The sequence below is a fragment of the Chelonia mydas genome, chromosome 1, assembly GCF_015237465.2.
Source record: "Chelonia mydas isolate rCheMyd1 chromosome 1, rCheMyd1.pri.v2, whole genome shotgun sequence".
Classification (NCBI taxonomy): domain Eukaryota; kingdom Metazoa; phylum Chordata; order Testudines; family Cheloniidae; genus Chelonia; species Chelonia mydas.
Genome location: NC_057849.1, coordinates 286,360,927 through 286,482,822, shown reverse-complemented (window position 1 = coordinate 286,482,822; position 121,896 = coordinate 286,360,927). Strand labels below are relative to the sequence as shown.

The following is a 121,896-nucleotide window of genomic DNA, read 5'->3' as shown; positions in this document are numbered from 1 at the left end:
ACTTTAACAGCAATGTTAACAGATTAGTTCTCCCTATGTTAAAATCAATAAGGCACTTCAACAAGTCTGAGTGTCCAACCTAGGGTTTTGCAACAATTCAACATCAGTTTCTAAGCAGATCTGGATGAATGCGAACATTCCCTGCAGGAGTAAATCAGTCACTTTGTCTTAATGCTGGAGCTTTTAAGTAGGCCTGCAGTTGCTCCTGGTAGATGGAGAATTAGGTTCAGACACGGTCTCTATCAGGAAGACCTAAGAGGAAGAGCTGCAAGGTATACTTTTCTTAAGTGATTAAATACTACTTAAGACTATTGTTTTTGGTCTTAATGAAATCTTTAATGTCTCAATTTAGGCCTTGTAAGGTGGATAGATACCAGAGCACTGGGCACTAGAATGTTATAAACTAGGCAGCAGACTTCTAGAACTTTTGACACACAACAGCCTCCCTTGAAGATGTTCACAATTTCAGTTCACCATAAAAGGTATGAGAGAGGTTCATAGTAGACAATTTTTATTTTCAAAAAGGTGCAGCAGTGAACAGGGTCCTTTGAAGGGCACTTTCTAAACAAAATACTTATGGTACAATAGAGAGCAGAAATTAGTAAATCCACAGTGAAGTAGTCAGATACTACAAAAAAGGAACAAGTTAGGAATACATATAAAGTTGCACATTAAAAATAATTTAACAGCCATCTTCATTGATTCAGCAATATTACAACCAAATGTCTGTATTTGCCTTATATAGCTGATCAACTTTTAAACAGATTTAGACTTTACCAAGTTATCGTAGTCTTTAAGAGACTACTGCCCCTACTATAGATTATTTAAGATCAGCACTCTAGGGAACAACAATCTGTGAAAGCAACTTTTACTCCCTGACGTGCAAGAAGTCAATTCCAAAGCCCCTAAGCACTTATCAGATATCTTCACTCATGCTAAAGTGACAATACTTTCAGTTAAGTGACTAAGGATATTTGTGTTAATAGATGCAACGGTTTTGCTTCTGCTGCAATTTGTGTTACTTTTTTCTGCAAAACATTATCTGCTTAATCAGATTAGAATATCATGAGAAGCAGAGTTTACATTTAAAAATGACCTATAATCACATTTTATATGAAAGACTAGTACTTAGTAAGGCTTCTATTCATTTTCAACAATTAAATGGCTCAAGTAATAAGGTGCAAGTGGACACAGCCATGTTCAAACATAGGAAGGCTCAATTTTTGAACCAGTTGTGTTCTGGAATTTGGTCTAGCTGTAATTTAAAGTTCCTTCATAACATGTTATTTCAGTTATCAAGAAAAAGTGAATATTGATCATTTAGGAGTGTGAAAATATCCATAAGATTTATTGCATCCTGTGAAAAAAATACTGAACAGTTAAATCAGAGCAAAAAACAGGGCAGTAGTTGATTGTTACTGTTCTTCCTTCAGTTGTATGCCTTTGATATTCAACTAAGCTTAAAATGCACTTCCAGTGCAGGTGTCTTCAGAGGTGTTTGTATTTTTGCTAAGTGACAGCAGGAGTGATGAGTAGAATGGGGTGATGTGAAGGTTTTCTGTGGTAAATCACATTATTTGTTAACTGGCAGACTTCAGATATGGATGTGGTAGACTCATAGTAAGTTGAGAAAAAGGCAACATAAGGGGACAAGTCTGGCGGCAACTGAAATGAATGACCAGTATGTTTTCCGCATGAAAATACTAAGAATGTGTTAAGTTAGGGCGAAACTCTTCCCGCTGATCAGACTTATTGGATATTCTACACCAGTTCTATACAATCAATTTCCATGTCAATGAATTGTAGAGGTAGAATATGCAAGATACATAGTAATCATTAAAGACTAAAATTCTGCCTGCTAACCAAGTATGCCATACCAGGAAATGTGGTTATATCAAATTATACTTTTGGTTATGATTATATAGTAGCTTTTTTTTACAAAAAGAGAAATGTCTACTTAAAAAAAACCACACACCAGTGTTGCAGACAATGACCACCATTGCACTGCTGACACTTAGTAAATATATACACTGGAACTTCAATTCTATGACCAGCTAGAATACTTCAGACAGAGATGCTCAAAGTTTAATGCATACATCGCTGATTGAAGACTTACCTCACCAGACCCTTCACAACCTACAATTAAGTACAGCCACCAGCAAACTTAACTAAAAAGCAGAACACGAATCTTAAGTGTAGTAGTGTCAGACAAATATATTGTTAAATGAGCGTTTAGATCACTTTTGGCTTGGTCAAAGAATACAAGCAAAAACTGTTGCAGGACTTAACACATGGTTAAGAAAAAAGGTAAGATGCCAGGGAACACACTGATTAGGAAGGAGTGGTGTTTGTAGAAGAGACCAGAGGCTCAAAGACACTGAAGTGGGATAAGATGTTTTGGTGAATGAAGGAGAAAAGAAAATCATGTTAGATAAAGAAGATGGAATATGTCAAAGGATCCAAGTAATTTAATGGAAGGAGACTGAAAGTAGTGGGGTGTTGTAATATGCATTCAGAGAAACACCCTCTCAGTATGTTCCCCTAGTTTTAGGGTCCCTTTCGGCAGCTGTTAGTTTTCCCCAGGCATCTCTAATTCCTCTGGATCAACAATAAATATGTTCTGATTTGGGAGGCAAAATTTAATCTGTTCACCATATGATTATGGATGGAATCAAGTTTACCTCCTGTTGGAAGTCACACAAGGAAGAAGGATGAAGGAGTAGCTGGTAAAGTCCGTCAGTACTGAAGTAAAATGTAGTCAATACCATGTTCATAAGTGCTGCTTTTACCAGATTCAAGAAGCTGTGAAATGGGATGTACTTTTTGGTTTCTGAAATTAGATCTATTCTTACGATTCAGCTGTCTGAAATACTTACTTGGCTTCATGTATTTGACAATGCACCAATTCAGGATTACCTACTCTTCTGACTTAAGGATATTGTTTTCTAAATGGATAAGTAGATATATTAAAAACAGAAACAGTAAATAGTAACAGCTTAAAATAAGGAGAGCTTTAATTTGACAATGAAAAAATATGTAATGGTTTTTTCCTTAAGCTACAGTTCAACTACCTTCAAGCAGGATGATTTTCTTATAGGATCCTGTGAGATCAAGATGATAATTCAGTAGTTTTCTAGCAGTTGGTTTGGTAATGCATTTCTATGGAGATTAATTTAGTAAGCTTGCTGGGCTTTTGAACTTAGAAAATCACCTAAGTTTAGAAAGGCAGTCAATATTTTGAAAACGCAAACATCACTTAAATATTCATATGGAATAAATAAGGGTGAAAATAGTGTTATCAGTCAGTTCAAGACAGACAACTACCTCCTCACCCAAATACCAAAGCAGTAACATACCAGAATCCTTTGGCATAAAGGGCATAATGGAGGTAGTTTTCAGCACAGCAGCAGCTCTCTGGCAGAGGCACTCAAACTGACTTAAGTAGTCATCCTACCATGATTTCTGCTAAGCAAGGATTTATGATTTTTATCTTTCAGGAAGCAAAGCCAATTTAAGTGTATGCATCAGGTCAATCTGAAATGTTTAATTATTCACAAGATACTTGAAGGTTGAAGATGACATGCACATGACAACTATTGTGGTGCCCATTTCTTTGTTTTCTGATGTTTACTCTGTTCAGATTAGTGAAGCAGAGCTGGTTCATCATGACCAACATACAGGCACTCAGTTTTATTCCAACACTTCAGATTCGTTTTAACATATTAATAAAGCCTATTTCAAAATAAGTTAAATTAAAACTTAAAAGTAGTTACCTCTATATCTAATAACGGGTTACAATGTTCTGAATTGGAAACAGTCTGAAAGAGTATCCTTGTGTCTGAAAGCTGCTTAAGCAGACCTGTGAGATGGAGATTATTAAGTACAGTGCTTTGAAGTCTGCAAGATGGACAGTTTCCAATCAGATCTCTTAACTCTGATTTATACTCTCCCATGCCATACTATGGTAGTTTGCTCAAGCTTAACTTAATTACAGGTGTTCAACACTGCTCTTAAACATTTAGCTTTTAGGAAAGTCTGTACAAGAGTGAATGAAGATGGGTGAAGATTTCTGTGCAATATGACCTGCCCTGGGTTAACATGATTCAGTTTATAAACTTGGTCTTTATTCATACAAAAACAAAATAAATCCAAGTCAGTTTTATAGGTCACAGGTCAACACTATACCTCTGATATGAAAAAGTATTTGAAAGACAAGGTATATGAGCAAGAACAGATTAGCCATGTCTGACTGTTCGGAATTACAGGTCAGTTGTAAAATATACACAGGGCACAAAGCAGCCCTCTAAAGACTAGGGATTCTGCCCTTCCCCACCGCTAAAAGTTTTAACAAAGCCAGTTGATTGAGTATTCCAGATGTAATTATTGTAGGTTAGATACAGACAGACCTGCTGGAGTCCCTCTGAAGAAATGAGCACAGGAAGCCAACTGAAGAGGCTGATAAATGCTGTTACAGAGACTGTGTGGAAAGTCTGTGAGCCCAAATACCATGACTGAACATTAGGCGTGGGTCAAATCTGTACCTAAGAGTAGGGAGAAGGTCTGTGTGAGCTACAATTAGATTAAGGATTACCAGCAACATAATAGATTAACATATAGTACTAAACCAGAATTCATTGGAATGGCTGCCTCCCTCAGCAGTGCACAATAGGGAACTAGTTTTCCTCTACCACAACAGTGCTACAACATTTCAATTTAGTCACAAACAAATACTACAGAAGAAGTTGACAAAAGTCAGTGTAGCGGCACTTCTAGCTAACAGTGTAGATGTTGCAGCTAAATACAACACTAGGGTGTATCTGCAGAAGCATTACACATGAATAAAGGAAAAAGGGTGTCCAGGAGCTGCATTGTCAATATTCTGCAGTATTTACAGCAGCAAAATGTTATGGCAGTTTAGCACGTAAATGCAAGCCTATTATAAAGGCTAACAGCCTCTTAAGTGCTGTAAAAATTCTCAAAAAGTGGTTTCTGAACTCAAAACAAAGCAGCAACCTTCTAACTGCACAGATGATTTTGCTGCATGATACAAGCTCCGTTTTCCTGGCAGTTTGACAGTTTTGAATATTCAAGACTTGAATCCAAAGTAGAAGTGAGATAAGGCTACCAAATACTTTAGTTGGAAAGTTCCTGTGTGGAGCACACACTTAAAGCTTTTAATAATCTGCAAGTGATTATTTCCTTATTTAACCCATTGTTCCTTTGATTAGTCAGCACAGCTGAAGAGCTAGACAGGCAGCATTCTTTTCAAACCAACAGTGACTGATAAAGTTACCAGGAAAGGGGTGTTTAATTACACCATTACTGAAGATACATTTGATATGTCCATAGTTTCTCATATCTTACAGCCACCAGGTACAGTTAATTGATATAAATTTAGCCTTTATAGTCCCCAAATTTACATTTTAAATTAACTGATACTAAATTAGAAGTCTAGATGGAGTTTCCTGGATGAAAAATGCAATAGCAGGTCTGAGACAAAACATTCAGCTTTAGAATTTAGTTTGTCCTATACCCACCTTCCTTTCCATTAATACAATCTCCTCTTCAGACCAAGTGTCTACACTGCCTGACAATTTCCAAGGATTTAAGTTTAAAAGCATTTATGGCACCATCCAGCTACTAACCTTTAGAGAGAAGGGAAGTCCCTAATTCCAACAAAAGGGGAAAAAGTAGAACTTTTGAGACTCTTGTCAAGGGAACTGATTTTATAAGACACATTCCTAAACAGCTACACAATTGTGAATGATTACAAAATTAAAAGCTGAAATAGTCAAAAAAGGTTACCCTGGGTCAAAGACGCCTGGTGTGCGACAAGTTGCTCCTGAGCAGGACTGTAACATCATTAAGCGATAGTTCATCTTCTCTAAAATTTCTTGATCTATTGTTTTAGCAATGTTAGTAAGCTGGTGTGGGTCTGCAGTCAAGTTGTAGACTTCCACAAACACCTGTTTAAGTGGAAAAAACAGTTCCTGTACTTTTATTAAATGTCAATATTACAAACAGAATACTTACTACACAATCAGTGGGGAAACGTACGCTGGTAGAGCAACAACTTATTTTCTACTGCTATGTATTCGTTTTATATCTTCAGTTAGCATGTAGTGGACACTACAGGCTAAGTGCTTACCAGACAGCCATGAAATGGACCCTTCCTTGAGGGGCTCACAATTTCAGGACAGACTTGAGGGGGCAGTGGCAAATTAAAAGAAGGCAAATATTAAGGAGTGAATTATTTGCGTGTCAAACATTAGGAATGTCATCTTATGAACGGATCCTAAGATAAGCACATGTAGGTAAGAACTTTAACACTCCACACGTATAGTTCTGGTTAATGAAACTCCCACAGAGCACATCTTTTTACCCATCCAACACTGCATATAACGGAATTGGACATAAGTGTATTAGATAAACTCCAACTCAAGCAGTAAAACCTTTGTATGGTCTGCTTAGTGTCACAATATTTATGTTTTTTTCTTAAGAGTTTATGGGGCAGACTGGTGATGGGTTAGCATGCAGTGACAAGACACTGGTTCAAAATATACCTATGACCATTCTGTGGGGCAGTAAAGGTCAGACATGCCACAAGAATTCAACTAAAGCATGCATGCAATTAAATCAGCAGATTAGCTTTGAATGTCTGCCTTTAGGAAGGGTAGAGCACTCACACAGCTCCCCTATCGAGGAGGAAGGGCTTGATCATTGTTGTCAGAGACGGGGAACAGGGAAGGGATTTAAGAGAAGAGCTGGGACTTTGAGTGCACTGTTTACACTCCTTGGTGGCACCACACACAGAGTATCTTCCCTGGGATGCTTTGAAGGAGACTGTTCATGAAGCTAACATACTACTAATGAATTTTGCTTCTAAATGGAGGAAAAGTCTGTGTCCTGTTGACAAAGAGCCTCTTAGGCCAATTGCCCTAGATCTTTCTGAAGAGCTGGCCTTGTCATTTTCAGGCCAGGCAGCTGCATTCCTCCAAAGTAAACAGCAATCAGCCTATTAGACTGCAGCTTGCTTAGTTTCTCCTCTGTGGTCATGACCCTGAGTTAGCTGTAGAAATGTGATCTCCCCATCAGCAGGCTTTACACCATTTGGAAGTGCTCACACAGATTTTATATGCTACATTTTTCCACTCAGCCCCCTTGATCTCCTTAGGGAGATATGTACTTTACCCCTCCCTTAGCCTTTGTCTAGTGGGATCTCTTGGAAGTAGGAGCAGATCATTCCCAGATCAATGGTGACGCACAAAGCTCATCGAGGGTCCCCTGTAGTGCATGAACAGGAGTCCCAATTTGGCATTGCAGTGAGCACAAAGATGGCAGTTTGTTAGGGACTGGTAATGCATTGCAGGGTTCCCGATTCTCCTTGGCAGTCCTAACGAGGCAGTTTGAAAACATGACTTGGGACAAATACTGTTACAACCTTATTTATCATGTGACTACATGCTGCCCCATACCAACTGCTCCCCAACTATTAACACTTAGCAGTTTACCTCAGCAACTGAGCAATTTAAGACTAAACTGCCTAGTCTTCTGCTGAACTGAAACGGCTTGATGATTGAATCTATTATAAGGGAAAGGTGAAATTACTGTTTTGATGGCAAGGCCACACACTTGCACCACTTGAGAACTTGCTAGGAATGTGCAGTAAGCTCTGATATACGTGGCTAGCCACCAGTTTAGTCTATGATCTACAATAAAGTTGTCTCTGTCATTTAGATATGGAGGACCAAATTCAGCCCTGCTGCAACTCCTACTTAAGCTCCACTTACACCAAAGGTGAATTTGGCCTTAGATAATTTAACCCATTTCCCCCTCATGATCATGCAGTATGTTTTGGTTAACTATTTCCACCAACAGTTAAAACAACTGACTGTTTAGCCTACGAGTGAAGCCACAGTCTCATTTTCAGAGTAGTTTATGCCAACCTTGAGAGTAGATAAACTTTGCAGACAGACATCAATGGAGTTACACTATAATAGATGCTAATTATCTCAAATAGTGAGAACTGCAAGAGAATTGAACATTTAACACAGTGTGCCATTAAAGTAAATGAGACAGAAAGTATTACCTCCCGGTCATCAAATTCACAGTACTGCAGATCCCACGAAGTTGACAGCGTCCTCACACAAGCATATGTATTGTTATACGAATCTTCACACACACAGTCTGGAAAACAATGCTGTAAAGAAACAGAGGTTAAACAGAAAAAGGAGAGTGAACATTCTTTTTTACTTCATGTGGTGAAACTGAAAGCAACAGTTCCCTCCCCAGAACTTGTACCTGCTGAAGCCAGCTGCAAGTAGTTCATGGACACTAGACAGAATATTGAAAACTAAACGTTAAAAATCCCAAGTAGAGATTTATGGAACAAAAATACCATTTTTTCTAAAAATCTGAAAGTGTCACTGTGTCAGGGAAGTTTTTAAAATGGGAGATAGCTTCTTTGTATTATTTTTCTGGTGAATACATACAGTAGCCCAGGAAATGAAAACAGTGCTCAATACCCAAAACAGGCTACTTAAACACAGTGGGAACAGTTCCATAAAATAGAACGTTACAGTAGGGTCTGTTTACTGTAAGCATTAGTATGACAGAATTACAGAGCACAGCTAGTGTATTGCAGAATGTAGCCACCTACTTACTGGCTTCAAATCAATATTTGATTGTGTGATGAGGCCATCAGAATTGCAGATGTAAGAGATCATGGCCCTATGTTGCAGCCACCATCTTTCCAATGGGATTCTTGGGGCACTAGTTATTTTAAAATCAAACAGGCAGATGTCCAGCCACTCAAAACATTCTATTCTGAACCAGGCATGTTGTACTCAGAACAGGCATAGCTCCTACTGACTTACAGAGCAAGATATAGTAAAAACCCTATTTTAGCATTGGGTACTGAGGAGTTCATAAAACCAAAAAGTTCATAAAATTGATCTTGAAGTTACAACAAATACTGTGCATATGTTGCAGTATGGTATACTGCATTGCCTTCTTGTCCTTCAAGCCACTGCAAAGCAATTTCCAATGTTTAAAAGGTATATCAAAGAACAAGTTGATATCCATTTTAATGTGATCCGCCCCCCCCCACTCCCTGTCAAGAAAAATGGTTTGCAAAACTCGTTGTTTGTAAGCCTCTAGTATTTGTAAAATTGAGGTTCTACTGACCCAGGAAATAAATCCAGATCTCCCATATCACTAGAAGACAATTTCTAGGCTACTAACAGGCCTGACTCTGTACTGAGGTTTTAGTTTAAGCGATTCAAGGAAACATTTACAAATAACTCATGCTTAAGTTCAGTTCTGCTTACAGTAACACCAGGTCCCAGAGCAGGGCAGGTAGGATCACTGCTGTTATGTCCTTCTCCTTGGTACTCAATTAAGACATCTGATCTCCAGGTCACATTTTTGTCTCCTCTCTAAAACAGGAAGTTTGTAATTGTTAGTTCTTCTGATAATGCCATAAGTAAAAATCATGCATGCCTGAGATTACATACTCCTTGCTGGTTACAGAGTAATTTAATGCACATCCAGTGGCACCAATACAAAAGCATAACGAAGCTTGGTGAAAGTGCATTGTGTAACAACAAATGGAAGCCACATTAGGGATCCAGTCCCAAAAACTGATAAGTTGGTTTAGGACGTGAGTATTTTGTTTCGTTTGAAGAGAGTGCTAATGACAGTTCATATACAAGCTAGCACTAACTGAAGGATGATGATCGTCATGAAGTACAAGCCATGTTGCCAAATACCACTAAATTATAACCCGAAGTCTCTAGAAAAAGTTTTATAATATAGCCTCTTCCTTTAGGGGGGTATCACCACAGATGAAGAATTACACAAGACAATCAGAAATACTTGTATAAAAGGGCAAACTCAACTGGAAAGCCAGTCTATTTCAAAAAGAGTTGAAAATTTTAAATCCCTCCCACATTTGCAGTTTTAGAATCATTTTTAAAAAGGCATGAAAAACCTATACAGAGGTGAGCAGATTATAGAAGAGAAACAAAACTACACAAAAGTACCATCACAAATGCACACCATAAACGGACAGAAGTCCAACACCCACAATCTTCATTATTTGTAACAGCCCGTAGAACTAAGTCAGACATGAGATTTAAGTTGATGATGTCCCTTTAAGGTTTGCTAGTGAAACCTTATACCACAAAAGTGCATTGGTTCTAAATCATGATGACTCATTGCAATTTCTTGAAGGCTACCTCCAATTTATAGACCAAGTATAAACAGTAAACTGATTAGCTACAAGAAGCTTCATTTAAATAGGTTTCTGCTCACCTGTAGGAAAGGTTAGTTTTATTTCCCTCCCTCTCCCCCCAGTCAGTGGGAAAAAGACGACGAATATCCCACTTATTAGGATTTAAATAAATATCAAGTGGGCATAATTTTGTCTTGGTCACATATGCAGGTCTTAGAGTGCTGGATCATATTAAAGTAGTTCTGTATTAAAATCACAAATGAGTTTGATTCCCCATAGTTTAAATTCCAGGGTATTACTAATTAAGAGGTCTCTTGGTTTTTGGTACTGTTTCTCTCCCTCTCTCTGTGAAACTTGCAAGCTGCTAATTGTGTTAGTACATCCTAAGACAGAGTCTGTTCTCAAAGCAATACTTTGTAACAGAAACAGCAAACAGACTCCCCGCCCTTTTGTTGTACTTATCTCGCTTTTTTGTTAACCATTGTGATTAAAATGGAGATTGCGGATGTATGTGGATGGATGCTTGGTGTGGATAATAAATGAATGATCAGGGAGGTGCCAGCCTCTGAGTTCAGTATTGATCGGCTGAAGAATGCGCAGAGTGAAGACAACCAGAGGACCCTCCAGAGGGCAAACTGGAATCCACCCAACAGCCTCAAGGATGGGAGAACTGAAGAACAAGATAACATCTGGCAGCACAGAGCCGTCAGGAATGTGCCATCTACTGATTGATTCAGCAACAGCATGATGAAGCAATTCCAATAGACTGGCATAGGAATACATTCCTATAAAAATGGACTCTAGAAACGGAGAACTTTGGAGTCTGATTCTGCAAACCAACTTCCAGGAGCATCAGATGTGCCTCTGACAAGGCCCTGCTCCCTCCTTGTGTCCAGGCCACCTGGCCAGTGGCTTGGCATGAGCAACTGTAAGGCTGGTAACTATGATAACAACCTTGCAGAACGTGGTGTGTGAGTGAATAAATATGAAATTGAATGGAATGTTATCGCTATAACTAACTGCTTACTATGATTCTTTCTGTATTCATAATAAATGTGGCATTTTGCCTTTTCCTCTTTAATAAGATCCTGCTAGTTTTTATTTTATTGGTAACAACAACAAGAGCATTTCAGAATTGAAGAGCCAAGTAGTACAACGATCAAAACAAGAGTCATTCATTACCAGTAGTGCAACTAGTCAAAGAAAAAGCTTTCCTTAAAAAAAGGTATCCTCCCTGAGCGGGAGTTTCAGAGTTTATTGGAATGTATAAGCAATGAAATTTTTATTAAGCCAGAAGGGCTCTATATGAAAATACCATGAGGGAGAAGAGATTTGGAATGCGCATCTTCCTAATCCATTTTAGGAAACTTTATTCACTCTGAAGAATAATCTGTACAAGAGTAATCTGCAAATTGCTTGGTTATTAATCCTGTCTGAACTCTTACCAGAAGCGGCAACAGTGACATCCCATCCATCTGTGTCTTGTTTAAGTCAAACCCTGCGATATCCAAAATAGTGGGACCCAAATCAATGTTTGCAACGAGCATCTGGATGGTGGCGGGAAACAAAGTGTTACTGACTCACAAAAAGATTAATGTTCTTAAAAACTGTCAAGTTTTAGTGTCTGTCTGAACAAGAAAGTGAGGTCCCTTTATACTACAGAACACTAATGTGTTGCTAGACCCCTTTACAACATATATGCCAGACACTGATTACTGTGACAGAATATGAAGACCTATATTACTGCACCTTCACTTATAATCCTACCTTGTTTGTCTGGTTTGGTTTGATGCCCGGTCCTCGAACTAGCAATGGAACTTTAATGTCAAACTCATAGAGCTGCCGTTTGTCTATCGGCAAAGAAAATTGTCCTAGAAAACATTAAGAATGAGACCATTTAATTGTGGTTTAATTTATAAAAAACAGGGCCTCACATGGCTCAGGATCTGGCCTTTGATGAAAAATGACTTGTTTAAATGTCCCCTTTACCTTGACCTTACATACACAGACCCTCAGACCATATTCACCCAGATTTCCTTTATTTCAATCTATTACTGTAGTCAGATTCTGATGCTGTACAAGTTGGGCTACTTGTAAAACTTCAAATCTACATACAAGACAGAGGGCAGCTCTAACATTGAGAAAGGAAAGAGGTGCTATAATGAAATTCACCAGTAAAAATAACTTGGTATGTCAGAGCAGGAATGAAGGAAAGGTCTATATTTATACACATCATTACAACATTTTAGGCACAGAACACCACTTTATAAAATACTCTGAAGATGGATGGCACTGCAGGTTTGCAGTCAATTAGTTTATCTCCATAGCATCAGAGGAATACAAGTATTGTCTTCATTTCATAGATGAGTAAATAGGGGCAGAAGTTAAGTAACTAAGATTTCACCAAAAGTTTGCAGCAGAATTGCAAAGGATAAGTATACATACCAGTATGGAAGCCATTGTCTGAGGTATAAAAAATGTAAGTATTATCTAGCTCTCCAAGCAATTCCAGTTTCTTCACCAGTTTCTCTATCAGATCATCTACTGACAGTAGCGTTTGCCATCTGTATGGGAGCAAAAATTGTTCCATTTAAAGTGTATAGTATTAGTTGTAAATGGGCATTTATATTAGGCTACAAATCAATTTGGACTTCTGTTATGCACAGTAGGCATATCACGCCAATCACCACACACTCTGGAAACAAGCCAAACGTATAGCGAGCTCCATTTTATAGTCTGAGCTGCAGCCATTCTAAAAGAGACACAGACCTTCTGTTTTGTCTTATTCTGCTTTTGTTGGTTTTACTCTGTAGTGCCTGAAAAGGTCAAAAAGCAGATTGCATTTAATCTTATCTAGAAGTAGCCACAGACCATTTCTGAAGTAATGCAAACCAGCATGTTAGCATCAGAGTGTTCTCCGGCAAGGTCACCATTTTATAAAAGCAGAACTAAAGTGTTTTTAAAAAGTATATCATGTTTTAAATGGTTTCTATATTAAGTGATCTCTTCTGTGCACAAAAGAGAGTAGCAAGGTCTATCCACTTCTTTACATTGCTCCTGCAATTCCAAGATCCGTTATTCTGACACTACTAGCCATCTTCTCAGCAAGCATACCTCATGATAGAAAAGTGACGTTTGGTTACAGGAGTAGTGAATCTCCACAAAGTGCTTAGATTCATTACTGGTTAACCAGTCAGATTTTATTATTGGGTTCTGAGGTCTCCCAGCATGCACTCAGGGTTTGATTTAAGATTTAATTGCATTATTTTACCAGCATGCTTTATAAAGCAATGACCTGAAAACCAGCCCAGAGTTTTCCTTCTCCAAGATAGCAAGCTTTACCCTGTCAACATGTCCAAAATAGAATTCTACTATTTAAAGTTTTGTAACCTTTTTCATTAGAAGTTAGCCTTACAGCAAAGACCAAGAATAAAGAGGAGACTAAAAAGCTTACTTAAACTTACACACAGTAGCTAGCTATGACTTCATACTGTACACTTCTTAGCTGCTGTTGCCATCTATAATGGATCACAAGTAGTAACTGAAAAGTGGCCTAAAAATCACATCTCCCTCTATAGAGAGGGATTGCCCAAGAATCCTGTAAAGTTAACCACTAGACAGATCAGCTCTGAAAACAGGTAAATTGCTGTGTTAATTACCAGTGCGTTTAAAGTAAGGTTGTACTCTGATTCTTTGCCAGTGAATTGTGGAAGAATTCTGATTTCTTCTGAGACAGAGGGGGAACTGTGGAAAGGCACTGGAGGACTATCAGCATTTAGCCTTCATCATCCCTGCAAATTGTACCAGTTACCAGCCCAAGTAAAAGAAGAACCCGGGATCTAACTCACAGTCTCAGCTATGCCAGGTAGCCCCAGTTGAAAGCACCACGAAACGTGTGTGAAAGATGTGTAGGTATGGGAACAATACCGAGAGGACAGCTAGAGTTAACTCTGCAGAGTAGATATATGCATAGTATACCCAAGGGGCAGTTCTGCCGAGTAAGTTACTCTCTTCCACCATCACCTTTAGTAAAAAGTTCTTCTAATTGTTCATTTTTTACTTAGCACTACAGAAGAAAACAGCTAAAAAGAACGTGGTTCCTAAGTTTCAATCATTTACACTTGTCTAAAAACTTACTGCATTCAATGGGACTGCTCAAGTGCAAAATCAGAACCTCTATTGACAGTAATATACAAAGAGGAGAGAAAGACTCAGATCCAAGGTTAGCTGGCCGGGGGAGCTAGATGTTAAGATATTTTCTAACTTGTTAACTAAGCACATTTGATATGAAAGTCATTGAGAGAATGAATTCCCACAGTGTCTTTAAAACAAACAAAAAACACAGATCAGATCATATTTGTCTACTTATTTTGAGAACGTGAATGCATTTTACTGTCTCATGCACTAAAGTTCAAAGAAACAGTAAAGAGACCGAGCAAGACTTCCTAGATCTCTATATGTTGAATGACAGTAGCAGTTAGATACAAGAGATTTGTATGTTTTGCAGACTACTTATGAGTCTGACTACCAAAAAAGGGGTTGGGGCATGACTCTACAGGCAGCATCCAGAGAACTATTGCAGGTAATTTAACTCTTATGATTAGACCTGTTACACATTTTAAATTTGTTCATTTTTGTTTTCCTCAAAATAGCGTCTGGGGCTATTAGTCTTGCCAGTAAACCTATTAAATGGCCTCAAGCAGCAGTTCCTACCTTTTTCTAAAAGCATTATCTAGAAACTGTATTGAAGAATTAGTCATTGGAGTCTTTGCTTGCCTGATTAGCCAATGCTTATCCTAAAAGAGAACACACTGAGATTAGTTCAGAAACAACATAAAATGAGCTTTTTTGTTAAGTGCTAAACCTTCACTGAATTGTTAATTGCAACAGTAATAGTTTGAGTGAAGTATTTGCATTACAATAAAGTATTTACATTAGAATAGCAGAGTAACCAGTCACTTTAATAATAGAATTGTAGAACTGGAAGGGACCTCAGAGGTCATCTAGTCCAGTCCCCTGCACTCAAGGCAGGACTATGTATTATCTAGACCAGGGGCGGGCAAACTTTCTGCCCCGAGGGCCACATCTGGGTAGGAAAATTGCATGCAGGGCCATGAATGTAGGACTAGGGCAGGGAGTTGGGGGCAGAGTGCAGGAGGGGACTCAGGGCAGGGGGATGGGGTGCGGGCTCTGGCCTGGCACCACTAACCTTGAACGGCTCCGGGGTGGCAGTGGCACACACAGAGGGGCTACGACAGGCTCCCTGCCTGCTCTGGTTCCGCACCACTCCGAGAAGCAGCTGGCACCATGTCCCTACAGCCCCTGGGGAAAGGTGGGGGCAGAGGGCTCTGTGCGCTGCCCTTGCCTGCGGGTACCTCCCCCGAAGCTCCCATTGGCCACAGTTCCCTGTTCCCAGCTAATGGGAGCTGCGGGAGGCAGTGCGGGCAGGCGAAGGCAGCGCGCAGAGCCCTCTGCCCCCTGCTCCCCCAGGGGCTGCAGGGACATGGTGCTGGCTGCTTCCAGGAGTGGTGCAGGGCCAGGGCAGGCAGGAATCCTGCCTTAGCCCCGCAGCGCCAAGGGGGTTGCAATCCTGTGGGCCGGATCCGGTCCGCGGGCCATAATTTGCCCACCCCTGATCTAGATCATCTCTGACAGGTGTTTGTCCAACCTGCTCTTAAAAATCCCCAATGATGGAGATTCCACAACCTCCCTAGGCAATTTATTACAGTGCTTAACCACTCTGACAGGTAGGAAGTTTTTCCTAATATCCAACCTAAACCGCCCTTGCTACAAATTAAGTGCATTGCTTCTTGTCCTATCCTCAGAGGTTAAGAGCAACAATTTTTCATCCTCCTCCTTGTAACAACCTTTTATGTACTTTAAAATGGTTATGTCCCCTCTCAGTTTTCTCTACTCCAGACTAAACAAACCCAATTTTTCAATCTTCCCTCATAGGTCATGTTTTCTAGACCTTTAATCATTTTTGTTGCTCTTCTCTGGACTTTCTCCAATTTATCCACATCTTTCCTGAAATGTGGCGTGCAGAACTGGAAACAAAGGTGAAAACCAAAACAAAGTCATCATTAAGCACCTCTGCCATTTCCACATTTTCTGTTATTGTCTCCCCCCGCCCCTCATTGAGTTCAAGTACAGGTGGGAGTTAGACTCAATTTTCCTCTTAGATCATAAAAAGAAAAAAAAAGAGTACTAGTAGCACCTTAGAGACTAACCAATTTATTTGAGCCTAAGCTTTCATGAGCTACAGCTCCACTAAGGGTCTTCAAGATTTGGACCAGGATTTTGAACCAAATCACAGTTCAATGTATATCTCGGCTCAAAAAAGCCTCAAGAAGGCAACAGGTCTTACTAGCTGCGGTTTGTATGGCCTTCTCCTTCAGTCACAGGTAGGACAAACTGCAAACATCTAGTATGGAGCTGACCATGTGAATTACTGTGGCTGGCTTTTCAGATAAGAATGGCTACTATCTCCTAGCTAAAGTGAAAGTATCTTGTCCCACACATTATCCATGTGTTTTATAAACAGATACTAATTCAGCGAGTCTGACCCAAGCCTGCAAACTACCTTGATAACTGAAAGGCAAATAGTCAAGATCATGTCATTGCTCAGTTACTTCCTTCGAGTGCTTTTCTTTTACCACTGGTTTAAATTTGACTCTACCAAGACAAGCGCTTCTCACTTACATTAACTTCATATGCTGACACCTGGATGGTGCCGCCATGTCTACTGAAGAGACAATAAAACAATGTCAACAGCATTTGGTGGCAGTGGGACTTATGATTCATGACTTAACCAAGAGGTCTTCTAATTAGTTTGGTAAAATTGATTACTGATAATGTTTTCCATTAAAAAAGGAGTGATCTGAGTCTCGTTGGTAGAGACAGTAATGCTCATCAACACCCATCTCCACTGGGCACTTGACAGAGCAACTTAAGGCATTTCCCTCTCCACTCTGTGTGAAACCTGTTCAAGATGGCACTCTAGCTGAACAACTTGGCAAGTTATGGAAGCACATCATTAGAGCTTATGCACATGAGTGCAAGACATTCTGGAAGAATAAAGTTCTAATGGTTTGGATGCTGAAGGTAAAACTTCAATAAACTTAGTAACAAATCATAATTTCTATCCTACTGAAGAATCATTAAGTTCTTGAATCTTAAAATACAAGTGTGTAGCGACAGGTGTTTATTATTGAAGGTCCAGATAGCCAGTCTCCTATCACTAATGGCGTTAGCAAAATCAAGTTTAAGTGATTGTGATCTTAATCTCAGATTTCCACATCAGATGTTTCACAGAAGAGTTGAAAGATTAAGATCAGAATCCTTTAAAAATTTGATGCTGGCATTAGATGAGCAACAGAACAACGTTAAACTTCATAGTGTTACACATGTAAGTCAGACCCACTGTCTAATTATTTCCACCAATTAATGTAGTAATCTGTTTGGATTCTTGCAAATCCTCTTACCTTTCCATGAATGTTAAAATTGCCGTTTCTTGGTGCACTGACATTCTGGAAGCTCTTTTTATATTGAGGGGCAGGTATCCAGGGAGAGTGTGGTGCTGGAGTGGAGATCATCATGAAGAAGGGTTCAAAGTTAGATTTATATTCCAAGAAATCCAAGGACATGTTAGCCTGCACACACAAAATTAGTTGTTTAAAAACTCTCCAACACTAGTGATAACAAACCCTAATGTTAAGCTGTGAACTGTCCAAAATAGTTAAGACTAGAAGTGTATGAATACAAAAAGCACTTGTAAACTATTTTACAATCTCGTTGATTGAAGTAGAACTTGTGGTAAATCAATCCCAAATGTTCCGAGTTATTTATAAATCCTATTTCAACATAAGATGTCTTTTGCCCCTCACACCTCTAATTGCCACTATGCCTCAGACCTTCATGTCATTCAGAGCTGGAAAGCTTGATGTAAAGAATGACTCAGATCTCTCATCTCACTCAGTCCTTATGTTGACAGAGCTCCCTCTCAAATCCTGCCTTCACTGACAGTTTTATTCATACTGTCAGGTACAATTCCATTTCATGCCCTTCCTAAATCTTTCTACATTTTAGGGGACATAGGATCCAGATCTTAAACGTTAGATGGGAATTTGGCAGTTTGTTCTCCTCAGAAGGCAGTCGCTCTGCTGGTCAATGTTTCATTCCCTGCTCTACTGCTGCCAACTTATTTGTTACATCCATCCTCCAACCTTGTGCTAGTTTGATGATGATCCACCTTTTTTTTTTTTTTTTGGGTAAAAGGTGATTAGGGAAGAGGGACCAACAGGGTATAGCTTTAAGCTTCATTCACTTGTGCTGCTCCATTTGATCTCCCTCACCAAGCCACTCATTTTCAAGTCGTATCTTGAATACTTATTGTTCACCTTAACCTACACATGACAGCAAGTCTCACTTACTATTCCTTTCAGCCCATTACTGTAGCCTTCCCTTTGCCAATCATTAGAACTAATCTTCGTACATGCACAATTACCACTTACATCTCAGTTCTTCCCTTTTCTAGTCTCATGTTTTTCCTTTTCTGCCTGATCAGTCATCCAGGTCTGGAGTGCTCTCTATTCTGCCTCTCAAGCAATGGACTCTAAGAACGCTACATAAATAGATTGTCTACTGCCCATTTGTGAGAAGCTATTAAAATCAATTATGGATTTTGTGGCTCACTGGTAATAAATCTATATTCCCCACAAATAGAGCCTTCCTGACCTCTAAGTAAGTTAGAATAAGATTAGATTAGTGGCCTACAGGACCAATGAGAGACCAACTCCCATCAAAGAGGCAAATACTGCAGCTATTGACAGAAGACTAGCAGTCTAGTGCTATATGTGATCACATTAAATTCTCATCTTCCACACAGTTCAGGACATGTCAATACTTTCTCTGAAGTCTGTGTAGTCGAGTGCTGTCTTTTGTCAGTCCAGAGTCCCCACTGTTTAATGGCCAAAAGCAACAAGCCAGCAGGCACCAACACACAAGCCTTTTTCAGGATCACTAATATAGACGAGGTTAATTTGAAATATTTAACATTAAATCACATAGCGTCACTACCTGTGCGAGAGAACCCTCCTCGACTCCTATACATTCTCAGGGACAGTTCTCTGTCGATACTGTTGTAAAATACTCTATCCACTTTTAGTCTCTTTGGTATTTCTAAATTGCCTATCACCTTGGTGAATGCACAGGTAGGATCTGAAGCATCAGTCAAATGAAAAAGTCCCATTCAGTTACATCACATGAAGGCAGACAACTAAGTATTTTACAACCGTATCGACAGAGAACTGTCCTGAGAATGTATAGCAGGGCAGGAGGGTTCTCTTCGCATAGATAGTTCATGATGCTATGATTTAATAGGCATCACAGAAACTTGGTGGAATGATGACAATTCATCAATGGGACACAGGAATACCACAGTATGAAATATATAGGAATGAAAGAGTAGGTTATGCTGGTGGGGGAGTGGCACTACATGTGAAAGAAAGCACAGAGTCAAATATAATAAAAAACTTAAATGAATCAAACTGTATCTCAGAATCTCCATGGATACAAATTCCATACTTGAATAATAAGAGTATAGCAGGAGGAATATACTACTGACCAGGATGGTGACTGTCATTGTGAAATGCTCAGAGAGACTGGAGAAGCTATAAACATAGAAAACTCAATAATAATGGATGATTTCAACTGGATCCAGTCAATATGGGGATGTCACCCCTCACGATGGAATGCAGAGAAATTTTCTAGACACCATTAATGACTGCTTCTTGGAGCAGCTAGTCCTGGAACCCACAAAGGGAGAGGCAATTCTTGATTTAGCCCTAAGTGGAACACAGGGCCTGGTCAAAGAGGTGAAAATAACAGAACCGCTCAGTAATAGGTGTCCATAATATAATTAAATTTAATATCCGGGGGGCAGGGGGAGGGGGAAGAGGAGAAATAGCAAAGAAACCCACCATAGTAGCATTTAACTTCAGAAAGGGGAACTACAAAATGAGGAAGCTAGTTAAATGGAAATTAAAACCATGACAAGAGTAAAATGTCTGTATGGAAAGTTTTTAAAAATGTCATAACAGAGGCTCAAATTAAATGTATACCCCAAATTTAAAAAAAAAAAAAAAAAAGTACAAGAACCAAAATGTCACCATGGCTAAACAGAATAAAAAGTAGCTAGATACAAAAAGGCATCCTTTAAAAAACTGGAAATCATATCCCAATGATGGAAATAGAAAGGAGCATAAACTCTGGCAAGTCAAGTATAATCTGGTATGCCAAAATATGTGAGGAGAAAACCAGCAAAAGACAAACTAACAGCAAAATGTTTTTTCTAAGCATAGCAGAACCTCAAAGACACGAATACCAGAGTTACGGACTGACTGGTCCGCCAGATACCACGTGAAACCGGAAGTAACCAGTCAGGCGTCAGCAGAGATGAATAAAAAAGAGCAAGTACTGTACTGTGCCTGTATTGCATCTTAATGGTAGGCACATCTGGGCGGCTGCCCCCACCCCCACCTCCGGACAGCCACTTACAGCAAGATGCTGGAGCTGCCAGGCCAAGGCAGCTGGAGACACCCGAGCATTGCTCCTGCTCTGCTATGTGCAGCTTTCACCCTCCTCCGCCCCTCCCGGAGGGGGACATGGTTTTTACCTCCCCCTCCCTGGCCAGGAGGGGGATGCATTGTTTTTACCCCCACTCTCCCAGCTGGGAGCGGGCCACACTGTTATATCTCTCTCTCTCACACACACACACACCCCTCCCCCTGCCCAGAGGGGGACAAGCTTGCAAACTCATGCCGGGGCTGACTAGGTTGTTCAGCTGCTGCTGAATCCTATCTCGGAGTGTCAACTGCTGGATCTGGAGCCTGAACTGCGCTTTGTTCAGAGCTACAAACATTTCAGAGTTACGGACGACCTCCATTCCTGAGGAGTCTGTAATTCTGAGGTTCTACTGTACATCAAAAGCAGGAAGCCTGCCAAACAGTCGGTGGGGCCACTAGATGATCAAAGTGCTAAAGGAGCACTCAAAGAAGACAAGGCTATTACAGAAAAGCTGAATGAATTATTTGCATCTGTCTTCACTGTAGAGGATATAAGGGAGATTCCCACAATTGAGTCATTCTTTTTAGGTGACAAATTTGAGGAACTGTCCCAGATGGCTTTGGATCAAATTGATACATTAAACCATAATAAGTCACCAGGACCAGATGGTATTTACCCAAGAGTTCTGAAGGAACTCAAATATGGAATTGCAGAACTACTAATTGTGGTATGTAACTTTTTTTAATCACTTAAATCAACCTCTGTACTAAATGACTGGAGGATAGCCAATGTGATGCCAATTTTTAAAAAAGGCTCCAGAGGCAATCCTGGCAATTTCAGGTTGGAAAGCCTAGTTTCAGTACCAAGCAAATGGTTGAAACTACGAAAAGGAACAGAATTATCAGACACATATGAACACAATTTGTTGGGGGAAGAGTCAACACGGCTTTTGTAAAGGGAAATCATGCCTTACCAATCTCTTAAAATTCTTTGAGGGGATCAACAAGCATGTGGACAAGGGTGAATCAGTGAAATAGCCTTTCAGAAAGCCTTTGACAAGGTCTCTCACCAAAGGCTCTTAGGCAAACCAAGCAGTCATGGGATAAGAGGGAAGGTCCTCTCAAGGATCAGTAACTGGTTAAAAGAAAGGAAATAGGGTAGGAATAAGTAAATAGTCTCTCTCAGAGATCTGTACTGGGACCAGTGCTGTTCAACATATTCATAAATGATCTGGAAAAAGGGGTAAACAGCGAGGTGTCAAAGCCTGCAGATGATACAAAATTACTCGTAAAGTCCAAATCAGATTACAGAGTTAGAGAGATTTCACAAAACTGGCAACAAAATTGCAGATGAAATTCAGTGTTGATAAACGAGAAGTAACACATTGGAAAACATAATCCCAGCTACACATACAAAATGATGCAGTCTAAATTAGATGTTACCACTCAAGAAAGACCTTGGAGTTGTTTTCAGAGAACTATCCACAATATCTGCTCAGTGCAGCAGCCAAAAATCTAACAACGTTAGGATCCATTAGGAAAGGGATAGATAATTAGATAGTAAATATCATAATGCCCCTATATACATCCATGGTACACCCATACTTTGAATACTCCGTGCAGTTCTGCTCACCCCATCTCAAAAAAGATATCTAAGAAATGGAGAAGGTACAGAGAAGGGCAGCAAAAATGATAAAGGTATTGGACAGCGTCCCTATGAGGAGAGATTAAAAAGACTGGGACTGTTATACTTGGAAAAGAAATTACTAAAGGGGGCTATGATAGAGGTCTATAAAATCATAAACGGTATGGAGAAAATGAATACGGAAGTATTGTTTACCCCTTCATACAACACAAGACCCAGGGGTCACCCATCAAATTAATAAGCAGAAGGTTTAAAACAAAAAAGAAAGCACTTCTTCACACAACGCACAGTCAACCTGTGGAACTTGTTGCCAGGGGATGTTGTGAAGGCCAAAAGTATAACTGGGGCAAAAAAAAAAAAAAAAAAAAAGAATTAGATAAGTTCATGGAGAACCGGTTCCTCAATGGCTATTAGCCAAGATGGTCAGGGATGCAACTCCATGCTCTGGGTGTCCCAAAACCTCTGACTGCCAGATGCTGGGACTATATAACAGGAGATGGATCACTTGATCGTTGCTTCAAAGGGAATGAACAGAACAGGGCATCTGGAATTGGCCACTGTCTGAAGAAGGGATACTGGGCCAGATGGACCATTGATTTCACCCAGGATGGCCATTCTTAAAATGTCTCTTGAAATCACATATCTAGATATACTGTAACATCTAAAAAACAAACGAGCGCGACGTTAAAACTCAGTTACAACAACAGTTTGCTGAAGTGAGGCACATCCTCTTAGGTCTTAAGGCAAATTGCCATTTCACAGGTTGGTAGCCTGAAGTACTTGTTCTAACTGGAAGTCTGTGACCTACCAATCAGCAACATTTTGGTCAAGCACCCTGAACTAGCACTGAAGTCAGTGTTCACCTCCAAATCCGGCCCTTGGCTAACAGCTATCTAACAATTTCATTTTCCCATATTTGCATATACAAGTTTGCCCTCTTTAAAGAGAGCTGGAATCTTGCTTCACTGGTTATGCGTGAAGTAATGACAACACCAACATTAGGCAATATCCATTCAGTAACAGAGCCAAGCATAAAGTAGTGTTTCGTCACAAATAGAACAGTAATGCAGCTGTTGTGATGTTCTTACCAGTACATCTGTCAGGTAATCTGCACTGTAGTTCTCACCATGCCTTCGTGCTTTTCCATTGATTGAAAGAGTGTAATTATAGTACTTTGAATTTTTTTCCTATGAGAGAAGAAAAAGGTATCACTTATATAAAAAGACAAGAATCTACTATTTCATTGACCACTTTAAATAAACTAAGTTGTCAGCAAGTATTTGTCAAGCATGATTTTATCAAACAATTTGTCCTATTTAAGTATTTGTAATATGTGCTCTGCAAAAGGCCTACAAGCTTCGCCTTTTGTAAAACCAAAGTGATTCTACACTATAATAATTGCAAGTTTTTCTTTGTTGAAATCAGGTTTTCAGATACTTCTCTTCATTAGAAATAACTCCTCATTAACATCAACAGCCTCCATACAAAGCTGAGAAAATACAACACAATATGAAGGAAGGGAATTTCCTCTTTTAGTTAACAGAAACATGCAAAAAACAGATCGGTTCTTATATTCAGCACAATTAAGCTAAATTTACTTTTGTAAAGTACCTGCAACTAGGTATTTAATAGGAGCTGTCACATACCAAAGCATACCAAAAACTCCACCCAGGAGGAACATGGCCTATTCCCCCTGCATCTTCTGCTCCATACTGAAAAAAAGAAAAAAAGACAAAAAAAGTGACCCAGCACAGTCTCAGATGTTTAGGGGGGTTTGTTTTCTTCCACAGCAGCCAGAAATGCAAAGGCCCAGTTCTGATCAGATGAACACACACTGACCATGCGGTGCCTATGGTAGGGGAAAACCCAGCATGTGCACTAACCAAAGAAGTCCAGCTGTCCCACATCCCTTCCCCAAATATAATCCTCAAATTCTAGTACTCCTGAAGTAGAGGACTAACCTACTGAGTCTCTCAAGACTACCTGTTAAATGGATGCTGATACTTTGACCAAACTAAGTTGAGAAAAGTTGCGTTGCATGACTTACTTCCTCCGTTCCTTTAACAATTCTGAGGACCTTTTCATCTAAAAACAGTAGGATTTTAAACGTTATGGGGGTTTATTTTATCTACAAAAATAAGGATTAAGACTTTATTTCACAAAGTTACTTTCAGTACAGGCATTTCACCTGTGTCACAGCAAATATGAGTAAGATATACCTCATTCAAATACTTCCCAGCAAAGAATGTTTGATAGCCACACATAGATTTGAGGACTGCTGGGAAGGTATATGGTTCCTGTATCTTCTGCCATGATTTGCTGCTGCAGTTTCCCTCCAGAGTGTTATTGACAACATGATGATTATGTGGGTACTTTCCTGTTAAGATGCTAGCTCTGCTAGGACAGCACAATGCACTGGGGACATACTAGAACACAGAATGAAAAAATACAAATTGTAAATTGAATCGGGGGGGGGGGGAATCTAGTTTTTAGCCAATAGCAAGAGACATTAAAAGATATGCTGATGAGTCACTCACATCACAGATCAGATTACTCCCATTTATTTAGGCATGTAGAACTACAACCCAAATATTTTTATCAATTAGAGGTTGCATATGGGATTGGGTTTATATTTTCTTTAGAGTTTGCAATTTAGAAAATGCATGTTATACACACAAGCAGGAAGCACCAGTTATTTGAGAACGAACAGTTATTTAAATACTACTTATTGTAACAACTCCAGTAAACAAGAATTGAGAACCATTACTCAATTTTCAAACCTGTACAAAACCAAATCTTTGAAAGATTTCCTTATTAGTTTCTAGCCAAAACTTTCATTTCCTAAAAATATTCATCAAATTAAGTATTCTGAAATGTTCCGTCCCAGGCACAGAAAGTGATCTTGGGTCCAAGTCACAATTTACCACAGGAATTAATCTGCCCCCTTGTATTCGCCATATTTAAAAAGTTGAAACTAAACCTACTTCAGAGCCAAGTCACGGATTAAGTTTGTTATACCATTACAACCATAGGTATTTAAATTAAAATAGCTTAAATAAATACATGCCACTGAAGGTTACAGAAGTCAATGTCACCACTTACTGCATTTGAGAAGCTTATCCCCATCTCTGCAATAAGGGCACTGGTCTTCTTTAGTGGTATCTGTAACAGGTAGTAATTAGAATAATCATCTAAAAATATCTGGATACTGAGATGCTAGTGTGCTATCTAAAGTGGCAACCTTAAGTTGATTTCATGGGAGGTATTTATAGAGTACCAATCACCACAGTATTTAGGCATAGGCTAGACCAAACCAATGCCTCCATTTCTTTGCAGTGAAACTTCAAACGCTACATCTAAAATGCAAGGCTAAATTTATTATCAAAATTCTTAGTTTATTTTTTGCAAGTTTTGACAGAATTTGCCTTTTAAGTAATTACATTCTACCTAATGTTTCTTCATTCAAATGGATCAATTAGACATCATTTTCTAGCCAGAAAATGGTGTTTTGGTTTTTTTAAATGCCCCTTTTCATCCGGGAGCCAGACTGCTACAATCTCATAGTGTGAACTGATTCCTCATATATAGTTAATGAAATGATCTTTCAGAATGGTCATTAAAACTAAGTAGCCCAGCCATAAGATTTACTTTCCCACCCTCACTGGAATGAAATCCCTAATATTTTACTCTGTCAAAAACAGGTACTCACCCTGGGCAAGTAGAATTTAAAGACTACAATAAAATGAGCCTTTTGGGATCTTTGAAAGAAAAGGTGCTCTAAGTAAGTAACATTCATTGTTTAATTTGTGGAATTTGCCAAGTCATTTCTGTTTTAATGTCGATTCCTTCAATGGACATCCTGAAGCACTCAACATCCCAAGTGAAGACCTACATACAGATAGGCTAATTAAGTGATCCTGGCGTGATACACACTATGCATATAGCAAACCATGCGTGTGTTGATGCTGGTCAGTTTAAGACAGTCAACTGCAAATCGTAAAACATCTTGGATTGATGAAGACCTGTTACTTCAGGTTGTGACGAAAAGGGAACACATATACGAGAGAGAGAGAGTTAAAACTAATGAATCCATGCGTGTCTCATGCCACGGCCAGGCTTACAGAACACTGTCAGTCTTGGTGGACGAGGGAGAGGGAAATGGTTTTCTTCATTGCCCAACTAGTATGAAGAGCAAAAAACACGAAGGATAATATATGAGAAGACGGGGATTTTTTAGAGTGTTTAATCTAAAGCACTGTGAGCAAGAATTTTCTCATTCTCTCTCTCTTTAATATAGATAACTAAGCGTGAAGTTCTGAATGTACTAGTTCTCTTGCCAAAAGGCATATTATGTATTCTTTTTACCTCATGTTCTTGGGAACAGTGAAGGACTTGCTCCCCAAAATGCAGTATGTTGCCTTTCTGATAACAGTGTCTCAATATTTGCCCTACAAATTAAACCCCTATGTTACAGCTGAGTGAACCATACCTAACTAAGTCACGCTTGCAATAACGCAATGAAGCAGGGTCACAAAAAGGCACCGGCAGACGTTTCCATTTACACACCACCCTAGCGGACTCTCTGGACTTTCTAGAGGAGGGCTGACACTCAGCCTAGCTAATAAAGCAGCGCACAAGCCAAACACCACCCGTTCTGTCAGGGACGCTGCACTAACGACAAGCCCCCGGTCAGCCAGCGCACACGTTTTCCTTGCGCGAGAGGCGACATCCCGCCCCCAGGCCAGACACACACCGGAGGGGAGTTGCACGACAGCCTCAGAACACCTGTTATGCAGCCAGATACCCCCCCTGCAAAACGGCCTAAGTTCAAACTGCTTTTCCCTCTCCCAAGATGCAGGGGCCCCGCTGCTAAGGCGGCGATGAGCGGCCCTGTGTGCAGCAGAGACCCTCCCTGCCCTCCAGCTAGGTAACTGCAAGGGGGTCGTCTGCCCCACCGAGCCCCCGCCCCTCACCCCCAGCCGGGTCAGGCCAGAAGCAAACGCTGCCGCGCCCAGCGGGCCCGAGCGCGGGGCTGCCTGCGCCAGAGGCGGGCGGCACGGCATGACCACCCCTGGGCAGGGAGCAGAGCCCCCCACGGGGACACAGCGCTCCCCCCAGGCCCAGGAGTGGGGCCGGGCCCCCAGGGCGCACCACGTCGCGGGGGGTAGGGAGAGCAGGTTACCATGCCGCCGAGGCAGACATCCTGGTCATCGGCGAGGATCAGCACCACACTGGGCTTCCGCGCCCCGCTGGTCCCGGCCGCCTGCGCGCAGCCCCAGTCGCGGCTCAGCACCAGCAGCGCGACCAGCGCCAGCACCGCGGGAGACATCGTGCAGGACCCGGGCGCAGCGCGGTGGCCTCCGAGCCGGCGCTATCGCAGACGAGCGCAGAACGAAACCGACCCGAGCGGCGCCCCGCCCCCGGCATATGACCAGGGAGCGCAGCAGGCGCTGTCATGTGACCCCCCCGGCTTCAGCCGCGGCCTTGGCCGCGAGCAGAGCCACCTCCCCCGTCCCCAGCCTCGCCCCCGCCCCCTCAGACCGTCCACGCCCACTTCCCAGACTGGGCCACTTCGCCTCCCTGAACCTGCCTCGCTCCCACGTTCCCGCGGCCAGCCCCGACCCCGCCTCACTCCTACCGGACTGCCCCACTCCTACACCCCCTCAGCCAGCCGTAACCCCGCCTCACTCCCGCCCCCTCAACCTGCCATGCCCTCTCGCACCTCACACCTTCCCTCTCAAGCTGGCCTACGGTGCCTCGCTCCCAGCCCCAGACTACACACCCACCTGCCTCCCTCCCTCCCGCCCCCCCACACCTCACTGCCCCCCCTCATAGGAGACATCCAGCCGCAGCGTGTGGCCTGGGTTTCCTGACATATGCTCTCTCGGACCTACGGTGTCCAGATTTCTTGATTTTATATTTGGGGCTTTGTCTTATGTATCTGCCTATTACCCCCGTCCCTGTCTTGATTTTTCACACTCGCTATCTGGTCATCCTACTGGGACCTGGCGCTGCTCCTGGGGCTTGGGACTGTGTTAGGCAGGACTGTCAAGCCCCCACATTTGGTGTCACCCTGTTGGGAGGCAGCCAGCTGAGGATGGAGGTCCAGCCTGTGCACAGGGCCAGTGACTGCCCACAGCAGCACTATGTTTGGCATTGTTGGTACTCCACACTTCAGGCCATACAGCCACTGGTGCATGCTGGGTAAAGCTAGCAACTGGCCTGTGCTGAGCCAGTGGGTCTTTTTCACAAGGCACCATGACCACATGCCTGCTTGGGGTGCTTGGATTTCTCCCCCTGGCCCCAGGTATTCACCTTGAGGCTCATTGTCAGATGTGCTGAGCTCCCACAGTTCCAATTAAAGTGAATAGCAGCTGTGGGTGTTCACCTCCTCTTTAAAATCTTCCTGCCTGAGTGCCTGGCTCAGGGTTTTATACTGCTGCCCATCACTGCAGCATCTGGAACCTTCCACTTAAAAACAATAACAATAGCAAAGTCCTTAATGGACATCATGAAACCTCTGGCTCTTCTCTTTTGAGGGTAAAAAAAAATCTGTTTGTAATAGGATTATTATTTTTATTATTTGTTTTGGTTAATTGATTTTTGTTTCTTGGTTTTGGTCTTATTTGTTTTTGTTGTTTTTAATTTTGTTTGTTATATTACCAAAAGGTGTCCTTTAAAAAAAAACACAGCTCCACTAAATGAACTTCTAACATCATGATATTTACAAGGTTTGTGCTTGTTATTCTATTCTACTCTGGTTTTTATTTTGCTCTCATCACAGAAGTACCTGAACACTTTCCACTAATGCATTAAGCAATATAACTAACATCTGTCACGTGATACGCAATGTAGTGTTTTGTCTTGGTAGCTCTTTTTTTATTTTAAGGTGTACATGCTGCTGCAAAATTCCTTTTGGTAATAGGTAATGCTAACAACCCTCCTTTCAAAGATAATCCAGAGAGTTATGATATGTCAACAATTGCTTATCCTCCCTGAGGAATTCTAAATAGGATGCCATGTGAGATTCCCGCAGATAAAATTAGGTCTTATGATCATAGATATTGTTTGAGTGGGAGGATGACATCCGATGAAGTGAGCTGTAGCTCATGAAAGCTTATGCTCAAATAAATTGGTTAGTCTCTAAGGTGCCACAAGTACTCCTTTCCTTTTTGCAAATACAGATTAACACGGCTGTTACTCTGAAACCTGTCATTTTCTATTTGGGAGTCCACTAAATGCAAGTGAGTTGAAAGGGCTGTTAATGATATCTAGTGATAGTGTTTTTTCAAAGTGAAGGTGGAAAAGTGGATGTATATAGCTCCTAATACTGCCCCAACTAAAGGAAGAGATAAGGTGGGTGAGGTAATATCTTTTATTGGACCAACTGCTGTTGGTGAAAGAGATAAGCTTTGTGTAGCTCTAAAGCTTGTCTCTTTCACCAACTTGAAGTTGGTCCAATAATATTACTCACCCATCTTGTCTCTCTAATATCCTGGGACCAAGACTGCTACAACAGCACTACAAATAACCCATCGAAGGAAGTCATTGGCAAAAATCCAATTGACTTCAATGGGAGCTGGCACAGGTTCAAAGACTAAGGACATGTCTACATGCAGAAATCTAATAGCATAATTATACTGGTATCCTGGTATACCAGGATATTTATACCATTATAGATATACGAGTATAATTTTTCTTGAAGACACTCTTATTTCAGAATAACCATAACTAAGGCTACGATTATGTCATGGAGGTCACGGAAGTCACAGAATCTGAATTGCAGAGACCTCCATTACATTTTCCACTTCAGCCCCGGGGCAGTGGGGCTGGAGCTGTCAGCCAGTGGGGACCCTGGAGCTCTCAGCCGCCGTAGGTGGCGGGGCCACTCACAACTCCCAACCTCTGGCTCTAGAGCTCCGAGCCACAGCGAGAGGCCCCTGCAGCTCCCAGTTGCTGTGGGTGGTGAGAGGACCCCGGAGCTCTGAGCCACTATAGGCAGTGGGGAGATCCTGGTGCTCTCAGCCACTGTGGGAAGTGGGAGGACCCTGGATCTCCAAACCACCATGGGTGCCTGGTGAACCCCGGAGCCGCAGCAGCAGTGGTTGCTCGACTCCCCTCCCCATTTTGTCAGGGTTTTTTTAGTAAAAGTCACAGACCGGTCACGGGTTTCCATGAATTTTTGTTTATTTCCCGTGACCGGTCTGTGACTTTTACTAAAAATAACCCTGACAAAATCTTAAAGTTAACCATAACTATAGTAGTCTAAATATATTGGTATACTTTATGTCAGTAAATTTTCCCTTCTCTGGTCTGCCTTTGAGATAACTGATAACACTGAAGAAAGAAGTACATGAGAGATTCAGCAATGCACATTACAGTGAAGATATAACAAATGTGGGAGACATCTTAATATAGAGACCTTCATTAACCATTTGATACGGATAGATACAGAACTCACAGATGATGTCTGTGACAGACAACTTAGGACATTTTGGGTTGCTGCACAGTATGTTGTAATTAATACATTAAACAGAACATAAAAACCATTTGGAAAAATACTGTATGGAGTGGGTGCTGTTGTGAACAGCTGAGGCAAATGCGCTGTGGATGATCTCTGGTCATAAAAGACAGTTTCTTGCATTGTTTTCTATTACTGTATTAGGCTTGGGATAGGTTGCTATTACTGTGGCTCCCCCCTGGGGACAACTGGACAGTAGAACAGGTCGTCTTCAGCAACTTTTGTTTTCTTTTGAAAATAAAATTGCCATGGTAACTGTGAAAAATAATAACCTTGATGAATGACTCGGCAGAGTTGAGGACTGGATGAAATTCAGGTGCAGTCTTGTGAGTCTGCAGCTTCTGAACTGAGAAAATTATACAGGGGTCTAGCCAAGAAATATACTACACAGAGAATTTTGAAAGTGACTTTGTTAGCACTACACTGAAGTTCAGTGTAGCAGAGCTAGTGAAGAGAATCACAATTTCTATTATAACAAAACTAAATATTACTTATTGTTATTATGTTCAAAAGGCCAATGCCATCTGTGCAGCTGGCTACTGATGAGTAAGGGAAAGAGAGAGTAGTGGACATGACTTATTGCTCCTCTCATATCTGGCTCAGGTAAAGTAGCACAAATGTATACACCTGGCAGGCTGTTCAAAAAAGAAAGGTAATCAGGTGCTGGGTTGTCATGTCGTGTCAATGGCGAAAAGATCACAGAAACAATTGATTCCTTCTAATATTAACAAAGAACTGTATTAGAATAAAGAAATCAGTGTACTCTCTAACACTACTTACTCACTCTGACAGGTTTCAGAGTAGCAGCCCTGTTAGTCTGTATTCGTAAAAAGAAAAGGAGTACTTGTGGCACCTTAGAGACTAACCAATTTATTTGAGCATAAGCTTTCGTGAGCTACAGCTCACTTCATCGAATGCTGTAGCTCACAAAAGCTTATGCTCAAATAAATTTGTTAGTCTCTAAGGTGCCACAAGTACTCCTTTTCTTTTTACTCACTCTGCATTTTCTCTCCAACCAGGTCATTCATTCCTGGGAGACTTTAGCTGCGCAGCCAGTACTGAAAGTTAGTGTGGTTTTTCTCCTGGTGCTTCATGATGAGTTTCCACAGCAGACCCAAATAACATTTCGCTGGGCCCCGAGCAAATTCATAACAGGGCCCCCACCCCATCCCACACAGCTAGATACATAGGTACAAACCTACTCTCACCGGGTTTATATAAATAACATTTAATCAAACTCAAATATCCATAATTTAGTCTGCATGTTTTTCTGACAGCTGATTGGGCTTGTGGCTGTGCGAAAGTCCCCCCCACCCGCAGCAGCTGCAGTGTTCTTGTGGGCAGGGGTCCGGGTCCCCACACCTCTGCAACAGGTGCAGTGTCCCAGGACGACGTCCCTCGCAGCAGGTGCAATGCCCCAACCCTGTACCAGCGTGGCCTGTACCACTCAGCGGGGGGTGTTGCGTCAGGCCCGAGGCAAGTTCATGTCAAAAGAAAAGGAGTACTTGTGCCACCTGAGAGACTAACCAATTTATTTGAGCATAAGCTTTCGTGAGCTACAGCTCACTTCATCGGATGCATACTGTGGAAAGTGTAGAAGATCTTTTTATACACACAAAGCATGAAAAAATACCTACCCCCACCCCACTCTCCTGGTAGGTATTTTTTCATGCTTTGTGTATAAAGAGATCTTCTACACTTTCCACTGAATGCATCCGATGAAGTGAGCTGTAGCTCACGAAAGCTTATGCTCAAATAAATTGGTTAGTCTCTAAGGTGCCACAAGTCCTCCTTTTCTTTTTGCGAATACAGACTAACAGGGCTGTTACTCTGAAAAAAGTTCCTGTCAGGTACAGAGTCTCCCCCCGCTGACCGGTGTACAATTGGCTCAACCCGGAACTCGGCCCGACGGCCGCAGGCAGGGGCGGGAGCTGCGAGCCGCCCTGCATGGCGAGGCGGCAGCTGGGGCGGGCGGCGGCCCCGGGGGATGGAGCTGCTGGAGATAGACCTGGAGGGCGGGAGCTCCTGGGAACCCGCGGCAGGCGCGGGGAGCCCCGGCCCGCAGCGCCAGGGCGCTAGGGGCAGGGGCGGCAGCAGCGCGGACAGCCTGGCCGAGGAGGAGGAGGAGGAAGAGGAGGATCCTGCGGGCAGGTACCGCAGCACCTCGTCCCTGGTGAGCGGCCTCCTGACGGAGCTGTATAGCTGCGGGGGCCGCGCCCGGCACCGGGACAGCGTGGACAGCTCCACCGAGGCGTCCGCGGGCTCCGATGTTTTCCCCGGGGGCAGAGGCAGCAGCGCCGAGTCCCGCTTCCTCCAGGAGCTGCAGCAGCGGCCGAACCAGCGGCACCAGATCGAGTACCTGGGCCAGAAAGGTAAAGGCACCGGGACGGACCGCCCGCACCCACCTCCGCCCTGCCCAGCCACCCCGCTGGCACCGGGAGTCTCCCGCCCCCGCGCCCGCTTTCCGCCCTACCTGGCCACCGCGAGTCTCCTGCCCTGCAGGCCAACCTCCGCCTTGCCCAGCCACCCCACCAGCACTGGGAGCATCCTGGCCCTCACCCCAGCCTTATCCCTACCTAGCCACCTCACCTGCTCTGGCAGTACCCTGCCCTGGCTCCCATCTCCGCCCTGCCTGGCCACCCCAAGGCGCCATGAGTCTCCCGCCTCCTGTCCCTATCTCTGCCCTGCGCGGGCACCCCAAGGCACTGGGTGTTTCCTGCCCTTTGCCCCCATTTCCGCTCTGCCTGGCCACCCCGCCGTACTGGGAGTACCCTGCTCCGTGGCTCCACCTCATGTTGGTCGGCCACCTAGGGCTGGATTAACCTTTTTTGGGCCTGGCACCAAACATATTTGTGGGCCCCCATGTAGTTGTTATGGGCCCCTTCTGAGTGTGGGCCCAGCGCGATGGCACCATTGGTGCCACAGTAAATATGGTACTGCTGGGATGGGGATGAAAACATTTATTTAAAAACAAAATAAGATATCTGAGCCATGCTTGATTGAGACCTCCACTCAGTTCATAGAGAACAAACTGAGCTAGCATCAATATACCCAGAATATTCCTGAATTTGGTTTACTTGTCTGGGAGGGGGTTGTTTGTTATTTTGCCTTTTGTGTTTAAACACTTGGGGCCTGCTTGGGGACCTGAATACAAGTGTTTAATTTTCACATTTATGAGCCATATTAAGCCTGGATGTAGCAGTCAGTGGAGTTGCACCTGCATCTTTGCACCACCACCTCCCTCCACCCAAAGTTATGTTTCGTAAATACATTTTTTTTTAAAGCTGGATTTTCTACTTTGGTACAATAATGTTTTAAAAAACTTTAAAAAAACTCTTATTTTCTTTAGCCTATTTCTCCCTTTGCCTCACCATCTCTCATGACTTTAAGTGAAACAGTAAAGTTACTGGGGTGGAGTGTGGGAAGGAAAATTGTGGGGGAGAAGTTTCTGGGCATTCCCACTGGCAGGGGGCGGCAGCCAGCCCTGCTGTCACTGCCCCCCTGCCATCCCGGCCCTAAGGGCCACTGACAATCAGCCTCCCCCACGCCACCCTGCATGGTGTCCGAAGACATACACACACCCCAGGCACAAAGCTGCAGGGTCAAGATGGTGCCCAGGAGCCCATGGCTGGGTATCTGGGTTGCCAGGGGGCCGCACACTGCGAGTCACAGCACTGCTGCCACCCCAGGAGAGCGGGGGAGACTCGGGGGTGGGAGGGCCGAGCCAGGAGTCTCTACCCTGTGCCCCATAGGGAGGGTGACATGGCGGGTTCAGCGCCTCAGCACTGGGAACCCTCTTCCTGCACCGTTTCCTTTTTTTTTTTTTGGTCCACTCTGCTGCCACTCACTTCAACTGGGGCAGCAGCTCACAGCATGGTGCGGGGCATTATGGGACTACTAGTGTAGCTGGTGACGCAGATCCAAGGGCCCCAGTGGAAGGCAGCGGCACGCGAACTACAACTCCCCATGCAGCTTGCAGCACATTGCTTGCCAGTGGCTTGGCTGGATTAACCATTTGTGGGCCTCCAAGTTGTTGTTATGGGCCCCTTCCAAGTGTGGGTCTGGCACCACTGGCGCCATTGTAAACCCGGTACTGTGGCCACCCCACAGCAGTAGGAGTCTCCTGCCCTGCAGCCCAACCTCAGCCCTGCGCAGCCACCAGAACATCCTGTCCTTCACCCCAACCTTATTCCTACCCAGCCACCCTGTTGGCACCGGCAGTACCCTGCCCTGACCCCCAGCTCATGTTGCCTTTTCCACCCCACCATCACTGGGGGTATCCTGCACCACACCCCCATCTCATCCTTGCCTGGCCACCCCATCAGCACTGAGTATCCTTCTCCCCATGCCAGCCTCATTCCTGCCCGGCCCTCCCACTGCCACCTGCACGTCAAACTCATTCCTGCAAACAGAATAAAGTCCAGGCCCGCAACATGTATACATGACCCTATTAAAGCAGCAGTTTCATAAAGCTGAAAACAACTGTGAGCCCAATCAGCTGGGAGAGTGGATTTAATCAGAAAAATGTGAACTATAATTGGGAATCTTTTAAGAACATCTTACTATATGCTCCAAAAAACACACTCTCACAATTGAAGAAGAAGCTGTGCTGGTTTAAAAAAAAAAAATCTGGTTTAGAGGGGAAGTGAAAGTAGCTATACATTTTTTTTAAATGTAACAAATGGAAGATAGGGGAAATTCATGATAATGGATATGAATCAGAACTTAGGAATTGTAGAAAATTGATAAGGGAAGCAAAGGGACACAAGGAGACATATATGGCCAGCTGAGTTAAGGACAATAAGAAGGAGTTTTTTAAATATGTTAGGAACAAAAAGAACCCTGACACTGGTATTGGTCCATTACTAGATGAAAATGGTAGAATTATCAATAATAATGCAGAAAAGGCAGAAGTGTTCAGTAAATATTTCTGTTCTGTATTTGGAGAAAACACAGATGATATAGTCTCATCATATAGTGATAACACTCTTTCCATTTCACTAGTATCTCTGGAGCATGTTAAACAAAAGCTACTAAAGTTAGACATGTTTAAATCAGCAGGTCCAGTTATTTTGCATCCAAGACTTTAAAAAGAGCTGGCTGAGGAGCTTGCTGGACCATTAATGCTGATTTTCAATAAGACTTTGAGTTTTGGGGAAGTTCTACAAGACTGGAAGAAAGCTAATTTTGTGCCATATTTTAAAAAGGGTAAACAAGAAGATCCAGGTAATTTTAGACCTGTCAGCTTGATGTCGATTCTTGGCAAGATAATGGACCGGCTTATACAGGTCTCGATTAATAAAGAATTAAAGGGGAGTAAAGTAATTAATGAAAGTCCAACATGGGTTTATGAAAAATTGATTCTGTCAGACTAACTAGGTATTTCTTTTGATGACATTGCAAGTTTGATTGATGAACTTTGCAAGTACTGTTGATGTAATATACGTAGACTTCTGCAAGTCATTTGACTTGGTAGCACATGACATTTTGATTAAAAAACCTAGAATGATATAAAATTATGGTACACATAAAAAGTGGCTAATTGATACATCTTAAAATGTGATTGTAAACAGGAAATAGTCATTAAGACGGTATGTATGTAGTGGGGTCCCACAGGGATTGGTTCTTCGCTCTCCATAATTTAACATTTTTTATTAGTGACCTGGAAGAAAACATAAAATCATCGCTGATAAATTTTGCAAAAGACTTGAAAATTGGGAGAGTGGTAAATAATGAAGAGGAGAGGTCACTGATTCAGAACGATCTGAATCACTTGGTAAACTAGGTGCAAGCGAACACTATGCGATTTAATGGAGCTGAATGTAAATGTATTGCATATAGAAACAAAGAATGTAGGCTATATTTACAGGATTGGGGATTTTATCCTGGGAAGCAGTGTCTCTGAAAAAAGATTTGGGGGTTGCGGTGGACAATAGGTTGAAGATGAGCTCCCAGTGTTACACTGTGGCCAAAATAGCTAATGTGATCCTCAGAGACATACAGGAGAATCATACAAAGAATTGATTAGAAGTAGAGAGGTTTTTTCACCTCTGTATTTGGTCCTGGTATGAGTGCTGTTGGAATACTGTGTGAGTTCTGGTGTCCACAGTTCAAGAAGGATGTGATTAAATTGGAGAGGGTTCAGAGAAGAGCTACAAGAATGATTAAAGGATTAGAAAACCTGCCTTACAGTGATAGACTCAATGAGCTCAATATATTTAGCTTGAGGAGTGACTTGATTGCAATCTCGAAGTACTTATATGGGGAACAAATATTTAATAATGAGCTCTTCAATCTAGCATGATCCAATGGCTGGAAGTTGAAGCTAGACAAATTCAGAATTGGAAATAACGTGCAAATTTTTAACAGTGAGGATAATTAACTATTGGTACAATTTCCTTAGAGTTATGGTGGATTCTCCATCCCTGACCATTTTTAAATCAAGATTGGATATTTTTTATGAAAACTATGCTCTAGGATAGTTAGGGAGCAGTTCTATGGCCTGTGTGATACAGGAGGTCAGAGTAGAAGATCACAATGGTCCCTTTGGCCTTCGAATCTGAATTCCTGCCCCATTGGTATGGGGAGCATCCTGCCCCACCACTCCATTGGCACAAAGAGTATCCTACCCTGCACCCCAACCTGAACCCTTGGGTCAAATTGGCAGAGACCCTGGAGGTTTTTCACTTTCCTCTGCAGCATGGGGCATGGGTCACAGGTCACTTGCGGGTTTAAAGTAGTGTAAATGGTGGATGCTCTATAACTTGAAGTCTTTAAATCATGATTTGAGAACATCAGTAACTCAGCTAGAGGTTAGGGGTCTATTACAGGAGTGGGTGGATGAGGTTCTGGGGCCTTCAGTGTGCAGGAGGTCAGACTAGATGATTATGATCGTTCCTTCTGACCTTAAAGTCTATGAGCCTATCCCTGTGTAGCCGCTCCACTAGCACTGGGAGTGTCCTGATCTGCACCCTACACTCATCCGTGGCCAGCCACCAACATGGGGATTACATTGCTCCAAAATTATCCACAACTTCAGAGGGAGTAACCTATTCTGTCCATTGCCCCCAGCCTCTTCCCTGCCCACTGTACAACCCTTTCCCTGATCTGCGTCAAACTCTTCCTTGAACAGAGGCACAGTGATTATATCACTCAAATCCTTCACGTTTGCTTATGGATGACACCTTCTTTGATCCTGCCTCCTTTCCCTCCACTCCCATCTCCTCCTCTCTATTATCTTGGACTTATTTCTCCACCCACCTCTTCACCTTCTCTGCCTGTGCAAGTGTTACCTTTTCCTCCATCTGCACAAAAGTTACCTCTCCAGCCTCCCCCTGCCCCTGCCAAAACAAACAAATCAACAAACCAGAATGGTTTTCCTTCCCATCTACACAGCTGTTTCTCCTCTCTGAGAAACTGCCCCTTCCTCCACCTGCATAACTCCTGGGAAAGGAGGGTGGGATAATCAGGATTTTATCAAAATATTCAGTGCTTGAATGATGATAATGTCAGGTGCAGTGTGAGTGTGTTGAGCCATTATTTTCAGTTAAACGTGTTCATATTTTTCTGGAATCTGTCTCACAAAACATGGGTTCCAGACTTTTTTCTTTATGAAATTACATAAATCTCAAATAGTGACCAGCTTTCACTTGTTCCTGAAAGATTTGTTGACCTTAACGTTGCCAGATAGAGGGCGCCTTCAGGAAACCGGTTTTGTGAATTTATTTAGCTCTGTGTGACCTTATGCACAATTTCTATTGTTTTAAACTAGCGAAGCATAATAACTCTGTAAACTTGATCATGCATTACAGATTCCACATTATTAAAGGTAGTCAGTATTTGGGTCACTTTTTTATTTCTGACGAAGTTTTTGACATGTTAGCTTATTTGGAAATAAATTGAGTCGGGGGGGAATTTTAAATTTAAAAAGTAAACAAAGCTGTTACAGCATTTGTCTTACACTTTGGAAAACTTGAACTCAGACAATAGCAAAATGAACCTATCCAAGAATGCTCATGAAAAGTAAGCAACTGTGACTCTGGATATTAAGGAAAGGAGGACTATACATAGCCCTCTTGTCTCCTGATGTTAAATCAATCTTGTTGACATGGAAAAAACCAGGAAGTGAAACCTGCCAATTTCTTCAAATCTGTGCAAAAAGCTTTTTGCTTCTGTATCTGGCCTGTTAAGGTGGTATTGCTCCATCTGATTTTATGGATGGTAATCTCAGTCTCTAGTGGAAACTTGCAATTTCAACATACTATTAGTTCAGTCTAGAATATATTTAATGAACCAAAACTTGTCAGGGTTTGCATGAGTGTAACTGTAACTTAGTGAATGGCTCTGATACACAAGAAAGAATAAAATCAAGCTCACTCCCTCTGTTGATTCTACATGGTAACCAGAGTAAAAAAATAAATTATTACTCTTAAGTCCATGAACGTGGTTCTGAATACATACAGGGATCAGATCTATGAATAGGAACATTCCAGTTTTCCATACACTGTTTTCAGAGAGAACCATATTTTAAGGCATACATGTAACAGCATAACTAGTAGGTATTTTTGGCTACATCTGTCACAATAAGCACAAATTTATAAATCAGAAAAATTAAAATTCTGCCCTTATACAGTGTGTGCAAGTTAATTATTGACTTTGGCCCTGCTGCTGAAAGCACTTATGCATATGAATAGTCCCATCCAATAAAGCTACTATCATTAGAAAAGCTACATATGTAAATATCTGCAGCAATGGGTCCTTGGAGTGGCTGCTATAGCAGTTACCATAGATGACTCACTCAACTCAAGTCATATGTGTTTCAGGCTGGACTGTAATAATTTTGTGTTCTGCTTATTGACAGATGCTGATGAACTGGCAACTATAGTACGAGAACTGAATTACAGAATTTGTGTTCAGTCAGCAAAGCTGCTTCGTCATCTGAAGCAGAAAGATAGGCTTTTACATAAAGTGCAGAAGAACTGTGATATTGTCACAGCCTGTTTGCAGGCTGTTTCCCAGAAACGCCGTAAGTACTGTTTTGTGTATGTGTGCATTAGTTGTGAGTAGTTTATTTAATTAATATGGCAGTATTTCGATTAAACCCTTGAATTTCATAGCATGAGACTTCTAAACAAGTTCTAAAATCAAGAAGCTAGTTTATGCTATTAGATTCATGTACCTAGTTCCCATTGAAGTCAATGGGAGTTGCATGTGAATCAGTTAAAAAGAATTGGTCCAAATAATTGATAAGATATGCTATAATATTCCAAGATGTATGCATTGAAGAAGTTCTCTCTCTCACAAAGTACGCTCTGTAATGCTTTTTCAACTTTAGCATAGGGGAAACATGTTGATTTTGCTTGCTGTGTTTAATTGTAAACTTTTGTATGGCTGGGGGGAGATAGTAAGTGCCGTTATTTTCTCTTCAGTAGTAACGGTGTGTTGTATGTATGTTTTTCATTCCAGAGTAGTATTACTAGTATGCCATTTCTTTACGAAGTGGATTCAGAACTATAGATATTGTTAGGAAGCTTGAATATCAACATCTGTCATTTATGCCAGGGTTTCAAAATAGGAGCTGTGGGGAAGAAGAGAAATGTTGCTTTCTGAGTGTTAGTTTTTTTCTCAGACTAAACAGAATATTTTTGTATTTAATTTTTGATCATTGTCGAAAGGCACTAAACTACTTTCAGTAGGTTCTTGTACAGTGAAACTGTAAAATGTCATATCTAAAACCATGTCATACCTTTAGAAAGGATGTATGAAAATTACCTAACATTCAGTCTTATTTTTTTATTAACACGCAGCGTGACAGGTACAGTAAATGTTCAGGTAAAGTAAATATAAGCATGACCACTTACAAAAATGCCTGCAGCAGCTTTGAGGTGCATGTAAAAGGTTTATTTTAAAAACTTACTGTAGTGACATATATGCTAATGTGGTGTAGTTAAGGGTTTGTCTGGTTCTATTGTAAAATTAGATCTTTGAGCGTTTATAAATGTTGATGTGCTCTACATGAAATTTAGCAAACGAGTTCTCAGTCGATATATAGTACTTAAAATACATGTTCTTCCTCTAATCTCTCCTTTTTCCCCAGAAAAATTTTCAAGGCCTCAATTCTGTAAATGCTTCAGCACAAACATAACTTTAACCTTGTGAGTAGTCCCAAGATTGGGTCCTAAATTCTGACAGTGAAATCCTGGCCACAGTGAAGTCAATGGCAAAACTCCCATTGGTTTTACTAGATTCAGGATTTTTCACCCTAAGTGTAAAAGAACTGTGAATCTTTGTTTTAGATGTTTTTGTTTTTATTCATACTGTTGGAAAGTGGCACCTTTGTTTGAAAGAAAACAAACTAGCTATCCCTGAGAAAGCAATTTCAGTTTTGAAATGTGCAGTTATTGTTTAACAGCTGTGTGTGTGTGTGTGTGTATGTTTGAAGTCTGGTTACAGGCATGCAGTGTATCTAGGGCCCTACCAAATTCACAATGCATTTTGATCAATTTCACGGTCAGAGGATTTTAAAAATCGTACATTTCATGATTTCAGCTATTTTTAAATCTGAAATTTCAAGGTATTGTAATTGTAGGGGTCCTCACCCAAAAAACAGTTGTGTGTGGGGAGGGTCGCAAGGTTATTGTAGGTGGGGGTTGCGGTACTGCTACCCTTACTTCTGCACTGCTGCAGGCGGTGACGTTGTCTGAAGAGCTGGGCAGCTGGAGAGCTGCGGCTGCTGGCCGGGAGCCTAGCTTTGAACGCAGAGCAGCCTCCAGCAGCAGTGCAGAAGTAAGGATGGCATGGTATAGTATTGCTATCCTTACTTCTGCACTGCTGCCTGCAGAGCTGGGCCCTCAGTAGCCACCACTCTCCGGCCACCCAGCTCTGAAGGCAGCAGCGCAGAAATAACAGTGGCATGGTATAGCATTGCCACCCTTACTTCTGGGCTGCTGCTGCCGGAGTGCTGCCTTCAGAATTGGGCTCCCGGCCAACAGCCGCCACTCTCTGGCCCCAGCTCTGAAGGCAGTGCAGAAGTAAGGGTGGCAATACCGTGATCCCCCTAAAATAACCTCGCAACCCCCCTGCAACTCCCTTTTGGGTCAGGACCCTCAATTTGAGAAACGCTGGTCTCCCCTGTGAAATCTGTATAGTATGGGATAAAAGCACACAAAAGACCAGATTTCATGGCGGGGGGACCAGATTTCACGGTCCGTGACACTTTTTTCATGGCTGTGAATTTGGTAGGGCCCTAAGTATAGCTCTTTAAATTAGGCTTTTATATTTAGTAAAAGTTGTTTAACATTGTGGTAGACATCTAGATACACACACAAAAATCAGGAAGTTCAAATGTATCCCAAAGCAACTGTAATTTAGTCAATTTGTACATTTAGGATGTAATCCAGCACTCACTGAAGTCAGTAGAAAGATTCCTGTTGGCTTTAGTGGGCTCTTGATCAGGTCCACAAAGTGTTAATTTTTATGCCTTAATGTAAAAATACTAACACCATATATGTACAGAATTACATTTGCTGTGGGAATACAACTTTGAATGTTCTGACATTTGTGCATCTAAAATCTCAGAAATGTTATGGCATTAACATAGATTTTTCCGCTTGTCTTCAATTTTTAAAAAGACTTTTTAGAATGCGTTGTGATGACATTGAAATAAATGCATAATATGAAATAATCAACATTTAACTGAATTTATTTTAGTGTATAGCACTCCAGCTATACACATGCTCATGAATGCATATTTTGTCTACGTGCCTCAGGACCTATTAAAAATATTAGTAGAAATCACTGGACATAGTACATTATTGTACTAGAAGCATAACTTATTTTTGAAACTCATCAAAAGTTCTTGTAATTGAAAGCCAAGTGCATAGCAAGTTCAAATGTTGTTTCTAATGGACACTGAATTTCTTTTTCAACTACATTTTTAAATATCCAGTTTCTGATAGAAGAACCAATAATTATTTTAAAAGTATCTAAAGAAAAATGTTTGTAAGCATCACAAAAGATTTACTATAAAAATGTATTCTTGCAATGTTTTTGTTATGGGCAGTAAAGCTTTCTAATGTGCTGCTCCATATTAGTATTGCAGTGTCTTGTATTACTAATGTTTGTGTCAAGAACTCATTAAGGCAAATTGGGCAAACCACATTGCTCTCTAAAAAATGTCTAAAAAGATTTTCTTAGTGACAGGCTAAAAAATTGTTTGGAAACGTAAGTTAAGTCATTTAAAATATTGCCTAAACCTACTTATTTATACAATGGCGCCGTGTCTGGTGTACAAAGTTTCACACTATGTTTGTGCTATATTTAAAAAAAAATGCTGCACACAACAGCACTGAAATTTGCATCTAACGCTAAGAATCCAGTCTTAATTTGCCTGTGATGTTCAGATGCTCAGTGGCCCCCTCCCACATATAATAATAGATCAAATGCAAACAAGTACCGTGGTGAAATAGTTAATGGTAGTGATTCTGCCTCAATTCCGAGCTTTGTTTACGTGATATAATTCAAACCCTTAACTGAACATGGTAATCAAATTCATCCCTTATGCAACTGCACTTAATCAGTGGAGTTATATGACAGGGATAAATTTGGCCTATTATTTTGTGGCTAACCATACTATACACTTGTCTATTCCTCTGCAGTGAATAAACTGTCAAAACCTTTTACAATGATCATTTAAATTCTAAGTGATAACATCAGAGTTTAAAATTTAAAACGTTTATTATACCATGCAGATAACTACTGGATGGATCAAATACTGAGCGGGATTCACTCTCAGGTCTCTGCTGGAATTCATTAAATACTTGAAGTGTGGTCTTCTGGCAGCTTTAGAGGCTCATGACTGACTTTATTATTCCAGGGCCATCAAGAATCCAGTACAATGCACATAATAGTAACTTCTTTGGTAGTAAAAAGAACTAATAGAACAAGTGTGGAGGAATGAACTGTCATCATGCATGTTGCAACACTGGATTCTAACAGAATGCACTTCATATACTTAGACATTTTGTATGTTGATATAAACATTTGTCATTGGCAGATGAAATGCATTTGTAGAATGAAATGCATTGTGGTCACAAGTAGACACTGCTATAAAATATAAAATGCATTGCAGAATGAAATGCATTTTGATTAGAAGTATACGTTGCCAGGGTTCTGTTAGACAGTGGATAAATGCTAAGAACAGTACACCATGTTGGAGTTTTAATTTGAAATAATTAGTGGTTGACTACCTTTATTTCAATGGAATCTGTTTGGGGGAAAAAATGTTAAGGGGTAAGTCAGTGGGATAGAATGCCATAGTGGTCTCCTGATGCCAGATATTTTTTCCAAGCAGACACTTACCTGTAATTTAATAACTTTATTGTATTTATTTGGTATAGTAGGAATGATGCTGGGGCATTGTAGATGTCCATTAGGGATGAACTACTTCAGGTGCACATTTGGTGTGTGCACGAAAGTGCCATAAGCAAACAATGCTTGCTTAATCACAGAGAATACTATATTTATATCAATCTGGGATTGTAGAATAGAATTCAATAAAGAATAAATGAAGGGGCATGTGTCTGTGTCACATATCTGAAATTAGAAAATTGCCGAATATTATGTTAGCAGTTCTCATTCAGAGAATGTGTAAGGGTGACACCTTTTTTTCTGTAATGAGATTACGCAAACTTTTTGGTTGCTTTCTTGACAGTATGCTTGTTTCACCTATTAAATTTCCTTTCTGAGTGGCCACAGTGTAAACCAGAGTTTCTTGAATCGACAAATTTTAACCCCATATTCTTTTTTTTTTTTTAAGAGATGTTTGAGTGGCTTAATTTTATTTCCATTTAACTTTTGTTTGTAAATAAAGGGTTAGCCATCTATCAGTTAGATTTCCACACATTTAATTTGGTTTCCTAATAGGGATGTTTAAAACTAAAATTATTGCATAAACTGGATTGAAATTTATGTCAAAGGAGTGAGTAATAACATTTTCTAGTATTTTTCCCTTTGAAGCAATATACTTTCTTAGCAGAACCAGATGAATGAAATTTCCTTTCTGTGAACATTTTTATGAGATTTAATAGGGAATAAAATTATTCATGAAGTTACAAACTTTTCTTTTGATATGTTTTAAAAAGATATTAAATATTTTCTGTTGTAATGCCTTTTTAGAAACTTAAAAATAAACTATTTTATCAATGTTGCAAACATTGTTTCCTGCAGAGTTCCATTAAAGACACAATAAATGTGTTAGTTTTTCAGGTTTTTTTCTCCCCTTCTCCTGGTTTCCTATCCAGCCTCCTCTGTCAAGTATTGAACTGTTGAGCCAGCAGGGGGAGCTAGAATATTTTATTTCATGCACAAGTGAAGACTTAAAGGTGGTGGTATTTTTCATTTTTCATAGATTCATAGATATTTAGGTCAGAAGGGACCATTATGATCATCTAGTCTGACCTCCTGCACAACGCAGGCCACAGAATTTCACCCACCACTCCTGCAAAAAACCTCTCACCTATGTCTGAGCTATTGAAATCCTCAAATCGTGGTTTAAAGACTTCAAGGAGCAGAGAATCCTCCAGCAAGTGACCCGTGCCCCATGCTACAGAGGAAGGCGAAAAGCCTCCAGGGCCTCTTCCAATCTGCCCTGGAGGAAAATTCCTTCCTGACCCCAAATATGGCGATCAGTTAAACCCTGAGCATATGGGCAAGATTCACCAGCCAGATACTACAGAAAATTCTTTCCTGGATAACTCAGATCCCACCCCATCTAATATCCCATCACAGGCCATTGGGCCTATTTACCATGAATATTTAATTACCAAAACCATGTTATCCCATCATACCATCTCCTCCATAAAGTGATTGAGTTTAATCTTAAAGCCAGATAGATCTTTTGCCCCCACTGCTTTCCGTGGAAGGCTATTCCAAAACTTCACTCCTCTGATGGTTAGAAACCTTCGTCTAATTTCAAGTCTAAACTTCCTGGTGGCCAGTTTATATCCATTTGTTCTTGTGTCCTCATTGGTACTGAGCTTAAATAATTCCTCTCCTCTTCTGTATTTATCCCTCTGATATATTTATAGAGAGCAATCATATCTCCCCTCAACTTTCTTTTAGATAGGCTAAACAAGCCAAGCTCCTTGAGTCTCCTTTCATAAGACAAGTTTTCCATTCCTCGGATCATCCTAGTAGCCCTTCTCTGTACCTGTTCCAGTTTGAATTCATCCTTCTTAAACATGGGAGACCAGAACTGCACACAGTATTCCAGGTGAGGTCTCACCAGTGCCTTGTATAACGGTACTAAAACCTCCTTATCCCTACTGGAAATACCTCTCCTGATGCACCCCAAGACCGCATTAGCTTTTTGTTTTCTTTTGTTTTTTCGCCCAATTACAATGATGGCTATATTGTCCCTCCTTTTTGTTTTTGTTTTTCTTTTCAAAGGATTCAGAAATGACTTGCAATATGGCATTTCTTAGATTTGTCTGAAATATGTGATCAGACATGAACCTCATTGATAAGTATTAGGCACAGATTGAGATTTTTAATTTGTATTCATGGAGAGTGTATTTGGCTCCAGAAATAAGATATAAAACAGGTATAAAAATAATAGAAAAATGTCTTTAAATTTATAGCTGACACTGGTGAATTCACACACACATAACCTCCCAAGGCCCACTTGTTCTCAGTCCTAGTCTCCCTCTCCCACCCCCCGCCCCCAACTCCTTATCCAGTGTCTGTGTTTCCCTTAGTGGCTCCCTGTCTCCTTCTCCCCACCACACCCCAGCTCCCAATCCTAGTCTTCCTGCCCAGTCAGTCCCAGTCTTCACCTTCTAACTGCCAGTCACAGTTTCTTTGTCCCCTCTGCCCAGTCACAGTCTTACCAAGCTGCATGTCCTAATCTTCTCCTTTCCCATTCTCGCTGTTCTGGGTCATGTCTTCTCTCCATTAGAGTCAGACAGATTTTTCCTCCATACTGCCCATGTATCAGTAGAGAGGTCATTGACAGCAGTGGAGAGATAGGCTCCCTGCTCTCAGTTCTGGTGTCTGCCATCACCCTGCCCTAGGAAAGCCTGGCTTCGCCCTACAGTCCTGATTTGGAGCATGCTGAGTTGCTCTTTTGGGGTGGCTGAGTTAGAAGCCTTTGGGGGTGGAAAAAATCTGTTTGCATGTGCTTAGTACAGACTTCTTTGGGTTTAGTAGCTAAAAATCTCCAAAGAGTTCATCCCCACTGAGCATGTTCCATCCCCCACTGTTTCTAGTGCTGACTGGATTGTGCATGTTCAGCGCGGCTGCTGACTTATTCCCTAGCTTCTGTTTGCCAGAAGCTGGGATTGGTTGACAGAGCATGGATCACTTGATGATAACCTGTCTGTACATTTACTTTGGGGCGCCTGCCATTGGCCTCTGTCAGAGGACAGGATACTGGGCTTGATGGACCTTTGGTCTGACCCAATATGGCCGTTCTTATGTTCTTAGAAATTCTGGATTTCAGTGGCTGAACGTATTAAACTATATGGATTCACAATGGTTTCTTCATCTGCTGACTTGCAGTATTAGTAATCTCTTTGAGTTTGATTTAAACTGATATAAAGCCACCATATACTGGAATCATCTTAGTGTATAGGAGTTTATTATGTGTTATTGCAGGAAACATTTGATACCATGAGTAGAGGAAAGGATTGTGCCTATGCTACCTGTTTTCCACTAGTAAATTCTCTGTCATAATATATATTTATCTCCCTACTATACATTCCCTGGGGACTTCTAAGAAAATTGTGAAAGACCCACTTGAGATGGCAATTGCATAGGTGCCTGGCTGGGTGGTTTTTTAAAGGTACATCATCAGCTTAGAAAGGACAGTTCGATATGCATTTTTTAAACCTACATTTACTCTAAATGACAAAGCAGGGACACTTTTTTTTCTTTCCCGGTTTTGTTATCTTTCACACATAGCACCAGACAAGAGCAAAACACTTGGGGAAATAAAGACAAACATGGTTTGTCAAATTAATAGATTTACAGAGACACTCAAAGGTAACTGTATATTTTTTTAAATAGCTAGATTTAAATAGGAGTCTGTTGATGATTTATCTGTTTTTAAATGTCTATCTTTGGTAGTTCTATATTCACACAAAACGATCCTAAAAGAACATTATTATGGTTGCAAAGTCAAGCACTCAAAATTATGACATGCCAGAATTAAGGTTGCCTGTGCAACCTTAATTCAGCTCCCTTGTGTGTGTGCATTATGATACAGTCCTTTATTACATAATTACTTACTATTTCTTTCCACAGGCCCATACCTCATTCAATGCACAGGACTGACATTTAATGAGCAGCTATTCAATATTTTGTTTTCTTCTCATTGTTCGATGAGACCACAGGCCTTGTTGACTGCACAATATTCAAACGTGCTCAGCATATAAACATATTAATTTTTGGGGGAGATTTTCTATGGCAGTCATCATATCTGAGTGTTTCATAAACATGAATGAATTTATTTTGACAACACCCTTGTGAAGTGAGGAGGTGGTACTGTCCCCATTTTACAGATGGGAGCTGAGGCACAGAGTGATTAAGGTCAAGAGTATCTCACTAATTTTGTGTGCCCAATTTAAGACACTTAGTACTTGATTTTTTTCAGAGCACTTAGCATTATATAGTACAAAGAACAATTCCCATTTCCTTCCCTTCTCTGTGAGGAGAAACCTGTACTCAATGACTGTTGCTCCCTATGCAGGTTGGGCCTACAAGAAATCTGGGTCTCCATTGTTGTAGGCTAGTGGCTGATATAAAATGAGGGTTTAAAATCACACTTGTTTAAATATGTTCCTGCCTCTTCATTGAAGAAAGAGAAGTGTCTGCAAAAGGCCTGGTCTACACTCCAGCAATAGGTTGACGTAAAACAGCTTACGTCGACCTAATTATGTCAGTGTACACCCTGCAGCCTTGCTCCTACTGATATAAGTGCCATGCTACACCAACATAATAGTTTCACCTTCACAAGAGGTGGAGGGCTTATGTTGTTGTAGTTTGGGCGACACCATGTCCCTATAGACACTGCGTTACTTACATCTGTGGGCTGTCATTCTTAGTCTTAGTCACCGCTGCAGCCTTGAAATTGACAAGAAAGCTGGCTCCCTAGACGGGCTGCCACTCTGGCTTGGGCTGCCACTCAGGCTCAATCTGCTTCCCAGGCTCCTCCCTCCCCACAGAGAGCCCTGCTGCCCCCCCCGTCCCCCCCAGCCCCCAGGTCCTGGCTCCCAGGGTTGCAGCCTGGGCTCTCAGCTCCGTGCCCCCCACTGGGAGTATGGTAGCTGACTGGACTCTGGGTGCAGTTTTCCCCACCAGGAGTCTGGCTGCCCCCCCACCCCTCTGGCCTCTCGGCTCCCCAGTCCCCACTTGGAGTATAGCTGTGCCCAGTGGGAAGCTCCTTACCCAGAGTCCAATTGGCTGCTGTGCTCCTTGCAGGGAGCTGAGAACCGGGGGGGAGGTGGGGGGTGCTTCCCATTCCTGGCAGGGAGTGGGGAACCAGTTTGCTGGCAGGGAGCTGCACGCAGTGCTGGGTGCACTGGTTCTCAGCCTCCCATGCTGTCCCTGTTAAGTTGGTAGAAACGCTCCTGGTGAGGACACGCATCACCGACGAAAAAGCAAAGTGGACATCAACCACCGCAGTAATTTCTGCGGTGGCTGTTAGTCAACCTAACATAGGTCAACTTAAGTTTATAGTGTAGACAAGCCCTTCGAAATCTGAGATTACTCCCGGGGGAATTCTTCGTCGCTGCGTGTGTGCAGAATTCATGTCCCCCGCAGATTTCTTTGCTTCCCTGCAGAAAAATGACTTTCTGACAGGGAAGCAAAGGGAAGCTGCAAGAGCAGTCATGCACCACTCCCTAGCTGCACACGTACATCGTTTCAGGCATCTGGAGCAGCCGGCAGAGAGGTAAATCACCCCAGCCAGTGGCTCCTACCCTGAGCTGATAGTCAGGATCAGCTGATTGCCTCCAGCCTAGCCGAGACTGAATAGGACAGGATTTCCTCTTCCCCTGCAAGGAGTGGCTGGGGCTGTGTCAGAGCCACCCCCAGAAACCTTCCTCAGCTGCAGGAAGCTCAGCATCCTCCCTTGCTTTCTGCCCCCATCGCTCCTCAGCTGCAGTGGGAGGGGTCACTGTCTGGGGAGCTGCTGCCCCATCCACCCAGCACTTGTGCATCCGGACCTCCCATACCCAGATACCCCCACCAAGCCTCACACCATACTTCCAGAACCCCCCTAGCCCTCCATACCCAACCCCCCCCCATTGAACCTCAGCCCCTGCAATTGGAGCCCCCTGCACCTGAACCCACCACCTCCAGACCCCCACCCCTGCACCCAGAACACCTCCCACTGAGTACCCTGCACTCTGACCCCCAATTAGCTGCACCCAGACCCCCACCCCACCAAGTCCCACTCCCCCAGCACCCAGACCCCCCTACTGAGACCCCCACACCCAGACCCCTCCGCTGAGCCCCAAGCCCTTTCACCTGGAAGCCCCAGCAGAATCCCATTGTCCCTGCATCTGGAACCCCCGCAGTGAGCCTCTGTGCATCCAGATCCCCCCCCAGACCCTCCACTGAGTTGCCTGCACCCAGATTGTCCCACTCAGAATTCTCTCGCCCCACACCTAGATCCCCCCACACTGAGCCCTTCCACACTTTGATCCTGCCTGGTTGAGGCTGCCTGCCCTGCACCTGGTGCAGAGGGGCAGGGCGCCAGGTGTTTCTGGGGTAGGCCCAGGCCTCGTGCTGTATCAGGGTAGGGTGCAGCCTCATGACTGAGTCCATGTCCCAGGGGTTGGGGGTGGGGAGGCTGCAGGGTGATCTCCCACTTTCATGCAGCCAGTGGCCTGTGTTCCCCACTGCCATCCTGGAGCCTCTGCATTTATTTATTGACAAATAAAACTTGCAGAATTTTAAAATATGGTGTGCATAATTTTTAATTTTTTTGGCCAGAATGCCCTCAGGAGTATAAAATCATGATGTCTTTCTCTTGCTGTTTCCTCCACAAACGTGAGTTAAAGATTAGTAGTATGCATCTAACTTGTCTTTAGGTGTCCAAGTGAGCGTGAAGCAGATCACTCACTTTGAAAAATACCCCTTATTGTCTATGGGTTTGGTTAATGGACTTCAAAACGAACACACGCAGTTCTGATGTGTGAAATAAAGCAAATTCTCTATAGTAACTTTTTACAGAAACAAATTAATTGAACTATTCAAGAATATGTTCTCGTCTGATGCAATTATAGTAGACTGTTTGGTTGTTACAGAAATTGATCTCTGATGAGGCATCGTCAAATGATTCAACTGGTTAAGTGTGTCTGACCTTTCTCTCTCTCTCCATTTGTATCTGTCTATTTAGTCAAATTACTATTACCTGCGCTTCAAAGGCATTATGAATTTCATATCTTAGATACTGTGTCCTTTAAAAATACAGACATAACTAATGTTGAGTGTGCTTGGTTCTCTTCTGTCTCAATGACTGGTGGTTATTCTAATTCTTTTTGATCTTCTGTCCTGCATGTGGGTCTATGAAGAATGGGGAATAGGAAGAATCATACACCTCACATACAGAACAAATCATATTTAGTTGCTTTGTTATTTGACTGGTATTGGGGATGGGCTATCATGACTGCTGTTTGCTTTTACTCTTTTTTTCCCCCCTCCCTTGGATTTCAGGATTGGTTGCCTGTTTGTAATAAAAAATGAAAATGGAATGTTGTTACACTCCTATGCTTTTAATTAGTCTCTCTCAATAGCAAACACTTGGTTTCTCTCCATGGAGTGAAGTTAACCCTGGTACAGAGGGATGGTCAAGGCACTCAGCACCACTTTAAGATTTGCATTGGGGCTACTTGAGGGTGAGCTTGGAGGGCTTTAAATAGGTCATCTGTGGCCACTACTAGGCTTCTTCATCCCCTGAATGCTATGGAGAGAGTTTCTATGTCCCCACATGGGTTGGCAAGGAGTGGAGTGCTGGGGCAGCCACAGATAGGGGACCATAAAAATCTATATTTAAGCAGATCTAGTGGCCCCAAACATACTGCACTTAGTAACTGTAAGTACTCGTCTATAGGCTGTAATTCTGCTGTCTGTACCTGTGTTGGGGGTGGCAGATTTCATCTTTGGATCCAGCCCCTGTACTGGGTCCAGTTACTCAAACTGTATGTGGATGAAGTGAATGTAACTGTTTGTGCAAAATATTTAATGAAGCTAAAATAACACCCAACGTTATCTAGCATAGAAGCTAGTACTGAATTGTGCAGTAGTTAAAAATAGTAAGGAAAAAACGTTTGAAAAGAGACCACTGCTATAACAAACACAGAACTGTAAAATAAAATGCCATTGGAGTATTATATTTCCTTAACCAGTGGCTATAGCTATCCCAGACTTCAGGGAACTTGAAAGCACATTTTGTTAACCAGTTCTATTGTGGTTAGAGCCTGGGCTCCTGGGATGAGAAGCGAGCTTTGTATATTATATTCCTTTGACACCAGGCAGAAGGTACTGTAATTGAAACACAAAATAGGTGTTATGGTAACTCTGTTGCCTAGGGGACTATCAACAGCACCCTTACACCATTATTCCTTGCATAGCTGTTCATGGGGAAGTGTTGCAGTGAACAGCTGCTTGTTATATTTATAACACTTGACAATGTAAATTATGCTGGGAATGCTAAATATCTCTGTTAGTGGGAGAGGGAAGAGAAAGAAGAGTGAATGCTATAAAACAACATAAAAGTCTAGAAGGAGGTATAGAATATTGAGCAACAAGATGGCCACTTGTGGGAACTACAGAATATAAAACTGCGCGAGCAACCATTTTTGTTCATAAACCTCTGTTTGCCTACAAATGCTGAAAGCTGAGTACATTATAGTAGAGCTTTAGAGGGTGCTAAAGCATTTTACAATCTCTGTTCACACTACACCACTGAAATACAGCCACCTCTGTACTCGGGGTGGTGTCCAGCTAGTATGCAGAACAGCATAGGGGAACATTTAGGCAACAGAGATGCCAGGGTTATTTCCTATTCTTATCAAAAGTATCCTGGGATTTTTAGTGTGTACACAGTACAGATAGGACTCTGAGAACTGACGTGTATCTGTTGCCTATGAGGCAGTTATTTAACAGTCTCAAGTACAACTCCCTGACCAGCAAACTTAGTGGTGAATCGTCGTCACATCTCCTGAGGGATTTCCCAGTAAGAATTTTCTGCTTTTGTTTCAGGATATAACATTCTCATCAATGGTGCTATAATGTGTGCATGTTGCCTGGGGCATGTGCCCTGGATATGTACTTTGTGTGCAGTTCAGGTTGGCAATGAATCTTATAGGTTTATTTTGTTCTGACTTTCAGTCCTCTAGCAAAGAGAAGTATTACTAATTCAAGTGAGGGAAGTACCATATCTAATTTCCTTATGCTATTTCTCTGGGCTTACCTGTTGCTAGCCTTTTGTGCTGGCTGATGTCATTGTATAACACACCCTGGCTGGCTAATTCAGAACATCCACTGGCGATCTATTCTTCTGCTATCTAATATTTTCCTTTTAAAGGAAGCAATATCTATAGAAATTTAATTTAACAATCTGTTCAACCTCTCTCACTTTGTTACATACTAATGAAATTCTGTTGTTGGGCAACTTTAGATCTGGAATTCTTCTGAGATCACTTTAGGCTCTGGATCTAATTTTCATTTCTTAGCTATCAAGAGGAAGAAAAGGTTCTTTGTGCTTTTGGTGCTAAATGCTTTTCTCTTTCCCTCTGTCTAGCCAAAAAGGAAAAGGCACAAATGTGTGCTATGCCTGGGTCATTCATATGAGACCTAAAACATTTCCTGTGGTCTTGGTACTTGCCAAGGTGGTCCTAACACAAAAGGTGTCAGAAACTAGTGTCTAGAGTTGTGTGGGAACCAGCTTTTTTTATTTTTGGGAGTGGGGGGGAAAGTTTTGCGATTTCAAAATTTCTTCCATTCTGGAACAGAACAAGACCATTTTTAGAAATTTCCTGCAAACCAGAATTCTGAAAAAAAATCTGGTTTGGGTCAAGTGAAACATTTGTTTTGATAAAATATGGAAGATTTTGTTCTGATTATGGCTTTTTAAGTTTACATTTTATAATATCAAATTTTAAAAAAGAAATAGAGTAATTTCAAAATGGAAAATCAAAAAGTTTTGAAAAGGTAAAAGTGTAATGTTTTGACTTTATAAAACCACTTTTTAAAATTTTTGTTTAGAAATTATTTTTTGTCAAAGGTGACATGTTTCTGCAAAATGTTGCACTTTTGACAAATCAGCATTTTACAATGAAAAAGTTTTCCATTGGAAAATTTAGGGCCAGGTCTACCAGTGGCCTTCCTGTGAGTAAAGAAGCAGTTCCCTCTGCAGCTCATTTCCAGGAGTCTCTTAGGGTACGTCCACTCTGCAAAAAAAAAAAAAAAAAAAAAAAAAAAAAACCCTAACCAACTAAACAAGAAAAGGTGGTAGCAAGTCTCATAGCTCTTAGGGTTGCCAACTTTTGTCATATTTGAAAACCGGACACTCCAACAGGAGTGCCGGAACCTCCTTTTCCCCTCCAAGGTCCAGCCCCCACATTCACTCTTCTGCCCCTCCCCCAGCCTCCATCACCCACTTGTCTGCAGAGGTGGGACTGGGAGCTGCAGCCACCTGACACAAGTAGGAAGCGGCCTCGGCTGAGTAGGGGCTGGCAAATGTGATGACCCGGCACCTCCCCGCCTGTAGTAACCAGACTTTGGGTGTCTGGTCAGTAGCTCTTTTCGACTGGACTTTCTGGTTGAAAACTGGGCACCTTGCCATCCTACTCATAGCCTGGATGTACAGACTCAGACTTGTGTGGCTCATGCTGTGGTGCTAAAAATAGCAGTGTAAATATTCCTGCTCAAGCTGGAGCCCGGGCTCTCAGACCCACACCTCTTGCTGGGTTTTCGATCCTGAGCACCTGCCCACACAGAAATGTCTACACTGCTATTTTTAGTGCCATAGCCTCAGAGCCAGGGTCTACACACTCGGGCTTGTGCTATGTCTACACTACTGTGGTAAGTCAACCTATGCTATGCAACTCCAGCTACATACCTTAGGTTGAGTTACCGTGTGGGGGTGGGGAGGGAGGGGTCAGCGTCAGAAACTCTCCCGTCTACTTACCTTACTCTTCTCATCAGGGGTAGAGTACAGTGGTTGACTGGAGAGTGATCTGCTGTCGATTTGGCGGGTCTTCACTAGACGTGCTAGATCGACCGCCAGTGGATTGATCTCAGAACGTCGATCCTGGTTGTAGTGTAGATATAGCCAGTGACTTGTTGCTGTGGTGGTGTTTTTTTTTCCCCAGTGTAGACGTACCCTAAGTAATTCTGCACTGGGACTTCCTGGCTGGTTCAGGTTGCTGAGGAGCCAAGCTTTGTTCCTTGAGCCAGCTGTGCTCCTGCTTCCTGTTTCAGGCTGTTGATGACCCTCCTACTCTCCTGTGCAAGTGTTCCTTTCAACATCCCCCTGGGCTGCCCCCAAGTCCTTCTTCCTCATGTAAACCCCAGCTCCCCCTGCTCCAGTGTGTCTCTTCCAAATCTCTCAGCGTATGTCTACACTGCAAAGAAGAACCCACAGCTGGCTTGTGCCAACTGATTTGGGCTCCCAGGGCTGGGGCTGTTTCACTGGAAGCCTGAAAATCTACATAGCAGTTACATATCCCCTTAGCCCGAGTCAGCTGGCACGGGCCACTCTCTTGGTGTCTAACTGCTGTGTAGGCATACCCTTAGACCCTGGAACCTTTCCTACTTCTACCTCTGCTATAGATACCCCCAGCTTCTGCTCCTTTGCCCCACCTTAATAAATCTCAGCCCACCTACCCCCTCATCAGCACAGCCCTACATAAATCCCATACAAAGCAGAGACTTGTACAGGAGTGTAACATGGGACTTCTGTTGGGTTGTGCAGCTGAGGGGGACTGGATAGCATGCTCCTCACAGAGCTCCATTCCACCCTCCCCATGAGCCCTGGCCCTTTGCTAACGCCTCAGTCTACCCTGCCCTAAAGTGCACCTTGCACTACTGCCTCAGTAACCATCAGCAATAGCCCTGCTTCCCACTATGAAAAGCTGTGTTGCCCACATGGCTTATGTCCTGCCCAGAGACCTGTTTCCCCAGGACATTTTCCTGGATGTGCTTTAATTTCTAACTAGAATGTATGCACTTACTTTACCTAATCTGAAGAATAAATTGTTTCTGTTTAATGCAGTAATACTGCCTGTTATGTGGCTCAGAACCCTACTTTTTGCCATTGAACATAAAATATATACAGGTCCTAAATTCCCTCTAAGCTACGCTGCTCGGTGGCCGCCTAGCAGGCTATCAGGTGCCACGCACTTCAGGTGTCCCTCTCCTCACTACCATGCTGTTCCTGCCTCTGCCTTGGAGCTGCTCCCAGGAGCCTCCTGCTTGCTGTGCTGGGGGAGTGGGTGCTGATATCAAGGTGTCCCCCTGACCCCACCCCTATACCCCATCTCCACAGAGCAGTGGGGTGGGGGGACGACACGACAGGGTTCAGGGCAGAGGGAGCTTTCTGGCAGCTGTTGCTGTGTCTGAACCTGCCTATCTACTTAAAAGGCCAGTGTACTTAAAGGGGCAATGCGCCTCTCTCTCTCTCACACACACTCTCACACCTCCCAACACATACTTGTGTTGTTGTTGTTTCTTGATACTTCTTTCAAAGTGTGTTATTTTAATTTTTGACTGGTCTATGCATTTCATAACTCTTATTACTCTCTTACGCTTAAATTTAATTCTTTGAGTAGTGAGTTCTAAAATGCCTAACCCGTCCTGGCTGGAGTAATTATCCCTCTGGTAACTTTTAGAAAATATATATTATATCTAGGTTTTCGGTTTCTACCGATGGCGCACATCCACACATTACCTCGATATGGTGCACATAATAAAATTCATTCCGCACATGAAGGGAAAAAATTAGAGGGAACTCTGTGCAGGACCCCACATATTCTGAGATTCTATGGCTGTACAATTCATTCTTTCCTGCAAAACTATGTTCCAGAGTCTAATATTTCTTTTTAGTCTTTATCGTTATAAAAAAAACCTTAAAAAAGTTAAACAAATGTAACTTATGACCAAGCTGTCTTCATGAGTCTCCAGACTGCCCAAAAAATAGCTCTGGGAAATGCAAATCACTCTATTTATGTCCATGGATTGTTAACTGTGGATCCTAGAGATGACTCTTAAATTTAACATTCCAGTGCTGATCACTTTACCAGAAACATCAGCTTCTGTGCTTATTCCACAGTCTCAAATTGCCTCCATCTCTTGAGGTGCTAAAGCATTAGCTATCCTCTACCCAGCTGGCACAATTTCCAGTTCTCCCTGAAAACATCTGCAGTGCTCTTATGCATTATACAAAAGTTGGCTGACTATCAAAAGCTGAATGCGGATACACAGTAAAATAAATGCTATTTAATAACAAAATAAATAAGAGGCTACAGTGCTTACTGTGTATTTGAATATTTAATTCAATAAACCCCTCCAGAATCTGGTATGTTTTTGCTGCAGAGTCTAGGCCCAATGTGTTGTGGAGTACCCAGGTCGTTAAGCATATGTAAGTTTAGAATTCCTGGATCTCTGCCAAATTTATATCCTTGACCTTTTGGGACTAGCGGTCATGAGCATTATTTTCTTTGATGGTCTGTTAGCTACCATGGTAACACTGAAGTGGTAAATTCCGCTCCATTTTATCTATTCACTTTCAATCTTAGATATCCATTTGTGGAATTACACTCATGGTTTGACTTCTTACCTTCTGTTCCAGATTCCTCCATCTGAACACATTATTGGGCACAGGTACAAGCTGGTGGTTGACTTCATATTTTTTTTATGATTATTCATCTGATGCATGTGAATTTTGATATATTTGCTGTGAAACATATAAGTGAGTGTGTCTTAATAAACTGATATATAGTACTTGTTATATGATATATTTATATTAATATTTAAGGTAGCAGACTATTACCAGCATTTGGTTCAAGTACTATTTCTACCTATTGGTTAGTTAGCCAGAAGCAGTGAGGCCTAACACAACTCGATGGCCCATTTCAGCTCCTCAGTTCATCTTTTGAAAGTGTTGTGCAGGTTTCCTCTGAGGATGAGGACTGAGTGGTCAGACATAGAGGTCAGAGATAGAGTGATCACTTTGTGTTCACCCACAGGTGATGTGGTGTGTTCCTGCTTGAGTTCATTCGAGTTCATGTCTGCACTATGAAATTAAGTCGACTTAAGTTACGTCAACGTACAGCCACTGCAGTAATTAAATCAGTTTTGTGCGTCCACACTAGCTCCTTCTGTCGGCAGTGTGTGTCCTCACCAGGAGCGCTTGCACCAACTGTCATTGTGGGGCTCTTGACTGCTGGAGGCCCCTGCCTGGCTCTGGCTGTCAGCTGGAACAGTCAATGCAGTGTCTACACTGACACTGCATCAACCTAACTACACCAACCTAAGCGCTATGCCTTTTGTGGAGATGGAGTTATTAAGTCAGTGTAGTGGGTGACTTATATTGGTGGGAGCAACATTGTAGTATAGACTCTTACAGTGTTAGGTTGATGTAAGCTGCCTTAGGTTGACCTAACTCTGTACTGTAGACCAGGCCTGAGTTAGTTTCTGAGACCTGAAGAAGAGCTCTGCATAAGCTTGAAAGTTTGTCTCTCTCACCAACAGAAGTGGGTCCAGTCAAAGATATGACCTCACTTATCTTGTCTCCCAAGGAATGTTCAAGGCATCAGTGGACAGAACCCTGTTGATTTATGTGAAAACCAGAAAAGACGGATTTCCAGTAAAGTCACCATCTTGTCACTCAGTATACAGGGGTGAGGCACAGCTTTGAGGGCTAGAGTTTAGGATTAATGTGAGGGTTAGAATTATGTATACAAAGTAGAATAGCTCCAACGAGAGATTGAGAGACCCAATCCAGAATAGTCAATAGCCCAGAGGTTAGGGTACCTGTCTTTTTTGTGGGAGACCAGATTTAAGTCCCTGCTCTAAATCAGGCAGTGCCCTGTCCACTAGACTGTTGGCTGTTTTTTCTCTCTCTTGTTTTGACCAGACATTCCTTCCTGAACCTGAGAAACCTTGCCAATGAAAAAAATGTTTTGTCAAAAACTCCTGATTTTTTCTGTAGGTGAAATTTGAAGAAACTGTCGATGGAGTAAAACTAAAAATGTCCAACAAACTCTGTCTATTGGGGCTTTAAATGATACTGAAGAATTTAATCTCAGAAAACTGCGTATTCTTCTTTGAATGCTTGCACATGTCCATTCCAATGTAGGTGAGTGCACACCCTGACCGCACAGTGCTGGAATTTTTTCCCCTAATGGTATACATCGGGTCAGCTCCAGCACCCTCTGGTGCCACACACTTATAGCGCCAGTATAAGGGGCCCTGCTAACCCTGAGTCCCTTCAGTTCCTTCTTACTACATGTGACGTGACGGACGATTGCTGGAACTTCTCTCATTGCTTCAGGCAAACTTCCCAGTAGTTTTCTGCTATTTCTCTTCTTTTCCAGTGTATGCAGTTGTTATAGTAGTGATAGTTAGTCAGTTTTTTTAGTTATGTATTTGTTGGACTACTTCGCACTCAGTTAGTGAGGTTGGTCCACTCCCTGGTGCCAGGGCAAGCCTCAGTCACCGGGCTTCAAGCCCTGCGCTTCTTGCAGCAATGCTAGATGCTATTGAGTGACCTGGACTTGCATTGTCTCAAGTTCTTGTGGGAGTCTCATAGAAAGGGACCACTGCCAGATCTGCAAGGACTTCAAACCTCACACCAGAAAGGACCAGAAGGTGAGATTGACGGTCCTTCTCATTGAGGCAGCCCTGAGACTCACTTCAGAGCCGCGCTCAGACTTGTCACCAAGTACCTCAGCTTTGGTGTGGAGCACTCCCCTCACCGGTCATGAGTCTTGGTGCTGGTCCCCATCTCCGGTGCCTAAGAAGAAACATAGGAAGCAGCCAGAGAAGAGTTGATCCCCGGTGCCAAAGTCAAGCAGGTATGGGGACCGGGTTAAAGTGAAACCTGCGTCAGGCTGCTGTTCCACCCTGGCACTGCAACAATCAGTACTGGCAGCTCCAGGACCTATGCAGGCCCCACTGACTCCAGCGTTAGAGACACCACCCTCAGGCAGACAACACACCAAGCAGTTCACAGTGCTGTTGAGATCAGGTCTAGGTGTAGCAGGAGCGGGGTCTCCACTGAGCGGTCTAACAGGATTGCAAATCAATGCTGCCTGGGCCATGCTGGGGCTATGAGAATCACCTGTGCCTGGTCCTGCTTGATTTTCATCAGATCCTTGTGTATCATCAGGATGGGGGAAAGGTGTAATACAGGTGATCTATCCATGATAGCAGGAAGATGTCCTTAAGAGACCCCGGGCTTTGGCCTTGCAGGGAACAGAACTGGTGGCATTTCCTGTTATCACAGGTAGCAAAACAGGTCTATAAGGGGAGTTCCCCCACTGTTGGAAAATGCCCCTTGCAATGTCCAGCTGAAGGGACTATTTGTGGTGAGAGGAGAAAGACCTGCTGACGTGATCCGCCAGCTGGTTCTGCGCTCTCAGAAGGTACGACATCTGGAGATGGATTGAATGCATTATGCAGAACTCCCATAGCTGGACTGCTTCCTGGCGTAGGGGGGAGGAGTGAGTTCCACTCTTCCTGTTGGTGTAGAACATGGCAGTTGTGTTGTCCATGAGAACCAAAATGAGTTTGTTCGTAACATGGGGCCAGGAATGCTTTACAGGCTAAATGGACCACACCGAGCTCCCTGACATTGATATGAAGAGAGAGCTCTTCTGGGGACCATAGCCCTTGAGTCTTGAGGGACCCCAAGTGGGTTCCCCAACCCAGCGCTGATACATCCGAGACCAGAGACAATGATGGCTGAGGCTGCGAAAAGGGCACTCCTTCACCACAGACCATGTGGTGGTTCAGTCACCAAGTCAGTGAAGCAAGGACTTGAGCAGGCATGGTGAGCACTGAATCCAGAAGATGCCAGGTAGGTGAATACACTGTGACACAGCCTCCTGTGTCACACTACATAAGTGCATGATGCCATGTGGCCCAGAAGACTCAGACATTTTCGAGCTGTTGGGACCAGGTGGATCTGGAGGGACCTTACCAAGACCATGATTGCCCGAAGCTGGTTTTCCAGGAGCAAGGCTCTTGCCTGAATGGAGTCGAGGACTGCACCAATTAACTATCCTCTGCATCGGGACAAGAATGGATTTCTGTGTGTTTTATCAGTAGGCCTAGGGCCTGGAAGGTCAATTGGATGAGATGGATGTTGGATTCCACCTGAGCTTTGGACCAGCCTTGGACCGGCCAGTCATCAAGGTACAGGAAGACATGCACTCCCCATTTCCTGAGAAAAGCCACCACCACTGTTATACATTTGGTGAAAACCCGTGGAGTAGCCAACATGCCAAACAGAAGCCCCGCAGACTGGTAATATACCTGGTTCATGATGAATCTTAGAAGCCTTCTGTGGCTTCTAAGATTTGGAAAATTGATATGTAGAAGTATGTTCCTTTAAATCAAGGGCAGCATACCAAGTAGGTCGAGATGTGTTGCACATGTCCATTCCAAAACCCACCCTCCTTCCCCTCTTATCGGAGTCAGCTGGTAAGAAGAAACGGAAGGGGCGCAGGGTCAGCAAGGCCTTTTATATCAGTGCTATGAGCGCGTGGCGGTGCTGGAGCCGAACCAGTGGATACCTCTAGGGAAAAAAATTCCAGCAACTGTGCTTAGGGCGTGCACACACCTACATTGGAATGGACACGTGCAACACATCTCAAAGAACAACAGTTACAGAAAGGTTAGTAACTGTTTTTCTATAAATTGCTTGCTTGAGTTATTCTGTGAAAGAGAGATTTCCTGGATCCTGAAGATCAAATGGAGGGAACAGCTGTTGGGGTAATTAACACTAGTAATTACTAATTTATGGAGAGGCAGGAAGTGCTAGCAGCTACTGAACTGCAGCTTTGCAAGATAGATTTGACTTTAAAAACAAGGTGATGTAAAACTGTCTATCAAATTTAGTCCACTCAGATCTGTTTCTTTTTATAATGTGTACTAAAGAAGCTCTGGAGAGGATGAAAAATGTGGCAATTAGATTTTAAAATATTATGGTCACTGTAGTTGCATTATGACTCTGAGATTGGTCATTTTAACTGAGTCTGCTGTGGACTTGCAGAGTAGAGCGTGTATGCCTGAATAACTGCTTGCCACGGGTTGCACTCACAACTTGGTAGGAATATGAAGGCTGCATTTAGTTTGAGTATACATTTTACTGAATACTTATTTACAAACAAAAATCCATACAAGCACATTATTTTATTTATTTGTATCTTTCTTTGTGCGAGGCTGGAAACTGCATGTTGTGTTTGCCAGAAATCAAAACCTGTAGCTGATGAGCTTTGTTCCCTCTCTATGATGATTAAAGTAGGATTCTGTGAGCACTCTGATTATATATTGGATTCCACAGGCAGATGTAAATGGTATATCTTGTTGAGGCTAAAGCTTTTTCTCTGTCCCTTTAAAAAAAATCTGTCATCAGCTTTCAGCAAAGTACAGTAGCTTTTAGTAAAATTGCAGTATTGACTTTGTGTCTTTTTGACTGTCAAATATCTCATCTCCATCTCTCCCTTTTCTGGAAGCAAGAGGAGTTGAATTATCTGCAAGTCCTCCATTTTGCTGTAGCAGTTGTTCTAGGTCGCTGGTGATAAGGGACATCCTTTCTTATAGAGAAACCTGATAGGAGTGTTTAACAGTACTTAGCACTTTATATACTCCTGTACCTGTTCAAAGTGATGTACTGACAACCCTACTGGGTTGAATATAGTAGAAACCTGTAGCTGATTAGCTTTTGAGCAACCATAAATTTAACAACTATTTAATTTTCAACATTTGGATTTCAGAATAGTCACATCAGTAAATTTGCCTTATAAAAGGAGAACATAAATCTCAAAGTCTTGTTTCATTTGCCCAGGAATTAAAGTTAGAATAAAAAGAGTAATCATAATAACCTATTATCCTATGCTATTCTTATACATAGACCAAGAATCTGTCTATTGGTCCAACTTGCTTTTGTTTCCAGTTGTTTAATATATTTATTGCTCTGATAGTTTCCACTAGGCATTAGGTACATATTTGTTGTTAGCCACAGTGTAAAAATCTAATTCTTCTTCACATTAGAAATGTACCGGGTTAATCTAAAATAGATCTTCTTTAGCAAGATAATGAGTTGACATTTAGATGTATAGCAGTCTATTCCTGTTAATTCAGGTCCTCCAAATTTCATATTTAGGGCCACACAAAATCCTGTATCAGATCAATGCTGAATAATTGCTAGCTGTATTTTACAGAAGAGAATAGCTGTCAATATGTTCTACAAATCCAATCTAATCCTGCAGAATTTGACTGCTGAACTGTAAAATTAATATAATGGAGGAGGGCATGTTTGATTATTTGAAGTGGCAGTTTCCCTTTTTAAAAAGGATCAGGGAAACTTTCTCATATTTTCATTTCTGATTATGTGAAGTATATAATCCATTAGATTACTATCCTGCAAAATCAGATAAAGGGTGAATCAGTGTATCCTCTGGTAGCATGACCTTTTTAAACTAAAAATGAGTGAACAAATTATTTTACTGCATAGTAATCTAGAGGCAAGCTATTAAATTTTTATTCTGACATCCTATTAAATTGTGGAATCTGACCCAAGAGTGAGAGAGACGCATTATATACAGTCGGAAGCAATTGAGAGAAACAGAAATGAATAGCAGGGATGGAGAGGTGAAGAGATTGCATTGGAATTTCTTTCACTTACCAATCCAAAAGACTAAGAAAGCCACCCACCAAGAACCACCACCACTCTAACATGTATAAATGCATTTGCCCTGTAATGTTGTAAAACTCATTTGTAATCTAATGTTCCATGTTCCACCTATGACTAAATTGTAAATATTTCAGTGGAAGTTCTCAGTGCAGCTCTGGGGTCATTACTTTGACATTTTCAAGAGAGTCACCCTAAAGCAAACCAGAGTGACTTTGAGTCAGACTGTAAGTTTGTTGTCTTTATTTCTCCCTCCACCTTCCCCCCCCCCCCCCCCTGCAACAGCCAATAATGTGTCTGTTTCCTTTGAAGCTGGGTCTTTCAGCAGAATCCAGATGTAAGATCTTCCCCATGCTGGCAAAGAATCAAGTTAAAACAGTTTATTGTAACCCAGTTTAACCTAGTGCATCCCACCCAACATGGATGGGACTAACCTGTTTTTGGCCCCGTCCACACTGACTAGCGAAATTGTTGGGGGATGGTTAGGTTGTGCTCCCTAGAACCAACCATGGACCTCCCACCGCGCAAAGGTGGGGGTGGGGGCTCAGCTTTTTCCACAGCAGTCACTTGCTCTTCCAAACACTACAGAATGTGCTTTGTAGGTCTGTGGTCCATATGGGGATGGGGTCAGTGACTAGGTAGGCTGAGAGGAGTTGGGGCTATATTAGCTTTTCCACTGAACCCCCTCTACAGTTGGATTTCTCCTTTCAGGGGGTCCTAGTGGCAGCCATAGACAGAGGAGTTCCCCTGGGACCAGGGTGCCTGGAGCTTTGGGCTAGCATAGAGGTACAAGGCCTCCATGCTGATCCCTCCCCACCCCGCAAGATTTCTCTTGGGGATCCGTGTGGCTTGTAGGTGGGTCCTGCAACCTGTTCCACTGGGATGCACCCCTCTCCTATCTGGAATGATAGGTAAGTAAAAAACTGCACCAAAGGACTCTTGCAGAATTTTCCTTACTGCTCCATCCCTTCCACTGGTTTACTGCGGAAAGGGATGATCTGGCCCCACGTTAGAAACTGAGTTCTCTTGGGCAGGAATTGTCTCTTGATTGTAAAAAGAAAAGGAGGACTTGTGGCACCTTAGAGACTAACAAATTTATTTGAGCATAAGCTTTCGTGAGCTACAGCTCACTTCATCGGATGCATTCAGTGGAAAATACAGTTGGGAGATTTACATACACAGAGAACATGAAACAATGGGTGTTACCATACACACTGTAACGAGAATGATCAGGTAAGGTGAGCTATTACCAGCAGGAGAGTGGGTGGGGGGGGGGACCTTTTGTAGTGATAATCAAGGTGGGCTATTTCCAGCAGTTGACAAGATCCGTCTGAGGAACGGGAGTGGGGTGGGGTGGGGAATAAACACGGTGAAATAGTTTTACTTTGTGTAATGACCCATCCACTCCCAGTCTTTATTCAAGCCTACGTTAATTGTATCCAATTTGTGACACCCCCCGCCCCCCCCCGCTGTTCCTCAGCCGTTCTTGTCAACTGCTGGAAATGGGCCACCTTGATTATCACTACAAAAGGTTTTTTCCCCCCCTTGCTCTCCTGCTGGTAATAGCTCACCTTACCTGATCACTCTCCTTACAGTGTGTATGGTAACACCCATTGTTTCATGTTCTCTGTGTATATAAATCTCCCAACTGTATTTTCCACTGAATGCATCCGATTAAGTGAGCTGTAGCTCACGAAAGCTTATGCTCAAATAAATTTGTTAGTCTCTAAGGTGCCTTTTCTTTTTGCGGATACAGACTAACACGGCTGCCACTCTGAAACCTCTCTTGATTGTGTGTCTGATGGTGCCTAGCCTAATTTTGGTGCTGATTTTTGATTGGTGCCCCTGGAGCTACTGCAATACAAATAGTAAATAACATATGAAAACATGCATGTTAAACAAGTTCCTTAACTTGTTCCCCAGCCCAGTGCAAAGGTGTCCTAATGTTTCTATAGCTATGACTGTTACTTTTTAATCAGAAGTCTAAAAAGTACTGATGGCTGCCTTTTGAAGTTGTGCTCTCTGTGGAGAGATCTTGTAATACTCTTTGGGGGACATGATTTGGTTTTGCTTTCATTTGTCATGTTTGGGGATTAAAGTCTCACTGTTTCTGCTATAGTAGTCCAGACTAATTAAGTTAGCTGTAAAATTCAATGTCTACACCAGCTGCCAAGCAAATAATCAAATTCAAGGAATAGAAGAAGAGCTCTGTTTTAGAGCTGAGCGGTCTATAAAACATCATGTGACTATCATCCCAGTGCAAATATCTTTTTATATTTAATTACAAATTGGAACTGTCAAAATGGTGGTTCTTTGTGGGTTTTTTTGCACATGTGCTGCTCCTTGTTCTGTTAATGTGGTGATTTATTTTCAATAAAGACTGTATGACATTAGTTACAGTAGTGTTCTGTGACCTGAACATTGGTCAAAACATCTCATTTGTCAAGACAAAGGGATGTTTCTTAATATTCATGCTCATGATTTTGAGGAAAAATCATATTGCATACAGGGCTTCTTTCAGGATTTCTTCTCTTTAATGATCCCACAGGAAAAAATATTTCCATTTTGCAGCCCAGCGTCTCCCACAGTTCTTGACATCTAGGCTGCTCTCCTCTGATTGCAGCTCACAGAGGCAGATCAGAGTTTTGGAGCCACGTGCTCTGGCCATGCACCCTCAGCTCCTGCTTGTTTCCAGTTTCTCTGCATTTATGGCAATGTGCGGATGGTGGTTTTTACAGCTCCCACCTTTGCAACTGCTGATGATCGACTTTTTTTGTCAAAATTTGGGGCAGTGGTGAGCAGTGATTTCCCTCAGCCCCTCTTCCCCTGGCACAGTTTTTTAGCCAGGGGTTGGAACCCCCAAACCCTCAGTTGCAATGCCTCCCTGCTGGCTTCTCTTCACCATCCAGGTATGGCAGCATAGCCTAAAAAGCACCAAATGAAATCCAAATGATGCTCCATCATGAGACTGCCCTTCCAGACTCAGCACACACAGTGAGTTGTGTCCAGCCTGCACCCAGCCTTCTGTCCCTAATTCTGTTAGGTTCAAGGGTTATGAGGCGGACAGGCAAATGGGATCCCCTATCTAGCAGAGCAGCATGACTCTGACATGGTAAATGTGGACCAGGTGTCTCTGGGAAGAGCAGGGAGAGTCACCAAACATGAGGAGGGATCCCACTCAGCTGACTCAGGGGGTAAGCCCAAATGGGCTTCTGGAGCAGACTTGCAGGGTCACAATTCCATCCCCCACAAGTCTTAACATGTGTCCCAAGCACCCTGGGAAGAGAAGCAGGGCTCATAAGCATCCTCCACTCCTTCCAAATTTGTCCAGGAAGACTGTGGAAGGATTTCCCCTCCCTCCTCCCTGAAGGAATGGGACCCAGCAGGTGAGGGCTCAGAAGATCTTGCAAGAGGACTTCAGGCCCTCAGCAATGCTAGCCACAAAAGGCCTCATGAAAGCCATAATGGAGATCATCCACTCTTTAAGTGAGCTAAAAAAATCAAAGAAAGTGAAAAGGGGGAAGAAAAAGCATAAAAGATCTAGGAGGTATGAGTCCTGACTCCACTTCCTCTTTGTTAGCCGATGGCCAGGGATGTTTGGTGAGGTGCCAGCTATGCCCGTTTATACCATCCGTGACTTTAACCGCTAGGACGCACTGTCCCTTCGCGGCGGGCAGCCCGGGCTAGGCTGACGGATGCCCCAAGGTCCTAACCACCCGTGACTTTAACTGCTAGAGCTCAGAGCTCCTTCGCAGCGGGCAGTCAACACTGACTGACAGGTGCCCCAATGGCAGCACTAAGAGCCTCTCCACACCCGTGACTTTAACTGCTAGAGCTCAGAGCTCCTTCGCAGCGGGCAGCCAGGATTGACTGACAGGTGCCCCAAGAGTTTGCCCCGTGGAGGCGGCACAACTCAACGCTAGGCTCTTAGTACTCTCACCTAATGGCCAGGCTTTATAGCCAAAACGGCTGAGGTTCTTTAATTGTGTTGGCTGCTTTACAGTAAACCAGAGAAACAAGTCAGGCTTATGCACAATGGTTACCAAAATTTATTAAACTAGATTCTAATCATGTGGTTACAAAATTGCTAGTGCCTACTTATTTAAATGTAGAGATGTTACACACACAAACAAGTTACAAAACTGAAGCCACAATCCCAAAGAAAAGAAAACAAAGTATAGAGCTCTATTTCAAAATATGTGTACACTAAAGATAGGAGATCAGGTGTGGGTGCTTCTTACCCTCCTTGCATCTCTCGATTCCAGCGGTGCCAAGCCAGGATCGGTCACTCAATTCCGCGGAAAGACGGATAAGGGACAAGGCTTAGGGACCCTCTTAGCTGCAGAAGCCTTGGGAGGCTGTCACTTATCTGACCAGCAGATAGATAGTGAAAAGCACTCAAAAATCATGGTGCTGTAGGTCCCATACTTATACCTCTGTACTCCTTTATTCTCTTTCTCCTTTCTTATGCCAAATTGGGGCTGGTCTGTCTGGGCGACGCCAGCTCTCGCAAGAGTAGTTCACACTTGCAAGGGAGAAACAATAAGTTTCGACTACTGGACACTTCTTTTATCAGGGTAAATATTTTCCCACCTAGGATGTTGGGGTGTGTGCATCACGCTATTTAGTAGGGGCTAAGAGCCATGTCTGTCACAGCTTCTCTGTCTGCTGTGAGCCTAATCGTTGTATATGTTCCCAGAGGCACATTGTCACAGCACACCTGTGCTTCTCACAGCTTCAAAGGCTGTGCTGGAATTTATGTTGAGTGCCCTGTTGTTTTGGCTCCCGTGTGTTTCCAGCAATGCTGGTCTGAGGGGGGGCTGGCTGTCTGGCTACACTCTTCCACGGAGGGTGGTGAATTGTTGGGCTCTAACTCTGATCAGGACCAGAGAAAGACTCAGTTTGTTGTTTTTTTCTATACTCTGAGAAATTCGAGGCCATGTACAATAAAGTTTTATCTACTATTCAGATTCAACCTGAACAAAATCCCAGGAGGAAGCTTCTGAGCAAATTCCAAATCTTTTCCTGGAAGCCACAATTCCCCTATAGTCCTCCTTCAGGGATGAGTGGGATAAGCCAGACCAGGGCAAGCACATGAACAGAAATGATCTTAGGTTCTATAGGATTCAGGAACTAAAAGTCCCTAATACTGAGATACCGAAGGCTGATGTTGATGTACTTTCCTGGTTAAAGATATAGTTATCCCCTCAGAAGGGGAGTTCTGTCCTAAGAACCCCACAGAGAAAAATTGAGGCCACTCTCAAAGGACACTCTGAGGCTTCCTCAGCCTCCCTCGGGGTGTCCCGAGCAGCTACTTGCTTTGTGAGGTTGTCACTCTCCTTGCTGGAAGATCTCAGAGCCCTCAAGAATAGAGATCATGCTAATTTTGGCTCTGTTTTAAAGAAAGTTCCCCTAGCAACAGTGTTTATTGCAGATGCCTCAGTGGAGATGAGATTCTCAGCTAAAGGCATGGGCTCTGGCTCAGTGACGAGGCACCACCTATGACTCCATCCCTGGAAGGTGGACTGGCACTCCAAGCAGGTGTTGTGCTCTGCTAAATTCACAGAGGTCCTGCTTTTCGGAGAGAAACTAGACAAGATAGTGGAGGACAATGCTGCAATATCTAAACAGTCCTTCCCAACACCACACCAGCCCTTTAAGAGAGCATACAGGCTGGCCTTCAGACAAAGGCATTTATTTCAGCCTTCATCCTTGCAGAAATACCAGCAAAGAGACAGCAGGATCTCCAGTGGAAAGCCATGGTACCATGGCTCAGGAGAGGAGTCTCCAGGGAACCCTGCCACTCCCAAAGCCACTTTATTACAAAGACTGCATAGGTCTTTACACAGAGCAGAAGTTTGGGAGCAGAATTTCCCATTTCCTGAAGGAATGGGTGGGTTGTTTGCTTCGACTTTGGATCAGTGGCTCAGGGTGATAGCGATTTAGGAATAATCCCTAGTGTTACAGGCTTCACCCCATCTGTTTTTCATAGTCCCCCATCCCAAATGACCCCATAAAGAATAGTCTAATCCAGAATGACATTTCTCACCTGCTGGATATCAGAGTAATAGAGTGTTCCCTCAGAAGAAAGATTCTCAGGGTTCTACTCCATTTTCTTTATTGTTCAGAAACATTCAGGGGGAAATCTGAGCCATTCTAGATCTCAAAAAGCTCAACAAGCAGATGAAGAAAATGAAATTCTGGATGGAGACCCTAATCTGTACAGTGCCATTCCTGCCCCACGGGTATTTTCTGACTTCAGTGGATCTGGTGGATACATACCTCCACATCCTGATCAGACCCTGCCATCTCAGATTCCTAAGGTTTGCCTATGGTAGCATTATCAATATCAGACACTCCCATTTGGCTTGTTTTTCGACCTCCCCAGGTCTTTATAAAGACGGTAGTGGTAATCATAGTCAGACTCAGGTCACAGGAGATCTTCCTGTACCCCTTCCATGGTGACATCTAAATCAGAGCTCCATCCCCAGCAAGGGCATGCAGAGCTATATCCCTGACTTTGAATCTCCTGCAGGTGGATGGCTTTATTATCATCATCAAAAAAAGCTCCCTGATTCCATCCACCCAAATAACTCACTTGGAAGTGAACACAGGCATCTTAATAGCAAGGATATATCCACCTCTAGAGAGGTTCCAGAAGATTCAAAACCTCCTTGCATTGATTGGAACTGCTGGTGCTGAGACTTCAACCTCCTAGTACTGTGCATAGGGATCACTCCATGGGCTCATTCACACATCAGGTGCCTTCAAGACTTCCTCTTAAAGGTATGGGACCACTTCCTGGAATGTGTGAGAGATCAAGTGAGAGTTCTTGCACAGGTGGTTAGCTCAGTGCAGTGTCCACAAGGGCATGCCCATATGCCTTCCTGATCCCCTGATTGTCACAACTGATTCCACCCTAGAGGGCTGAGGAGCACACTTCAGGAGACCCAAACAGCTCAAGACATCTGGAACTTAGAGGAAAGGACTCACAGCATAACCTTCCTTAGAACTAAGAGCAATCAAGCTGGTGCTTCGAAAGTTCCAGCCCAGGCTGAAGGGCACCACATCCTGAGTCAACCAAACAACATGACCTGCATAATGTGGACCATAGAATTTCATCCAGTAATTCTTCAGTGTTTTCTTTCCCACATTCTGTTTGTCTTGACTATTTAGATGTAATCCCCTCAGAGCAGATGCTGTCTCTCACTATGTGTTTGTACAGTGCCTAGCACAATGAGGTCCTGATCTTGGTTGGGGCTTTTAGATGCTACTATAATATTAATAATAGGAAATGTATTCTTCCCTACCGTGTAAGTGAATGCAAGCCCAATACCTGTTCGGACAGCTTTCTAAAAGATGTACAATCTCTAAGTAAAATTATATGAATCTACCAATTTCCTTGGTTCCAATGATTAATTGCCCCCTCATTAAAATGTTCCATCTTATTTCCAATCTGAATTTTTCTAACTTCAACTTCCAGACACTGGATCTTGCTATGCCTTTGGCTACTAGATTTAAGAACTCCTAATATCAGATGTTTTCTCTATGTGTACATATTTATAGGTGTTTTCATCAGATGTTTAAATGTGTGAGAGATTCTAAGTGCTAGTTTTCTAACCCAGAACTTGCCAAATAAAGATTAAGAGGTACATTTTTCTGAGTAGTTTCACCACCAGTGGGATCCAAAAGCATGGATAGGCAAGTCTCCCTCTCCTCCAAAGTTTTGTTACTTATCCCCTCACTGGGATGCTGCAGTGTGTGCAAAGCAGCAAAGTATGAGAAACAAAAGAAATCTGTAGCTTGGTGAGGAGCAGGCCAGCAGATTATATGCTCTATTGCAGAAGCTTACCAGGTTCAAAGTTTCTGCAGCGACAAGGTTCCTGATTAAGGCTAAGATTTAGTCACGAGTATTTTTGATAAAAGTCATGAACAGGTCACAGGCAATAAATAAAATAAAAAATAAAAATAAAAATTCCCAGTCCCTGACCTGTCCATGATTTTTACCAAAAATACCCCTGACTAAATCTGTACTTCTGCGACCCTGCTGCTCCAGGGGCCCCCAGCTCTGAGGGGGCCCTGCTCCAGTGCTGGGAGTTGACTGCCCCCACCACTGCTCATGGGGACTGCTCTCCGGATGGCCTCTGGGCATCCCTAGAGCCACTGCTCTAGCCACCCCGGGACCACTGCTGCTCGGGCAGTCCCCAGGGTGCCCCCAGGACGACTGCTCGGGCGCTCTCAGGAGCCAGCTACACCGGCTGCTGCTCAGGCGGTTCCCAGAACCAGCTGCCCAGAGATGCCCGAGCAGTGGCCAGTGTGGCTGGCCCCGGGGGACCACCCAAGGCTGTTGCTCAGGCACCCCCTGGGTGGCCCTGGAGTCAGCCGCACCAGCTGCTGTGGAAGTAGCGGAGGTCATGGAAAGTCACAGAATCTGTGACTTCTGTGACCTCCGTGAGAGAATCGCAGCCTTAATCCTGATAAGTGAACAGTAAAGAGCAGGCCTCACTGGGAAGTAAGAAGCTTTGCCTAGTGCATGGGAAGGGACCAGTACCATCCACTCCTGTAGAATCTAATCTTCATTTAAAATAAATTTTATATGCTTGGCGAGAGGCTTAACTGAATCACTATAATGCATTTTGTTTACGGATCCACCAAGTCATCAAACCGGTTAAGGATGACTATTCTTCCTCTTAGCTGTCTGCTGCCTAGGACTAAAGACTGCTGTTGTATTTCTCTGGGGAACAAGGAAGAGAAGTGGGCTGGCAGACATTAGTGAAATGGCTTCCCCATCCTTAGAAATGGCCAAGTCCTGAGCCACAGAATATATGTCCTGTTTCTGGTTCCAATCTTCATGGAGGCCAACTGCCCGTAGTTGTTAGTGACAGACCCAGAGAATAAATATGAGTTAAAATGACATTGTCTGAGTTAGTTGGCAAAACAATTGACTAGCCTAGAAAAATTAAATATTGATACTTTTAGGGGATGCAGTTTGGAATTGTTTGAAAAATTAGTGTTACATAAATATATTTTCAGTTTTAAGGGCGACTAATTCCCCCGCCCAAGCCAGGTCCCATAAATTTTGGCCAAGGATGCCCTACTAAAACTAAATGGTCTTTACCTATTTTGGAAGGATGAAAGACTGACCCTGATGTGATTTGAACCTGTGGTTCCAGGGATAGTAGGAGGAAAGGAAGCAAGAGGGAGGGTTTTTACAGTTATTTCTATTTTTAAACACCTTTGAGACACTCCTAGTGGTACCATCTCTGTGGTACCTGAATTCCCAACTAGAGTGATAAATTTCAGACTTGATGGTTTGACCACTAAATCATCTCCTCCAGCTGACACTGAAATAAAAAGCAACTCTGAATCATCCATTATATCAGTAGTCAAGGGTCACCTTTTAAAAAGAACTGCCAACGCATAGATTTAATTACCTGCTTAATGATTAAGCTTGCAGCACAGATGTAGCATTTTTTTAAATACAAAACCAAACAATTTTAAAATAACATGATGAAAAATCACTTCTCTGAAATTTTAATAGTAACACCTAAAATGACTATACTGAAAATTTAGAAAAATATGCATTGTTTTAGTTTGTTTGCTTTGACAGCATTTTATGTATAATTGGCTTCACTTTTTAACTACATTGTGGTATGCAGTGGTGTTGTAGCTGTGTTGGGCCTGGGATATTTATTCCTGGGGGAATTCTGCGGCACTGCGCTTGCCCAGAATTAATGCCTCCCACAGATTTCTTTGCTTCCATGCAGAAAAATGACTTCTGACGGGGAAGCAAAGGGAAGCTGCAAGAGTGGTCATGCGCCTCTCCCCAGAAGCACAGGCAGATTGGTTTGGGCAGCCAGTAGAGACCTAAATCACCACCCCGGGAGGTGGGGTGGGGGAGAGGGAGGAAGAAATGTGCAGTTGTGAGAGAAAGAGAAACTGTGTCCCTCTCGTTTGCTATTGCAGCACGTTTGGCATGGAAGAGCAGGGCTTCAGGGTGTTTCTGAAGAGGTAGGCATGGGATAGGCACTGTCCCCTCAGGCAGAGCAGAATATAGCAGCCTGCCTGCTTAGTGAATTGCTCCCATTTTCTTTGTGAATTCCCCCAGGAGTATAAAACATGTGTAAAAGTTTTAAGGCTCCTTTACATTGCCAGAGTGGTGTAAAGGACAGTATGGCCTTATAAATGCTTATGGTGCTTTAGTGATTAGAACTGGTCTAAATTTTTGGACTGAAATAATTTCGTATCTGAATGTGCTCCATGAACTGTTTGCTGTTTACCTTTCTGGAGATGGTCAGTAGCCAATATAAATCCAGCCCTCACTTGCTCTTCAGTTGCCTATAATTAAGGCTATGTTTTAGTCACGGGTATTTTTAGTAAATGTCATAGACAGGTCACGGGCAGTAAACAAAAATTCACAGCACGTGATCTGTCCATGACTTTTACTAAAAATACCTGTGACAAAAACTTGGAGGGAGGCTACCTGGGGGTGCTGCGGGAGGGCGGCCTGGGTGCTGGAGTGGGGGGTGGGCAGTGACGTGCGGCCCAGGACCCTCGCTGGTGCTGCGGGGGAGGGCGGGGGGGGAGGGTTGGTGGGGCTGGCAGACTCCCTATCTAGCTCTGCGCCTCCCCTCCCCCCCCAGCAGCAACAGAATTTGAGTGTGGGAGGGGGCAGGGGGTTGGGGTACAGGATGGAGTGAGGTGGGCTCTGGGCGGTGCTTACTGGGGGGCTCGTCAGCAGCAGCGACATCCCCCTTGCTCAGCTGCTAGGCGGAGGCACTGCCTCCGCTTAGAGTACTGGCTTCACAGCTCCCATTGGCAGACTCGCAGCCTTACCTATAATGTTGAGTACTAACTAGAAATAGATGGTCAAACCTAATTATATTACTGTTAGGCAAGGGGCGTTGGGGATTTCCTCCAATGCTCCCCACTCCCATTCTCCATCCATTGTATCGTAATTTAAATAAATTACTGAAATAATTGAAACCAGAGGGATTTTATTGTGTTATTTTGACAAAATATGCACAATTTTATAATATTGTAGAATATCTGCAGAATTTTTATGTTTTTGGCACAGAATTCCCCCAGGAGTAGATATTAGAGAAACAAAGTGGGTGAGGTAATATCTTTTATTGGACCACCTTCTGTTGCTGAGGGAAACTAGATTTTGAGTTTACACAGAGCTCTTCTTCAGGTCTGGGAAGAACTGAAGAAGACCTCTATGTATGTTCAAAAGCTTGTCCTCTCTCACCAACAGAAGAGCCAATACAAGATATTACTTTGCCCACTTTGTGTGTTTAACTGTAGTCAGTTTGCCTGTTGTTTGTATGTCTTTCACAAAGAAACAAGGGAGATAAAAATGTATTTAAAAAATAGCAAACTTCAGGTTTTAAACAACAAAAATTGGCAGGTGCAATCAGAAGCAGGTGTTAGTAGCTGGAACAACTTGTAACGCAGTTTTTGAGATTGACTCAATTAAACTGACATAAATCCGTTAACCTTTCACTGAGTAATAGAGCAGCAAGAATTGTAAAAACTACCCTTGTTTGAAGTGCTTTTCCCCAACCATTAAATCAAAATCTAGTTTGAAGTGAAATTTTGTGGAGTTATTCCTTATTTGTGTAACAAGCCCGCTTAAAATGTTGGAAATAGCTAAATTTTCAAATTTAAATTTTAACGACTTTTACTGGGTAGAGTTCAGTTTTTGAATTTAGCATATGGTGTATCACTATAGTAGTAAACTTTGTTCCAATTCAGATACATGAAGGTTGCTATTATAAAAATGATCTTCTCCCTCAAACAAAATATCTGTGTTAAACATAGAAAGGCAAAGAAATGGAGCTGAACCTTTTCAAACTAACATTCTGGGCACTCTCCCTATCTCCAGGGTTGGACTGCAGTACTTGGTGTCAGACTGTCCTAATGAAAGGAGTAAGCTGTAGCATCCTTCTTCCTTTCATTGCTTCAGGGTATTGCAGCACCTATGGGCCTCTTTCTCAGGAGGGCTGTCAGCAGTGGGTGATGATACAGTACATACCATATGTGTTTCTATGCATTTAGGTTGGAATGTAATGCTGAGAGTGATTTTTAAAACACATTCAAATCTGGGCCTGTAAGGGTGTAACTGCTATTAATCCTTTGCAGAAATATCAGTCTTGACCATTGTTGAAAAATAGTAGGCATATAGGTTTTTAGACATGTCATTATAGCTTGTGCTGGCTTATCTGTTTACAAAGCAGAGTCAGCAGCAGCTGCTTTCCTGCATTATTAAAGTGCTGTATACGTAGTACACCGAATGTACCCAAGTGTTTAGTGGCGCTGCTCCTCCCAACCCTTCCTGTGTTGCTGTGACAAAATCTTTGATAGATGCTGCAATCCAGTTACTCTTGAGATTCACTTTATTTGTAAACCAAGCTGCTGGTTCCTTCAGATTGCTGCCTGCTTGCTCCCAGGTGGTGCTGGAGGAGGCGGAGGGAACTCTGTTGGGTTTTCAGTCAGTGATGCTGGGAGGGATTGTGGGCGGGCTCCGCTTCCCCCCTTCTCTTCGGCACCTCGACTTTGCTGTCTCTGCACTGCAGATGTCCTCCAGCAAAGAGAGCTTCTGCAACATACTCCAGCGCCCTACGCCCTGTCTCCTTGTAGTGTCTCGCAGACCGGCCCGCCTGCTGCCCTAATGCCTTGTTTGGGAGAGATCTCGGCCTCAAAGGAAAGCCTTGCAAAGCTGTAAATAAAGCAGAACGCCAGCTGAATTTGCCTCACGGAGGGAGCTGGGCTGCACCTGCCGGGGAGAGGCCGCTGCTGGCACAGCGTGGATGGTTGGTCTGAGCCCCGTGGGCACCCATGAGACAAGACAAGCTGACGGGCTCCCTGAGACGTGGGGGAAGATGTTTAAAGAGGCAAAACACAGGCGGCGGCGTGGGCACCATCCTGAGCAATGTGTTAAAGAAGAGGAGCTGTATTTCCAGGACGGCTCCTCGCCTGCTCTGCACCTTGGAGCCAGGTAGCGTGTGCGTGGGCCAGGGGCGGGCGAAGGACCTCCCCGGGCTCTGCTCCGCTGGCCCGGCCGGGCCGGGCTTGGGTTTGAAAGTGGCGCCGCTGTGCAGCGGCTGCTTCCCTAATGCTCTGAGCCAGGCTTACCCCGGCCGGGGGCGCGGCGTGGGGGGCGGCGGAGAGGAGCGCTGGCGGCCACTGCCCGTCACGGACACGCGCTTCTCCCGGGCCGGGAGCAGGACGGAGATGAAATCCCCGGGTAGGCACCGCTCGCGGGGCGAGGGGCCGGGGGCGCCTCGGGCGTGTCTCTCAAGGACGTGCCCACGGCAAATGGCCGCTCGCTCTCAGCCGCAGCCGCTCCAGCGCCACGCTGCGGGGCTGTGCTGGGAGAGGCGGCGCGGCCCCCTGCCGTAATGCAGCGATTGCGCTCGGCATCGGCATTAAAAAACCCTCCTCGTGCCGCTGGCGTCGCGCTGCCGAGAGGCGACTGTCCCGGCCCGCCCTGCCGCCGCCTCGGTCCGGCCGGCCTGGTACCCGCCCGCGAATCGCCGTGTCCTGCGGGGGCCGCTCTGCGGGGCGGCAGGGCGGGCGGCGGTGAGGCCAGGCCGGGTCCTGGCCGCACGGTCTGGGCTTTGCCGCTGAGCTGGGAGTCAGCGTCTCTGGGAGGAACGGCTGAGGGCGCTTGGCCATCCCTCCGTGACAGGCCTGTCGGGCAGCCCGCTAAGACAGGGAGAAACGCCGAGTATGGATGTGGCTCTCTGAGGTGCCCTTGGAGCCGTTGGGCCCTGGCAGCTGGGGTGGTACCTGAGACCGGCCTCACCCCTGGGGGGCAATGGCAGGACCCACTGGCCAGTGAGCCCTCGCAGAAGGGCAGATGGCCACGCCTCTCTCGCGAGGGGACGGGTGGAAGCAGCCCCCCCGCCCGCTCCCCGACACTGTTGTGCAGTCTATGGGGAGGCCTGCCGCAATGGGCCTTGCCACCCGCAGTTGGGCTTGCTCGTTTCCTGACCTTCTCTGGGAACGGTTCTTGGTCCAGCTGGCCTGCTCTTGCTCTTCTCCCATCAGGCTCGTGCCTGCTTCCCCCCCCCCCCCCCCCCCCCGGTCTTTGCTTTCTTCTTTGCCTTGCACTGCTTTGCCATCCCCTATCCCTCTTTGTGACAGCACTTCAGCCACACTGTAGCTGGGTGGGTCTTTTTGCAATACTCATCCTCCTCTGAATGGCAGAGCTCCCTGCATCTGAGCAATCTCTTCTCTCTCCCTTCCACTTTCTGTACCACTCAGCCATGCTCTCAGAGCCCTACTCTCCACATTTCCCCACCATTACTGGGAGCACTTGACCTGGGGAAATTCCTTTGTCTTATCCTCTCTTTGAAGAAGTGTATTGTCTAAATACACAAAGAAGACTGGTTTCAGAGTAGCAGCCGTGTTAGTCTGTATTCGCAAAAAGAAAAGGAGTACTTGTGGCACCTTAGAGATTAACAAATTTATTTGAGCATAAGCTTTCATGAGCTACAGCTCACTTCATCGGATGCATTCAGTGGAAAATACAGTGGGGAGATTTATATACATAGAAAACATGAAACAATGGGTGTTACCATACACACTGTAACAAGAGTGATCACTTAAGGTGAGCTATTACCAGCAGGAGAGCGGGGGTGGGGGACCTTTTGTAGAGATAATCAAGATGGGCCATTTCCAGCAGTTGACAAGAACGTCGGGGCGGGGGGTGGGGGGGGAATAAACATGGGGAAATAGAGAGACTGCTGAATTGGAATTAATTTGCAAACTGAATACAATTAACTTAGGCTTGAATAAAGACTGGGAGTGGATGGGTCATTACACAAAGTAAAACTATTTCCCCATGTTTATTCCTCCCCCCCGTCCCCTGCTGTTCCTCAGATGTTCTTGTCAACTGCTGGAAATGGCCCACCTTGATTATCACTACAAAAGGTCCGTCCCCCCCTCCCCCACTCTCCTGCTGGTAATAGCTCACCTTACCTGATCACTCTCGTTACAGTGTGTATGTGTGTATGGTAACACCCATTGTTTCATGTTTTCTATGTATATAAATCTCCCCACTGTATTTTCCACTGAATGCATCTGATGAAGTGAGCTGTAGCTCACGAAAGCTTATGCTCAAATAAATTTGTTAGTCTCTAAGGTGCCACAAGTACTCCTTTTCTTTTTACAAAGAAGACTGTTTTCTTAAAGGGGCAGTCATAAATTTTGCATCTATTTTTTCCCTAGAAACTACTTTGTTTCAAATAAAGCAAAGCCTTTATTAAGTGGCTGCTCAGGGGACCAGCAAAATGAGATCTCTTAAGCAAGGTGGCCTTTAACAAAGGTGGATCTGCAGCTTACTAGAAAGCCAAGGGGACTCAGTTATTTGATTCCAAAATTTTGTTTTGTTTATAAAACACTGAAAATATAAATATTTAAATCATTTTATTTTTATAAAATACTAGAAATACATATACTTAATAATAGATGTTTAATCATTTGTAGCTGAAACATTAATTTGTCTGCGGGTTATCATGAACATAAAGGAAGTAAAACTGTAACATAATTACTTTTAACTAGTGTCTCATGAATGAGTATTAAAACTTAAAGGAATACATAGCTCTGTGCAAAGTGCAGAGTTTCCCATTGCACTACATGTGTATATACAATGTGCCTTATGAGCAGTCAAGTGCAAAGTGAGTAAGCTGATAACTTAAGCAAATTTCTTCTGTATTTGAGAGCAATTCTGGATGGTCTCTGGTTATGTTGGAGAAGTAGTTGCTTAATATATTTACATTGTAAAGTTCTTGGGGATAACCTGTTTCATACGGCTGCTGGTTACCAAAAATAGGGTTCTTTGACACAGACTTCATTTTTTTTTTTTAATATGCCCCAAGGTCCCAGCTGCTCTGTGGGTCCTGCCCCCAGCTGACACAGCTCATGCAGTAGCCTCCTAATATTGGAGACACTGCCATTATTCTGTCAAGCTTTATAGATAAATTGCACAGAGATTCCTGCCTACAGCTGTGACACTCATCCTTCATCCCCAGGACAGGGTAGAGGAGCTGATACCAGAAGCACATCACCGTCTCACATCTAGCAGTGGATTAGGTCGTGGTTTGGAGTTTCCGTAGTCCCAAAGTGAGCTGCTAGCAGGAAGCCCAGTGATGCCATAGCTGGGGTTACCTGCTACCATATCATCATCCTGGAGATCAGGGAGGATTTGAACATTTTGTGCCTCATTGTTGAATAAACTTAAGGGGTCTCATTCTGGCTTTGTATGTATCTGCTGATATCCGTATGTATTGGGAAGCCTCTGGGGGCCAGTTTCATTGCATACTTCATTATGTCCTGGTGTGCGCGGTGGTTGCTAGGGTAGTGGATTGCATGAAAGATTGCTCTGGACTCTGCTTTCACTACCCCTTACATGGGTGAATATAAGTTATAAAACAAGTTGTGGGACAAAACAGCATAGCTTTTTTTTGTTTTTGAACCAACAATTAGACTGTAGTTTGCATCACTAAATTTTGAGAGCCCAGCTGCTGTAGGGCCTTTCCTCCTTTGTTTAGGACGTAACATCAGTTTCTGGTTAGGTACAGGCTAGGTGTTGATACTAGCATTGTTCACTTTCAGTCACTGTCAGTGGAAGAGATTTCAGCATCTGCTCTTATGCTACAGTCAGACCCTGTGGTGATTGGATTGGAAATGTTTGGGTGGGTTAAGACTAGTTGACTAATCCATGCCCGCAAGAACATGGGGGTCATAACACACAACTTTCCTGTGCATCCTTCCTTTGGAGCTACTGAAGAGTTCCCAAACTTTTGGTCCAATACTCCAATACTCCTGTCCCTGTGGAGTAGTTCATTGCTGAAATTGAGGAATGGGGGTTTTGATTATTCCACCAAGACTTCTTACTTGGCTACTATATCTTTCTGTGCTCAAGTAGCTGATGTCCCTGGTGTGTGTCAGATGCTCATGAGACAGAAAATGGAGGGTTGTACTAGGTTTTGGGACTCCTGAAAGGATGGATGTCCTAACAGTGGAAAATTACTGGAATGATATGTGGCGGCAGCTTTCCTCTGGTTGACTAACTTGTGGAGGGGGAGATTCTCCTACATCAAACGGCTTCTCTACAGCAATTTTTGGTGTGCTGTGGATTAGTGAGCGGATTGCTAGGGTTCCGGGCAGGCCTCATTCTGACACTCACCTTGGAGATGACGCCTACTCTATGCCTCCAAATTTTGATCTGTGGCTCTTTTATATAAGGCAAAACAATATGGTAAGAAATCATTAATTAATCTTCAAGAGATGCCCAGTCAATTGGTCTAACTCAGGATGGCCATGTCAGTGTATCTCCCTGGGCACTCTGCAGACAGCAGTCTCTCTTTTCTGCCTAGTGACATCACACCTTTATTAATTCTATGCCATCATCTGGAAGATATTTGTGAGTTGAGATCTGGGAGTCCTTAGATCTCATTTATTTGGAACAAGTCTCCACTGTATCTGCTGCCATGTCTGGGGTCTTCGATCTTGAGGTTCAAACACCAGGTGGATAACATTTTGCCTGTTTTCAAGATTGTATTTGTCCAGACACACCCTTCTCTACTCCCGGCTGGCTTTGCTAGAGGTATTTTCCTTGTGTAAATTGCAGGAATACAGAGGCCTTGGTATTAGGTGGGTCTTTAAGCCTTGGAAAGCTGGAATGCTTTCTGTATTTGTGTACTCAGTTGGGGGAGAGTGCATGACTATTCTGGAGGGCTATTGCTTCCATCTACCTTTTGCTGATACCAGAACTTGTTACCTTAAAGTGTCACCTGGAGTTACACTTTAACAAAAGTTGCAGCTAGCTATTGGCCTGAATTTACATAAATTGCTGTAAGTCCTTATTGTTTCCTGTACTCAGTAATAGACTGTTTAGGGATGAGACCTTGTTTTGTTCAACTGACACGTGTTTGCAGCAAATGTGGTCGGGCTCCTTTTGAGTGCCGGGGGGTGGGAAGTGAATCCCAATAAGTAGTTACTGCAAGGTGTAAGCACCAAAATGTTCAGAAACGGCTCCTTTTTTTTAAGGTATTGAAAATATTAATATGGACAAATGCTTTAATATCCCCAAACCCAGGCTGTTATTAGCTGAACAGTGCAGATAAAAGCATCCAAATGGTAAATTCCCTGATACAGTTTTTAAATGGCCAAATCTAGGGTAGATTTGCTTTTTTTTTAAACTTTGCTTTCAGTCTAAACCTTTGTATACTACCTTTCCCCCACCAGTCAGGTTCTAAACACCTCATAATTAGTTTCATATGGAAATACTGTCAAAACTTAACTACCAAGCATTAGCAAATGGCGCTACTTTTTTTTTTCCAAACACACAAGGCCTAATCCAGTAAAATGTGGAGTGTTTCTGATGAATTACCTTACATTTAAGGCATTTGGCAGCTTGCAGCACTGAGCTCTTTACGTTGATATAAAAATTATGTACAAAGTGTTGATTCATGAATCTGTATCTTTGGAAAGACAACCTTCATATGGAAACATTTTAAATACAAAGCACACATGGTGCCATTAATCAAATGTTGCCGGAAAAATTTCTTTAAGAAGGGCTTTATTCTTTTGTATGCATTCCTCTGATATCAGTTAGTGCAAGAGAATGTGAAGAATGAAATATTGGACTGTTCAGCACCTTGGTTTTGGACAGCGACATTCTGAATGATTGAGGACTGATTTAATCTAACATACAGACATAAATCAGATTATATGTATTATTATATATATTATGGTGTGTCTAGATGCCATAATCAGAATCTATTACAGGCCAAGCCTGAGATCCTAGTCTCACACCTGAGTTTGCATTTTAAAAATGTGTCATCTATATTAAAAAGATTAATTAACAGTAATTGCTTTTATAGCCAGAAGAAACTCTTAAGTTTAAATGGGAGTACTAGCCAAACTTAAACAGAATATGGATAAAGGATAAGTTATTAAATATTACATACTGAGCAATATACTGATTTTATTAATGTAACAAAATAAAAATGAGCATCCAGTGTTTTAATATCCATAAATTGAAGCATATGGAAAGAAAAGCTATTTTATATTTTTATATATAGATATCATGCTTTAAAAACAGAATGATCCCCTCTGTTCAGTATATTACTGTGGTTTAGCATCAGATACTTTGTTAAGGGTCATGCAGCTCACTGCATACTGAGGAATCCCTACATGGACATTGAACACTGTGCTCAAATTATAAAAATGTCAGAGCTCTTTACCTTCCCTCTCTTATCTTGTGGACTTTTCCATTGTAACAAGTTTTTATTTTATTTATATAACATTCTATTACAACAGGTTATGTATTATAAAACCTGTGGTAATGGAAAAGAGCTCTGACTTTCTCACAATGTGCGCAGAGTGTACAATGTCCACGTAGGGGATCCCTCAGTATGTAGTGATCTTAGCAAAATATGTTATGCTGAACAACAGTAATATACTGAACAGGGGATTATTCCATTTTTAAAGCGTTATATGTACACTTTTTAACATACACCTTCAGTTTGCTTTGAAAACAGGAATTGATGGAAACAGGAATAGAATGCAGTCATTTAGAATTACATACAGTAGTTCAATTTAGAATTCTGTATTTTCTTTTGACTTGATTTAATTTTTTCCTTTTCTAAATAGTAAACCAATGATTTTGGTTTGTCTTTTTTCCCTTTTGTTTTACTATTGTCTCTAGGGGTTGATACAAAGTTGAAGTTCACTCTTGAACCATCTTTAGGTCAAAATGGTTTTCAGCAGGTAACTTCATTTATTTCCACTTGTTTTTAGCAGACTAAAATTTCCTTTTCAGTGTACTTGTGTTACTTGAAATGTGCATTGCTTTATTTTGTATCTTAATGTGGGTATATTAGTTGCCACTACATAAAGATTTGTTCCAACTAACATTTTGGAAATTGTAATGCAATTTCTTTGTTTTCTCTGACATCTCAGAATTCTCATAATGTCAGAGTCTTATATTTTTTGTTATATACATAAAGTATTAGTCTTATAAGATTATATTTTGCCTTTAATTAGGGTTTCTGTATTAACTCTAGGCACTGGTCCATCCTATGGCTAGGCATTTAATTTCTTAAACATGGGAAATAAAATTAATGTTTCTTACTTGCAGTATTGCACATATTCCCATATTTCTGAATTAAACTAATTCCATATGTTTCCTGTGCTGGATGTTTTTCCTTTTAGTGGTATGATGCTCTCAAAGCAGTGGCCAGACTGCCAACAGGAATACCAAAGGAGTGGAGGAGGAAGGTAGGTAGATCTGTACACTTCACAAGATAATTGCAATCGCATGTGGTTTAGAGATGGTATGAATTTGAGAGTCTTAGGCTTGTATGCACTGGGGATTTTTGCTGGTTCAAAGCTGTCAAGGACCAGCCACTCGTGGAGCTGCACTGTTGCACAGACAGGCAAAGCTGCTGTTTACACTAGTGGTGTTGCTCATTCTTGAAACTTACGTAAGCTGTACCAGCACAGATTTTGGCTTTTATCACTTTACTCCATCTACACCAAGAGTTTGTGCTGATGAATCTTTCCCAATAGCTGAACATTGACTAAATGTGGGACATATTCTGGCCTCAATTTCATCCAAGCAACCCTACAGAAGGATTAAAACATACGTAAGATATATACATGGTTTAATATAATTTTTGTGTGTTGGGATCTTTCTCCTTTGCCTTTCTTACTCCCTTTTGGAATTATTATTATTATTTATGAAGGGTATTACCGTGACACTAATTTAACCATAAATTCTTTTATTAAATCCAAAGGGCAAATGGTATTTATAACAATTACTCTAAACATGCCTGTAAAGCCTAAATAATAGCAATTTACTCCAGCCAAACAGTAACAAAATATTTATAGGCATTTGATCAAAATTACTTACAAATGGGCTAAGGATGCTTAGACCCATATTGGTCGACTCCCAACGTGGTCCGGCAGGTATTAGCAATGAACCCTTGAAAAGTTTACTTTTTTATACCCTTTAACAAACAAGTGATGTCACTGCAAATTATTGCACCTTAGCTAAGGCGGTATGAAGTAGTTTCTCATATAGCCAATTATTTATTGCACATGATGCCCAGTTAACTGTGTTTTATTTCTATTATTTCAGCCCAAACCTTAAGATAAGACTGGTATTTCACAGGGTCACTACAGGTTTAATACAACTCTTCTTTCTCATGATCTCATTCTTTTTGGTCACAGGCTTTGGGCCTATTGCTCCTGCTAATATCCTAACTCAGTTTAAAACCATAGTTCACCTAGGTCTCACCGGGGTGGATAGTCTCACATTCCCTATCCCTCCAACCCAAACCATTTGCTCTTTCAGGTTAAGAGAGAATAAAATAAACAATCGTAGGGGTATCATTCCCCCCTAATTGTTTTAATAAGTAATCCATTTGCATCACATTGGAGTCTTTCAGCTGTCATTTTCTTCCCTATAATGAAGTCTTTCTCCCTCCTCCCCTCTAATAACCCATTTGCTATTGCTCTGTTACTTGTTCTGTGAAACTTTGCAAAGAGTGACGCAATGTACAGGCTCTTTTTCCTCCCCCTCACCAAGACCATATCTATGCTGTTGCTCATGCACTCCTTGTTTAGCTAGCCAGAGGAGCAAGTGGAATGAAACTGGCATTGCCTCCCTCACACTCTTTCCCATTTCTGCTGAACTAGAAGGAAGCATTCTACACTGCTCCAGCCCAGTGAGAGATTCTCCTCAGCTGATAGGGGTGGGCAGAGCCAGGGCAAAGGTTAAACTTTCTCCAGCACAGGTGGAGGACAGTATCCATGCTGCTCCTTTCGTACAGGACACTTTTCCTCTTGGCCCAGCAGAAATGGAGTATGAAACCAGCAAGCATCAGTGGAGTTTCATTTTACTGCTCTCCCGACTAGCAAATGCTGTGTGGAGGTGCAGCAGCGGCACAAGTACGTTCCTCTACACCAGAGATCTGTAGTGTGTGGGAGAGGGGAAATGCAGGGAATCTGTGATTCTGAGAGCTGTAGGTGAATGTTTAAGTGTTTATTACTGTGGGAAGTGTGGGAATGGCTTTTCTCATTTGGAATATGTAGATCAACTCCCCTTCCCTTACACCATTTCTTCCACCCTCCTGCAAAGCAATCCTTTGTCATTATTAACCATTGTTATGCTGTGGCCTACCACCCTGCCTAGAATTAGGTAAAATTATATACCAATGCTCTTTACTAAATTGGTATCTGTTAGCCTGTTAATAATCAACAAATCGGAGTGGGAGTTCAAAACTTACTTAGCAAAGAGGTTCTGAATCTGCATTGTACCTGTGGGCTCTTCTGATATGTTCCGCTATTTTAAGCACTGATTTTATTTTCCTAGTGTGGATGTAGAAATCTCCCCTTTAAAGATGGGCTCATCCAGTTATCATTTAGAGAAAATGACGTTCACCATGATATCCCTATCTCTAAGGTTTCTTGTATCTTTGTTTAAAGTCCAGCATTTCTTTACAGAATTCATATTTTCTTCCTAACTTCATAGGCTGTATACTAGCCTAGAGTCACAGATTTGCCTCAGAGCATGCTATGTATGTAGTCCCTGTGCTTGAAACCAGGCTAATGTTTCAAAAATACATCTGGATGCCAACAGTTCATGAACCCATCTAGGCACAGTAGCTTAGTATAAACCAAATAATTCTTTGGATCCAACCCTGAAGTCCCTACTCTGGGGCAAATCACCTGCTCCTTTGTATTAAAAAAAACAAAACAAAACCAGAACCCTCCCTTGCCCAAAGAGAGCTATCAGGGAGAGAAATTCTGCAAGGTTTCTCTTGCAGGTTTTCCAGCAGATCATTCCAGCATGAAGTTTGTGGAATGGGCAGCTTGGGGCTGTGTTATCTTTTCAACAGATTCCCTGTTGATTACCATGTGGTGGAAGGGATGATGTGAGCAGTACACCTGGCCCTACCTTTACCAGTCTTGCAGATCAGACTCTCCATTACATTTGGATTCCTGACCCCTTTGTCTGTGGGAGATAGTGCTGTGAAGATAGCTAGCAACCTCAGTTCTTCTCATGCACGGAAGACAGTCACATGGAGGATCCTCAGGAAATGACTGGGGCCTTGGTTTTTATTCACACAGAGTTCCCCTGGAAGTTGGTAGGAATTCTACCTGAGTAACACCTTCAGGACTGAGCCATCTATTGCATTTTAGAAAGCAGGGGTATCGCTTTTATTATATAGAAATTGTTTAGACACAGAAAAGATTTATATCCTTCTTCTTTTCCTCCTTCTGCATTTGTTGTATCTAAAGGAAAATCACATCTGGCTAGAACTTGTGAGATTCATAGAATTACATACCAGTATGTATGAACTGCTCTTATTTTAAAATAGGAATCGAATAATGCATCTTATTGTCATGTTGTATGTATCTTTAGGTTTGGCTGACCCTAGCAGATCACTACTTACATAGTATAGCAATTGACTGGGATAAAACTATGCGCTTCACTTTCAATGACAGAAGTAATCCTGATGATGACTCCATGGGCATTCAGATTGTAAAGGTAATTGGCATTTTGGCTGATATGTTTGTGTGCATAAAATATAATTTTTTTAAAATTTCTCAGTGGAAAATAAATAATTGTTTTTTGGGAGGTGTTGAATTTGTTTAATTTTCTGCTACTGCATTCCTAAAAGTTACTTCTCCTTGTCTATTGGCCAAGTGTTACTGTTCCTCTGGGCATTCTTGCATATTAATTGTTGAAATTCGAGAAAATAATTTGTTTCAGTGCTGTTGCTGTTGGTAGAAAATTCTTTTTGCCTGATTTCCACCTCCAGCGTTCCTGTTTTTCAGAGAGAAGTAATGGAGAGAAAGGTTAATGAAAGGCACATTTTGCTCTTGCTTTGCCAGTGATGCCATCTGCTCAGTTTTTCCCCTCCCAACACACAAAGTTGGTCCGGGGGAGGAAATCTCCATGAGGATCTATTTGGAGGTCCTCACACATAGTCCTATTTGGAGGGGCCCATTTGCTTCTTTCTCCATCTTGCAGAAATGGTCACATCACTTGCCCCTAAACCTTGCAAATCTCCAGGCACGTCCATGCAGAAATCCTGGACCTTTACAACTCAGTCCCTTAAAGGTCTCCTGCCTCTGGTCATGTGCTACCCTAGCAGCAGTTGGGAAGGTGACATGGAAAAGACAATATATCCTGGGGCTGGATAATATATTTACCCAAAGTCTGTGGAGCTGGTTGGGAGACAGCCCCTCTAGCCCACCCAGTCTCCTGTCCTTCCCCAGTTCATATCTCTGGCTCTGGGAAGAAGCCTGAGGGGAGTGGTGCCAGGGAGGAAGCTGAGTCCTCTCTTCCACTTGGGAGAGTGGGGAGATCTGCATATGGAGGGGACCCTCTATGCACAGATGTTGGGGGTACAATATGAACCTGTATTGGAGAGAGAGTTTTTGCAAAATACTTGTTTGTTTGTTAGCATCTACTAGCAGAGAGACGACCAGCTGTTATAGGGTAATTCATCTTTTTCTTCAGTAAATTGCATTTGTCTGCATTCTCTCAATTGTATACTGTACTGTCAGTCATATAAAGTTAGTAGCCCAGAGTTATTTTAGTTGTGTTTGTAAAGAAACTTTCTAGACCTCCTAGAGATGATGTAATGTTCTGGTATATAAAGTGATGTTTGCGTGCTCGCTTGAGGATTATACTTGCTGAATTAATAATGATCTAGCAAATTTCTGATTAAGGTTTTGGTGGACCTTGTGTTCTATAAAGAAAATATTTGCTGGTATCCAACCGTGCTGTGATGTAATAAGATGACCCTATTGTCACTTAGCGTACAGTAGTGAAATGTCCTTCACTCTGTATGTGTTTCAGTTGTTGTGTCATTTCTTTTTCTTTTTAAAATAAGAGCCAATTTTGGGAAGAGAACATCATAGTTCAAATTATGGTTTAGATAGCTCTAGTGTCTTGCAGCTTAGTCTTTTTTACATTGATCATTTCATGAAAAGAATATCTTCTAAATCCATCTTTGCTTTAGCACCAGTATACCTAAGTGATGATGCTTACATTTCTGAATATTTGTTTGAAAAACAGTACCCAGACTTGGTAACTCTAAATTATAGATATTGCCTGTACAGTGCCTTATTAAAAATTAAAAGTGCTATACATGTTTGTGCCTTTCACTCACAAATGAGTTACAACCTCCAGAACAATGTGTTTTTTGCTGGCATAAAAAATAAGGAGTCTGGCAATATTTTTGCAATTTGATGCAAATGATTCCTATTTTTTCTTTGCATGTCAAAAAAGATGTTGGCTTCATTCATTTGCTAACACAAAGTGCAATTACAAAGAATGCACTATTAATGTCTAAAGGACTAATGGTTTGCTAAAGCACAGTGTTAAAAAGAGTCTTTAGAAAATAATATGTATAACAGGATAACATTTATATTCAGCTCTAGAACTGCACTTGAAATTGCAGCTGCTAATTTTAATGTTAGTTGCCTACAACCACCCACTCTAGTACCTTGTTCCATACTTTATAGGGGCAATAAATCACGATATTCCATTGACTAAAATTCACATTGTAATTCGTTCTCTATGCAGAAAAGTGTTTGAAAAAAAGAGATATGTAATATTTCTCTTTTAGGCTTCTGGTTAAGATATGGGTACAACTTTCTTTTAACACTTTTTTCTGGATTTGATAATTTTTCAGAAGTAAACAGCACTTTACAAATGAGAACGTTTTAAAAATAATTTTGCAGCTATGTTTTATCTCTTTGAAGATAGCTTGTAACCTTATTGATATTTCAGGGACAATCAGATACTGGCATCTCTTTTGGTAATTTATTTATCTGGGTTAGTTTCAGATGCACCATTTGGTTTACAGGTCTTCTTTACACCCAATTTTCCTGCTCTGTTGATCGGGAACAAGGAGGTCAAGTGAGCTGGTGGCTCAGTTCCTGCTAGAACTCAGGGCTTTCTTGGATTCCAGCCCTTTGCTCAAACTACTTCATTCCTTCAATCAGCTAAACATTTTAAAATAAAAATTAATCTCTTCAAACAGTGGTAACATAATTGTGTGTGTGTTTGGCAGGATGGGGGAGACAAAAAGTAAGGGAGTGGAATAGGAGAACATCTCAAATATCTTTCCTATTTTAGGATCTTCACCGAACTGGTTGCAGTTCTTATTGTGGCCAGGAGGCAGAGCAGGACCGAGTCGTGTTGAAACGAGTTCTGCTGGCTTATGCTAGATGGAACAAATCAGTTGGATATTGCCAAGGCTTTAATATACTAGCTGCACTCATCTTAGAAGTAATGGAAGGCAATGAAGGGGATGCCCTGAAAGTGAGTAAAACTGTGTGCTATGTTTCTAACCCTTGTGATCGTGAGGATTACCGTTAAAAGGTGAACTTAGTGTAAACAATGCATACGTTTGCAGACAGCCTAAAACAGCAGCTCACAGAGAACTGATCCATCTCAATGGGTCATTTTAAATGTCACTCCTGTTAACGTCCACTGATGACCATTTTTGCAAAAATACCCAGATAATGGGTAAAATCCTGGCCCCAGTGAAGTCAATGGCAAAATTCCCATTGACTTCAGTGGAGCCAGAATTTCATCCAATCCCAAACTGCCCCCAAAGCACCAACTGGCCCTTTTCTTAGCAACCAGAGCCTCCAACTTTCCTTGACAACTTCTGTGATGAATTTGTGTGTTGTCAGTCCAAAAATCTGCAGCACTTCAAAACAAAGTGTGAGATCAGTGTGAAGTAAGTAGAATTGAATATCAAAATAATTAGCCTGGGTCTGTTGTACTGAGTGTATTACTCATTTCCATGTTTAAGTTGTTTAGAACCCTCCAATTTTAAGTTAAAGCTGCTGCTGCTATATTTCCAGAGTCCAAGCCACAGAACTGACGCCTGCCTTGCTACAGGGCACCAGGACCAAGATTTGCCAGTGTTATGCATGACCTTCCTAAAATACAGCTTGTTCATGTAAATGAGGAGTTTACCAGGGGGGTTGAATTGTTAAAGGAGATCATGACTCTCTCAGATACTGTGGTATTTAACTTGCTCTAGATATTATTATATATATTTAAGTCTTAGAAACTGTGGGAAAAATAACAGCTCTCAGAGTCAAAGTCCAGCACATATACATTTGTAGATAGATATCTTATATGTTGCTTTATTATAGAGACAGAGTTGTAACATTAGGAAAATATTAGAACAGTTCCAATATATATCATGGAGTAAAATTTGCCTTGTATAATTTTCTCCCCACATAATTGCCTTATGTGATTGCCTCAATAATTTACAACTATAATCTCTTATTTTATGACAACCACATGTTCTCCAGTTTATTAAAGGAGCAGTTCCTAAGACACTTCACTAGATAAGCTATTACCAGCAGGAGAGTGGGGTGGGAGGAGGTATTGTTTCATGGTCTCTGTGTATATAATGTCTTCTGCAGTTTCCACAGTATGCATCCGATGAAGTGAGCTGTAGCTCACGAAAGCTCATGCTCAAATAAATTGGTTAGTCTCTAAGGTGCCACAAGTACTCCTTTTCTTCATGTTAATGTTAAATCTCCGGTTCAATACAGATAGAAACTGCTTATAAATTCTGTAAATTAAATTAACCTAACTGAAGTAGAAATGGATATGATGGGTAAGAGTGCCATAGTTTGTGTGAAAAAAAAATCACACATGTGATTCATCTAGTTTAAAAAAAATACTAAAAAGGTTTTATAAAAACAGATTAAACAACAGATTGGCATGGGGAAGAAATTACAGAATTGAACACCAGTGAGAAATATCCTAATTGCTGGAAAGTGTACCACCGGATGCTAATAAAGTACATCACTATTTTAAAAAATCCCTCCCCTAAACACTTCTGATGTCAACGAAGTAGGCAGAAGTGGATATTTAAGTCTTATAAAAAGCTTTGTTTTCTTTCTAGCTCTCTATTTCATGTCCGGAGTATTTAAAGCAATATCCATTATGTAAATAGAACCCATTGTGCATGTGGCTTTGTTAAATATAGTACTTTACAACTGAAGTATTAAGAAATTAGCGGAACTGCAAGGATATTTATTACAGATCTAATTCATATTATTAGATTACTTGTTCCAAAAGCTTGGGAACAGGATAAAGAAATAAGGCACAATTTTTTTTTCACAAGGGAGAAAAAAATCCTAATACAAACAGAAGACTGATAAATGTATTCTGAGAAATAAGGGACTCTTAATTATATTGCAAAGAAAGAATAAAGGTAGTTCTGAGAATCATGCAGACAAAAATAATGAATTGCTGCAAAATAAATGTCATGCTTATTTGCATATAACACTTTTTTCTGCTAATTCTATGAAATCCGTAGAAGTGTAAAAATTTCTAATAAATGCTTAAAAAGTCACTGGCAGGGAAGACATAGTCGTTCAGTGCAAAAACATCTTGTATGTATATTGGAAGGGCAGGTGGTGATATATCAGTCCTTTAAATACTTGCATATAACAATTTCCATTGAGATGGTAGCAATTATATTTGTCTCATTTTACAATCCTTAAATATTTCACCATAATCAGCTGGTGAACTATTGTCAATATAGTTGCCTTCTTTGTATAATTAAACATATTTGTTGAGCTGTGCATTGTTATATTTCTCAGTTTATTACCTTGTATAATGAGATGATGAAGTGCAATGTACAATAGCCCATCACGCCAGCTAAAATGCAGGAAGAGTGCTTTCTAAAGAGCAGCATCACATACATAACCAGTAATTTAGATGCTGACCAGGATAGCAAGTCTTCCATTTGTGACATTTAAAAAGCACAGACTTAATGGATTTAAGAATTTCCTAAATAATTCAGAGCATCTCACTAGCACATACAACAACAGAAGTATCAAAAATTGGCTTTGATTAACAGAATATTACTTCCATTATTGTGTGGTGTGGCTTCTATTAGACTGATCTCAGTCTTTTACATCCTGTTATTTTTTGAAGTTATCCAGACTCCTCTATTAGCAGTGCAAGCTGCTGTTGAAGAGTTGACACTTCGGACCCAATCCTGCAGGTGCTCTGCACCTGGAATGTCTACGGATGCTTAAAGTAACGTTGCCTTCTTTCATTATAAGATATAGAATTAAACATCAGATACCTAAGGCACATCTTGCCAGCGTATCTAAGCTATAGCTCAGTGGAATAGAACATGTTAGTGCATTTTATATTTTAGAGTAGGAGTTTTTGCTGTTCTTGGAAGATCATTTGTTCTCTTACCAATCCTAAATGATTGACTGCTCTTTTTCTCATTTTCTTACAGATCATGATTTACCTAATCGATAAAGTACTGCCTGATAGCTATTTTGTCAATAATCTTCGTGCATTGTCTGTGGATATGGCTGTTTTCCGAGATCTTTTAAGAATGAAACTTCCTGAACTGTCCCAGCACTTGGATACGCTTCAGAGAGCTGCAAATAGGGAAAGTAGAGGTGCGTTCAACAAAAATGGTGTTGAATTATTTTTCACATTTGCCTCATTGAGCATCAGTTTTAAGAACACTGTGGTTTAAATGTGTATATATTAAAACTTTGAGAACAACAACATTTTTAAAAATTGTGTAAGAATACAGTTGACCTTTTACTAATTGACTAACATAGTTAACATGATAGGAGATGGTTCTTATACTGGTGACCGTATCTTGAACCAACAGCTCTCTCAAGTGAAGCAAATGAGGAGATACTTTAGCCCCATAAGTAGCTGTGGACAGAATTGGGTTGACAATGCCATAAATTAGGTATCTGACAATACCACATCACATAGCATAGTACAGCTGATGTCCTGGAAAGTTCTTTGCCTAATTGCATGGCCTTTGATGTCCTCTTCAGTTTCTTAGTGGAATCTGTATTGGAATTATGTTGTTCTTGTGGGAAGACTGATTCATGGCAGTGGATCATGTCTAGTTGTTATTTTTCTGATTGGATGCCTCGTGACATAGGGTGTAACATGTCCTTGAATCTGAGAATTGATCTTTGTTATCTGAAAATGGCTTTGCACTCTGAGTTCCGAGGTGTAACACTCCTCAGAACGTTCTTTCCTTAACAAGATCGAGTTTTTTGTTATTCTACAATTGAATACCCCTTGAGTTCCAAACCTGAACATTATGACGGCCCCTGTAAAGAATGAGTCTTCTAGGAGATAGTCTTGTGAATGGCTGCCTGAACTGTATAAAAACAGATAAACAAAAAGCCTTTAATTCATGTTTGCTGGCTTGGTGATCAAGTAATTTTGGTGGGTGATGGGGAGCGTCGCTGATCTCCTATGAATCAATCCACACTACCAAAATTCATGAAACATGCTCCAGGCACCACAAAGTGAAACTTCAGAATTCCAAACTGAAGGATTAAATCTTTTATGAAACTGCTAGCAAACCAAAAGGAAAACCAAATAAATTACAGCTGTGTCTGCTGAGGCAGGACACTAGGATTTTAATACAATAGACAGGACTTAAAAGAACCACTCCCCATCGGGCAAGTAGGAGATTTTTTTTTGACAATTGTCATCAACTTCTGCAGAATTTGAGATTTTTTTTTTTTTTTTAATCGAGCTGTTGTGATTGCAGGGTACAAAAAAACCCTCCTTCCAACTATGAAATGGGTATTAACTAAGTGGTGCTAACTTCTGGAATCTACAGACATCACCAGCACCTCTGCTGCTGCTTAGGCCATGTCTACACTACCACTTATGTCAGCAAAATTTATGTTGCTCTGGGGTGTGGAAAAAAACCCAAAGCCCTAAGCGACATAAGTTTCGGGGGCATAAGTGGTTGTGTGCACAGCACGATGTCAGCAGGAGAGCTTCTCCTGCCAACTTAGCTACTGCTGCTCGTTGGAGGTGGTTTAATTATGTCAACGGGAGAGCTCTCTCCTGTCAGCATAGAGTGGCCACGCGGGAGATCTTAGAGTGACACAGCTGCATCGGTACAGCTGTGCCACTGTAAGGTCTCTAGTGTAGGCATAGCTTCAGTTTTCCTATACTGCAGCAGAGTGATTCGCCATGTTATTTTTCACTGCTGTTATTCAGAACCCTGTGGACAGCGGCAGACTGGGAAAGCTTTGAGCAGCAGCAGAGGCACTGGAACTATTGGCAGTCTTCAGAATGCGGCACTGCACCAGTTTGCACAACATTGTAAAGTAACTTTGGGGAATAATGAACTGTGAATGACTTGCTATCTTAATTTTTCCATTTTAGGAGGCTTTGAACCCCCACTTACCAATGTCTTCACAATGCAGTGGTTCCTGACCCTCTTTGCTACATGCCTTCCTAATCATACAGTTTTAAAGATCTGGGATTCAGTATTCTTTGAAGGGTCTGAAGTTATACTGAGAGTAGCATTGGCTATCTGGGCAAAGTTAGGCGAGTAAGTGATTTTTCTTTCTTTTTTGTGCAATGCATGCAACATATATGGTTTTAATACGTATTATTTTTCTGAAGTGCAAATTCCAGATATAAACAAGACATGGCCTTGCAGGAAACTATTACTTTTAAAATAGATGTACAAAGTGGCAATATAGCATTCTATAAAATGTATTCTAGGGAACATTCTGGCAATGACAGAAAGGAGGGTGGGATGACTTATTGGGCTTCACCCTATCAAATGTCTATAGTTAATTACATAGCATATATAATATCTGTGTTAAAATGTTGGGTCTGATTCTGTAAGCCCACTGCACACACAATTCTAGGTGAAATCAATGGGAGTTCTGTGCATAGAGGCTCCTTGTCTGTACTATATGAAAGAAATATTAGATTCACAGGCCGTAGGACTTCTCTGAATTAATTCTTGTTTATTTAGAGGATATCTTTTGGAAAAAAACATTCAATCTTGATTTTAAAATTGCCAGTGATGGAGAATCCACCACACTCCTTGGTAAATTGTTCCAATTGTTAATTACCCTCACTGTTAAAATTTGTGCTTATTTTCAGAAAGGAACATATGTTGCTAAAGTGTAGTTACAGTAGTGCTGAGCTCATTACAAGCCTCAATCTGTTCCTCTATACAGTGCATTGCCTGGTGAATGGGTGTTAACCAAGAAGTTTTCTGGAAACTATCTGTGGAAGCAATTGCTTTAAATAACATTTTTAACCAAGATTTTATTAAGGATAATGTATAGGTGCTGAGAAATCTGCAACATGCAAGCTGTCTCATTTTGTAAGGGAACAATCATTGAATACAAATCTAGGTGTTTTTTTTTTTTTTTTTAAGGACACATGTAATGGAATGGTTTTTCTGAACTACTTCCGTCACTGCAAATGTTTACATTCCAAACAGAGGGCCAAATCCCTTTGGAGTTAATGAGAGTTTTGTCACTGACTTCATTGGGAAATGTGAGCAGGAGCAGGCCAAGTATCTACTAGTGTCAGCTGGAAAACTCTGTTGGATTCAGCAGCTGCATCCAATCTTTTCCTCTGATACCCAGCACCGCCTACCTTCCTAGCAACAAACCTTTTCCTTTAATATAAAATTAAAATATTAAAAATATTGACAAAATGTGTATGCAGCAGTATCCCAAGAGGTCTTCTAAATTTGCAAAATAAATTACCACTTAAAACTTCAGCACCACAGGCAAGTGCTTTTACATTATATTTGGTTTTGTATCTTGCATGTTTAATCTGAAAAATAATTACTTTTTTTTGTAACTGGCAATTGGTGAATAATTAGCTAAGACCTGTTCTTACTCAGGCTTTATTCATGAATTGAGCTGTTCACATTCAGAATAAACTAGACATAGCATTATTATTATTTTGTATTATGTTATCTACAGACAATGGGCCCAGTCCCACAGGACCTCTGTGCACGGACTTCCCACTTCACCTGGAATTCTAGAGGCCTCAGTCAGGATCAGAGCCCCATCTTGCTAGGTATTATACAAACATAGAATAAAAGAAGTTCTCTGATGTGAAGAGTTTACCAACAATCTAAATAAGACAGACTTACAAAGTGGAAATAACAAACAATTGGAAAGCATGGCAGCAGGCAGTTGAGGGAAAGGTTAATAAGAACATGTTTTACACAGGCCAAATAAATAAGATAAACATCAGAAATCATACAGGGCATCTTTATACCCATTGTTAGCTGGCATCATGGTGGAAGTAGGTCGTGATGAGGGACTTGGAGAAGAGGGTTTGGGCAGAGTGTTCCAAACATAAGGGGCAGCATGGAACAAAGGTCAGCGGTACTTGAGGGAGAAGCAGTCAAATAGGCAAGAGATGCTGGCTAAATAGATGTAGAAAGGATTGGATACTAATAAGCAAGGAGGAGCTATGTTGTGAAAGGCCTTAAAGGTAAGGACCAGAAGCTCCTATTTGATGTGCTGGAGGAGGAGCCAGTGAAAGACTCAAAGACAGAAGTGACATAGTCAGAATGATGGACCAAGAAAATGATATTAACAGCAACATTTTGAATGGACATAAGGAAAATGAAGTGGTGTCATGAAGGCCCAAAGAGGGGAGTATGCAATAGTTGAGACAGGAGATGATGAGGACTTGGATGAGTTCTCTTTGGGTAGACAAAGAGATGGAGGAACAAACAGCAAGATTTTGGCATGGCCTGGACATTAAGTTTCGGTTGCCAGCCAGGAAGAGATGTTAGAGTGGTAGGCTGCAATGCAGGACTGAAAGTCAGATAGTTGAAAGACAGATTTGAGAGTCATCAGCAAAGATGTGGTAGTTGAAGCTGTTTGAGAAAATGAGGTCACCTAGAGAAGAGACATGGAGGGAGAAGAGGAGTGGGCTGAGGACAGAATTCTGTGGGATTTCCACAAAAATAGATACCGAAGTGACCAGAGATGTAAGAGGAGAAGCAGGAAAGGGCAGAGTCACAGAAGCCAAATGACCAGATTTCAAGAAGGAGGTTCTGAGCACCCATGTCAAAGGCAGCCAAGAGGTGAAAGAGGGTGAGGTTCTGAGATTTGGATGAGGAGGGATTGTTAGTGATTTTTTTTTCAGTAGCTTGTAGAGAGAGAGAGGAAATTAGATTGTAAAAAGTCAGGGTTGGAGCTGGGGGGAGAGGAACTTGAGGCAACGATTGTAGATGGCACATTCAATGAATCTAGAGGTGAAGGGGGAGAAAAGAGATGGGCTGCTAGTTGGAGAGGGAGGTGCTTTTGCTTCGGATCGGGGAGACCATAACACACTTGTGTTCTGAGGGAAAGAAACCTAATGAAAGTGAGAGGTTAAGGAGAAAGGGGTAGTATGGAGTGTGGGCAAAAGGAATATCATGAGGCAGGAGGAGATGGGTTGACTGGAGCAGGTGAAGGGTTAGAGGAGGAAAGGAGGCAAGAAACCTCAGTGTCACTGATAAGGAAGTAGGATAAAACACCTGCAGTTTTACTTGGAAGAAGAGAACATATTTTTTTCCCTTCACATGGGGTAGGTGTTATCTGGAAGGCAATTTTTAATAGATTACCCCCTCTCAGTAATGGTATATTGTAGTCAGAATTCTATTTTTGGTCTTATCTTTGACAGTTTTAGCCCACCTCTGCAATTTAGTTTCAAATGATCTTTCGCAAATGAATTTCTTTTGAGATAATGCACAGATCATGTGGTTCATGTGGTTCTGCTTTTGTCTAAAATGAATTAATTTGTGAATGCGTAGGACTGCTGCCCTAAGCTCTGTCATGGATTGCAGACATTGGTGCTTCTCATCAGAAGTATAATTATATATTTAGCTCATAGTTGTAGTTATTATAGTGAGAATTGGTCAATCGTCACAACAACCCTGTTAGGTAGGCAGGGGATGTCTTATCCCCACTTCATAGATTGGGAAACTGAAGTAAGTGAAATGACTTTTCCCCAAGAGCTCAGGCAGGTTTCCAATCTTGTATTTAATCCCTTAGACTATAACTGTCTCTCTCCTTTCTCTTTGAGAATTTTTCACTCTCTAGTAGTAGTAGTAGTAGTAGTAGTAACAACAAAAGAAATGTCTGGAAATAAAAGTGAAGTAATGTCAGCATTTTGCATTCAAGTCTTCAGGAGCTCATGGAGGTGCTCTTTTTGGAGGAAATGGAGCACTGCTTTTCTGGCCTCTGATCTTGTACATATATAGACCAACGTCAGATATAAACAGTCAGAATCAAGTATCTGGAAACCGAAGAAGCTGTAATATCACATGCATGTAATAAACATGTACTTATGAACACTGTATGAAAAACTTTCTATCTTTATTCTTTTGCACTGATCAGTCTTCATTTCAGCTAACATGTCCTGACATTTCAGTTAGAAGTAGCAGCTCCAATTCCTATGACAACTCCCAAATTTAGACACCCACAGTAGGTGACTCAGGTTTTCTTTCTATACTCATTCTCCTTTATAGGAGGCAGGCTATAGTGTTTTCAGTGGCTGCTGGAAGTCGTAGATGATCTGGAAAGATTAATTTGTTGTAATTCCAGGAATACCACTCCATAATTGATTACTTCCTCCCTGCTCAACAATGTAGAGAGAAAAACTGTGAAGGTCAAGGCAGTAAAGATTCTCCTTCATATCAGAAGCAGCTCTACATATAACTCCTATGTAAACAAATAAGAAGACACCTGGAGTTCTTTGCTGAGCCAGGAGGTCGAAAAAGTCTCATTGCTGTTAGAGATCAAAAGGAGTCATTCAAAGCGGGATCTATTGTCAGTGAGCTGAATTCCTAGAAAGACTGGCTCAGCAGGAAGTCTGTCACTGACAAATTGGAGCTGGATCAGCAGATGTTCAGTAGCATGTTATCCAGATGGGCACTTTCTCAAGTTAGACCCCTTCGCCTCGAGCCACAACATGCAACTTCTGTTCTGCTCGAAAGTGTGGCTACGATGCCCCTCTCAGCCTCTTGTCAAAATCCTTGGTGCGTGTCAGGACCCCGGAGCTTACTCTCCCCATAGATCTCCTCATTGTCCTTGGCCAATTCCCTTCCTCTCAAGGGGAGTGACTGAAGAGCTCCTCCCTGCAGCCTCTTCCTGCTCTTAGTGCCTGGCTTTATACTCCTATCCCAGCTCTTTCCCCCACTGGGCTTCATCTGCAATCAGTGCTTATCAAGCTCTGGTTTCCCTCCAGGTGCAGCATGTAAAATGAATTGGCCCCTTCTGGCCCACGTTAACCCACTCCAGACTTGTGTGGAGTGGACACCCCACCACACCTTTTCTGTCAAGAGTTCCTAGAAAGATACTCCTTACTCCATGCTGGCCCAGGAGACCTTGATTCTACTGACCAATGGAAGTCACTTTCTGCAGGGTTGGAAGACTTCCATTGATACCATTCGTCCAGTACCATCCCTGTGTCCCTCAATGTCAGTAGATTTAAATTGGTAGCATGGAGGCGAAGGCCAGGTCTACACTACAGACCTGTACGGGTATAAATATGTTGCTTAGGGATGTCAGAAATCCACACCTCTGAGTGACATTATACTGACCTAGTCCCACCATGTAGACGGCGCTATGTTGGCGGGAGAGCTTCTACTGCCGACATAGCTACCACCTCTTGGGGAGGTAGATTCACTGCGCAGAGGGGAGAAGCCATAGGCTCGGGAGCATCTTCACTAAAGCGCTACAGTGGCACAGCTGCACCGGTGTAGCTGCGCTGCTACAGAGCTGTTCATGAAGATGAGCCCTATAAGATTGAAATTTAGTAAGTGTGTTTATGTTCTTTAGAAATCCAGGAAACTCTATACTATAGCCAGCTTGTAAGGGGATTTGTAAAGTCCTCTTTGTTTGTTTGTTTAACTTTGACATGGTTAAAGGTAATATAAAATAAAGTAGACTTGGTAGAAACAGTGGCTAAGATTTTCAAAAGTGACTAGTGATTTTGAGTGTCCAATTTGAGACACCTGACAAAGGGCCTGCGTTCCAGAAAGTGTTGTGCACCTGGCCTCAGAAAATCAGCCCCTTTCAAGGTGTCTCAAGTTGGGCACCCAAAATCACTGGTCACTTACGAAAATATTCGCCTGTAACTATTTCTCTGATGTCATCTTGGTGACTTAAATCCACATATTCATTTTCTTTTCTCGTCATATCTCTGTGTTAAGTGTATTTCGACCTTTCTTTCCACATAATTTCTTTCACACAGGAAGAATACATCTCCCATTTACACAACAGGTATATAATGTTTGGGAGAGCTGCTGTCTCTGCAGGGGACTTACCCTGCTTAAAGTGATTTGCTCCTGATTGTATACACTAAATAAGCCTGAAAATCTGCTCCCTGGCACCTTTAGCTTCTACTTCTGTAATTACAGCAACACTTGGGTCTAGTCACAGGCCTGACTCATCTTCTGCCACTAAAAAATAAAGCTTTCTATACAGTATGTGCTGCTGTGCTGACAAAATGCACTTCTGTGCAACTTTTAAAATTAAAAATGTAATCCTTATAGCCTTCATAGCTGTAACGTTTAACAACTTTCCATATAGCATGCGTAGGGCCCTACCAAATTCAGGGCCATGAAAAACGCATCACGGACCATGAAATCTGGTCTTCCCCGGGAAATCTCATCTCTTGTGTGCTTTTACCCTATACTATACAGATTTCACAAAGGAGACCAGAGTTTCTCAAATCGGGGCTCCTGACCCAAAAGGAAGTTGCGGGGTGGGATCATAAGATTATTTTAGGGGGTCGCAGTATTGCCACCCTCACTTCTGCGCTGCCTTAAGAGCTGCATGGCTGGAGAGTGGCAACTGTTGGCCAGGCGCCCAGCTCTGAAGAAAGCACCCCCCTAGCAGCAGGGCAGAAGTAAGGGTGGCAATACCATACCATGCCATCCTTACTTCTGCTTTGCTGCCTTCAGAGCAGGGCGGCCAGAGAGTGGAGGCAGCTGACTTAGGGCCCAGCTCTGCAGGCAGCAGCACAGAAGTAAGGGTGGCGATATCATACCACGTCATCCTTACTTCTGCACTGCTGCAAGCGACGGCTCTGCTTTCAGAGATGGACTCCTAGCCAGCCACCGCTGCTTTCCAGCTGCCCAGCTCTGAAGGCCAGCAGCAGCACAGAAGTAAGGGTAGCAGTACTGCAACTTCCTCTACAATAACCTTGCAACCCCCTTCAACTCCTTTTTGGGTCAGGACCCCTATAATTACAACACCATGAAATTTCAGATTTAAATAGCTGAAATCATGAAATTTATTATTTTTAAAATCCTATGACTGTGAAATTGATCAAAATGGACTGTGAATTTGGTAGGGCCCTAAGAGTGCATAACACTAGTGACGGGCAGATTATGATACTGCAGATTTTTCTTTTCCACTCCATATTATCCGGTGTTCAGACTGAATTTACAAAAATAATCTCCCTACCAAAAATACTCTCCTTCCCTACTCTGCTACTAGACTATGGCAGTCATTCCTAGCATATCAAGGGTTTCACATGTTAATCCATATTTGAATTCCTGACATGCACTAACACAGAGTGAGAGTGGCCTACTCTCTCAGTACAGTGAACTGTGCACACTCATCCCCCTTATCATATAAGACTTCTTGTGATCTTCCGGTTTTTATAATGGTGGTTTTCTTTGCAAAAAACCGCAGTTTTTAAGTCAGTAATATAGGGGACGTTCTGTATGATTACCCTACAGAGAATACAGTTCACTGTGAAATGTATAATTAGTTTAGATCACAGAAAAATTTGTGTTGTGATACAGGCAGATTGAATGCTGTGAAACTGCAGATGAATTCTACAGTACCATGGGCAAACTAACCCAGGAGATGCTGGAAGACAATCTGATTGACAGCAATGAACTCATGCAGGTTAGTAAGCAGCGCTTAATGATGTAATTCTTGTTTGTCTATTTGTATATTGTAAACAGTCTTCAGCTTCCTATGTCTAAAGGATGAGATTTTTGTTAAAATTTTGTTTCAAGAAGAAAAATTAAGATAACACCCTACTGTCAAACTAACCTATCAGTGGAGCAGATACATAAACATTATCAGCGGTCAAAGCTAAAATACCCCTCAATTATAAGTTAGATGTAGAAAACAGCTAGACCTCATTGGACAAGGAGGTGCCATCAATTGCTTACATTTGTGCGTTACACTCAATCATCATTAGGATCATCTAAATTGTGAGCTATATAATGCTCTGTATTTTATTTCTAATTTTTCTCTCTTACATTATATTCATTACAATGTAATCTTTGCATTCAGTAGACTTTGTGGGTGGTTGACTAGCTCATCAACTAAAAAAAATCCCTTTGTTTAAAAAAAATAAAACTAAAACCCATTGAACTGTTAGTTGTGAATTATAAACAAAATGTAGATGATTGCTCTAATTACCTTCTTAAACCCAAGTCATTGAATAATAAACAGAAACCTAAGTGTGTTTTTAAAAAAAGGCCTTCAGTACTGCAGATGCAGTTTTACGCTTGCAGTTCAAGTACTAAATTGCAGACACTTTTTTTTCTTACCCCGGAAGTTGCACCCAGTTAGAAGCGTAAGTAAATGTGTGCGCACATAAACTTGGGAGCTAGGGGCTTGATCCTACACTCATTTAACTCAGTGGCAAAGCTCCCATTGACTTTAATGATAGTGGATCAGGGCCTCAGTGACTAAATGGGTGCAGTTGTGGAACTGAATAATTCAACTGTAGTATTGGAGGCTGTGTTGAGGCTTAACTTAAAAGTTCTGGTTCTAAATATCTTAAATTAGATTGTCTCAAAATAAGAAGCCTATGGTAAGATTTTGTCACTCTCTAACCAGCGCATTCATTCTGAGAGTTCTTCTTGACTATACAGTAGAATCATCTTCCAAACTCCAATTTACCGCTGAAGCAGAGAATCACTGTAACAATATGTAATCTTGGACAATTTGCCTTCCTTTTCTCCTTGTTGAAAGTGTTAGGGATGGAAGAGGTGAATAATTTGGCTTTAGTTTCCTTTAAAAAAAAAAAAAAAGGGATAATTTACTATCTGAATTGCCCACATACATTTCTAAACAGATTTTACAGTTCCTCTCAACATAAGTCGAATACTGAAGAGGAAATGATGAATGCAGTTCAAGCTGTTACCTTCTCTGTATTCATTATGTCTCAATTCCGGGCTTGATGAGCAATACAAAATCGAGATGTGGCATGTGTCACAAAAATAATGCTGGTGGACCTGAAGCGGGTAAAGTGACTCTCAGTGACAGATTTTTCTTTTCCTTTCTGTTTGTGCATAATAGAAGACAAACCACAGGTAACTGTAGGCTTACGGGAAAGAAAGGGATGGAAGAGTCTTTTAACTGTTGTAATTATTAATGGTACTCTCCCTTTATATTTAACTTACTTAATAATTTCTTCTGATTTCAGCGAAAGTCGTAAACAGTGTGAAGTGTATACTTGTTCTGTAGCAATGATAACCATTAGGAGAGGCTAATGTTGTAGCATCTCCAACAAGGCTCTGATACTTTTCCCTTCAAAAGTGTAAATAGTATGTTTAATTTTTCCATGACCTCTCTATTAAAGAAAGCATACCTGGTCTTATGTCTTAATGCACTTGAACTAATTTTTCTCTAAACAGAAGAAGAAATGGAAAACAATCGTAAACCAGTGCACTGGCACCAGTATGGTGCATATCATTGGCATGGGTGCCAAATCATCAGCGTTGAGCCCTCCCAATGGCAGTGGTGAGGAGGAGCAGTGCTGGCTGCGTCACTGCCTGCTCAGGTTTGGCCCCATGGCCCCTCCATAATGACAGGGGGACCATGGGACCAAAACTGAGTGAGTGGTCATGTGACCTGGTACAGGGGGTTGCAGCATCACTCAATTTTGGTCCCAGGGCCCCTCCATCAGGATGGGGTTGGGGTTTACAGTGCCAAAACTGGGTGGCATTGCAACTTGCTCAGTGCTACTCAGGTTTGGACAGAGGGCTGCAGGGCCAAACCTGAGTGGTCAGTGAAGTGGCCAGCACTGCCCTTCCTTGCCATTGCTATGGGGCCAGTTCCCTCAACAGGGGCTCCCCCTCTCCCTCTGGGGCCTGCCCAACTTGACTCCTCTTCCAGTAGCCAGTGTCCCCTCTGCTCTGCCCAAACTCTACAGCTTCACGAGAGGTGGTATATGCCCACAAGGGGGAGCCTGCCGGGAGAGAGGTGGTGGGAGTCCTGGGCCATTCTCTGTGAAAAATTTTTGCAGGCATTCCTGAACCAGTGTATTGAAAAGACCAAGTTTGTTAACTAGAATTGGTGTTGCAGATTGTTTTCAGCATCTTCAGAGGAGTCAGCCAGAAGTGTGTTTGGGAGTGATGCTCCTACGTACTTGAAAGGTGTTTTACCAAATTACAAATATAGCGAACACTTGTCTAACAAATGTTGAGGGTTTTGTTTGTTTTGTTTAATGGGGGAAGAAGGGAAAGGTTGGGCTATAGTATGGTAATCCGTTTGGTTTTCCCAATCATTTAAATAAGGACAGTTAGTCTCTGCACCTACTATTCAAGTGGCTCTCAACATTTCCAGACTACTGTACCCCTTTCAGGAGTCTGATTTGTCTTGCGTACCCCCAAGTTTCACCTCACTTAAAAACAACTTTCTTACAAAATCAGACACAAAAATACAAAAGTGTCACAGCACACTATTACTGAAAAATTGCTGATTTTCTCATTTTTACCATATAATTATAAAATAAATGAATGGGAATATAAATATTGCACTTACATTTCAGTATATAGTATATAGAGCACTATAAACAAGTAATTGTATGAAATTTTAGTTTGTACTGGTTTCACTAGTGCTTTTTATGTAGCCTGTTGTAAAACTAGGCAAATATCTAGATGAGTTGATGTACCCCCTGGAAGACCTCTGCGTACCCTGGTTGAGAATCACTGCACTCTTTCGCCTATTCTCATATGCACATATTCTGTGTACACCCAGCCACTCCTTTAAAAAAAAAAACATTTCTCTTGCATGGAGAATATGCATACACAAAGGGCTCAGCACATAAGCAAGCTTTTGGAAATTTGACTCTTCAGTGGTGAGGGTTTTGTCTGGTGGTGATGGAGGAGCTAGACTGGAGGAGCAAACAAGTCCCAAAGTAAACCCATTTTTCAGATTAAACAATTTAGGAAAGTGAGCATCAGCTCCACAAGTTTTAAATAATAGACAAAAATAGCATTTCTAGGACTAGAAGCTAAACAAATACAATATTATTGGTCTGTTAATAAACACCTTAGTTCTGAGGTTGGGCACAAGGCTGCATGCCAAGTATCTGCAACAATTTGTGATAGCCAGCCAAGTTGTCTTAATGACTTTATAACAACGCTTGCTTCTTGAAAGTAGTGAAATTCATACAAAAGTCTGGGGTATTTTTTAAACATTTTATTCTGGAAGGAAATGGGGAGATAATAGAAAAGGGGGAGGGGGATTGGCGAGTGTGTATCATGGGGCATAAATTAAAGCTTTGGAAACTAGGAGCAAATGGAGGAGTTGAGCTGAACTGTTTCACATAAAGGGTAACAAGCATATGGAATATGTTGTCTGGAAAGGCTACTGATATAAAGAATAGAGATTAATTCCAGACAAATCTAGAGTTCTTTCTCCATGGGGTGGGGATTGAGGGATATAGTAAAAAGCAGGAAGGTGTGATGGTGATCAAACAAAAATGGGTAGGTATGTTGGGCTGGAGGTGGTTTCTCCCCTCACCCCCAAACCACAACATTTCTTAGACTATGTCTATGCTACTGTGGTAAGTCGACCTAAGTTACACAACTCCAGCTACGTGAATAACATAGCTGGAGTTAACGTGGCTTAGGTCGACTTACTGCAGTGTCTACACTGTGCTGGGTCAACAGGAGACACTCTCCCGTCAACTTACCTTACCCTTCTCGTTCCTGATGGAGTATCGGGGTTGACTGGAGAGCGCTCTGTCGTCAATTTAGCAGGTCTTCACTACACCTGCTAAATCGACCCCTGCTGCATCGATCGCCAAAGCATCGATCCAGTGGTAATGTAGACATAGTCTTAGTGTGGTAGATTTGCGCAGTATCACTGTTTGGGGCCCAGAGAACATTTCTCTTTCACAGTTGCAGGAAGGTTCTGTAGTTTCATCTAAAGGGAAAGCTTGATTTCATGCTGTGGGATTTTGGGGGCATTCTTCTGACCTGAGATATGTGCACATACCTCAAGGTATACAAGTTTCTTAATGCCAAAACCTGGTCTACTGCATCACTTGTCCTCTTTTTCTAAACCAGCTCTGAATGTTCCAACTCCTGCTTCTAATTGCTTGCATCACCGCATCTGGACAAACATATTTTTCCTCCTCTGTCAGGAAGGACTTGGCACTGAATCAATATTTGTGACATTCTTTATGCATTAAGCACAGAGTCATGAACAGATTATTTAGAAATCATTCAGAATTTACTTTTATCTTAATTGAGACCATTTTGCCTTCAGATCAAAATGTCACTGACTATAGCACAGGAAAAACATACAAACCAAGAGTTCCTCCCAGAGTTAATGAGAAATTTCAAAATACCTGGCTTTGAGAAGCCACTTATTTTCAAAATGGGTAAAAGTCATACTTTGAAAAATGCTCTGAAACAATGTTTCATTTACAGTGTTTTACTCTTAATACCAGTTTCTAAGGGAGTGCGGAATTCCTGAATAATTGTACACATGAAAACAGGGAAACTTTATCCGCTGCTGAATTAGGTAGTTACAAGCTGAGCAATATCATTTCAAAGGATGATGTACTGATGCTGAGACCGAATGCACCCCTGTATTCCTACCCTACACACTATTGTAATAATCTTTGTGCAAAATATGCCTTTTGAGGTATCATTTGAAAACTAATAACTCACTGGTCAATAATATCATGGTGGAATGTATGTAGTAACATTACATGTAAAGTTATGAATTCTCCTGTTTGATGGGGAATTATTAGTTAAATTGGATAAGATGGGGATCAATAGGAAAATTGAAAAGTGGATAAGGAATTGGTTAAAGGGGAGACTACAACGGGTCCTACTGAAAGGTGAACTGTCAGTGGAGTTCCTCAAGGATCGGTTTTGGGACAAATCTTATTTAATCTTTTTATTACTGACCTTGACACAAAAAGTGGGAGTGTGCTAATAAAGTTTGCGGATGATACAAAGCTGGGAGGTATTGCCAATTTAGAGAAGGACAGGGATACCGTACAAGAGGATCTGGATGACCTTGTAAACTGGAGTAATAGTAATAGGATGAAATTTAATAGTGAGAAGTGTAAGGTCATGCATTTAGGGATTAATAACAAGAATTTTAGTTATAAGCTAGGGACGCATCAATTAGAAGTAACGGAGGAGGAAAAGGACCTTGGAGTATTGGTTGATCATAGGAAGACTATGAGCCGCCAATGTGATATGGCTGTGAAAAAAGCTAATGCGGTCTTGGGATGCATCAGGAGAGGTATTTCCAGTAGGGATAAGGAGGTTTTAGTACCGTTATACAAGGCACTGGTGAGACCTCAGCTGGAATACTGTGTGCAGTTCTGGTTTCCCATGTTTAAGAAGGATGAATTCAAACTGGAACAGGTACAGAGAAAGGCTACTAGGATGATCCGAGGAATGGAAAACTTGTCTTATGAAAGGAGACTCAAGGAGCTTGGCTTGTTTATCCTAACTAAAAGAAGGTTGAGGGGAGATATGATTGCTCTCTATAAATATATCAGAGGGATAAATACTGGAGAGGGAGAGGAATTATTTAAGCTCAGTACCAATGTGGACACAAGAACAAATGGCTATAAACTGGCCACCAGGAAGTTTAGACTTGAAATTAGACGAAGGTTTCTAACCATCAGAGGAGTGAAGTTTTGGAATAGCCTTCCAAGGGAAGCAGTGGGGGCAAAAGATTTATCTGGCTTTAAGATTAAACTCAATCAGTTTATGGAGGAGATGGTATGATGGGATAACATGGTTTTGGTAATTAAATATTCATGGTAAATAGGCCCAATGGCCTGTGATGGGATATTAGATGGGGTGGGATCTGAGTTACCCAGGAAAGAATTTTCTGTAGTATCTGGCTGGTGAATCTTGCCCATATGCTCAGGGTTTAACTGATCGCCATGTTTGGGGTCAGGAAGGAATTTTCCTGCAGGGCAGATTGGAAGAGGCCCTGGAGGCTTTTCGCTTTCCTCTGTAGCATGGGGCACGGGTCACTTGCTGGAGGATTCTCTGCTCCTTGAAGTTTTTAAACCACGATTTGAGGACTTCAATAGCTCAGACATAGGTGAGAGGTTTTTTGCAGGAGTGGTGGGTGAAATTCTGTGGCCTGCGTTGTGCAGGAGGTCAGACTAGATGATCATAATGGTCCCTTCTGACCTAAATATCTATGAATCTATGTTGGTAGCACATGTTCAAACCCAGGCAGCCCTGACTAGGCAGACATTGTTAACAGGTCTGTCGTAAACAAAGGAATGTATGTTTACCTTGGTTTACATGTAAATAGGAAACAGGGTCCTCAGGACAGCAAGGGGATGTAAACCAGTTTCTCAAAGACAAAGGACAAGCTAACGCCTCTAGCCAGGTATCATCAAAGTTGATTGGCAATACCCTGGAATGTGATGAACACTTTCTAGTAGCTAAATTTAATAGGCTAGACTTGGTTCAAGGTAAAATCCTCACCACACCTCACCTTCCCAGCAACACTGCTGACCAAATTATCAGATTAGGACCTCCCCCTACCCCCGAAGTCAAAGGGCTGGTTCCTTTGTTGTCTTTGGTGAAAGAGAGCGTGAGGGGGAGGTAGAAAGAGAGACCCTGGGGTGTTTTTGCCCTCTACTTTTATAGTCCAGTCACCCTTTGAAATGCATTTTCCTGAGGGTTATACCTAGATCAGCAGTTTTCAACCTGTGGTCCGCAGACCCCTGGGGGGGGGGGTCTGTGGATTGTGCGTAAGAGATCTGTGAAAGGTTGTCATTGCCATAGAACAATAGTTTTCACTCTGGAGTCCACAGACTATATCTAAGATTTACAAATGTGTCCGCATTCCCATTTTAATTTTTTTAGGGGTCTGCAAATGAATGAAAATTGAAAACCACTGCCCTAGATAAAGTTCCTTCCTGCTGTGAGAATGGAGACATGGAGTCTCGTGGTGAAAGAAGTTCCATGTGGTTGCTTGCTAAAATGCAGATTTATTTGTTCCTGCCCCCCTTCATTGCCAAAGAATGGCCACTTGACAGGTGATTGCCCATCAGCTTTGATGACACCTGACTAGAGGTGTCAGCTTGTCCTCTGTCTTTGAGACCGTGATTCACCCACTCCCCAGACTTGTCTGGTAAACACATTGACTCATAATTTCAGCTTATGTTCATAACTCTTAACAGGCATTTTGTACGTACATTTCACCATGAGATTGTTGACCAGCGAGTTTAGTTTTCAAATGATATCCCACGAGGCATATTTTGTACAAAGATTGTTACAATAGTGTGTAGGGTGTGAATAGAAGGGTGCACTCAATCACAGCGTTTTATCTTTTTATTTCTCTTGTAAACATTTCTGAGTTCAATGTTTTATACTTATACTCACTTAAAATCTATCTCTTTGTAGTTAAATAAACCTTTTATTTTTCAAGCTAAATTAATCCAATGTTGTATTTAAACCAAGCTGTTTGGTAACGCCATTCAAAGTAGCTGGCAGTTGGATATTGACCCCTTACAGGGGCAATGAACCTCTAATATCTGGACTGTCCAGGAGGGGGCTGGAGAGTGCAGAACACATGTTTTCAGGGAAATTTGGAACTGGGACTGTGTTGGGGTCACCGTGCAGATAGTAACCAAGGCTGGTGGAAGCCAGAGTGTGGCTGGTGTATTGCTGACGGGCTGCTGGGTCATTGTTGCTGGGCCAGGACTGCAGCTATGCACAGACTCTCAGGGTGTGACCTGCATGCTGTTTAGCTCTTTGTGAGCCGCCCAGGAGGGGAGCTACAACAGCAGAGCATTGTGACATGCTCAAGGTCGTAGGGCACATGGTGACACAACCTCTCAGTGGTCTGGATTGCACCCCAGAATGTGTCAGATGCTACCACACAATGTGTCTGCCCCAAATTCCATTTTTCAGAAAATGATTAAAAGTGAAAGAATTTTAAAGTTCAGTGCACTTGTCATTATGTTTTGTTTACTTGCATTTATCTCCACTTGGGCAACAAAATCAATAAAATCCATTTCACTTTTACTTATAGTCACCTTTATTTCCAATTTTAAGGGCTGCACTGTTTGGATATCAGACACTTAAGGGGATTATTGGTTTTACTAAAAACAAGTGTTTACTGGATTTTTTTTTTAATTGCAGAAACATTTTTATTGCTCTGATAATGGACAGAATAATGCTAGCTTGCCAAATAACCTTTATTTCAAATTTTATATTGAAGTGCAGTACCATTCTCTCATATCTGCTATGCATGCCAAACTTACTTGCAGATCCAACATTACTATTAATGAGGCCTTGAGTAGAGGATGTTCAGCAACTTACAGGAATTTCTCAATATCCTGCAGGATCAGGCACTTAGGGGTTGTTCCAAAACCCTTTGAAGTCAATGGAAAAATTTCCACTGATTTTAGTGGGCTTTGGATCAAGTCCTTAATTACCGTCAAAGGTAACTTAATAGCTGCCGATTTGTCATCAGTCCCCATTGCAACCATATTCTTTTATCACCCTTGAGAAGCAGTTACCTTTCAAAGTAGAATTCCTACTAGTGTGACTCCTTGTCTGTTTTAAAAATCTATACTCTTTCAGCTCCTCTCTGGTCACTATGTAGTAGAACTCTACCAAGCTTCACTTAATGTTAATGTTGAGAAGTTTTATGCTATGCTATGCTATAAGGTCAGAGTTTGTCTGGACTCTGATAAAACTTGTGCTGCCAAAGGCCTTCCTGTTTGGCTATGGTTTTCATCGCTGAGGAAGTGTTGGGATTTCCTTTTCTGAGACTCGTGGGGGCAGATCCTCTGCTGGTGTAAACTGTCATAACTCCATTTATGTCAATGGGCCTGAGACAGTTTACACCAGCTGAGGATAGGGTTGCCAATTTTGGCTGGACGTATTCATGGAGGTTTCATCACATGACATAATATTTACTTAAACATTAATCTTTAATTCCCGGAGACTCTAGGACAATCCTGGAGGGTTGGCAACCTTAACTGAGGACCTACCCCATGGTGTTTCTAATGGGGTCAGCCCTTGTTCGTCACTTGAGCAGAGCAGTACAGGAAGAGCAGGGAAACCCTGATATGCACTTCCATCAACCGTAGTTGTAATTGGAATCCATTCTTCTTCTTAGAATATGCCCAACATGCCTCAGGTGGCACATGACCAGGATTCATCCACCATTGGTTAGATCATTAGCTTCCCCGGCCCGAGCCAGGTACTGATGGGGAGCACGACATGAATGCCGATCCATGCCCCCCTTTAGAATCCATTAATAATAAATAGGGGTAAAATCTTAGTCCCATTGAAGTCAATGGCAAAACTCATACTGACTTGAGTGGAGGCAGAATTTCACCCATAGGGATTGAGAAACTGTAATTATCTAGGCAGGTGGAGAAAACACAAATTAAAGAGGAGCACTGAAAACTAATTAACTATTCAGTGTCTTTCTCAGCCTCAATATAGATAATGAATTCAATGCTTTTACAAGCAAATTGCTGTTGTGGGTAACTTTCCATAAGTTTTGTTTTCCAATCTTTTACTATTGTGCCATTGGTTAAAATGCATTATCAATGTTCCATTGTATTTATTCTCCACTGCCTCTGCAAACAACATCTGTAAGTCTGCTATAATTATTATTTGTATTACAAAAACACCTAGAGCAGGGGTGGGCAAACTACGGCCCATGGGCCAGATACAGCCCGCAAGTCATTTTAAGCTGGCCCGTGAACCACACCACACAGCTCGGCTCTGGCTGGGGCGCTGGGTCGGGGGCTGGACCACCCGGCTCGGCCCTGCTCCGGCCAAGGTGCTGGGTTGGGGGCCGCAAAACGCAGCTCTTGGAAGCCGTGGCATGGCCCCACTCTGGCTCCTACATGCTCCAGTGGGAGCTGCAGGGGCGTGCCTGCGGATGGGGCACCATGCAGAACTGCCTGGCCGCGCCTCCATGTAGGAGCTGGAGAAGGGACATGCTACTGTTTCCGGGAGCCACTTGAGGTAAGCGCCGCTTGGAGCCTGCACCTCTCAGCCTCTCCTCATGCCCTGACCCCCTTCCCCAGCCGTGATCCTCCTCCCGCTCTCCAATATCCTCGATCCCAGCCCATCACCCTCCTGCACCCCAAACCTCTGATCCCCAACCCTACCCCAGAACCTGCACCCCCTGCTGCACCCCAGCCCCAATTTTGTGAGTATTCATGGCCCGCCATACAATTTGTATTGTCCGATGTGGCCCTTGGGCCAAAAAATTTGCCCACCTCGACCTAGAGGCTCTTGCTAAGTGTGTGACCTGCCATATGTTTTGTTTGCTTTTTGTTTTAATGACAATTTTTTTAGTAATTTCTAATGTAAATCAGTGTTTGAGGTTTTCGTAAGTTGCTGGCAGTGAGTGGATTAGAAGTGATGCTAAATAAAGTGAGCTGTAGCTCACGAAAGCTCATGCTCAAATAAACTGGTTAGGTGCCACAAGTACTCCTTTTCTTTTTGCGAATACAGACTAACACGGCTGTTACTCTGAAACCTAAATAAATACAGTAGTTGAAAGGGTCTGACCTTGTATTAGGGCAAGTGAACAATCGTGTCAGAAACCACATTTTCATAAACTGTCTCTTTCAAAATATCCTATATACCCAGGAGGTATTTCTTTGAGACACACAAACCATTGTACAGGCATATGCTTATACACTAGCTCTTATGTTACCAGTTATGTATGTTTCCTCTTTGGACTATGTATTTTTCTAGTGAGACATTCTTTGTTTTTCCTAGAGGAAGTGTCGATTACATCATAAAATCAGACCTTTCACGTTTCGTTTTCTACATGTGAATGTGCAATGTTTAATCCTGCAAGCCTATGAAATCTGTACAGTGCTGCAGTTTTTAGTGGGACCATTGTTAACAGCATAATTTTAAAAGGTACTTTTTTCTTTTCTAGACTGTTTATTCCATGGCTCAGTTTCCTTTTCCACAACTGGCAGAATTAAGGGAGAAATATACATACAACATTACTCCATTCCCTGCAGCAGTAAAATCAACTTCAGTTTCAGGGTAAGTCTGAAATACATCCAGAAAAATCTTTTATTTCCTGTAGTCTAATAGAGCCACTATTAGTCTGTACAGCCGAGAGGCTAATACAGTTGCTTTTTCCATTGCACATCTAAAATAGATGAAGGCATTTAGTAATGATCAGTTCACTGATGTATCTAAGATCTGCTTTCTTTTCCATTTGTTTTCATTTGGCAGAAGGCTCAGCAGAACCAGAGATAGTGATGAGGAGAATGACCTGGATGATGAAGATTCGGTTGCCAATGCAGTTGGCTGCCTTGGACCATTCAGTGGGCTCTTGGCACCAGAGCTACAGAAGTACCAAAAACAAATCAAAGGTAAATGCAACTTCAGTTCATTATCCAGTCATATTTGTGTGAGCTTGATTCACCTGCAGGTTAATTGAAATTATGAAAGTTGTAGTTTGAATTGTATGCAGAGACCATTATGGATCTTCTGTAACTTGCTGTACAATCTTTGGATACTCTGCCTACTAAATTGAATGCTTGTGTGTGTACAATACATGATGGTGTGGAATAAAGATTTTAGCCATGATTATTACCCAAAATATTCCAACAATCCTAAAACTAAGCTGAATAGGAGCTGTTAGGCGCTCAGCACTTTTGAGGATCCCAAAAATAATGAAATATGGCCTTAAGAGTCTAACTTTAATAAAAACCTGTTTTTTGTTACCACATGTTTATATAGCATCAGAATACATGAGTGAGTGATGCAGGTCGTCCCCACCCCACCCTCGTAAAACCTTTATACCATTCCACACCATCATTTATTCTGTAAATAACAAAATTTATAGAAAACTATTTTGATATGTTTCAGAGTGTTATACAGAAATTCATTGATCCTATTTTCATATCCCTCAATCTTTCACTCAATACCATGAGTCTTACTGTGCAAGCCTCATAAGGAGAGCAAAATTCTAATACATTTTAGAAACCTAAAATTTTACCTAAAATAGCTTTCCTATATGTGATATAATGGCTTTAGAGTCTGATTTTTGTGATCCCCACTGGAGGATACTCTCTGAACATTTTCTCTCAAAGATATAACTTTCTCAGGTTTTATGTCATTTTCTTTCAATAGTTCTTGAGATGCACAGGAGTGGTTACAAGAAAAACCTTCTTGGTGTCCGTGATTGGCAGCCAATAACATTGTTAATTTTTATTATTGTTCAGGTAACGCCAAAAATCTTCCTTGGATCTCCCAGGCCTTTGCCAACAAGTGGAATGGTTACAGTTATGCTGTCTGCCTCTTTACCAGAAACTATTTCTGTTGGATTTAATTTCACCATTCCTTCTGCTTGTATTTGCCGAGATCCGTATGCTAGAATTCTCTGTTTGATGTTGTTTTGTTTTCTTTTCTTGGAGGACTGCAAGTCCCCAGCTGCTGCCTCAGACTGACACTTACTCAGAATGTTAAACCAGTCTTGCAAACTAGATGTAATCCAAACAAACATCCTGTGAAATAAGTTATCCCTTTGACCCTGAATTGCCATTTTAGCAGTGCATCAGAGACAGCTGGGAAAATAACTTCCGCTGCTCCTGTTGCTCTGCCACTCTTTGATCATATAAACTCCCTCGCAGCCTGCCTCTTCCACTTCCCCCACACCTGCTGATTCTGCTGCTCCCTCCCTCCTTGCTGATCACTCTCAGATAGTCAGTCTCATTTGACCAAATGACTAGTTTGACTGTAACAGAGTTACATATCAGTTCATGGAGTGATGGCCTCAACTTCTAATCACTTTGTAACTGAGAATCTTTGTTTACTACTTGGTCATGTGAAATGCCCACTTTAGTGACTACGCTGTATGTTTTTTATGCAAACAAGAAATTCAGTTTATATGTTTAAGGTATATTGCAAGGTTCAATAAATTATATTTAAGTTAAATATTTAGACATATTATAATACAGTTATAATAGCTGTTTTTATTACACAGTGTAGTTAAAATAACAGGAGTTGGGCATGTAATTTACTCGTGCATTTCCTCGGTTAATGATTAGGAGAGCACAGAAAATTCTGATGTATTCTTCCCCCTCACTTTTTCCTACTGTGTACAGATCAGAATGAAGAACAGAGTTTGGGCTCTAGTAACATTGCGGAACTAAGTCCAGGGGCAATAGACTCCTGTAGAAGTGAATACCACGCTGCTTTTAACAGTATGATGATGGAGCGTATGACCACTGACATTAATGCATTGAAAAGGCAGTATTCCCGAATAAAGAAGAAGCAGCAGCAGCAGGTTCACCAGGTGTATATCAGAGCAGGTAATATATCAGAACATGCTCTTCCCCTTTATTCTTTACAAGCCAACTTCAGTATCTGAAAAGAGAGGCAAAAATGTTTTGTGTCTTTAAATTATTCATATGTAGAGAGAGGACAAAAGAGAATGAATGAACCTGCAATGCAATGCAGTTAGTGATATTGCAATTAGTGCAATTGTGATATTGCAAATGCAATTAGTGATATTGCAGAAGCAATTTCATACAAACAAATTGTATATAAGATGATGTCTTTGTTTTTCTTTTATCAGGGTCTGAAGATGATGACCCTGGGATCTTGTTAGGTCCCAGGGACCAGCTGAATAATGGTATCTAAAGATGTCTTTGCTATCTGGGTATATCACATTGGTTTCACTGATGAAAGTGTTAAAATCTGCGGCATCCTTGGACTTGACAATACTTATACATTGTTAAAGAAATGACAATAATATACTTCAAGAACCAAGGGGTAGATCCTCTGCTGGTGTAAATTGCCATAGCTCCGTTTAAATCAGTTTATTGAAGTGAAGGGAATTGTGCCACCAAATAGTCAATTGTAGCTCCAAGATTGACAATTCAAATCCAGTACCAGGATGGTAGTGAGTATGTGGGAAATGGGTTTGTTCCCAGTCCATTTCCCCATGGAGAGAGATCCACATGATAAAAACTACTACCACAATTGGCACTGATTGGCAGCTTTGGGGGCAGCATCAGCAGACAGGCTGAGGATTTTAATAGGCATGGAGACTGAACTCCCATCTCACTGCTAGAGATGGTCCCTCCAAGTCACAGTTGAAACACGTTGATGGGCCCCTGTGGGAAAGTTTGTTCCACTAGTGCTATACCTGTTCTGTACATGGAGGATTTTAGTCCCCAGAACAGTCAGTCCAGCAGGTTTCATGACTGTTAAATTCACGTGAAAGGAAAAAAAGATATTTATTTTTAAAATACTGGCAATGCATCTTGTGCAAACAGAAGCCAAACTGAAACAATGCAATGGTAAGATCCTCATTTCCAATGATTGCCAAACCCTTTCTGATTTTGCTAATCATGATTAATGGGCTAATATATAGTTTTAACACACTAATTCTGAGTCTGTCACTCTGGTAAAATCGGAAGTTCTGATGGAAATTAGAAGCTAGTTTGTCCTGGTTCCAGTTCAGCATGGACAGATGTCTATTAAAAATAAATTGGTGCATTTTTCAGCCCTCTGCTCAAGGAGAGGCCTGTGTGACTGACCTAGTGTAGAGACTGAATTGCCTCTCACTATTGAAGGAAGAATCTAAGAGATGGGGGACTCACTAAGGCCAAGGTTAATGTTAACCTTCGTATCATAGCAGGTATATGTACCCTATAAGAGTAAAAGACCCTGTGCAGGGCTATGTTCAGCTCTAAACAAATACAAAGCAAAATCATATTGGCAATACTTTCAAAATTTTCACAGTGCCCCACCTCCTGTCATGCTCCCACCTTCAATTCCTAAAATGATAGAACCAGTTTCCAGATTTCTATTATTTTAGCAGTAGTTACTGATTTAGGAATTAACAGTAAGAAAGGAGGTGGGATGAGGGAAAGCTTTTACCATACTTTTCCTCTCTGTTTTTGACTTGAAGATACACTATAGTGTTAGAGGAATTCAGTTTCCACTAGGGTCTGTCCTACAAATCATCACAAGAAACAGCATCAAGACTGTTTGATTGGTGAGTGATCACTGATGTAATGATTTGTTTTTGTTGTTTAAGACTATGTAATTTTTTTTAACCTTTTCTTTCAGACAAAGGGCCAGTTACCAGTCTTCTCCCCTCTCAGGTAAACCATTCTCCAGTGATAAACCACCTTCTTTTAGGAAAGAAGATGAGAGCGACTAATAGAGCTGCCAAGAATGCGGTCATTCATATCCCGAGTCACACAGGGGGCAAAATGTCACCCATTCCCCATGAAGATCTTAAAACAAAACTCAACTCTCCCTGGCGCACCCACATCCGAGTACATCGAAAGAACATAGCTAGAGCCAAATGCCAGCTGGGCTATGGGGATACCATAGGACTCATAGAAGAGCAGCGTGAAGTCTGCAAACCAAATAGCTGCAGTGCAAAGGAGGACCCTCCAAGCAATTCTGATTTGGGGGAAAGAGAGGGAAGTGGCTTGGATAACAGGACTATTCGGAAAGTTGATGGACAGTCAACTGAGCCACTTTACAAGGACACCAATGCAAATATGTCAGTTGTTCAGCTGAAATTAGAAGCACTAGAACTCACGCAAAATAACAAACCTGATGCTGAGCCAATGACCGATCAGTCCTGCCCAACACACTTATCAGAATCACCTAGTTTATCCAGTGACAGTGGAACATTGGCTAAATCTCCCCAACCCATCAATCCTAAATTACAAGTGTTTAGCCCTTTCCCCAGCGTCAAACCTCTTCGAAAGTCAACTGCAGCCCGCAATTTAGGTTTGTATGGCCCAACTGAAAGAACTCCAACAGTGCACTTCCCACAAATGAGTAGAAGTTTCAACAAGTCTGCCAACGGGAATAGCGGGACTAAAAAACGATGATGTACCGTCAGCACTTTATATTTCTGGGGGAAAAATGTATTGATTGTTGTGTTTGTATATGTGTCCAAAAGAGTTTCTAAATAGTTTAATTCTTTAAATGAAATAATGGGGACAAAGTGATTAACAGATGTATAAATATGTATCCTTGAAAATTGTGCTCTTGGAATGTATGGATAGATTAGGGAAGATGCACTGTGGCACACCATGTAGATTCTAATGGTTCTGTGATAAAATAAACATTGATTTGCAATGTGAAGTATGCTTCTACTTTTTAAATCTAATGTAGGAGAAACTGTAGGGCTGCCTCCTTCCCCCTTCAAAGGGTGCTCCATGTCCCTGTCAGGGCCCTGAAGATAACTTTTCCATCTTATTCACTTATACCCATCTACAAAGCATTCTGTATGACTACCTGCCTTATGGATAAGTGCAACTGCCTTTAGATCTCATCAGAATGGCTCCCTAACTAGCTAGCGGAACTGCAATTAAACAACAAAAGGTCAGGCAGATATAGAAATCAAAAGCATCTCTTGCAGTGCAGAAAATTACCACTAATATATGGGACCAGCTGGATGGTGACTCCAAAACTCTTCAGAAGCATTTAATGTTTCTGTTCCTGTGGCAGGTCTTGTTCCTGTGGCAGGTTACTTCTTTTCAATTTTCAGTTTGAAGTTGGTCAGCTAAGCTAAAATAAGAAGAAAAACATACCCCTTCTCATGACATTGCAAATTGCTACTAAAAAGAAAAAAATCTGTGGCGAGTCATAGAGTAATAAGATTAAGGATCTATAGAGAGAGTTGTTCATTTATTGGTAAACTTCTTGGCTACAGTGGATTTAAAAAGTAAAATCTGTAGTTTCCTGCCATTTTAAGGTAAGTTAAATTTAACATTATCTGTTGACAGTGGGCAGAATTTTCAAAAGTGTTCCAGTGACTTAGGAACTTACGCCCCACTTGCAAAAGTGATTTAGAAACCTAAGTCTCATTGGAAGTCAACCCACCACCCATTTAAGCGAGTGGACCCACTCCAATTGACTAAAATGGATTCAGAAACAGGCCTGTGTATAGGGTATGGAAGCTTAAGATTAATTATTAATTCCATTCTAATTTCTTTTGCCAATTTCTCATAATTTTTTCTCAAATGCCCAGAATATTGTCTCTTTTCCGCAGTTGTGAAACTTTCAAAGCTTGTAAGTTCCTTAAGCCAAATAACTCTGGATTTCTTTCCATATATATTCAAACAGACAAACAGGGAAACTAAATGTAAAACACTAGGGATAATTCAATTTCAAGGTTGAAAACTCAAGCACTCAACTTCCAAAAAATTCAGATTGCTCCTATAATGTTGACTCTACCATTATGAATATATTGGCCCTGGTTCCCCACTATGTTGCTTCAGAGTTGCACAGGCATGAATTGGAAGTAATGCAGCAATGAATCAGCTCCAGTGTGTATAGTATTTGTCTCTTCTTATAGTCTTTAAATGTAAACTTTAATATATCATTGTTTATTAATGTATCCCATAAAATACATAGGCTGTACTATAGGAATTAATGTATACCATAAATTTATATAGGCTGTACAGTGTGCCCTGCTGTGAGGGCAATTTTATCTTGTTCGTGTATTTTATATGGGTATGGGTGTAATATAAATATACAAATATGTATATTATAAATTTTAAACAGATGGAGATCAATCCTTGCCCCCTGCCTCATTTTCAGGGCTATGTAGGATATTTACCAATGATTACCTATGAGGTTGAATAAAATTTTTTAAAATGCAGAATTTAGTCGTTGATCAGGGACTGTACTTGGAAGTTTTTAAAAGAAGTGTAAACCAAGGAGGAAACCTTACTGTGAATCAGGCTCCAAGTGACTCAAACGCCCATTCATTACTGTGAATCAAATTCCCGGTATTAGTGTACTAGAGGGAGGGAGAGAGAGAGAGAGAGAGAGACCAAGTAAAAAAGAAAAGGACTGACATCCTAAAGCACAATGATAAAATGTCAAAAGTGTGTGCATTTTCAGCACATAATATGACTTTAAAAGATTTAACAGCTGGTCAACTGTAGCTAGATGGCAGTAAGAGTAAGAAATGCCATAAAAGAAAACTAATGCCAGAGTGTCGCATGTAACCAGTATTTGATGATGCACAATCTGGGGCACCTGTTCCTTTAATAATGGAGTGCTTTTCTCTTCTCAGTATGAAGATTTTGAGTAATCAGAGTAACTAAACACATTTAGTTCTGCTGCAGCCTTAAACATTCTACCCATAAACCTGGCACAAATTCCTCACTTCCTGCCATGCCTTCTACCACCTTACTGAACAGTTATTAGCAGTATCTCAGCAGTGTAGTGATTCAAAGGACCTTTGGCACTGTAACCTTAAATTCAACTTCCTGAATGCTACACTAGTGGCATCAAATTTAAATATCATTCTGCCCGGAGAAGTGCTCAGAAGAGGGCCAGAGACACAGAGAGATTCCATAAGATGTCTGTCCTGGGGTTTCCAATATAGAATCTGTTAAGGGGAGTACTGTGGAATCCTGCAGTGTTTGGAGATAAGGCCTTATAGCAGTGGACCTTGGGATTCATAACGGCAGGAGTTATCCATGTGGACAGCTGTGTCTCTAGTCCCACCAGAACCCTGACAGCTTGCTATCTGCAGGAGATGTGCTATTTGCAGGGTTTGGCTGTGTTTGTGCAGTAACAGCCACACAGAGGACCAAGGTAGAGCTATTCATTCCAGGATGCACTGCATGGAACACCAGCGTCTCTGCAGATTCATTTCTGTCCCTGCTCTGTACGTAGGAATTGCAAATACGGATAAAATGCTATGCACTTCACATTCCATCAGGCTTCCTCTTATTAATGCTTTTTTCCCCAGTAGACAATTAGATCAATTTTTTTTCAAGATCTTACAGGGTTTTTATTAGAATACAACATATCCAGTGTGTCATTAAGGTCAGACTAATCATTACTACTGGGATTGCTTTTAAAAGTGCAGGAGACTTGGAATTTACTAAATAGA

General features: G+C 42.0%; 2 protein-coding genes and 1 long non-coding RNA gene across 10 annotated transcripts; 2 read left to right on the top strand and 1 right to left on the bottom strand.

Moving 5' to 3' along the window:
* Positions 1 to 494: 494 nt before the first annotated feature.
* On the bottom strand, positions 495 to 28,063 carry GNS (glucosamine (N-acetyl)-6-sulfatase). Of its 4 annotated transcripts, none has more exons than XM_037887296.2 (14): positions 27,627 to 28,063; positions 25,547 to 25,606; positions 24,664 to 24,870; positions 24,091 to 24,156; positions 23,533 to 23,631; positions 17,719 to 17,886; positions 14,948 to 15,030; positions 12,680 to 12,798; positions 12,002 to 12,105; positions 11,680 to 11,781; positions 9,330 to 9,437; positions 8,090 to 8,200; positions 5,806 to 5,966; positions 495 to 4,541 (listed from the first exon to the last, which is right to left on the bottom strand). In XM_037887296.2, the coding sequence occupies exons 1-14, from the start codon at positions 27,771 to 27,773 to the stop codon at positions 4,469 to 4,471; spliced, it is 1,608 nt and encodes a 535-aa protein (XP_037743224.1). In that variant the 5' UTR covers positions 27,774 to 28,063; the 3' UTR covers positions 495 to 4,468. The 4 variants fall into 4 exon arrangements, with proteins under 4 accessions (XP_037743224.1, XP_043404328.1, XP_043404335.1 ...); XM_043548393.1 differs by having other exon boundaries at positions 5,806 to 5,990; positions 27,627 to 27,999; XM_043548400.1 differs by lacking the exon at positions 27,627 to 28,063 and adding an exon at positions 26,154 to 27,167 and having other exon boundaries at positions 5,806 to 5,990.
* A 596-nt stretch (positions 28,064 to 28,659) lies between these two features.
* LOC122462307 lies at positions 28,660 to 30,982 on the top strand. Its single transcript, XR_006284781.1, has 3 exons — positions 28,660 to 28,984; positions 29,114 to 29,175; positions 30,769 to 30,982. It is a non-coding gene; the product is annotated as an uncharacterized LOC122462307 (long non-coding RNA).
* A 1,882-nt stretch (positions 30,983 to 32,864) lies between these two features.
* On the top strand, positions 32,865 to 119,120 carry TBC1D30 (TBC1 domain family member 30). Of its 5 annotated transcripts, none has more exons than XM_037887262.2 (14): positions 32,865 to 33,337; positions 39,826 to 39,990; positions 83,615 to 83,676; positions 84,121 to 84,186; positions 87,338 to 87,463; positions 90,068 to 90,253; positions 93,222 to 93,390; positions 95,150 to 95,318; positions 102,561 to 102,666; positions 113,929 to 114,041; positions 114,237 to 114,376; positions 116,114 to 116,320; positions 116,587 to 116,643; positions 118,089 to 119,120. In XM_037887262.2, the coding sequence occupies exons 1-14, from the start codon at positions 32,953 to 32,955 to the stop codon at positions 118,868 to 118,870; spliced, it is 2,733 nt and encodes a 910-aa protein (XP_037743190.1). In that variant the 5' UTR covers positions 32,865 to 32,952; the 3' UTR covers positions 118,871 to 119,120. The 5 variants fall into 5 exon arrangements, with proteins under 5 accessions (XP_037743190.1, XP_037743197.1, XP_043404311.1 ...); XM_043548376.1 differs by lacking the exon at positions 32,865 to 33,337 and adding an exon at positions 76,470 to 77,140 and having other exon boundaries at positions 39,862 to 39,990; XM_037887269.2 differs by lacking the exon at positions 116,587 to 116,643.
* The last annotated feature ends 2,776 nt before the right edge of the window (positions 119,121 to 121,896 follow it).

What these genes read in the sequence shown, in the direction of transcription:
- GNS (XM_043548393.1), bottom strand. Translation starts at nt 27,773, where the DNA reads ATGTCTCCCGCGGTGCTGGCGCTGGTCGCGCTGCTGGTGCTGAGCCGC. An exon ending in CTGGGAAGTATTTGAATGAG is followed by an intron (nt 24,157 to 24,663) that starts GTATATCTTACT and finishes TCTTTTTTTCAG; the next exon opens with TATGGAGCAGAAGATGCAGG. An exon ending in TGTCACTGTTGCCGCTTCTG is followed by an intron (nt 9,438 to 11,679) that starts GTAAGAGTTCAG and finishes TTCCTGTTTTAG; the next exon opens with AGAGGAGACAAAAATGTGAC.
- TBC1D30 (XM_037887262.2), top strand. Translation starts at nt 32,953, where the DNA reads ATGGAGCTGCTGGAGATAGACCTGGAGGGCGGGAGCTCCTGGGAACCC. An exon ending in GGCTGTTTCCCAGAAACGCC is followed by an intron (nt 39,991 to 83,614) that starts GTAAGTACTGTT and finishes TATTGTCTCTAG; the next exon opens with GGGTTGATACAAAGTTGAAG. An exon ending in ATGAAGGGGATGCCCTGAAA is followed by an intron (nt 90,254 to 93,221) that starts GTGAGTAAAACT and finishes ATTTTCTTACAG; the next exon opens with ATCATGATTTACCTAATCGA.